The sequence below is a fragment of the Biomphalaria glabrata genome, chromosome 3 (genome assembly GCF_947242115.1).
Source record: "Biomphalaria glabrata chromosome 3, xgBioGlab47.1, whole genome shotgun sequence".
Taxonomy (NCBI): Eukaryota; Metazoa; Mollusca; class Gastropoda; family Planorbidae; genus Biomphalaria; species Biomphalaria glabrata.
In genome coordinates this window covers 23,287,537-23,428,877 of record NC_074713.1, presented here as the reverse complement: position 1 = coordinate 23,428,877, position 141,341 = coordinate 23,287,537, and the positions used below count along the sequence as shown (strand labels likewise).

General features: G+C 37.7%; 4 protein-coding genes and 1 long non-coding RNA gene across 7 annotated transcripts in view; 3 read left to right on the top strand and 2 right to left on the bottom strand.

Annotated features, from left to right (window-relative positions):
* LOC106064402 (dentin sialophosphoprotein-like) overlaps positions 1-7,046 on the top strand; it is a 159,831-nt gene extending 152,785 nt beyond the window's left edge. The window contains exon 4 of the mRNA XM_056024090.1: positions 1-7,046. This exon is cut by the window's left edge and continues 40 nt beyond it. Coding sequence (XP_055880065.1) covers positions 1-2,236 — 2,236 coding nt within the window. The 3' untranslated portion in view covers positions 2,237-7,046.
* A 28,076-nt stretch (positions 7,047-35,122) lies between these two features.
* Positions 35,123-57,223, bottom strand: LOC106075142 (uncharacterized). The gene is made up of 7 exons (XM_013236066.2): positions 57,065-57,223; positions 55,141-55,479; positions 53,701-53,925; positions 45,829-46,058; positions 41,969-42,120; positions 36,873-36,980; positions 35,123-35,482 (listed from the first exon to the last, which is right to left on the bottom strand). Exons 2-7 carry the CDS (start codon positions 55,466-55,468, stop codon positions 35,254-35,256), a joined length of 1,272 nt encoding a protein of 423 aa, XP_013091520.1. The 5' UTR covers positions 55,469-55,479; positions 57,065-57,223; the 3' UTR covers positions 35,123-35,253.
* A 1,689-nt stretch (positions 57,224-58,912) lies between these two features.
* Positions 58,913-107,963, bottom strand: LOC106075140 (fructose-bisphosphate aldolase-like). 2 transcript variants are annotated; one of them, XM_056024082.1, is made up of 9 exons: positions 107,947-107,963; positions 76,029-76,191; positions 73,783-73,949; positions 65,929-66,090; positions 62,800-62,925; positions 62,314-62,435; positions 60,871-61,003; positions 59,926-60,057; positions 58,913-59,254 (listed from the first exon to the last, which is right to left on the bottom strand). In XM_056024082.1, exons 2-9 carry the CDS (start codon positions 76,189-76,191, stop codon positions 59,162-59,164), a joined length of 1,098 nt encoding a protein of 365 aa, XP_055880057.1. In that variant the 5' UTR covers positions 107,947-107,963; the 3' UTR covers positions 58,913-59,161. The 2 variants fall into 2 exon arrangements, with proteins under 2 accessions (XP_055880057.1, XP_055880056.1); XM_056024081.1 differs by lacking the exon at positions 107,947-107,963 and adding an exon at positions 85,632-85,790.
* LOC106075139 (hemicentin-1-like) lies at positions 76,190-94,488 on the top strand. Of its 2 annotated transcripts, XM_013236062.2 has the most exons (6): positions 76,190-76,346; positions 78,123-78,326; positions 83,448-83,894; positions 87,823-88,098; positions 88,893-89,047; positions 90,274-94,488. In XM_013236062.2, the coding sequence occupies exons 3-6, from the start codon at positions 83,667-83,669 to the stop codon at positions 93,938-93,940; spliced, it is 4,326 nt and encodes a 1,441-aa protein (XP_013091516.2). In that variant the 5' UTR covers positions 76,190-76,346; positions 78,123-78,326; positions 83,448-83,666; the 3' UTR covers positions 93,941-94,488. The 2 variants fall into 2 exon arrangements, with proteins under 2 accessions (XP_013091516.2, XP_013091517.2); XM_013236063.2 differs by lacking the exon at positions 76,190-76,346 and having other exon boundaries at positions 78,023-78,255.
* A 1,906-nt stretch (positions 107,964-109,869) lies between the features above and the next one.
* On the top strand, positions 109,870-112,529 carry LOC106075138 (uncharacterized). Its single transcript, XR_008776978.1, has 3 exons — positions 109,870-110,260; positions 110,849-110,927; positions 111,272-112,529. It is a non-coding gene; the product is annotated as an uncharacterized LOC106075138 (long non-coding RNA).
* Positions 112,530-141,341: the final 28,812 nt, after the last annotated feature.

Here is a 141,341-nt window from a genome sequence, read left to right as displayed (position 1 = left end):
CGTGGCCTTAGAGCTTCTCGTACGCAACTTTCGAAGGTTGGGCTTACAAGTTGACCACTACAACAAAGCTGGCTACACGGCCTTGCACGTGGCTGCCAGGAGTGGCTATCTTCAATGCGCGAAAATTCTGGCCATAAAGGGCAAGGCGTCCTTGACCATCAAAGACAAAAACCACCAGCTGACACCGCTAGAGTGGTGCCTGAAACAGGGTTATCAAAAACAGGAAGTTGAGTTCCTAAAACCGTCAGCAAAGTTTTATCGATTGGCTAAGCTGACCACAACAATGGCGAAATACAGGAAAAAGTCCACGCAGGAAAGTTTGCTCAGTTCTCCAGGGTCCCCTAGTTCGTCTCCTCAGAAGGCATCTGAGAAGCCTAAAAGCAAGATGAAAGGGTTTTTAAAAAAGAAGCACAGTACTGATGACAACACAGATGATGCCTCTAACTCCAAAGGCAGTGATTCGAAGTTTTTCGACAGATTTTCTTCTGGGAAGGGAGATCCTCAATCAGGCCAAAAAAGAATCTGGTCACGGAGCAACAAGCAGAGGAGTTTCAGCTCCTCAGATCAACCGGAAGACGTACATATTGAACAAAGCATCAAGGCGGCTTTGACGCACAGCCGTTCTCACCCCACGGAGAGCGCTAATGCCAACGGTAGGCTTTTGCTTAACCAGGGTCATGTGTCCTTAAGTGACGAGTTTGGAGAGTGTGACACTGACGACCTTGACATCTCAGATTCAGACTCCAACATCATACGATTCTGTTCTCCAAGCGAAGGAGACAGGTCTTCTGCAATTTACGCTGAAGGCGGGGTCTACTGTGGAAGTAATCCCGCTAGCGGCGTCGATAATTCGCGACGAAACGACAGCTCTTCGTCCTCTCATTACACAGAAGGCGGCGTCTACTGCGGATACACATCAACGTCTAGTGAAGTTTCATTGCCCTACAAATCATTGCAAAAAGAAGCCTTGGGGCTTAGAGATCAGTCGACGCCTCGCAACGATGAGACAACTTCACCAGAAGCTACAGGCGATATTGACGACGATGACAGTTCAGACAATGACGCCGAGGAAGATAATGACTCGTCAGAGGAAGACGAGGGCGAGGGTGAATTTTGTAATGACGACGTCACGGTAGGTGACTCGCCGGACAACGCAGACGTCAATGAAACGTGCCTGACATTTGTAGCAGAAGAACATGAAAATGGCGAGACTTCGAAAATTCATAAAGATGCAATCATGATTTCAAACGCTACAAACAAATGTGGTTCTCAAACTGCAAGCTGCAGGTCAGACTCCGCAAGTCCTGTTACTGAGATCGAAACGCTTGAATTCCACACAAAAATCTGCCCTGTACCAGAATCCACAGACTCAGAATTAAAGCTCCCTCGTAAAGTGAATTTACACGGTGAAACTCTTCAGGGGCATAGATCATCCCTAGTTTCATCGGCGTCTCTACCCTTACCCACTCCATCAAAAGGTCAAACTACGCGACCTGAGCCCATCAATTCTACTTTGCATAAGACTCCAAAACTACATTCTACTAATGCTGCCGTCGGCCGAGACTTGTCATCCCCTGCGACAGAAATCGAATATCTTGACCTCAGTAGCAGTCCGGACGACTTCAATACGACTTCTGTCTCCAAAAGAACCGATACCAATTTCAGCAAATTAACACAAAATCAATCAAAGAAAGAGTCGACTTCAAGTAATCGTGACACTGATAGAAATAACTCTATATCCCCTATTACTGAAATCGAATACATTGAAAACGATACGATACCTTCAAAAAACAATGTTTTAATGAGCAAAACGAATGTTAATCAAATCAATTGGCCATTAGGAACTGAAACATCAAAGAGCCAAGGGAGGAAACTGAACAAAACCAACAATACGAAACGCGATTTGGAATCTCCCATGACAGAGATAGAATATTTCGATTGGTCAACACCTGTCAACAGCCGATCTTGTACGCCTGCACAAATTGACTCTTTCGGCAACGGCTCCAAATCCCAAAGCCATCAACGTGCCTGTGCAGCGATGACGTCTGTCTACACGTCTGACCTAACGATGACTGACATCGATAAGGCCAACAGTTCCAAATACATTTCGGAGCCTCAGACTGTGGATAGTTCCGCGGCCAGCAGGGCGCCGTCCACTGACAGTAGCGAGGTTTCCACGTTAGACAATCGACTGACTCCCCTACAGTCCAGTCAACGCCAGTCAGGACTCACGTAATTGACATTTTAAATTTTTAGTGTTCATTTAAGACAACTTAAGTTTGCGTTTAAAATAAAACAATATAACTCGTTATTCATAGAAAAAATGTTTCGCAAATTAACTTTTGTTTCATATCAATTTTTGTTTCTGGGTAGGGGGTGGAAAGAACAATTTATGTAGGCGTATTGTATTAATTTAACACCTAGGATTCATATTGATTTTAAATAAATTACATTTAGTGCCAAATTCAACGTCAGATTTCCAGAGCCATTTTGTGACACATAATTATTTGATTCTCATAGAACTCTCTATATATGCAAATGACATTTTAAAACTTAATGCTAAACAATGTTCGGGTTGGGGACTGTGTGAATATAAAACATGAAAGTTTAAGTTATAATTGAAGAGAAATAAAAGAACATCTACCACCAGGGCTCGCGGTGAGTCCATGACAACTCCACCTAGCAGTAGACCAGGTCACTTGGACAAGAATCCAGGTAGTCACTCACCTGGGCAACGCTTCTCAGCCACAGCGTGGCGCGCGGTTGGAAATGATCGTTAGAGGAGACGATTACACCAATAAGGAAGCCAATCAGAACTCTAGCTAGGATGCCTAAGGATCGAGTCCATTGCATTGGCGGGGATGGAAGAGAGCTCTAACAACCATGTCAGTATCCTAACATCATTCATTAGGGGGGCATTTTATGGTGGACACTGCAGATGTGGTACAGAGAAGAAATATGGGGGAGTTAGCTCATTGTGCTCGGCTTCCGGCCTCGCTTCTAACCTGAGTGTCTTGGAATACGAGCCATTAGAAGCAGTGATGTAAAAATTTACATCTGCTTCAATCTGGACATAAGTTAGTTCAGACAGGCAGATGGGGGCAACCTTTCAATGGACTAGAGGTCCAAGTGTTTTGTACTCAACTTTGAGGACAATCAAAGAAGCCACTTAAAGGAAAACATTTCAGATGATACATTTACCACTGGAATAAATCCAACTCTATCTATAATCTATCTTATAAAACAAAAGCTCTTCACTCAGTAAACTTGTGTCATCTTAATGTACTATTTAGAAATAAGGTCACATTTCTATGATTAGTTAGTGAAAATATGAAACGTGTAGTGTTATCAGTTTGAAGGTTTGTAAAGACGCTAATATATTTTTTCTTGATGTTATAATACTGTGTTTTCTCATAACTGTGATCAAATAATAGATGTACATTTCTTCTTCTGTACCTGCGCTCTATCAGTGAGTACTTGACGTCTTTCCAGAATTGTTTCAATCACTTTAGTTCTTTTCTCTTCAATTTATACACTTATTTTCGTAAATAACATTCTGGATTGAATTTGAAAAACGCACTTATGACCTCATAATGTTGTTATAAACATTCCTTTCATTGTTCCATATTCTTAGACCTTGCACGATACATTCTATTTACGACCATAAAAGTTCAAAAGTATTTGTATAATAGTGAACCAATACCAGATCAATGCGTTTCTTTTTTTTATGTAAACTCATCAATTCACTTCCTCCGAGTATGACCTATATACGTTTTCTTTCAACAGTCTCTGCTCTTTTAGCCTCTTGCCTATAGAGTTTGGTTGCTTAGAATCAGGGACAGATTTAGGGGAGGGCAGACGTGGCTACTGCCCCTGGACCTCAGCAAGAGAAGGGCCGCCACAAAAGAGTTTTAAAAAATCATCAGAATTTCAACGGATTAGGAAACGTTCTTTGTTATTTTGTTGATGTTTGTAAAATGTTTTACATGTTTCGGATGTTCCTTCAGAGTTGAAGATAATTACTTCCTAGTCCAAACCTCCCGCAGGACGACGGGGGATGGGAGCGGGCAGGGTTTGAACCCGGGACCGTCGATAAATCTGAACGACAGTCCAGCGTGCAAACCGCACGACCAGGCAGCCATGTAACATTATTGTATACGTTTTGCCACATTGTCCGCGTGCTCGTAAATGTAAAATGCAGCTCTGGATTTACAGCATTGCGTCAACCCAGGAATTTACCACAAACTCAAATGTAATGAGTGTAATCTTTGATGAGTGCTAGTGATTACTTTTGAATGGATATCATTCACTTAAACGAACGGTCACGTGATAATATGTAAAGTAACATTTGTAATAGAGAGAAGCCAAACTCCATTCCTAACTAACAGAAAAAAAGTTATAATAAGCTTTAGGTGAATAGTTTGAGTTTGTTTAATAGTAACAATTTACAACGATATACATAAAAGTCTACTCACCAGGACATACATATCTAACGGGTGTTCACATTCACCTCACATTCACCTATCCCTTAGTCTTTTGGACCGTTGGTGTCACGAAAGCAATTAAATCACACACAGTGACACACATAAATTCTTTACGTATTTTCAATACTTAACTAACGCTCTAAAGACATTGACATAATTGTGTCAATGTAGTAACGAAGTGAGTATCACATATCAAGAAAACAAAAGAAGATAACCTCAAGGTTTTTAGGACAAGACTCTGTCAAAAGTCATCCTTCAAGATACAGTTCTTGAAACACGAAGTAATGGTTGTCCAAAAAAAAAAATCTGACTGGACAACTTGAAAGGATGCACCGGTCTCTTTCTAAAGATCCTTCAAAGGACCGGAAAGCATAAAGAGATTTTGTTACTTCAATTGTTACATCACCCAACGAGTCAAGGGATGGTGTTGATCTCAATGAACAAACTGTGCTACAAAACTAAATCTCTGACATTTCTAACTTTCCGTTCAATAATATTTGACTAGTAAGCGATTCCTAAAATAAGGTTTTTGTTTGTGTACTGGTAGGCGACCCCGCGTTGTCTCTTGTGCAGAAAGGTCTAAACGGAGGTAACACCAAAATAACCGAATCAGTTCACGAAGTCGAATGGCCCACAATGCAAAAAATAATTGACGCTGACGAAAGATGTCGAAAAAGAAGTTTAATACTTAATGAAAGGAACCGTCGAATGTCGCAAAGTTCAATATCTACTCCAGAAACCTTACTGTAAAGCTGGCAGGCGTATGATGTGTTTACTTTCGTTACACTTTAAATCCTAGTCTTCTTTTTACTAGTGGCATCATCGTGACGAAATCAAAACTTTACCCCTTTCATGAAACAAATAACTTTTCGCGCCAAATTCCAACTCGTATCCTAACAGTACCCCGTTCAATGGATGACCAATTTTATGTCCAAAACTGAGATTAAGGTTAAGGGCTTAGAACGGCCATCCCCGTGAAGTCTTTCTGAGTCTATCCAGGACTAAAACAGTTACTCGTCACCCCACTGTATGGAACTTTCTGAGGTTTTTCTCCAAGTGGCCAGGACTAAAACAGTGATTCGTTACCCCACTGTATGGAACTTTTTCAAACTGAGCAAGTTGCCTACATCGAATTCCTTTCCAGGGTCTCGGAAACCGATGCATCGAAGGCGTTGTTTCCCTGAACAGCAAAGTCATGCTCTGCCTTCCCGTGGTGCACCATTACGTCTTGACTCACGACTTTTTCACTGTGGGTGCCATGGTAAGTCCAGAGTAGCTGACAAGTGGTCACGTTTATCTTAGCCAATACTATCGTCCTGCGTATTGAGCTGGCTATAGTATGGCAGACGATGAGACCTTTAAAAATATCAAACGATTTATTTTTTTTTACACATTGATCTCACTGGTACAATATGGTTGATCTAGACAATCATTTTCTTTTTTAAAGCAAGTTCAAAAACTCCGTTTAAAGAACGATATGTAAATCTACCCAACATAAAACTATATAAATTAACACATACAGTTGTCCCCCTTTAGATTATTTGACGAAATAACCACTACATTCTTCTTCTTCTTGAAACTGTCAGATAGAGTTGAGCCTTCAGCTCTTGGAACTCTAAGCCAGCAAAAGTGAACAAGAGCTCCCTCTCACTGGCCTGAAAATGAACAGTGTACACTGTTCTGTCTGACGGGTGGGTCAGACTCGCGGCAAGAGGCCGCGTACACTAAGACCCCCGCCATTTTCCTTTTCTATACCAGGCTAAACCGTGCAGGACACGCCATTTATGTAACGGCCCCTTGAGGAACAGATCCTGGATTGTGACAAGGTTGTGGGAGCTTTTTTACAATTCCGCACAGTGCAATGAGGATGCTCTCGTACCCCCTTAGGCACCCCCACGGGAGTCCTGTTTTGCTACCCTTTAGCCTAATCGTTTCCTCTTACGATCGTTTCCACCCGGAGGCACTATGAGACAGGGTAGCATGCCTGGGAACCACTACATAAGTACAAAGAGACTCTTATCTGTTCGTTGACTTTCGTCCAAGTAGTACTGTAACAATTCGCGTCACCAAATCCCTCCACTTTTCCCGGTCAGCAGCTGTTCTTAGCAGGACATCAAGAGAGAGAGAGAGAGAGAGAGAGACCGGTTAAATCGTTTACGCTTTCCGGCCGGTTTAAATGATTACAAATGTGTCAATAAGTGTTAAGATAAAGAGAGATATGATCCTAGGATGTGCAGGTAGAAAGAAGATTTCCTACGAATCAGTTTTCTTCTCAAAAATGTTAACACAATATGTGAATTGATGTTGAAACTAACAATATGTCAAATATTTTCTTGTTTTCTATTGGTAATCCTAGGCTATCGAACATCGGTTATATTACGTGATATGTTATCGTATACAATGTTATAGAGAGAACAAAACATCAAACTATTTTGTGTGTGTACTTTTCTTCCTTTCTTTTTCTTCCTTTGTTTATGCTTCAACTTTTTTTATCTTAAATCTTTTCATTGTGATTTAAATGTCACCTTTTTATTTCATTTTAAATTATTAATAAAAACTTGCAAAAAAAAATGTTGAATTTTATCCTCTTTTCTTGTTTTGGTAGAAGTTTTTGGTGTATATCTATTTTTTTCTAATTACAATTATTTAGGTTCGTCCACAAGGAATCTTCATAGAGCTTTAAATTTGACGACTTTCGTTGTTCGCTCTGAGTGAAGCCGCCATCAGGTTGTGAGATCTTGGCCAGAAATGAAAACACTGACAATTATGGATGCACGATGAGAATTGAAAGAAACATCTCAACTGGGACTAGATTTAAATGTCTGCCAGTGGTGTCTAGCGTAAGGTCAAGTGTCTAGCACATCTGCCATTGGTACATTTGGTAGAGTCAATCCTTTAGCACGCCTGGCAGTGGTACATTTGGTAGAGTCAATCCTTTAGCACAGTGATTCCCAAAGTGGTCTATATAGACCCCCAGGGGTCTACAAAGACTTCCAAGGGGTCTATGAAAGTGAAAAAACGAATTGGGGGTCTATGAGATGTCCACGGGGGTCTACGATAATAGATTTCATTTAAGCAGGTCATGACTTTAATTTTCACATCACATTAATGTAATTCTTCACACTAATATATAATGTGTACATCACATTAATATAATTCTTCACACTTAGTTAATCCTTTAAATATTTATCCTGCTATCCAAATGAAAACTTGTATTTATTTTCAAGACTTATTTCAATCCCGTTCCTTTTGTCTACATGTAAGGAATGCTGAGCTAAACGAAATGTCAACTGTATAGCGCTCTGATTAGTTAAAATTGTTCATTCCTTCCTTATCAAACATGCCAATTGCCCTTTTTTATGCCGATATGAAACTAATGACACTGGAGGATCATCTGAGACACTGTCGGTATGATAAAATGATTTGAAAAACTTTCAAACATTCAAAGATAAAGTTCAGAATAGACCCACAAAATATGTCTTCGATATCATATAGAGAAGATGATGGTATGTGGGCGTCTTACAATATCTGTTTACTTATATCAAAATAGGGTGGTAGTGGTTAAGCGCTTGGCATCCTAACCTGGGGTCCTGGGTTCGAATCTCGGTGAATTTTGAATGTCATGATTTTTAGGGCTCCCCACCCGTGACCTCCGTGTCGAAGGTGCCGGTCCATCCAACTCTAATGGGTACCTAACTTAAGTTAGGAAGAGTATAGGCGGTTGGTCGTTGTGCTGGCCACGTGACACCCTGCTCGTTAACCGTTGGCCAAAGAAACAGATAATCTTAACATCATCACTCGGTCTGAAGGGGAACTTTACTTTTTATGACCAAATACGTAAAACACTAATGGTAAAACATTTATTTTACCAGCCGTTGTAGTTGTAAAAACTGTTTTACATAAAGCTACATCTGATATTAGTAAAAGAATTGCTTTAATCATCTCTACAGTTCAAAGACACATCGGTGGCATGAGTTATAAAATTAAAAGCTTATTATGTAAGTATTTACAAACGACATCTCTACAGTTTGGGATCAGCAGTGTCGCAGGCTCTGACAGGGTGTAGTGATGTGCGCTGCTAACTGCATTAGGGTCGCTGGCTCCTTATTTTTACTCAGGGTTGACCCACAAAACCTTTCCCATGTTTAAGTGCAAGGCAGGAGAGTTTTTGAATTCTGCTTGGTAGCCAGCCAAGGCTAATGAGCCCTTCCTGCTTACTGGCTTCTCCCCTTCTCCTGGTAGTGACAACATCTTCGCAGACTCAGTATTTGAGCCACACATGATAGATTAAGAAATACACGAAAAACTGCTCTTTGAGAAAATTTTAATGATACTTAAGGCAAATTTGTTAATTAATTAATATTGAATGTTTGAAGCACTACTTCATAGAACAACAAATTCCTATTTGAAACACAACATCTGTAGCAACGGATGATAAATCTGCAAAAAGACATTTCCAGTGTGTTGGTGATTCCAATACATATTTATTTTTATTTTAATTGGTTTCAAAAAAAAAATCTATAACTTAGTATGTAGCTTTAAATTAATTTTTCACTTTTCAACTCACTACAGATAGAAATTAGTTTAACATAAATGTTGATGAATTTGAAAAAATGTGCAAATTAAGCAGGGGGTCTACCGAAAACCAGAAAACATGGCAAGGGGTCTACAACACAAAAAAGTTTGGGAACCACTGCTTTAGCACATCTGCCAGTGGTACATTTGGTAGAGTCAATCCTTTAGCACATCTGTCAGTGGTACATTTGGTAGAGTCAATCCTTTAGCACGCCTGGCAGTGGTACATTTGGTAGAGTCAATCCTTTAGCACATCTGTCAGTGGTACATTTGGTAGAGTCAATCCTTTAGCACATCTGTCAGTGGTACATTTGGTAGAGTCAATCCTTTAGCACATCTGCCAGTGGTACATTTGGTAGAGTCAATCCTTTAGCACATCTGCCAGTGGTACATTTGGTAGAGTCAATCCTTTAGCACATCTGTCAGTGGTACATTTGGTAGAGTCAATCCTTTAGCACATCTGTCAGTGGTACATTTGGTAGAGTCAATCCTTTAGCACATCTGTCAGTGGTACATTTGGTAGAGTCAATCCTTTAGCACGCCTGGCAGTGGTACATTTGGTAGAGTCAATCCTTTAGCACGCCTGGCAATGGTACATTTGGTAGAGTCAATCCTTTAGCACGCCTGGCAGTGGTACATTTGGTAGAGTCAATCCTTTAGCACATCTGTCAGTGGTACATTTGGTAGAGTCAATCCTTTAGCACATCTGCCAGTGGTACATTTGGTAGAGTCAATCCTTTAGCACATCTGCCAGTGGTACATTTGGTAGAGTCAATCCTTTAGCACATCTGCCAGTGGTACATTTGGTAGAGTCAATCCTTTAGCACGCCTGGCAGTGGTACATTTGGTAGAGTCAATCCTTTAGCACATCTGGCAGTGGTACATTTGGTAGAGTCAATCCTTTAGCACATCTGCCAGTGGTACATTTGGTAGAGTCAATCCTTTAGCACATCTGCCAGTGGTACATTTGGTAGAGTCAATCCTTTAGCACATCTGGCAGTGGTACATTTGGTAGAGTCAATCCTTTAGCACATCTGCCAGTGGTACATTTGGTAGAGTCAATCCTTTAGCACATCTGGCAGTGGTACATTTGGTAGAGTCAATCCTTTAGCACATCTGCCAGTGGTACATTTGGTAGAGTCAATCCTTTAGCACATCTGCCAGTGGTACATTTGGTAGAGTCAATCCTTTAGCACATCTGCCAGTGGTACATTTGGTAGAGTCAATCCTTTAGCACATCTGCCAGTGGTACATTTGGTAGAGTCAATCCTTTAGCACATCTGTCAGTGGTACATTTGGTAGAGTCAATCCTTTAGCACATCTGTCAGTGGTACATTTGGTAGAGTCAATCCTTTAGCACATCTGTCAGTGGTACATTTGGTAGAGTCAATCCTTTAGCACATCTGGCAGTGGTACATTTGGTAGAGTCAATCCTTTAGCACATCTGTCAGTGGTACATTTGGTAGAGTCAATCCTTTAGCACATCTGGCAGTGGTACATTTGGTAGAGTCAATCCTTTAGCACATCTGTCAGTGGTACATTTGGTAGAGTCAATCCTTTAGCACGCCTGGCAGTGGTACATTTGGTAGAGTCAATCCTTTAGCACGCCTGGCAATGGTACATTTGGTAGAGTCAATCCTTTAGCACGCCTGGCAGTGGTACATTTGGTAGAGTCAATCCTTTAGCACATCTGTCAGTGGTACATTTGGTAGAGTCAATCCTTTAGCACATCTGCCAGTGGTACATTTGGTAGAGTCAATCCTTTAGCACATCTGCCAGTGGTACATTTGGTAGAGTCAATCCTTTAGCACATCTGCCAGTGGTACATTTGGTAGAGTCAATCCTTTAGCACGCCTGGCAGTGGTACATTTGGTAGAGTCAATCCTTTAGCACATCTGGCAGTGGTACATTTGGTAGAGTCAATCCTTTAGCACATCTGCCAGTGGTACATTTGGTAGAGTCAATCCTTTAGCACATCTGCCAGTGGTACATTTGGTAGAGTCAATCCTTTAGCACATCTGGCAGTGGTACATTTGGTAGAGTCAATCCTTTAGCTCATCTGCCAGTGGTACATTTGGTAGAGTCAATCCTTTAGCACATCTGGCAGTGGTACATTTGGTAGAGTCAATCCTTTAGCACATCTGCCAGTGGTACATTTGGTAGAGTCAATCCTTTAGCACATCTGCCAGTGGTACATTTGGTAGAGTCAATCCTTTAGCACATCTGCCAGTGGTACATTTGGTAGAGTCAATCCTTTAGCACATCTGCCAGTGGTACATTTGGTAGAGTCAATCCTTTAGCACATCTGCCAGTGGTACATTTGGTAGAGTCAATCCTTTAGCACATCTGTCAGTGGTACATTTGGTAGAGTCAATCCTTTAGCACATCTGTCAGTGGTACATTTGGTAGAGTCAATCCTTTAGCACATCTGTCAGTGGTACATTTGGTAGAGTCAATCCTTTAGCACATCTGTCAGTGGTACATTTGGTAGAGTCAATCCTTTAGCACATCTGGCAGTGGTACATTTGGTAGAGTCAATCCTTTAGCACATCTGTCAGTGGTACATTTGGTAGAGTATTGTGATACCAGGGCTGATTTTGACACCAAGTCCCATCCGATTGAATTTAACATTTATTGAGTCTAACAGCAAAATTAGATATAAGGACAAAGGCAAACCTGCATCATATCAGGTGATATAGTAGCCACCTCATTCTCTTGTCCTTCAAGGAATGAGAAATTTCCCTTTTATGACTCTTTGACCTGGGTAAGGCTCTTACCCCTTAAGCAGGATGAGATTTGTCTTTTCAGCGAGCCCCCTGTTAGAGGGTCCCGGCCAATAATATGATCATTTTTCACACCCGTCTTTCATGAGACACGGCACCTTGAGACAACGAAGCAGGTTCCTCCTCTTACTCGAGTCCGGAAACTTCCCCTCGGGGCGCCACGCTGAGGAGACAAGAGCTTTTCCTCCGTATAGTATCCATCAGTGGACTATTGAAATAAGTTACTAGGACCTTGCATGTATCAAAAGTGGAAAGACGTCAGCATAGGCATTGCATTTCCAAAATAGTTATAGATCAGGGGAGGGCAACCTTTTTCTATCGAATGCCGCATAAAAAAAAATTGGGAATGAGGGGCCGCATATATATATATATATATATATATATATATATATAACTCCAGTGTAGTTTGAAGCTAAAAAATACATCATCAATGTAAAAAAAATCAAATAACGCACTCAAAATGCTATGAGCGTTGCCAAATGGGGTTTTGAGTTTAAACCCACCTTCAGAGGGGTTTGATGCTAAAAAATACCTTTTCAATATAAAAAAAAAAGCAAATTACACATAAAATTATTTGAGCGTAGCCAAGCCAATTGGGGGTCTTAAGTTTAAACCCCTTTCCTACAGAAGGCTTTTTTTTTTTAAGTTTAAAACCCCTCCAGATGGTTTTGAGTTTAAAATCCCCCTACAGAGTGTTTTGAGGTGGAAAACCTCTATCTTCAATATTATTCTCTAAAGCAAACAACAGTTACCAAATTCTATGAACGTAGCTAAATGAGGTTTTGAATTTAAAAAAAAAAAAAATAATAATAATAAAAAAATAAATAAATAAATAACTGCAGAGATTTTTTAGTTTAAAACCCCCAACATATGATTTTGACGACATAACTTCCCTTTTCGATATAAAATCTAAAGCAAACTACAGTCACATACTTCCAAGAGCGTATTCAAGAGAGGTTACACCTTTCTACCAGTGGCTGGGCTCCGTTAATAAAGTGCAGTGAATAGTCATCTGCAGAAATCGGACCACAAAGATGGCTAATACAGATTTTTGGAGTCGGTTATAGAGGTCGGGTCTAAATCAAAGAAATACAATGCCTAACTGGGACTCGACACCTTAGTAAGATTGTGACAGAGCGTCGCATGAGGTTTGCGGGTCATGTTCTCCAATAAATTGAATTACGCATATTAAGAGTTGCAATGACATCTTAGTATAACTTGGCGCCACACATTCATGGAGGTCCTCGTGGCAGGTGGGAAGAGGCTTCAGACAATACCAGTGACAGATTTTTGTGGAAACAGCTTGACGGCAAATGCGCCGAACGGCGCGGGAGGGTCTAAGTCAGTAACAATAGCACGTAAGGTTTTTGAAATAAAACTTTTTAATAGCAGGAAAATGCAGTGTAGATACCTCAGAATATGCATTTTGTTGTCTTCAATACCGGAAATAGTGCTTGGCGACTGGGCTTCTTCTTGTGCTGGGTTTAAAACCCTCTGGAAGGCTCTGGTAAATGGAATTGATCATTATGGATACACATAGGCATCACTGTGTTATCTAATACATTGAATTGAACATTATTACATGTACATAATTGTTACTATAATCTAATTTCATAACATTGAACCGAACCCGAACTTTAGATCTGTCCGAACCGAAATCGAATTTTAGATCTGTCCGAACCGAACCCGAACTTTTGATTTGTCCGAACCGAATCCGAACTTTAGATCAGTCCAAACCGAACCCGAACTTTAGATCAGCCCAAACTGAACCCGAACTTTAGATCAGCCCAAACCGAACCCGAACTTTAGATCAGCCCAAACCGAACCCGAACTTTAGATCTACCCAAACCGAACCCCAACAATACTCGTCATCGAACCGAACGAGCTCGAACTTTAAAAGTTGACTTCGATTCCCATCTAGTCTTGTATGCTACTGTTACAGTTTTTGAACAAAGGGAGTGAATATGTTGTGATTCCGAAACTTTATGTTAGTACTGGTAAGTATTGATTAATTATCATTGCCCCTTTCAAGTTTTGGTTTTCCAATTTAACAACATGGATGTGCGAACATTAAGAGAGTATGATAAGATCAATGGAACATCTCCCAATGTCCACAGGCCAGCCACCTTTCTCTTCTCATAATGAGGAGTATTTTACACAAGGAAGATCGGACCAATTTTCTACATGGCGAGTCATACAATTCTCCCACATTTTGAATGAATCTACAATCGAGACAACACCATCTAGACTATGACTAGGGGGTAACACCCAAGTAGGAAAAATGTACTTTTACAAAATGCAACTTTTACAAAATAAAAATTAGTACATCGAATGTCTCTCACAGTTTAGTATCAACATGTCCCAAACCTTCTGAATTTAATTCCATTTGACTTGCTTACTTCAAATTATAAGAAAAAAAATGCGCTCTAGACGCCAGGAGAAAGAGTTTCTGAAGCTCAGAAATGCAGAAAAACATTGGCGCCGGGGCTTTGCCCCTGGCAAATCTAAGTGAGTTTGAGGCGTTTCCTGAATCCCCTTATCTGACCAGTTGAGTGGCGAACGTAACATTTATTTTTATTGTAAAATGTTGAGAAACATATAGACTTAGGCCCCTCTCGCGCCATTCCACGCATAGGGTGCAATCTTTCTCCACAGAAATCAGTGTAAGGCGACTTTCACGGACACTTCCCAGCTGATGCCCACTAAAATCAGGACTTCCAAAAAAGCGCAAGGCCATGTTAGACGTGGACGGCCATGTGTTTGTGTTCCTCTTTTCGGCCATCATGTAATTATATGACTCACAAATGTCAATCGACGTTCATTCGCCACTTTCCTTAGACGGCAAATGTCTTTGCGGAAAAAGATCTCTCTGTTGGTAACATAATCACGGTATGTTATTCGTAGGATCCTTCTTAGCCATCACTGCTCAGTTGCTTTTCAACTATCCCATCTTGAAGCGTAGGTGGGACAATGATTGTATTGAGTAGGTGGATTTTATTCTCAAAGCTAATAGATTTTTTCAGATATGCCGAACTTTTTGAAAGACAGCTCCTGCTTTCCAATCCGACATGCAACAACAAGATATGCATCTTCGTCGCCCTGAGATAACACTGACAAAATAGGTGAACTTTTCTATTTGTTCAAGATCTGTAGGACCAATGTTAATGGGGATACTGAGTAACCTGCACCCAATATGTATAACTTTGAGGGCGTCTTAATCCGTCATCTCGTGTATACATTTAATTGAATTTCTAAGTAATGCTTTGTCGTCTGCAAAACCCAACTCGGTTTGGTTTACGCCATGGGAACCCGAATGCAGCCTGTTTAATGTGTTTCTATGACATCGTCGATGGCTACAAGAAAGAGAAATGGGGATAAGATACACCCTAATCTCATATCCGTCTCGGCGTTGAAGAGTTCTAGCGTCTGTTGTGACACAACAGCTTGATTTGCTTTAGACATGTCGCTGAATCTGGACAAATTGTTACGAGATGCCTTATTCTCTTGCTATTTTCCAGAGCTATCAAACTTCTATTTTTAATCTACCAAACTCATCAACATCCTTTGTTGGTATTCCATGTTTCGCAGGACATGAACCTGTTCAATGCTTGATTTCCCTTTTCGGAAACAGCTAAGAAACACGAGTATAATTAAACACCATTTCCGTTAGGAGATCTTAAATAATCTCTAATATAGAGTATGTTTAATTCAATGTTTCTCAATTCAATAATTGTACATTTTTAATTTATGTATTAACTTTCGATAAAATGTCATAAACAATGACATTGTAAATAGAATAGGGTTTGTTGGACTAGTCCGTTTCGTTTCTTTGATTAAAAAGTATTGGGCCGGAAGTCGCTTTTTTTATTTATTTATTTTATGAGTATTTTACCCAAGATCTGTGTTGTTTTTTTAGGACTAGCTTATTTCATGTACCCGGCATTTTCCGATACACAATTTAATACACAAAGTAATTGTTGAAAAAAATTGTAGTGATTTTAAACTTTAAATGATTACTTTAAAAAGGTGTTACTCTAATCAATTTGAATATTATTTTGTTATGAATGTCACTGTTTATTTTGTGTCTGTTCTAGTTTCTTAAATTTTTCTTGAGTAAAGGGGTCGTTTTCTCCTAATGAATATACCTGATTTCTCCAAGCAGCCTTAGTTAAATATTGGTCCTAAATAATGCTATGTTTATAAACGAAAAATCGCATGGCTGCATTATGATGAATGTACGTGTTAGTTCAATATATTTTATATTATAGATATATATTAGATGTAAGTTTAATTTTTTTTTTTCTGTTAGATAAAGTCATATGGCAAATTTTAGTTTATATCCTAATTCTAAAAAGGAATAATAATAGAATTATACAGTAAAAATAATCACTAAGTTTTTCTTTTAAAAGTTTTGAAAGTCTAACTGAGTTTGTGTTTTTGCAGATGTACACAAGCTACACTATGAGTCAGTCCATCTCTTCTAATTGTTTAGAAATGAGTGTAGAAATGTAGGCTTCGATATTTTTAGCCTGAATTTAAGAAGTTACAATCTTCAAACAACTAATATATTGCCTCTTCCATAAAACTTTGTAGCCTACTTAAAAAATAAATTTATCCAATGCTCGAAATCCTGCTTGTATACTTAGGCCCTATTTAAATCGATCCGGTATCAATGTATTAAGAAGCAATAACCCCGCAAAAAAATTAAATGAAAGAAGATTGAGATATACATATATTTTTGTGACGGTACGCACCGGTACGGGGTACCGGCACCTTTTTTCAATGTCGGGAAAAATGATTACTTTTCTTGTAATTCAACGTTAATTGTTAATTTATTATTAGTTGAAAGTTAGGCAATCTATGAATGAGTACTGGAGCCTCTTTTTTATTTTTACAAAAAAAAAAAGCACTTTATATACTTTCAGCCGACATGCTGTATTATTTAAAACACCTCTATGTGAACTTCTCAATCATCTAGAGTCTTAGACAGTCATTATTTTATACTAGATTTAAATAGAGTCTAGACCTAGATTTAGTAGGCCCATTATTATTAAAAAAAAAAAATCAGTCATTATAGACATCATTCGCAATTTTATTATTAGGTCTAGGCATTGAAAAGTAAATCTATTAATAAACTATAATAGATCTAAGTCTAAGTACTAACTTATTAAATAAGTCATTATAAGTAGAAGTATAATAATGAATATTGAATTATGTATAGATCTAGATTGACTAGATTATAGATAGATCTATAGATAGATCTCTAGTCTAGTAGATTAAGTATAGAGTATAGTAAACGTATTACAGTATTATTAGATCTATGTCTTATGTCTATATCTAATAATCTAATAATTAAAAAAAATTTAGTCTTTATTAATATCTAGACTTTTTTTCTAATAAAAACTGACTATAGGCATAGCATAGGCTAGACTAGGCAATCTAGTCTCAAGATAGAATCTATACTATTACTAGATCTATTCGATTTTTATATATATATCTGGACTAGAATTAGATTATAGATCTAAATATACTAATGGAGAGATGATATGAGGTGTTAGCTAATACTACTAATAGCGTTGCACAAGAAACAAACCTAGGTTTTTCTAAACTCTAATACTTGGTATGTAATAGTAAAACAGCACCTACCTAAATAAATCGTAACTAGCAATCAAAAACCTATATTTATTGTAGTATATATAGGTCTGTAGTTGTATTTTATATAGCCTTCGTAACTTCTTCTATAGAGAAATGACTTTTGTAATTTTTTTTTACTGAAAATTGGGCTATTCGCGTCTGACACATATATAATTTTTATGTTCAGCAACAAACCCTATTGAAAACTATTTTCGTGTGTAACAATCAATTAATTAGCTTACCGTATTATCGTTGAACGAAAAATTTTTTTTATTTGTTTGTATTTATAGTGAGATTTTTTTTCGGGGGGGGGGGGGGAGGCAGGGAGGGTTGACACCCATAGTTTACCGCACCGGGTGACATCCGCTCAATTGCGGATAAGAATTCGTTTCCATTTTCCAGTCTAGATATAGCCTAATAGGCCTATATATAGGTCTGTTGTTACTCAATTTACATCTCTAGTACCTATTAGCTTGTGTGTAAAAGTTGTTCAGTTAAAGTATTTATCTTTGTATGTTAATTATCTCGATACAGCTATGTCTTTGTATGTAAATTATGTCGATACAGCCGTGTGTCTTTGTATGTTAATTATCTTGATACAATCATGTCTTTGTATGCTAATTATCTTACTACTGCTATGGGTTTGTATGTTAATTATCTACAGCCATATCTTATCTTATATAATACAGACGTTACTTCAAAAAAAGATGATTACGTCCTACGCGTCATGCATTTAGTCATGCATATTAACTAATGACTTAAATTCTGCCAAGTCACTGGTTTTCCTGGCTAGTTCAGGCAACCTATTCCATGCTCTAATAGCACTAGGGAAGAAAGAGCATTTGTACACATTTGTCCTAGCATATGAAACGAGGAATGTGGCTTTATCTTTGTGTCTTTCCGAGTATTTTATTAGATTTTGTTTTTGCATTTGAAGATTATGGTTCAGTGTGTTATGTATATGTTTGTATGTTCGTAGTTTTGTAACAGAAGAGTTTTCTATGTTAATGATCTGATTGCTGTCATGTACCTCTGCACACTGCTCAATGTCGGGACTTGACCTGGAGACTTAGCTCTTAATCAAATCTTCCGGTGTCTGAATGTTTTAGATCTAGTATCACTCAAGGGGAAAACATTGACAGAATGTGATTCATTTGACTGGTTTGTTTGATTTAGAAGTTCATCTCCGACATTAATATGGTTTCAGCATTGACGGGTTTGTTTGTTTTTTTTTTTTTTTTTTTTATTTATGTCTTACATTTATATATATTTTAATTTTTTTTTTAAATTTACTTTTCTTTACTTTTTGTCTCTCTTTTCTTTCTTTCATTTCTTTACTTATTGGCTCTCTTCACTTTCCTTCTTTGCCTTGTTCTTTCACTTTCTTTTTCTTTTTTTTTCTTTCTTTCTCTCCTCTTTTTCGATCTCTTTAAATGTCACTATCTCCATTTATTTCTTTTTGTGCTATCTCTTCTTCTTTTTCTCTCTTTCTTTCTCTATTTCTCTGTAAATCTTTTTTTTTCTCTTTTATATTTTCGTTATCTTTCTCTCTTCTACTCTGACCATGTTAATTCTCTTTTTTTTTCTCTTTATCCCTTCTCCTTCTCTTTCTCGTTGGTACAGTCCAGTCACATTATTCTCAGTCTGTTTCTCTCTCACGCTTTCTCTAACCCCTCTATTACTCTAACGTTAGACCTCTTTCTCTGTTTTTTTTTCTCTCTTTCTATCTTTATCTCTCTCTCGCTTTATCTCTCCCCCCCCCCAATACTCTAATTTCGTCCTTTCTCTCCCCCCCCCCCCCTTTCATCTAGAGGAAACATCACCATTAAATAACAGTCCATCGCTGTGCAGTCAGGTGTGAACTCAATGACTAATCTCCAAGCTGGTCAACCGTTATTAGATTGACCAGCTAACTGGTCATGCGAACCGTTCACCCCCCCCCCCCCAAAAAAAAATTCTTTATTGAAATACTTTATCTTTATTTGTCCGTCAGTTATTATTTATCCTCTGAAATGAATGCTGGCGATAATTTACAAACAAAAAACCATCTGCAAAGTCCAGGCTTCTCTCCCTTACACAATCTTTGTTGATTCATGTCTTTCCTACCCCCCGCCCAACCCCAATAGACACGCATGCGAGTTTGAAGCTTGCTCCAATTGATACGTGGTGTCTATTTTTAGAGCCTCGCGGAGACCATTTATCTGGCAGGGTATTATTCTGAATGTCCTGCTGTTTGGACGCGCGTAATTAGAGTGACCAATGGCGCACTGCTGGTCATCGTTTGATAGACTGGACTTTAAGCGAATTTTAATTACGAGAATAAAAACAACGTTTAAGGTCAATTCGTTATCCACACCTTTCCCGACCCTTCTGTCAAGCACAAAAAGATGTGTGTGCGGGGGGGGGGGGAGAGGTAGAATAGTAACTTCACAACAAAAGATAAAATGGTTGGGGCAGTGGGGACAGTGGGGGCAGTGGGGGCAGTGGCTATGAAGTGATCTGTCATACGGCACGCGACTGACACGCAACATTTCGGTCCAGGAGGGATACGGCATTGTGTCAAAGACTACGCTAACCGGATCAGAGAGGTGTGAGGGAAACACAGTGACAACCAGACATCGCTTGAGACCCACTCACTGGGGTGCTCCACCCACTCACTGGGGTGCTCCATTAACTGTACATGGCTGCTCCCCTTTTGGAGCTCTGACATCGTGCCTTCCTCCCACGACGCCCATAACTTTTCTCTCTCTCTTTCTCTCTCTCTTTCACCTCCCCCCCCCCTCCCCACCATACAACGTAATCGTATTGAAAGCCAAAGAAAACAAAACACAATTGTTGACATAATTGGGGAATTTCGACCCATCGACTCTGACGGAACTGTAGCAAGACATGATGACATAGTGCTTCCGGTCTATCCACCGGTCACTCCTGAGTCCGATAAAGTCATTTCGTACAAAAACATTATCGGAGTTTAGTGCCAGTCTGGAGCTCGCTTAACGTTTGGTCACTATTTCAGCACGTATTGTGACCTTCGACCTTTACGATGATCCCAAAGAAACACTGACGCATCCTTTGGACCAATATAACTGTAACCTAGAGATGTCACTGGGCTTGGTCTTGCAATACTTGCCATTCAACAGCGCCAACTTCTCAGAGCCCTTTCAAAACACTCGGAACAGCTACCTGTGTCCTTCTTATCAGTTCAATCCGAAGAAGGAACTTTAAAGACAACCTGAGGTTGTTTTAAAATTATTCTTCTAGTCAAAACATGGAGTACGGTTCTCGTGTTTTTGGAGAGACACCTTACTTTACGGTGTATCGTGACGCTCACGTGGACGCTCCAGCTACCACAAACATCGATCCAGCATCTTGCCATGGGCGTAGACTCGTATTGTCTAACAAATTCAATAACAGTGACCGCTCTTTGGATCCACATTCTTGCACATTAGCATCGCAAAAGTCTGCAGAACTAGGAGAAAGCTACTCGCATCAAACTAGTGGTTCTCAAACTACTCAAGACTTTGGTCTAATAAGGACGTCCAGCTGTATGACATTAAACAGCAGTGTTTTAAAACACACACCGTTCATCCAGTACGAGGATAAGTCGTGTGATAATTATTTTGAAAGCATGCTTGGGGTTAAAGACACTTTTTATTTCAACGCTGACATTTATTCCCTGTGCCAATGTTACTTTCATAAACAACAAACTTCTTTGAAATCAATAAGCATAAATATGTCAAACTTTGACACGGCTTTATCAGATTCACCGGATTCTGCACTTGCTTTTTCACCAGGTTCGCCACCATCTTGGTCACCAGCTCTGGAAGATCATGTGAACGGGGCACATCGTCGCCGAAGGCACATTCCTCACGCTTTGAGAACCACGGAGTTTGTGGCCAAGCGGAACGACAGAGAGCGACGCAGGATCAGACTTGTCAACCAAGCCTTCGAGTCCCTACGTCAGCACATCCCATCAACGAGATGCGACACCAAGGCCTCTAAGATTAGCATACTGCGCAAGGCCATGGGCTATATTGATGAGCTGTCCGGCTTGCTCGGACACAGGAACAGTTTCACGCAGAAATCACGAGGTCGTCGTTGTTAGGGAGGGGAGACAGTGGGATGTTCTCCTTTTTATCCACTTTCCGTCAATCATGATTTACAACGGATGACATGATTGATATTTAAAGACATGATTTACAATGGAAGACATGATTGATTTTTAAAGACATGATTAAAAATGGAAGACATGATTGATTTTTAAAGACATGATTAAAAATGGTAAACACGATTAATAATCGACGACAAACTCGAAGATGAAGATGTCCAATCGAGAAGACTATTAACAATTTTGACCATTTGTTATTGGATGGGATGAGAAGTTCACGCTAACACTTGTCACGGAAGAAGTACTGGGATTTGATCTCCGCCATTGACATTCAGGAGCTAGTCGATGTTGATTGCGACTTGTGCATAGTGAGAAAAACTAGAAGAAAAAAAAAACACTCAAACTTTTCATTCGTAAGTTGTAAAAACAAAAACGGACTATATTTCTTTTCTATATTTCTGATTCATAAAAAGTAAACAAAGAATTGTGTGAATGCCGTCCAGACAAATGTGATTCTATTTATTTTCTAATGACCACATTTTAATGTTCATTCCACTGTATGAATAAACAATATATGTATTCAGGCCAAGGAAACAGTCTGTGACTGCAAAGGGCCTCGAGTCTGAACAGGGCCTCTTGATTTTTTGTTCTTTAAATTGTTTTCTTAAACTCGGAATGTTAGGGCTGGAATTTGCTGAATAGTTTATTTTTAGTCAATTTAAATTTTGCCAGTAGTGGACCACGCATTTTAATCAGTGTCGCAGTGTGAAGATAGTTACGGGGGGAAAAAAACGGACGTAGATATCAACTGAAAACCAATCAAATCTATCTTGAAACTATACATCCCCCCCACCCGCCATTTTTTGTTTTTTTTCTACTTTATCTACAGGGGCATCGCGTTATCAACTTTTTATAACATTTTTTGTTTCCAAAGTCTGAAATGTTATGAATAAATGTTATGCAAGTAAAGCACATCACTTATTGCCTGAGCACGTTTGTTAGAGAAATCGGCCTTGGGGAGGAAGGCAAGTGGCGCACACATTATGGAGGCCCCAACTGTCAAATACGCAAGGCAACTACCACACGACTTTCACAGCAGAAGGCTAGAAAGGTGGCCAAGGTGACATTCACTCTTCGACAGTCGTAGTCACTGTACCACTGTTTGCTAAGTTTTATTTTGATTAGAGATGTTTCCCTCTTCATCAACTAAGTTTGTCAAATTGAGCGGACTCAACAGAGACTAGTATGATCTTATTTCTTGTCTTTTCATACAACATGTTTCTAATCCTTAAGTTGGTTGAAGCCCATCAAATCACTAGGCCAATAAGAACAAGTCTGATTCGAGCCTAATCAAGTGGCTCATGGTACCTGCACTAGATTGACGGGCTTTGTATAACAATATTTAAGCTTACAGGTACAACATTGTAAGTGGGCTAGCCCGTAGCCAGTAGCTTTAGAAAGATTCATTCCTGTGATGGCCTACTATTTAATTAGTCCAGTAGTTTGTGCAATACCTATTAGGCCTCGCGGAACACAGTTTGGGAAACACTGGTCTACACTTATGAATAATATTGTAAAATTTTCCAACAGCCTCGCGTACTGCTTAGCAGGGCCATATTTACCAATAGGCAATACAAGCTACAGCTTAGAGCCCTCAAGAAATATTTAGCGATAACATATAATATCAATTAGCCTAAATATGGCCATGCTGCTTGGGTTGCCTCTGTAGTTGGGTCACCTTTCTGATCTATAATTAATAACTAAGTCCTTGGTAAAGATGTCCAACTTGTTTTAAACTGAGAGCAAGTCTGGGTCCAGATATTGCTCTAGGTACACGAGTATGTGCTGCTGGGGTCCAGATATTGCTCTAGGTACACGAGTATGTGCTGCTGGGTTCAGATATTGCTCTAGGTACACGAGTATGTGCTGCTGGGTTCAGATATTGCTCTAGGTACACGAGTATGTGCTGCTGGGTTCAGATATTGCTCTAGGTACACGAGTATGTGCTGCTGGGTTCAGATATTGCTCTAGGTACACGAGTATGTGCTGCTGGGTTCAGATATTGCTCTAGGTACACGAGTATGTGCTGCTGGGTTCAAAGACACGAAGTCTAAATCTTCCCTCACCTCAGCTTCTCTCTATGGAGGCTACAAAGCATTAAGTTGTATACCACCTGCAGTTTCGTAAGTCCTGCCATGAGACGCAGTGTTTTTCTAATACAGATTAGGACAGTCTAGGACAGTCTTGAACAGTCTAGGACAGTCTAGGACAGTCTTGAACAGTCTAGGACAGTCTTGAACAGTCTAGGACAGTCTTGAACAGTCTAGGACAGTCTAGGAGAGTCTTGAACAGTCTAGAACAGTCTAGGACAGTCTAGAACACACTTGAACAGTCTAGGACAGTCTTGAACAGTCTAGAACAGTCTAGAACAGTCTTGAACAGTCTAGGACAGTCTAGAACAGTCTAGGACAGTCTAGGACAGTCTTGAACAGTCTAGAACAGTCTAGGAAAGTCTTGAACAGTCTAGGACAGTCTTGAACAGTCTAGGACAGTCTAGAACAGTCTTGAACAGTCTAGGACAGTCTTGAACAGTCTAGGGCAGTCTAAGACAGTCTTGAACAGTCTAGGACAGTCTTGAACAGTCTAGAACAGTCTAGGACAGTCTTGAACAGTCCAGGACAGTCTTGAACAGTCTAGGGCAGTCTTGAACAGTCTAGGGCAGTCTTGAACAGTCTAGGACAGTCTTGAACAGTCTAGGGCAGTCTTGAACAGTCTAGAACAGTCTAGGACAGTCTTGAACAGTCTTGGACAATCTTGAACAGTCTAGGACAGTCTAGAACAGTCTTGAACAGTCTAGGACAGTCTTGAACAGTCTAGAACAGTCTAGGACAGTCTTGAACAGTCTAGGACAGTCTTGAACAGTCTAGGACAGTCTAGAACAGTCTAGGACAGTCTAGGACAGTCTGGGTTTTACTAGAGGATAATTTTCCACTTCTAGTTGTTCCTACTCTATTTGGTCTTCAAATACAGTCACTTCGTAGACTCAACAACTAGTGTACAGTAATACCTCTAAATGTTGTATTTTGTTGCTGTTTGTTGTTTTGTTTAGTTTAATTTTCTTCTCGACATTACCAGAAGATTTATTCCCCGTCCATTTTAAAGACAAAAATGCCTTTATTATACAATCAATGTATATATGTATACTAGACATATGTTACCCGCGACCCGCGGGTCTTTATTTGCGCATTACTGTCGATATAGTCACTGAGAGTGTTTTGTAAACAATTAAACGAAATAATAATGTAATAAGTAAAGCGAATGTGTCAATGTAAAAATAGTGTGAATGAAGCTATCAAATCAAAATAGCTAATAGGCTTAAATCCATTTTTTAAAATTAAAACATTTGCTTTTGAATAATCTAGTGGATTGGATTTAGATGTATGTTAAACGTAGCTAATGATCCTTTCACGTTATTTCTCTTTTGCTACGAAAATAAAATTAGTTTTGCGAAAATGGTTTACCCGAAGTCGATACATTCTTATCTATTAAAAACGAAAAGAGCGATAGCTTTGTTAAATGAATGGGATTATAAAGTGAACAATTAAACGAAATAATTTTTAGTACGCGATTCATGAATGAATATAGATCTAGGCCTATCTCACCTCGGCTTCACAGCTTTCGTAAACGAATGTAGATTTAGAAAACCAAATTTGAATGTTTATTTGATCAAAATATGAAATGAATGGACTTTAATTAATATATATATATGTTTAAATAGTTGGATTAGAGTTTTAGATCTAGGGATGGGATTATAAAGTAACAATAAAACGAAATAATTTTTAGTACGCGATTCATGAATGAATATAGATCTAGGCCTTTAACTCGGCTTCGCAGCTTTCGTAAACGAATGTAGCTTTAGAAAACCAAATTTGAATGTATATTTGATCAAAATATGAAATGAATGGACTTTAATTAATATGTTTATGTGTTAAAGTATAAAACTATCTGTGCGAAGAGAAGTTTTATCATCTTAGAGTTGAATTAGAGTTTTAGATCTAGGGATGGGATTATAAAGTAAACAATTAAACGAATTAATATTTAGTACGCGATTCATTACTGAATTGTCTAATGAAAGAATGTTCGTCAGGAAATCTGTAATCACAGATATAAGGAACTAACTAATGTAAAAAATGCTTTTGAAACACAAAATTGAAGGTTAATTTTATTATATAATGAAATCAATGGATCTTCTTTTGTCTTTTCATGTGTCAAAGTAAAAAACTATCTGCGCAAAGTGTATTTCTTAAAATTAGATCTAGGTCTAAATCCTTTCTATCTTTTCTCATGTCAACATTGTAGACATGGCCTAGATCCATAAAATACTATAGCTGTAATAGAGTCGGACAACTTTATTTTTTTTGAGGGTCTTAAGTTTGTTTTAGGGCTACAATACATACACTACGGTCTAAGTTGGTACCCAAGGAACATTCCTGCCTAGTTTTATCAAGATTGGTCAAGCGGTTTTGATGTCTATAAGTAACATACATCCATACATACATACATACCCCTCACATTCTACTTTTATATGTATATATATGTGGATATTTTCTTGCATGATTACAATATAAAAATGTTTATATTGAGTAGTTTCAATTGCTGGAATGATTTAATCTTTTTGACTGTTGAACTTTTTGGTAACGAAAAAATATATATTCTTTTTTTTTCTAGAATGAGCAATTTTCTATAAGGCTTATATTTATTGCACTGCATCATGTTTATAGTAATCATTTTGAAATACAAAAGAAATTTTGAACAAGTATTGTTTTTTTATTTTCCCCTCCTTTTCAGTTCTGTCTAGTGCTTGAGTTTTTTTTTTAAATTATAGAACAATAAGTATTAATATTTAATACAGACGAAGGAAATTTGAAAACTCACAATTTCAAACACTGTGTGTCACGCACGGTACACGGGTCGATGTTCGCCCGCCTCTGTTATATAATTTATACGAAGCCTAACCCAATTATTAAAGTAATTACAAACGACGCGTGCAGGAGTTTTAAAGTCTTCAAGTTTGAACCAGAAATGTATTTGGCTTCTTCGTGTAAAAGTAGTGACAGTTTGTTGAGGGGGCTAGGTACCACAAGGAAAGGGAAGGTTTTAAGAATGGTATTTTGAAGGCTTCATTGGCGTGGCAATGTTTAGATAAAACTTTGCATAAAAGTTCCTTGGCTACAAACAGTGAACCTAAGAGATGTAAAATAGCCCTACCACAAACTCAAGGCCCTAAAAAGAAAAGCTGCAAAACATTTTGAACGCGATAGACTTTATTGTATTTAGGTATATTTACATACATTTTAATAGCTTCATTCATATTATCGCGCGCATGCGCAGCGCAGTCATAAAGTTTGTTAGTAATTTTGAAAGTAAAAAATAAATAAATCTAAATTCGGCTTCAGTACTATTTAGAGCCAACATCAGTTTTGAAAGGACTATCGCGTTCGGAAATTTCCAAACGTAGGGTATTATGATTCAAGAGTTTAATAAATTAATGTTCAGAAACATATTGCGCACCATCTTCTAAGTCTAGATGTAGATTTAAATGCCTATCATTTGAATTATTCAATAATTTAAAAAAACATGGCGTAATCAGCCGTAGGGTTCGTATATGATCATTAATATGGTGCGATATCTGAATAAATTTAAAGTTTATTGAAAGATAATCTAACCGGACATCAAAATTTCAGAAATAGAAGTAGATCTACACTAGATCGTAAGAGTTCTAAATCAGAAGTCTAAGTCTAGTGTTAGATCTAGAGGTCCATCTAATCTATATATATAATTCTCTTCATGGCTCAAGAGTTTGGACACCAAGTAATGGAAAGATCACTCTTTTATTTCTGCAAGTCAGACGAACTAGAGTTATCCCACGTAATTTTAGAGGCAAAAAAAAAGAGGGGGGGGGGAGAACAACTAGTATTCACGCGTCACTAAATAGCAGGGCCGGACTTAACCATTGTGACCAAGAAGTCATGGAAAGAGAACAAGTAATCTACTCTGTATTCACCCGTCACTAAATAGCAGACGTAACAATTGTGGGGTGTAATGCGATACGGACTTAGCGGGGCCCAGTTTGGGTAGGGATACGGTATATTACGGATAATAAGTGAAAATTAAGAGTTTGTATTCATTCTTTACTACGCACAAAAATACTACACGAGCCTTGCGTGTAGCGAATTCTGTTTCCAATATAGATCACGCTCAATAGCAAGAACTACCAAATGTTTCAATCTATCTTCAAGAATTGTTGACCTCAAGTAATTCTTCATAAGTTAGAGGCGCTAGAATCTTCTTTCATCACAATTACGGGTAATGCATAATGCGTTTTTTTTTTTCATCGCGCGTAGGATTGGCGTTTTCCATTTTGAATGACACCCCAAAATGACAATTTTTTGGTCTATATATTTCAGGAATTTTTTTTTTTTTTTTTTTTTTTTTTTGAGTTTTCAAAAGATTTTAATATTTCGGATATTTCCATCACTTTTTCGTATATTTTGCAATTTCATGAGATTTCAAGGAGCTCCTGGTAAGTCAGGAGGCTGCGGGGATTCTGTTAATAGTTATAAAATGGTTTAATTTAATAATTTACACCTAGAATTAGCGCGGTCCCTTTGAAAGTGCGGGGCCCACTGCGGTCGCATAGGTTGCGTTGGTCTAAGGCCGACCCTGCAAAATAACGGCATATGCTACGCCGTGGGTCGACTAATATTTACTATTTATTGTAAAAATACGCATTTGGGATCCCCCTCAAGTGATGGTCTAGGGAGATTCTCGAATTCTCCTCCTCCTCTACCCACCCTAGCTACGCCACTTCTCTAAAGTAAATTTTCCATGTGTAGTTCTTTTGTCTTTGTTGATTTTTTTTAAGTTCTGGTATGGTGGTACTGCAATGTAAATTACTATTGCTAAATTTTTTATATTATTATTAGTATTAGTATTAATTTTTTAATTATTGTTATCATTATTATTATTTACCTTCAGCTAGCACTTGTCTGTTGAACAGTTAAGGCATTACACATGATCTGTCTACCTTCTGTCTACATTCCTTTCAGTTTTTGGCCTTGAGCAGAATGTCTTTCACTGACAGGCCCGTCCATTCTTTGATGTTGTCTGCCCACCGATTTCCCTGCTAGCCTCTTTTTTTCCTGGTACCTTTCCCTTAAGGAAGTACTTTGCAAGCCCTGAGGACCTAGTGATAAGGCCTTAATTTTTATTTGACTTTTTAAAAATATTGGCCAGAAGTTCATTGTGGGTCCGAATCGCAACTGTGATCCTGTTAAGAATCATCTTATTTGCGATGCTTCTTGAGGCTTCTTCTAGAGTATTTCCATTCTTATGTTAGGATCCTCTTCTATTAATTGTTCATGTATAGCTCGTCAGTCATGTTTCTGTAATATTCTCACTGCCCTCTGGTCCAATCTGGGCAGTTTCTGTGTTGCTCAGCAACCACAACTCACAACCACAACTCATAACCACAACTCACAAACACAACTCATAACCACAACTCACTTCTATTCAAATCTCAACATTCGGTGTGAAAAGGAGACAAACATGTCATTAGATAGTTAAAGAAACAGACAAGGAGACGACCTATAGTCAGACGTGTAGACAAACAGAAATAGACTTTAATTTAGAGAGTGAGATATCGACTACACTCGTATCTTATCAATTCTCTTCAATTCTCTATTAGCCTCAACAGGAGGGCAGTTAAAGATATTTTACTGGTAATCTAAGATAAAAAATCTTATTTCGAAGAATGGTTTTTGTACAACTCTGAATGATGGTCATGCACAAATAAATCAAGTTGTTATTCAAAAGGTCACTTTGTTATATACAATAGGTCACTTCGTTATACAATAGGTCACTTTGTCGAACAATAGATCACTCTGTTGAACAATTTGTCACTTTGTTACACAATAGGTCACTTTGTTATAAAATAGGTCACTTTGTTACACAATAGGTCACTTTATTATAAAAGAAATAGGTCACTTTGATATAAAATAATTCACTTTGTTATAAAATAGGTCACTTTGATAAAAAAAAGGGTCACTTTGATGAAAATAGGTTACTTTGTTATAAAATAGGTCAATTTGATATACAATAGGTCACTTAGTTGTAAATTGGCCAAGCTATTGTACAAGAGAACATGTTGTTACGTTGTGATCATGCAGTTTATATGATGAGATTCTCATGCACTTTTGAAGACCTGCCTTGACACTTGAGTCTTTCCTTCTCTTCCAAAGTTATGGTTACATTCTGCTGGACTAGATTGGAAAAAAAAACTTGAATGTAAATCTAAGCATTTCTCAGAAAGTCAAGATACAAAGTGACGGCTTCGCAGATTTCATAGAAGTGTGTAGTACTAGAAACCACACATATACTCACATAACACACAAATACATAGCAACATAAAACTCCCAAACTCTATGTTTTATTCTTCAACTAAACTCATACTATTGCACTCACTTTCCGTCTTTCTCACTCTTTCATTCTATCACTCATACGTTACATCTCTCTCTCTCTCTCTCTCTCTCTCTCTCCCACGCATTCACACTCCATCACTCTAATTTTCCCACTCGATGTCACATTTCCTTTCTCACACTCCCACACTTTATTGAACACTCCCTCACTCTCACTCATTATCTTACACTCTCTTTCTCTCTGTCTCTTTCTCTCTGTCTCTTGTTAGCCACATTAAAATACTCAATACATGTACGTGTGCGGTAGTTAGCTAAATCTAATTAATCTTTATGGCTTTGCAATGTCTGTCAGTCGGGTAACTGAGACCACAGATGTACAGGACCTGGTCTTAAAGCTGAGTAAGTCCAGGATATAGGACTTACTTTGGTTTTATTTTGAAATCCACCCAGCGTATCTTGTCCTAACGAATATATCAAGATCAATGAAACACTGTTAGGGGCTTTTTAACGCTAAGAATTCTCAGAAATGCATTATCTGGGGACATAACTCCATCTTTCAGAGTAAACATTTTAGATCTGATTTATTTTCTTTACATTTGACATGCATTTTAATTGTAAGCAATATTTTACCATATATTTATTATATATAAATATTTATATATATATATATATATATATATAACCTCCGTAACTAGAGAAAGTCTGAAAGTATCAATTCTTTGGAGAGGTGTACAGCAATCAATGAAAGACTTTTTAAAATCATTTTATCAGTTCCTCAGTAGGTAATGGTAATCCTTTCAGACCCAACTATCAGTAGCATCTAATTCTGTCAAACTTTTCTAACCCGACGGTTAACGAGGGTGTTATGTGTCCAGATTTTCCAGAACAAGGACTAACCTCGTCTACGTCCCCAGTGTATCTCATGTACTCATTAGAGTTAATTAGAGCAGAAAAAGCAATTAGGAAATGCGTCTGATATAAACGTGATTATAGCGTATCGATAATAGGTACTGTCAAGTCTGCACTTGGAACCTTTCATTTCTATTTAGTAGTACCATGAGCCTAGGTGTGGGTCTATCTATAACTTGTACCATGTCCCTAGGTATGGGTCTAGCTATAACTTGTACCATGTCCCTAGGTGTGGGTCTATCTATAACTTGTACCATGTCCCTAGGTGTGGGTCTAGCTATAACTTGTACCATGTCCCTAGGTGTGGGTCTATCTATAACTTGTACCATGTCCCTAGGTGTGGGTCTATCTATAACTTATACCATGTCCCAAGGTATGGGTCTAGCTATAACTTGTACCATGTCCCTAGGTGTGGGTCTATCTATAACTTGTACCATGTCCCTAGGTATGGGTTTAGCTATAACTTGTACCATGTCCCTAGGTGTTGGTCTAGCTATAACTTGTACCATGTCCCTAGGTGTGGGTCTATCTATAACTTGTACCATGTCCCTAGGTGTGGGTCTATCTATAACTTGTACCATGTCCCTAGGTGTGAGTTTAGCTATAACTTGTACCATGTCCCTAGGTGTGGGTCTATCTATAACTTGTACCATGTCCCTAGGTGTGAGTTTAGCTATAACTTGTACCATGTCCCTAGGTATGGGTCTAGCTATAACTTGTACCATGTCCCTAGGTGTGGGTCTAGCTATAACTTGTACCATGTCCCTAGGTGTGAGTTTAGCTATAACTTGTACCATGTCCCTAGGTGTGAGTTTAGCTATAACTTGTACCATGTCCCTAGGTGTTGGTCTAGCTATAACTTCTGGTAAGAATGAATAATAGGGTTACTGATCAGCAATATCCACCCCATAAACGACAATGCTGTCGGTGTGAAAGATGTCCATTAAGATTTGAGGAATTTTATTTAGAATATAAATATGAAGAGATCTACGGGTTAAAGGTTGGGGCACTGAACCATTGGCCTAGAGCACTGAACCATTGGCCTAGAGCACTGAACCATTGGCCTAGAGCACTGAACCATTGGCTTAGAGCACTGAACCATTGGCCTAGAGCACTGAACCATTGGCCTAGAGCACTGAACCATTGGCCTAGAGCACTGAACCATTGGCCTAGAGCACTGAACCACTGGCCTAGAGCTAGTGCACTGAACCATTGGCCTAGAGCACTGAACCATTGGCCTAGAGCACTGAACCATTGGCCTAGAGCACTGAACCATTGGCTTAGAGCACTGAACCATTGGCCTAGAGCACTGAACCATTGGCCTAGAGCACTGAACCATTGGCCTAGAGCACTGAACCACTGGCCTAGAGCACTGAACCACTGGCCTAGAGCACTGAACCACTGGCCTAGAGCACTGAACCATTGGCCTAGAGCACTGAACCATTGGCCTAGAGCACTGTTTCCCAAACGTTTTCCTTAAACCAAACACTTTTCACGTTCTGAGTAGTTAGCAAAACACTTTTCACGTTCTGAGTAGTTAGCGAAACACTTTTCACGTTCTGAGTAGTTAGCGAAACACTTTTCACGTTCTGAGTAGTTAGCGAAACACTTTTCACGTTCTGAGTAGTTAGCAAAACACTTTTCACGTTCTGAGTAGTTAGCAAAACACTTTTCACGCTCTGAGTAGTTAGCGAAACACTTTTCACGCTCTGAGTAGTTAGCGAAACACTTTTCACGCTCTGAGTAGTTAGCGAAACACTTTTCACGTTCTGAGTAGTTAGCTAAACACTTTTCACGTTCTGAGTAGTTAGCGAAACACTTTTCACGTTCTGAGTAGTTAGCGAAACACTTTGCTTATTTGTTTTTAGAGAGATTAATTCAAGTTGTGGCCTTAAATGTAATTGTTAGAGTAGTTTTTGGACTCGCGACCTACCAGGGTTCCGTGGAACACAGTTTGGGAAACACCGGCCTACAGAATGTTTTAAAAAAAAAATCGTATATTTGAATTTAAAAAACAGAAAATATAAAAAAAATAAAGAAATATAAAATACGAAGAGCTGTGTTATGATCACGTGACCTTGTCAAGCAAGAAAAGAAGAAAGAGTGATGTAAATATTTTGAAGGGGTGGGGCACTTGGCAACTTGTAAGAACGATGTTTTAGACATGTCCACCAAAAAAACTAAATTCTTGAAAAATAGCTTGGCTAGAGAACACGCGCTGAGAAAAGAGACATCAAACACTACCGCATTCTCACCCCCTTCCCTCTTACACACACACACACACACACGTGAGAGTTAGCTAAATCCAATCAATCTTAAAGGCTTGGCCTGGTCTTTCCAGTCAGGTGATTGGGACGATGTCCACTTGTAGTCCAAGGCTCCAACTTCAGACAACGTAAATCCAGCAACAAGGACTTGCTGCGGTCGCCTGAGAGATTTTCCTGTCTTTTACTTTAGAGAAATTGGAGATCCCCCATCAATGGCGGACAACTATAAATAGTTAGCTATTTTTGGTTCTTCCGGTCTACAGACTAAGAGACGTGTTGATAAATGTGGCACGCTCATTACAGTGTGCACTTTTTGTCAACGTGAATACACATTTCTATCGCACGTATCAGCAAGTAATTGTTAGTATTTAGTTTTAAACACGTGATCTTTCAATATGGCGTCATTGACCTTGTTTACTTTGTCTATTCATTCTTAAGTCTCCCACAATCTTTCACTTTAGGCTGTTCAGTCGCGAATAGAGTTGGGATCATCTCATAGAAATAAGATGAATGCCTGGGAATGAGCTAAGGTTGGAACGATGTCGCCCACACAGCAGTTCCGCCTCTCTCGTAACTGATCTATATCATGACCTCCGTGACGTGTCGAAGATACCGTCTATATACACAATTTTGGGATTAGCGGCATCGTAGTCTCTGACTAGGAGTCCCGATTCCTGATTTTCCCTCAGGGTTTACTCCCAAAACATTTTACCATGTTAGGGTATAGCTGCAAGTCTGCAAGGCAGCAAAGATTATGATTTATAGTTTTCCTTCTCCCGAGTTGGTGGCCAGGCAAGGTTAATGAGACCCTCCTGCCCGAAGCTTACTGGTTTAGATGCCATCTCAAATAAAAGCTTACCGGCCCTTACATTGTGCTGACGTCTGTGGAAGATGTAGCCATTGACTAAATATCGTAATGCTGTTTTAAAGAATTTTAGGAAATTGTATTCGCTGACAACGTCTCTGACTGCATATAAAATGTAACCTCGTCTGCAAGAGTCCAACTAGTTCGACTTTTACTAGTTTGAAAATAAAAACGAACAAAAGCTATTCCCGCGGTTTCTAAAAAAAAGATTAACAAAGATCCTCAGATGTTTACCTCACTCCGTCTGTTTGTCCGGCCAAAATCTTGTACACTTCATTTCTCCCATTTCCCATTTTCGAAACTTTGCATAATTACTTATGATCAACGACAATATACGACTCAGTCAAAACAAATTACCAGTTATTCATTAATTAGTCGCAAATAATTATTTTCTTTTTGAATAAATAAAATGAACTAAATTATAGATCAATAGTTTAATGTAGATAATTAGGTCGTTCAAAAAAAAAATCAAATTAACAATGTGCTAATTAAGTTTTCAATTTTTTGAAGTTCTTGAATAGCTCAGTGGCCAAACATGTTTCCCTCACATCATGAAGGTTCGAGTTTTGATTTCTACTCCAGCAGGTTTTTTTTTAATTGCCTCTTAAACTGCACAATGGAAACCTTGTCCTTGATTCAAGAATTGATACCATTTCACTAAATATAAGCGAGGTTTTTATGTTGTTGTTTATTTTATCATTCACTTGTTTCAATCTGGTGCTAATGGTATCTGGTTGATCATTTCAGTGTCCATGTTGTAGTTACAATTCTTACGTGTGTCAGCAGGAATGACCCTGTGACTTAATGTAACTCCTAACCCCCTTTCACCCTACAGTAAGCCTCTACTTTAAAGTTATGTAACACATTATTTTCTCCATTTCTAAGTTATTTATAGCTTACTACAATTATTAATAGTTACCACTTTTGTATTGACGCCTTCTTATTCCGTAGAGGATTTTAAATTATATACTACTTTTAAATTTAAAAATGTATTTAAATGGCAAAGAATTACAAAATAAAAACATTTATTACTTATTCCTTTATTTTTACAAAGAAACAAGTAAATAATTTGAAACATATCCTAATAAGCATATCATTTACGCTTTAAGTATCCTTTTACCATTTCAGTTATTTGATGTTATTATTTGATGTTACAGGCGGTAAACGTAAACATAGCCCTCGTCATAGGAGGGGACAAACAGCTCAAGTCTTCCGTCCCCATCGACGTCTGCAAAGCTGATTCCGCCCACGGTGCTGGTACCTGTCTTTAGGAAGTCAGTACGCGTGTACTCCCAGTTAGTGTGGTTCTGGGGCGCCTTGGGAGTCAAGAGCGACAGGACAGCAGCGTCGTCACCAGCGACGAGGATGGATGGTTTCTGGCTGTAAAAATGATGTTAAATGACAATGCAATGATAACATTACCAGACTATCTAATAAAATAAAACTTTGACTATTGAAGAGCGGCCTTCTTCGTTTCATTGTCGCGGTTCTAATTGTGTGTGTGGTGTGGGGGGGGGGGGGCAAACAACACATATGTCTTTGAAATACAATGTACGTGTGGTTAAAGTAAAAGTTAGTTCTTCTTACAGACCTTGCGATCTATACGGAAGATGATGTAAAGGTCATCTGTTTCTTTGGCCAACGGTTAACGAGCAGGGTGTCATGTGGCCAGCACAACGACCAACCGCCTTTACTTTCCCAACTAAAATTAGGTACCCATTAGAGTTGGGTGGACTCAGGGGCGCCCTGAAAATCCCTAAATTCAAATCCCAGTCTTTACCGGGATTCGCACCCAGGACCCCAGGTTCGGAAGTGAAGCGCTTAACCACCCAGCCACTGTGCTCCCCATACGTGTAGTAGTACTTTGAAATAAGTTATGGAAATACAGAAAGGTGTGTTTGAATAAATTCTTATGTCTACCTTTCCAAAAACCTAGGTCCATTCGTGCTGTCACAGTTGTTAGTTGATCCAATTAGATCAACAGTTTCTATCTACTGCAGGAAATCATTTTATGACTACATCGCAACATTATGAGGAATCGAGCTCCGGCCTTCATTCCTTCATCTCCCTCCTCTGCACCTGAGATGAAGGCCGATTGGAGACATGAGGGCCTAGGCTTCTGGATGAGGCCACGATGTGTTACACGTCTGTAAGCTGACACTGCCATGTCGTAAGTGTATTATTTAGCCAGATACAATGACACGTCTCTGTCTGCTGTACACTGACACAGATACAATGACACGTCTCTGTCTGCTGTACACTGACACAGATACAATGACACGTCTCTGTCTGCTGTACACTGATACAGATACAATGACACGTCTCTGTCTGCTGTACACTGATACAGATACAATGACACGTCTCTGTCTGCTGTACACTGACACAGATACAAGTTTGCACTGACGCATGATACAGTGTGTCATGACACTGCTGGACACTGACACAGATACAAGTATGTACTGACGCATTGTAAGGGGAAGGTATGGTATCTGAGTGGTAAAGCGCTTGGCCTCCAAACCGAGGAGTCTCGGGTTCAAGACTGGATTTTCGAATTCGGGATTCTTAGGAAGCCCCTGAGTCAAATTGGTGCCATTAGTTGAAGAAAATACAAAAGCTGGTCGTTGTGTTGGTCAACCGCCGGCCATAGAAACAGATGACCTTTAGTTCGTCTGCCCTATAGATCTGAAGGTCTGGAAGGTCTGGAAGGTCTTCTTTACTACTATTATTTTTACTACCGCACTGTAGTGTCACGCTGACATTAAGATCTTACCCTGCAGGTGCTGGAATGACGTATGGTGAGCCAGGTCCACCTTTATTGAGCCCCATAGATTGGGAGGCATAGCCGTCTGCTAATCGATGGCGTTTGAACTGACCAGTTCTGTTTTGACAAGTTAAGAAAAAAAAATACATGCATGTGAAGAAAGAAAAGAACAAAACAAAAAACACAATAAAATAATGAAATCCCAAATTGCAAGCCCCGCTGTTGTAAAGGTTAGACAATTTTTCAAGGCGTTTCCACTCCTGATGACAACGCTAGAAATACGCAAGGGAAATAAACGCCTTGTATACTGATACCATAGATAGAATTATTTCCCCTTCAACAGTTATCTTATTTTGTTCACAAATGTAATCTAGAAGTAATGAGGCGGGGCGGTATTGATTTCGTGTAACTCCCAGCATCGCAAGCTCAAACACATACATACACTTGCACCCACGTACTCACGAAGACAAACATATACACAGGTAGATCTAGATTTTCAAAAATCAGTAGAGAAACGGTTCCCAGCTTGTGCTCAGCAGACCAGTTCATCTTTGTGATCAGTGTCGCCTTGTTTTCATCCCAAACGGTAAGGGGTACAACTCTGAGAAATTTAGTTGAGGTCTGCAACTTTAGGAAAATAAAACCACGAATAAGATCTTCCTTTTCTCCCGAGCAAGAGGATAAGGATTCTCACAATGGCAACAGAGTACCTTATATGAACATTTAAATGCACAATTAAATAAAATGTATAGTCTTCATTTCATGTCTAGTTAATGAACAGACGACCTGGTCAAATAAAGGCTGGGATGTAACAAATGGCAATGTCTGACTACCAGCGTGAGAGTTCCTTATCCTAGTCCAACCAGAGAGGATCATTGATCAACAAGATGCTCCTATTACAGCTAGAGAAATCTGTTGATCACATTGGACTTAACAAAACTAATGTCGTTCTCTCAGATTTCTGTAATGACTTATGAATCAAGTGACACAAAGCGATTCTGTTTCTTCACTCGATAAGACACCAACGTTTAGTCATACAAAATTCTAAGTCCGCAGAAGGGTCTTTTTTTGTTGAATGCAAGTCTAATAGTTCTCACTGTGTCCACATTTTTTGAAAAGTAGTCCACAATGATAATTTGACAATTTCCTAAGGTGAAATTCCTTTCATTAAGTTACCTTCAATTTCGTTGTTATCAGCATGGAACGGTAGGGTGGTGGTACACTTCACTACAACAATTAGCCTGAAACCTAAGCTCTAAAAGAACAACCAAAACATGTTGACTTTCCCTAAATTTTGCCAAATACATTTTTTTGCTAACGGTCCAGAGAAATCTGTAAATCATGAAAGTATCAATCAATAACCAATCAATGATAATGTCGATTAAAACTTTTGATTTCACTTTTAATATCGTCATGTATTGTTTGAGCAGTACATCTTGGTAGACTTCTGTCCCCTGGGTCACCGGCTCGTGTTCCCTAGTTACTGGCATAGCACGGAGGAGGGGAGAACGAAACAATGAGACAATACTCTAGTGCAGTGGTGCCCAACCTTATACGTCCTGCGGGCCATTTTAATTTCCGACACTCGTGTCGCGGGCCACATTAACGAAAGATATAAAAAAAGAAATAGAGACTAAAACATTTTAAATAGTTTTATCACAATCCCATGTATGCTTGTAGATCTACTTACACCCATAAGTCATTATATGTAACAATGGTTTCAGGCGTCTTGTAACTGAAAGTTTTCCACTAAATTAAGTTCTTGTAAACATTGTGATCATACCCAGAATTTCAGAAATGTGCAAGGTTCATGAGGACAACAAGGCGTAGAAATCTATTGTCTGCATTGACGAAATTTCTCAAGCAGGGAAGTCTGGCTTTGTAAGTCAATCAGTTCCAGTTGGTGTCACTCCTCAGCGGCAATAGAAATGATTTCGAAATCTGCTGCTCTGTCATTTAGTTTTGAATTTGGATTTTCACAAACATCTTTCACCCATTTTGCAATTGTCATGGCAGAAAAGCTGAAAGCTACAACTGTTGTTTTTTTCTGGACGATTGTATTCAATCTCTGCCAGCAATCACTTTTGTATGCTTCGTATCTCTTCTTAAAATCTGACCAACATTGTAGCCTCTGTTACAGCTGACTCATTTCTTGACTTCTTGGTCAATATTTTCGCCAATCGCAAAACTCTACTCAACTTTTGACGTAACTTTCCGATCTTTTCTTTGCGGCTCAAGACAACAATGCCTCAATATTTTTGTAATGGTTTGTTTTAGAATGCATTTTATGTTATGTTACTTAAAAATATTACTGTACAGATCAAACATATTGACTTATTATGTTCCACAAAAAAAAGATCTGTCCACTTTTCCTGAAAGTTTCAACTTCCAATTTTCGTTTCTTCGACCATCCCATTACAATAACGAACTAATGTTACATGGAACGTCACCAATCATGTTGGTGTCAGAAGTACACGAATAAAAATGATGCAGCAGAAAAGATGCGCTGTATTCTACACATGAGATGTCATGGACATGGCTAGCACAAGACAGCCGCGGAACTATCCAAGACTCTAAAACAACTGTTAATTCTACAAGAAGAAAAGAGTGAAATCCATCAAAGAAAAAGTGAATGCTAACATAGAAAATAAATTTTTCAACCTTTTTTAATTTTTTTTTCTATTTCCTATCTTCTGTGCCAATGTTTTGGCGGGCCGGTCTGAACCACTTCCGGCCCGCGGGCCGTAGTTTGGGCATCACTGCTCTAGTGAGATCTGGGTATCTATTGAAACAGAGTTGGGTTTTTAATAGGACTTTTTCTTCCTAGAAATTAATTTAGATCTATAAAGTCTGATGTGGTGTTTTCTGATTTGAAATATCTTATCCTGGTGTGATGAAATGAAAAAAAAATATTTAAAAAATCTTAAATTGTCAATAACTTTATAGACGTGATCGTTGGAGCTTCTAGTGGAACAAAAAATTAATTAGAAAGATGAAAAGATTTTAAACATTGGAGAAATGACTTGATTCATGTCTTTAAGTGTGTGTCTTTATTTTGTCTCTGTAGCTTTAGACTTTGTCATTCTCTCTCTCTCTCTCTCTAAGTCTCTCTCTCTCTCTGTATTCTATCTATCTATCTATCTATCTATCTATCTATCTATCTATCTATCTATCTATCAATCTATCTATCTATCTATGAAACAAGCTAGTCGACTGTTTTAATTACTTTTGAGTCACCACCCGTACCAGGCCCATCCATCACTTTCCTGGTCCAACACTGTCCACCTCTGACCCATTCATCTGACCACTACAGTTTAAGGTGGCCAGTAAGCCCAGTCAACGGCCCGTCGCGTCACTTCGACAGAGCCGGTAGGCACTTCAACAGAGCCAAGCATTATTTATCACGTGATAAGGTCGTGAGAAAGTGACCAGCGTCCAGCAATTCTATTATTCTATGTCCACTAAGTGATTGAATTGCTTCTGGGTACCAACACTTGGGCAGGGCACAAGGTAATCAGCGTAATCCAGGCGCATTGCGTGTCTTGTTTAACTGAGAAAAACATTACATTATCTATTAATTTTTCACTTTTTCTATGTATCAAATTATATATAATTCCTTCTAGCAATCACTCGATCAATCAATCAATCTGTCGATCGAAGAACTTGACTTCTAGTAGCAACTACTTTCTGACTTAAGGCATTAACTTAGATGATGAAATGTATAATTTGATGACATTTATACATTGATGACATCTATACATTGATGACATTTATACATTGATGACATGTATACATTGATGACATTTATGTATAGATGACATGTATACATTTATGACATTTATATATTGATGACATTTATACATTGGTGACATTTATACATGGATGACATTTATATATGGATGACATTCATACATTGATGACTTATCGGAGTATTTCTCTTTACTGTTGACATGACAATTCATCATTTGACTTAAAGTTTAACAACCTAAAAACTTGATAATCCTGAGCTCACAAAATCATTACACTTGTATTTGTAAATTTAATATCAATTTCAGACGTGTTAGTGTTATATAGCGTTTTATATATATTTATATAGCTCCTTCTTCCCTGGTGCTATTAGAGCATGGAATGGGTTACCTGAGCCAGCCAGGAAAACCAATGACTTGGCAGAATTTAGGTTATTGGTTAACATGCATGACGAGATTATGACGCGTAGGACGTAATCATCTTTTTTGAAGTAGCGTATGTATTATAAGAGATAAGATTAGATTTTATTGTTTTAAATAGTTATTTCTCTAGCGACTAAAAATAATTTTATTGATTGGTGATAGACAATCAATGAGAAATATACCGATAGATCATCAATTTATATATGCTTTAAGTCACAACGTAGTGGCTACCTAAAGTTTACTTCTGAAGTCACAACGTAGTGGCTACCTTAAATATAGTTCTAAAGTCACAACGTAGTGGCTACCTAAAGTTTAGTTCTGAAGTAACAACGTAGTCGCTACATAAAGTATAGTTCTGAAGTCACAACGTAGTGGCTACATAAAGTATAGTTCTGAAGTAACAGAGTAGTGGCTACATAAAGTATAGTTCTGAAGTAGCACCGTAGTGGCTACATAAAGTATAGTTCTGAAGTAACAACGTAGTGGCTACCTTAAGTATAGTTCAGAAGTCACAACGTAGTGGCTACATAAAGTATAGTTCAGAAGTAACAGCGTAGTGGCTACATAAAGTATAGTTCTGAAGTCACAACGTAGTGGCTACATAAAGTATAGTTCTGAAGTAACAGCGTAGTGACTACATAAAGTATAGTTCTGAAGTCACAACGTAGTGGCTACATAAAGTATAGTTCTGAAGTAACAGCGTAGTGACTACATAAAGTATAGTTCTGAAGTCACAACGTAGTGGCTACATAAAGTATAGTTCAGAAGTAACAGCGTAATGACTACATAAATTATAATTCTGAAGTAATAGCGTAGTGGCTACATAAAGTATACTTCTGAAATAACAACGTAGTGGCTACCTAAAGTAAAGTTTTGAAGTAACAGCGTAGTGGCTACCTAAAGTATAGTTCTTAAACCAAAAAGTCCAGGCTATACCTGAAGTCGACCGGTACCTCGTACACCAGGACTGTCCCGTTATGCTCGCTGTTGGTGGTGGCCAGGATGTCTAGGTGACCGTCTCCGTTGACGTCTGCGATCACCACGTCAAATGGGGCCCCCATGGAGACGTCAATGTCCCGGCTCTTGACCTGAGAACAAAAGAGAGGGAGCAGCTCAATGGATGGCCGCACAATGACATCATCAGGAGGTGGGCCTGGTTTCATTTGAACATTGGGAGACATTTTTTTTGTTCAATATCCAGTCTTTGACTAAACTCTCTTTCAAACAGACACATATTTAACACAGGCGTACGCGCACGTTACGGAGAGATCCAGATAATGGCGGTTCATACAATAGGAAGAGTATACTTTCTAGACCAGAGCTGGTCAAACGGTGATTTGTGAGTCTTGTAAGGCTTCATGGCCTGTGGGTGTGAGTGGGTGAGTCTGAAACTAATGCGTGTGTGAATATTATTTGATTTGATGACTAACAAAAGAAATGAGCTAACATTAAAGTAATTCTTGTAATTATCTAGCGGTCTACGTAAAGAACATTTTGTGTGTGTCTGTGTGAGTGTGTCTCCTCATTAATTCAAGATATTTCTAAAGAAAATTCTTATCCCTTAGATTTAGAGTGAGGGCAGCTATTGCTTAGAGGGAGGCCAGCTATTGCTTAGAGTGAGGGCAGCTATTGCTTAGAGTGAGGGCAGGTATTGCATAGAGTGAGGTCAGCTATTGCTTAGAGTGAGGTCAGCTATTGCTTAGAGTGAGGTCAGCTATTGCTTAGAGTGAGGGCAGCTATTGCTTAGAGTGAGGGCAGCTATTGCTTAGAGAAAGGGCAGCTATTGCTTAGAGTGAGGGCAGCTATTGCTTAGAGTGAGGGCAGCTATTGCTTAGAGTGAGGCCAGCTATTGCTTAGAGTGAGGCCAGCTATTGCTTAGAGTGAGGCCAGCTATTGCTTAGAGTGAGGCCAGCTAGTGCTTAGAGTGAGGCCAGCTATTGCTTAGAGTGAGGTCAGCTATTGCTTAGAGTGAGGTCAGCTATTGCTTAGAGTGAGGCCAGCTATTGCTTAGAGTGAGGCCAGCTAGTGCTGTCCTAAGCAGCCACTCAAAATGTGCACTGCGATGATTTGTTGTCCAGTGCCTACTACATTCATTAATTTTCCAGAAACTGATTTGAAGACTCTTTAAAATTTAAGGCTTTGACTGATTAAAATTTCCGAAGTTTGAAACAGGGTTTTGAGTTTTAACTTTTATTTTCAATTGGAGAATGTTACGGACGTTTCAGAAGTGTACCAGGCTTTAAGGTTATCTGGGTTTTTTTTTGTCGAGGAAAGTAACTGTCGTTGTGCAGGTCACAAGACATCCTCGTTGACAGTTGATCACACAAGTCAACATAATCAAGTACATGGAGCTAGTGTGTGCTAGAAGAATACATTTTCTCTACATATTTTAAAGACGCTCTTTCTGCTGTGACATAGTTAAGGTCACTATCAGTAAGATAGTAACTTAGAATTAGGATTCTGATCTTGCATTGTAGGATTCTGATCTTGCATTGCTTAGTACGGAGCGCACTGGCCGAGTGGTATGGCCCAAATGAGCTTTACATCATCTTCCCAAAATAGATTGCAAGATTTGAAAAGGGGAACCTCTACTGACTCTACTTTATTGCATGATTAACAGCAGGCTACTATTGACATGTTCAAAAGTTTACGGACAGAAGTTTCAAATTTCTTTGATGGACAGAATGCCACAGAATACGGAAACTTTCGCGATCCAATGATAAGTTGAACTTTAATTGAGGTGATCACTGTTCATAATCCAAACAAAAATTGTTTCTCCAATGACAAGGTATTTATTGAGACTATTAAGCATATTTAACTTAGAAAAAAGTCGATTCAATCTGACTGACGGATTCAGTTTCTTCTCGATACTATCTCAGCGCTTACAATTCCGGAAGTATCCGTATCTATGTTTTAGATAGCTATTAATAGTTTTTGGAAATCTCCGCTTTCGTCTTACGTGCGCCAAGTGCGTAACGTCATTATGAGGTAGAAAGGATGGCTCTAGAATCTCTAGTAGTTACTACTAATTAACTGCGGGAGTTGGGTGATACAATCACCCTTGAGTAGTCGTCAACATGTTTGTTCAATGTGAGGGCGCTGGGCGGGCTGGGGGGGGGGGAGATTTGAGCGGGATAGGGAAAGGGGTTGGGGCGGTAGGTCATGTACTGGGAGGTTTGAAAGCTGTAGATTCTAGTGCTTCGTTACTTTACCGTTTTCTTTCGTTATTTCAATCATTGAATCACGCAAACTTTTGTGGTTGAGGAGAGCAGGGGAGACAATCGAGAATCCATTTTGAAGAACAGTTACTTGCCCCTGCTTGAGCAGGCTGACTCTATCGATTCATTCCTCGATGGGGAGCCCACTGGGGACTTGGTGACATGGTTGAAAGGGCAGCATGTGACTTCTGGTTTGTCACGGACCTAGACATTGAACAGTGGACAGTAGATTTTTTTTTCTCTTTGTCCCTTTTCTTTAACGCCATCAACCAACTGATGTTCTTTCAAATCAAACAGTTAACCAATCACATTTTTCTACAATTAACTCTCATCTCTATCACTCTTTCTCTCTGTCTTCCTATCCCTGTCTCTCACTTTGTCTCTCAGTCCAGCTCTTTCACTCTCTTTGTCTCTCTGTCTCAGTCTCTCTTTATCACTCTCTGTCTCTCTCTCTCGTATCTAATACACGGCGTAGCCCTACCCCCTTACGTATCTAATGGCTTTTGTAACGATTTGGTTTAAAGTTTGTAGAGCAGAGCCATCGACACAGGCAAACTAGGCAGCCGCCTTGGGCCTCCAATTGGTGAGGGCCTCGCACAAGGCTCAAAAATTTATTTTGTTTTATTTTTTTTTTAGAAAAAGAATTGCATAGAACTCTATGACTCTATGTCTACTAGCCTAGCTCTAAGTCTCTAAGAAAGCGCTTCAGAGACATTCTCAAAGCTTCTCTGAAGGCACCTGGTAGACAGAGGCACATGACAGAGCATCATGGCGTCGCGCTGTGAAAACTGGCGCACAGGTTGCTGAGGAAAAGAGAACAACGCTGGCAGAAGAAAAACATCAGAGAAGAAAAGCAAGGCCAATGACACTAGCTCCAGCTGGAATAACCTGCCCAGTGTGCGGCCTTACATTCCGGGCACACATAGGTCTCACCAGCCACATGAGGAGGCATAAAACCCCAGTGCAAAGCCCTCAGCCCCCTGGATGACAAAGTGGTCATCATCGAACCACGATGGACGAACTATATATAAGTCTCTACTATGATTCAAGATTTATTCATGAATGTTTAGATCTACTTATTAGAGTAAATATGTTTGAAGGCCATCGTCTCTTCCTTTTGGTAAAATGTCGAAACGTCTGGTGGTTATGACTCATCAATTGTGTACATTTGTTGCTCTCGGCGCTATGTCAATTTAACTTATTTGTTACAGGAAGGTTTTTTATTCATTGCTTATTTTTTGGCCTTAATTTTTTTTGTTTCTATTTCATTTGGAGCCAGCTTATTCACTTCGTCTAGGGCCTCCAACCACCTAAGGCCGGTACTGTTTCGAGAACCGACAGCAGTCATAATAAGTGCGCACACACAAATATTAAAAAAGGTCACTTGGAGCATCTTGACTGACCATTTGACTGACCACTGTGATCTGAAATTGCGTTTTTATGTGTATCAAGATGTCGCATTTTTTTACCCAGGGATTTCCGGTTTGACAAATGTAATTAGTATTTGGTAGATTGTATGGTAATTTGAGAATTGTTAAACGACCAATAAATCCTTATATAGAAATTATCTTATCTTACGTAAGTCTTATTTGACCAGTCTTGTCTGTAATCCTCTGACCAGTAGACTCGAATCTTGTGGCTGAAAAACTCTGCAACGACGATCGCCTCGTAGGTTTTGGTGCCAACTTTGAAATGAGCTAGGTTGAAGTAGATGTCAGGTCCGTTGGCCACAATCGACTCAGGCCACGGGGTGGCGAGAGACTTGCTTGGAGGACTTGTAAACCAAACCAACTCCCCTTTAGTGGCTCCTGAAAGTTTAAGAATAGCAAATGTCATAGATTTGCTTTTAGTTTACAACATGAAGTGTAACAATTGACTGGACATTTACTTGGCTTATAATAAAACTTTTTGGAGACAATTTTGTTTTCAATGTATTCTCATAAACGTTAAAGACATAGGACTTTACTTTACTTTACTGAGGCCTCACAGCATTGAGGATGCAAGTCTTAACTTCAGTCACTAGCAGTAGTCGCACTATGACTAAAGGAAATGTGAAGGGAGAAGTAACACAAATATAAACTCTCTTTGTTTTGTCTTTGTTTTGTCTTTTTTTATTTAGGCCCTACATCTCCAAAAGTTAGGTTGTAACACCCAAAACACCAAAATTACATTTTTAATTGATGTTTTGCACCATTTAGTTCACACGTCACCAATTCGCTGAACGGTGCGATAGGATCTCATTCTAAGTATCACCTAGCTCAGGGTTGTCTCTTTGCTTGAATGATGCATTTCTGTAGCTCAGTATGCAGATAAATCGTTTGGCGGCCGATGCACCGCCCCGGGTTCCATAGCTGCATTGGCGAGACTTTAACGGAGCGCTTTCACTTAGAAATAATTTGGACTCAATTTCCAATTAGTCTAGAGTTACTCTAGAGTCTCAGAATTCATGTATTGGTCTGTCTTCACGATTCCTTGTCATCCAATTCAATTCTTCACATACATTCATGTTTAACTTTTACTTTCGCACTAGTCAATAAACTCTCGCTCTCTCTCTCACTCTCTCTCTCTCTCTCTGTCCCTGTATCTCTATCCTTATGTGCCTGTCTCACTGTCTCAGCTTCTTTGTCTCTCACTCTCTCTCTCTGTTACTCTCTGTAAAACCCAAAGTCTCTGTGTGCCTGGGAGACGTAGGTTGCTCGATCCTCTATTCTTGTCCAGTTCCATCTCTAAACAGCTTTGTCCTTCAGTCAAGTCTTTGACTATTTGCTTGTCCTGGTATGCTGAAATGTTATCTTCACCTGCCTTTCTCTATCAAACAAGTGTCACTCTGACCTGCCCGTTGTTTCTCTGATGTTCAGCTCTTTCTCCAGACTTAGACTTTCAGTATGTCCGCTAGACTTACACGGAAACTACATTCCAACAATTAGTTTCGCTGTATGTACATGCTCACCCTGTTCAATAGCACTGCTGAGTGTGTGTGTGTGTGAGAGAGAGAGAGAAAGAGTGTGTGAGTGTGTGTGACAGAGAGTGTGTGAGTCTGTTAAGCCAGTCGGAGCTCCGGGAAGAACATAATGTTCAGTAACATCGCGAGACTGATGTAATAATTGCTAGCACGAGATCTAGAGAAGAAAGTCCCCCTCCTCCCTAACCCCCAACACCACTCAGATCAATGGTTCTCAGCCCTAAGTTCATAGACACACAAATCGCGACTGATTTTATTTGTGATTGTAGATTTGCCCAAAACTTTCTAGAACACCAGCATTGGGCACCTTCAAAAGTAGGATAGCTTGGTCAATACATCAGACTGTCATGGCTTGGTCAGTACATCAGACTGTCATGGCTTGGTCAGTACATCAGACTGTCATGGCTTGGTCAATACATCAGACTGTCATGGCTTGGTCAGTACATCAGACTGTCATGGCGGGGTCAGTACATCAGACTGTCATGGCGGTGTCAATACATCGGACTGTCATGGCGGTGTCAATACATCGGACTTTCATGGCGGTGTCAATACATCAGACTGTCATGGCAGTGTCAATACATCGGACTGTCATGGCTTGGTCAGTACATCAGACTGTCATGGCGGGGTCAGTACATCAGAATGTCATGGCGGTGTCAATACATCGGACTGTCATGGCGGTGTCAATACATCGGGCTGTCATGGCGGTGTCAGTACATCAGACTTTCATGGCGGTGTCAAACCATGATGAAGTTGTGTCAAACCATGATGAAGCGGAGTCAAAACATGATGAAGTTGTGCCAAACCATAATGAAGTTGTGTCAAACCATAATGAATCTGTGTCAAACCAAGATGAAGTTGTGTCAAAACATGATGAAGTTGTGTCAAACCATGATGAAGTTGTGTCAAACCATGATGAAGTTGTGTCAGACCATAATGAATCTGTGTCAAACCATGATGAAGTTGTGTCAAACCATGATGAAGTTGTGTCAAACCATGATGAAGTTGTGTCAAACCATGATAAAGTTGTGTCAAACCATGATGAAGCGGAGTCAAAACATGATGAAGTTGTGTCAAAACATGATGAAGCGGTGTCAAACCACGATGAAGTTGTGTCAAACCATGATGAAGCGCTGTCAAACCACGATGAAGTTGTGTCAAAACATGATGAAGCAGTGTCAAACCAAGATGAAGTTGTGTCAAAACATGATGAAGTGGTGTCAAACCATGATGAAGCGGAGTCAAACCATGATAAAGCGGTGTCAAACCATGATGAAGCGGTGTGAAACCACGGTGAGCTTGTGTCATACCATGATGAAGTTGTGTCAAACCAAGACGAAGTTGTGTCAAACCAAGACGAAGTTGTGTCAAACCATGATGAAGTTGTGTCAAACCATAATGAATCTGTGTCAAACCATAATGAAGCGGTGTCAAACCATGAGGAAGTTGTGTCAAACCATGATGAAGTTGTGTCAAACCATGATGAAGTTGTGTCAAACCATGATGAAGTTGTGTCAAACCATAATGAATATGTGTCAAACCAAGATGAAGTTGTGTAAAACCAAGACGAAGTTGTGTCAAACCATGATGAAGTTGTGTCAAACCATGATGAGGTTGTGTCAAACCAAGATGAAGTTGTGTCAAACCATGATGAAGTTGTGTCAAACCATAATGAATCTGTGTCAAACCATAATGAAGCGGTGCCAAACCATCATGAAACTGTGTCAAACCATGATGAAGTTGTGTCAAACCATGATGAATTTGTGTCAAACCATGATGAAGTTGTGTCAAACCATGATGAGGTTGTGTCAAACCATAATGAATCTGTGTCAAAACATGATGAAGCAGTGTCAAAACAAGATGAAGTTGTGTCAAAACATGATGAAGTGGTGTCAAACCATGATGAAGCGGAGTCAAACCATGATGAAGCGGTGTCAAACCATGATGAAGCGGTGTCAAACCACGATGAAGTTGTGTCAAAACATGATGAAGCGGTGTCAAACCACGATGAAGTTGTGTCAAACCATGATGAAGCGCTGTCAAACCACGATGAAGTTGTGTCAAAACATGATGAAGCAGTGTCAAACCAAGATGAAGTGGTGTCAAACCATGATGAAGCGGAGTCAAACCATGATGAAGCGGTGTCAAACCATGATGAAGCGGTGTGAAACCACGGTGAGCTTGTGTCATACCATGATGAAGCGGTGTCAAACCATGATGAAGCGGTGTCAAACCACGGTGAGGTTGTGTCATACCATGATGAAGCGGTGTCATACCATGATAAAGCGGTGTCAAACCACGGTGAGGTTGTGTCATACCATGATGAAGCGGTGTCAAACCAGGGTGAGATTGTGTCATACCATAATGAAAAGCTTTCATATCATTTGAATGGAAAATACTTGAACAGTAACTCCATTGCTATGCCATGATGACCTTTTGACTTCTGAGTATGTCTGTATGTTTGAATAATGTGTGTGTGTGTGTGTAGTGGTGTATTATGTGCTAGTAATTTGTGTAAGATTTGTCAGGTTTTTAAGAGGATAAAAGTTGAAATTAAACATGAGTTCAAATGATAGATTAGTGTCTTTAAATAAAAAGGGGATTCGGCTGGCAGTCAGTCCCTCTACCTAGTGCCTCAAACTGACATGTCTTGAATTCCGATGTACAGTTAGCGTGAGAACCCTTCTTGTCATGGATGTATTGAACCTAGGAAACAACCATCATAATGGATGGGAGAAGGAAATTATTCTGTCTTCTATTCAATAGTAAGCGACATTTCTTTTCTTTCATATCGAGATCGCCCGTTTATAAGTTTCATTTTACTTTTCCTTGAATGCATTACTTGCTTCGCTAGGACTAGGAGAGAGAGAGAAAAAGAGAGTGAGACATAGAGATAGAGGGCGAGACATAGAGATAGAGAGTGAGACATAGAGATAGAGGGCGAGACATAGAGATAGCGAGTGAGACATAGAGATAGAGAGTGAGACATAGAGATAGAGAGTGAGACATAGAGATAGAGAGTGAGACATAGAGATAGAGAGTGAGACATAGCGATAGAGAGTGAGACAGAGATAAAGAGTGAGACATAGAGAAATACAGTGAGACATAGAGATAGAGAGTGAGACATAGAGATAGAGAGTGAGACATAGAGATAGAGAGTGAGACATAGAGATAGAGGGCGAGACATAGAGATAGAGAGTGAGACATAGAGATAGAGAGTGAGACATAGAGATAGAGAGTGAGACATAGCGATAGAGAGTGAGACAGAGATAAAGAGTGAGACATAGAGATAGAGGGTCAGATGTAGAGATAAAGGGTGAAACATAGAAATATAGAAAGATAGAATTTCTATATTTTTAGCACGCCCCTGGATCTAGCCAACTCTGAAGGGTATATGTCATTATATGGGGAAAGTAAAGGCAGTTGGTGGTTGTGCTGGCCACATCATACCATCGTCAACCGTCGGCCAAAGAAACAGATGACTTTAACATCGATGTCAAAAATACGATCCGTGGGTCACATCCGGCCCTTTACGTGGTTTCATCCAGCCCGTGACGTGGTTCCATCCGAAACGTCGGTACAAAGTGGAGAAAATCATCTCTCAAAAAGAAATATAATACGTATGAAAAAAATTACACTCACTTTTTTCATGGATTGGCACCGATAAAAACAAAATATTTGTTTTTTTAAGAAAGAATGGCTCTTTTTTTTTATTATTTTGTAAAACATTAAACAGTTTTAGGAAACCAATAAGGCGACATTCTTGGTTTGAGACGCGATTGTTCAATTAAGCCAAACGTAGAGGATTGGCGAGATAATATTTACCAAATGAAACATGAAACTGAGTCTGACCGTAAAGCGAGCTACAAAGATTCTCACATGAAAAAAATGAACCCATATTTCCGACGACGAATGCATACAAAAAGTGCTTGCTAGTAATGATGGAAGAATTCAGCCCTGAAGACAATTACAAGGCGAGTAAAGATATGGGTAAATATCTCCATAGAAAACTGAAATACAAACCAGATTTCGAAATGTTTTCTATTGCCGTTGATGAGTATACTGACATATTTGGTACCGCTCAAAATCTTAGTATTTATTCGCGGTACACATAGAAATTTTGAAATAAGAGAATCTAGGAGCTATGCGGAACATGTATGGGCCCAACCATCACAGAGGATCTGTATCTTCCTTGGGAGAAATTAATTGGAGTCACTTGTGATTGTGCAACAAGTCGGGTTGACAGCAAGTGTTATTAGATTTGTCTAGTCAATAGGAACCGAGAGAGACTCTTTAGATTCATTGAAGTATTCACCAACAAAATCTATCTGACAAGGTATTCAGTCTGGACCATGGGATGTTGACCATTTTCAGATTGATCAATGTTAGTCATTTCAAAATCCATCTGCGGCTAATATGTCAAGTGGCCAGACTGAGCTGCAACTGGAACTGATTGACTAACAAAGCTATACAATACTGGCTTGAGAAATTTCAAGTGATGCAGACTATTGATTTCTACTCGCGTGTTGTTTGCAGAAAGTTTCCTAATCACTTGTTAACGATGATAACACTAATAACACGCACTTATTTGTGAGGACAAACCTTTTTAGTGATGAATCGGGCGGAACTCATGTTATGTAAACGTCTCACGGACGAAAATCTAAAACTCCAGAATCAGTGGTCAGACTTGGTGCAGCCGGCTATTTTAAAGTTGGTTTATGATAAACTTCTCCAAAATTAAAGTAAATATTAGATTCACGGGTTTCTAATTATAAAAAGGTTTATAGTCTATAAATCCTCTTTTTTTTAACTTTTCGTAGATGTGGCCCGCGACATGAGTGTCGAAAACTAAAATGGCCCGCCAGCCGAATAAGGTTGGGCATCACTAGTCTACCTTATAGACAGCAAGGTCAGAAAAAGTTTTTCTTTACTCATTTATTTTAGACAAATTCTAATTTAACCTTAACCTATCAGGCAAAAAATCTATTTGAAAAAATAATGACTATATTAAGCTCGTACAGAGAAATTACGACAGACAATCTACATTTAGGGGCCTAATCCTTTTCTCTACTTTTGTGGTATCTGGAGATTATCACTTGGCATTCATCGAGCTTGACAGGGCCGCAATAGCGGAGGATACAAACTTACATAAACAAGGCTTCGTTCTTACTAGTACGTCAGTGTCTTCTGTCTGTCTCTGTTGACCTACTTTAACAAATATTTTATTTATAGGTCATCCACTGTGGCGATTGCAGCCCAAGTTGTGAAAACATTTCATCGTTTTTGTGAGAAAGAGAATAGAGAGAGACGAGAGTATATTTTTACTTCCGCCAGCTGCTTGTGTAGATAGATAGTATATCTTTGAACTAACAAGTACATATGTAGATAGATAGTATATCTTTGTACTAACAAGTACATGTGTAGATAGATAGTATATCTTTGTACTAACAAGTACATGTGTAGATAGATAGTATATCTTTGTACTAACAAGTACATGTGTAGATAGATAGTATATCTTTGTACTAACAAGTACATGTGTAGATAGATAGTATATCTTTGTACTAACAAGTACATGTGTAGATAGATAGTATATCTTTGTACTAACAAGTACATGTGTAGATAGATAGTATATCTTTGTACTAACAAGTACATGTGTAGATAGAGAGTATATCTTTGTGCTAACAAGTACATGTGTAGATAGATAGTATATCTTTGTGCTAACAAGTACATGTGTAGATAGATAGTATATCTTTGTGCTAACAAGTACATGTGTAGATAGATAGTATATCTTTGTGCTAACAAGTACATGTGTAGATAGATAGTATATCTTTGTGCTAACAAGTACATGTGTAGATAGATAGTATATCTTTGTGCTAACAAGTACATGTGTAGATAGATAGTATATCTTTGTGCTAACAAGTACATGTGTAGATAGATAGTATATCTTTGTGCTAACAAGTACATGTGTAGATAGATAGTATATCTTTGTGCTAACAAGTACATGTGTAGATAGATAGTATATCTTTGTGCTAACAAGTACATGTGTAGATAGATAGTATATCTTTGTGCTAACAAGTACATGTGTAGATAGAGAGTATATCTTTGTGCTAACAAGTACATGTGTAGATAGATAGTATATCTTTGTGCTAACAAGTACATGTGTAGATAGAGAGTATATCTTTGTGCTAACAAGTACATGTGTAGATAGAGAGTATATCTTTGTACTAACAAGTACATGTGTAGATAGAGAGTATATCTTTGTACTAACAAGTACATGTGTAGATAGAGAGTATATCTTTGTACTAACAAGTACATGTGTAGATAGATAGTATATCTTTGTACTAACAAGTACATATGAAAATAGACCGTTTAACTTTGTTTTTAACCAAGTAATTATGCAAATAGAGAGTCTATCTTTGTGTCAACCAAGCACTGAGGTAAGCCGCCCTTACACTACCTATCTCTATCTGGTTGACGCCTATGTAACCTACCGATTAGCGGTTTATTAGCCCTGCAGGTCAAAGCGTCCAGGCGTCCATCTTTGTTCATGTCCACCCAGAGGACGCGGTGGTAAAACCATTCTCCTGTATGACTGGAAAGAGTGACCAGTGGCGACCCTGGATTGTTCAGGTTGTACACTTTAATAGAGCCATCAGTTTTAGTCGGGACAAGGAAGCCGTCTGGTATAGCCACATAATGGCCATTTAGTGCCTGGACTGAAATAAAAAAAAATATTTTCATTTACTGAGTTTGAATGAAAAAGCAAATGCATGTGGAAATGTTTGCATTTGTCGCACGGGACTTGACCTACTAGATCTAACTACTCTGGATCTAGGACTAAGATCTAGTTTCTAATACAAGAGCATGTCAGACTGGTCGTGTGGCACGCTCTTAGACGATAGTCCCGGGTTCGAACCTTGCCCGACGTCATCCCCCGTCATCCTGCGGATCTTTTTGCTAGGGTGTAGGCCTAATTCTTTTCAAATCTGTAGAAACATCCCAAAAGTGTCAAACAATTTCACAACGTTTTCATTGTATCACGACTTTTAAAGGTGGCGCCAAGAAACACACAACACAAACACGATAGTAGTTGTCCAGTTTCTAAACTCGACAGTTTCCTGTGTAGAAGTGCGAGCAACTAGTTTGAACTATCGTCTGCTAAATAACTGTGCACGATATTTACGGGTTTCCAGAACGAGGCATTTTACACAATTTTCAGCAGAAGATGTATAACATAATCATGGATCTAACCTACTTGGCCTAGTTGAAATGGTTTCAAGATTTTTTTAAGGTTTTAACATTTTTTTTTAATGCAATAAAGTGTGATAACATTTTGTAGACATGCTTACATATTAATAACCAAAAGTGGTTCGTATAAGAAATACTGTCACGTGAAATACTGTCATCCAACACATTCCTGAAAGGTGACTTGACAGTATGCGGCACACTAGGTGAGTGCTTGGCTTAGGTCCAAATTATAATGTTAAGAGACTTCATGGCTATGGATTTAAATCCAAGATGTTTCCAAAAGATATCCACAACTTTTAGTCTTAATAGTCTTAATACGTAACATTTGAATGTTGGACTAGGGCACACAGTGTAGTTGTAGGAAGCGCTAACATGACAATGTAGCTTCCTATCGTGTGACCCCCCACTTCCCACAAAGGGCGCTGCCTGGAACGGCTGCCCCGCCACCAAGAAGGTCCCTTAAAAGGTTGTCTGTGATCACTCTCCCTCTGTCTCCACTCTCCCCACTTTTTTTTGTATTATGTTACTCCCCCCCCCCCTTCCGAATCATTAATGTTTTTTTTTTCTTTCTATTAAATGTATAGGTTCAAAAGACAAAACCATGAACACTTAGACTCTTAGAGTAACTATTGGAGAGAAGCAAATTGTTCCAGATGGATCTTATTTAGTTGTACAATGTTTACCTGGAACTGCAGAGACTTCGTTCGGCCATTTCAAAGTCTTCGAGATGGACACAGGGGCTATCTTGGTGACGTCACTCAAGAATTTCCCAACATCGGAGACGACGCTGACATCACTTGAAAAGCCAAAGCTAGTCAGAATCAGGTCGTAGCCTGATCCGGATGATCGTTTGTCCAGGGCGGAGAAAGCGGCCGAAGCGTAATGAAATTTCCCCAACAACTGTGGCTCGTTTATGTTACTCGGCGCGACTAGAAAGGCATCAACACAGCACAAAGTCAGAAAGAACAAGGGAGACAACCGCAGAATATACTGCAAGGCAGAGAAATCCATCTTTGTTTCCCCTGAAAAGAAAAAACATAAAAATACACGTTTTTTTTTAACCACAAAAGTAGAACTGCCAGATGTCCGACAAAAGAGGGATATGTTCTCATTTTTAGATCACATCTCTAGTCCAGCAGACATTGACCTAAAATGTGAAAATGTCTTTCTTTTTTTGCTTTGATATTGTTTATTTTAGTTGAGATTTTAATACTAAACCATCAGCGCAGCCAATGGGGTTTTGAGTTTAAAACCCCTACCTGGGGCGTGTTGCAGTTAAACTCCCCTCTTCTATAAAATAAAACAAACAAAAAATAATGCTAACGACAATCCCCAAATTCCAAGAGCATAGCCAAGGGGGAATTTGATTTTAAAACCCCTCCGAAAACTATGATAAAACCCCCTCTTCGATATAAGAGTATCCATACATCAGTCACCATTAGATTCTATCCAAGAGGAGTTTTGTGTTTAAAACCCCTCTAGCGGGGTTTGCAGCTAAAAACCACCTCTTCAATGTAAAAAAAAAAAAAGCAAATTACACACTCAAAATTCTATGAGCGTAGCCAAGCCAAGGGGGATTTCGAGTTTAAACCCCCTCATCCAGGGGACTTTTTTTAACGTTTAAAACCCCTCCTGATGGTTTTAGTTTAAATACCCCCATACAGAGAGTTTTGAAGTTGAAAACCTCTTTCTTCAATTTTATTCTATAGCAAACTATAGTCACCAAATTCTATCAGCGTAGCTAAGGGGGATATGAATTTGTTTAAAAAAAAAAAACAACCAGATTTTTAAATTTAGAACCCCCCAACAAATGATTTTGGCGAGCTTGGCGCCACACTTTCATGGAGGTCCTCAGAGCAGGTGGGAAAAGGCTTCTGACATTGCCAGTGACAGATTTTTGTGGAGGCATCCCACCGCCCAATACGCCGAACGACGCGGGAGGATCTAGGTCAGTAGGAATAGCACATCAGGTTTTTGAAATAAAACATAAAGTTTTTGAAATGAAACTTTTTAATAGCAGGATAATGCAGTGTAGATACCTCAGAATATGCATTTTGTCGGCTTTCAATACTGGAAATAGTGCATAGCGGTGGGACTTCACCCCGCACTAAGGAAGCTCACAGCGCTCCCCCAGACCCCCTATTGTAAGGTACAATAAACGACTTCCTAAAGAATGAAGGGTCAGAATGTCATAAAGATTAAATATGTACACACATAAACACACACACACATATATATAGAGAGAGAACCCCCCCCCCCCCACCCGTAAAAAAATCCTGGCTACGCCCATGAGTCGTACATATAATGATCTGTGATGTACCAAAAACTGCAGCTTTAAACTATTTGCCCATACCCTCCCGCAACTCCCCTATAGAAGAGAAACTCTATGGAGAGCTGCTTGATCTAGAAACTACATATTGGTCTAGTCATCTACCTCTGAAGTTGCTGAACGTTCCAACATAAGAATGAGTACAAAGATAAAGAAGACCTCAAAGTTTGGATTATTGCTTAGCACAGACAGGAGAGAGCACTATAGAGCAATTGACACTGTTAGGTTAGACTCTAATTTTAAATCACCATAACAAAACAAATTCACTTAAAACTTACTTGCTCAGCAGTTGTTCTGTTTAGTGTCAAACGTTTGAATGTTGATCCAAAACCTATTTCTGTTTTCTTATCAAATGATTCCAGTCTTTAGACAGTGCTAGCAATCCAGGGGCAGATCTACAGTACTCCGGATCCAATCTTCTACGCCTTACACGAGTCCTATCTGTGATACTATGACCTGAAGTGAACTCTTGATGTGTCATATTTTAGCTAATCGATACATTTAACAACACGGATTAATAAATCATTTCTTTTAGTATACCATTTAGGAGACATAACGAATTCAGTTTATGTTTTAAATGCTACATTTCTTCTTTTTTTTTTAAATGTATACGCCATTTTGTTTTAAATTTAGGACCTTATCTTTATAATGCTAAGATTTTTTTGGTTTGCATTGTCCTACATGGCTGACTTATCTCTGAACCAAGTCCAGATAATTAATGACTTCACAGATGATTCCAGTACTCATGTCCACTTCTTATCACAAACTAGGAGTGGATTTACATATGTCAGTGCACCACTGTTACCAGGCTCAATAAACACACACGCGCGAAGAACGCGGACACTCACGCACGGAGAGCGTGAGATTAGCACACACACAAAAAACATCTTATTAGTATTAGTATTATTTCATCAAAAGATCTTCTAGCAGGTAAATCTAAATATTTGTTAATGAACCTTAATTCAAGATCAAAACTTAGAGCTTTGCTATGTTTGAGATTTTTTTTTTTAGTCCTATGCAAAGCCCCCAACAGTCGGAGGCCTAGGCGGCTGCCGAGTTTGCATACACCTATGACCATCCATGTTGTGACGCTTAAAGAGGGTGCACTTACCTTACATAGAGTTGTTTTTTGCAATTTGACCATTTTCCTAAAGACCCTTAGTCACCATTTTGTCTAATTGATGTGTGTGTGTGAGAGAGAGAGGGAGGGAGAGATAAAGAGGGAAAGAGAGTAGGTGAATCAGAAGTAATATGTCATATTTTATGTTAACTAGAAATAGATTTGACACACATTATCACCATTCCACGTTGACACCACTCTGCACACTTGATCTTTTGACCAACATACACATTTCTGATATATTAATTTAGTTTTCTTGCCGAAAGGTCTAAAAGTCTCTTTTTAGATTATAGGTATTCAGTTTGTTTTTAATTTAAAGTAACCCCAAATGATTCTTTAAAATTCTAATACTTTAGATTTAAAAAAAATCATGGCATGAAATTCCTTGCCAATATGCGAATCCGGTGGCGCCCGCCTCTGAGTTTGTTTCATAACACAAACTCTCTTTGTAATCTTGTTTTATTTGACAAAATTCACCACCATTCTACTTTCACTCAGTGCTGCATACTTGATCTTTTCACCAACTTTCACATTTTGCTCAAAAAAAAACAACTAGTACTAATATCATTAGGTAAATCCTTTAACAACTTGCTATAAAAGCTACCTTTAACCTTGAGGAACAAACTCGTGATCACAGAGTCACTAGCATTTGAAAAGAAATAAAAAGATAAAACTTGTCCGTGTTGACATTAGGTAATATAGAAACAAATGTGTGTCCCGCAGCTTTCGTGAAAGCTCTTTCCAACTTTCTCTTTCAGAAGCCATTTTCTATTAGCTACTTTCCTCTATGCCAATGAGGGCAAAATGGCGCTTGAGTTGATATTTAAAGGGATTTCGGGGGGGGGGGAGGAGGACAGAACATAGATTGTGAATTTCAGCAAACAGACTGCACTAGTAGAGACCGAAGTTTGAAATAGTTGGCCCAGAAATTTAATTTAGCCCAGAATTTTAATTTAGCCCAGAAATTTAAGTAGACCAAGAACGTAAACACAATTAACTCAAATAATTATTATATTATTATTTTTTATTTTATGCTTTGTAATTTTCTCCTAATAAATATGAATTCCTATTACGAATGCCTGCAAAAAACAAAGATAGTATTTGAAAAACCAGCAGAAGTTCAAGGTCTAGAGAAAATGTTTGCAAGATTTGTGAGTTTTGTTGTCTGACTAGAGATAAGGTGTGACACATATCACGGGACGTCACGTGACAGACAATTCATGTAACGATGTGATCAGTAGCTGTGTTGCTCAATTTAGTAGGCATGATCTTTGACGAACAGAGACTTCTCTCCGGCGAGGCCCTCTAGTCCACCTTTGTACTCGCCCAGTGATGCTAGACCGTTTGCCTGCGAAACATTAGAAGATTAAGAATGTTAGCTCGGGATCAACAAGTCAAGTCTACATCTTTACATGACAACTAAACACAAGGGCAGAGTTAAACATTAACTGGATTACGCTGAGATTATCCACCGTACATTAAGCAATCTTTTAAGACTATCTGAGTTAAGTCATCATTTTGAAAGACCATGCTAAGAACAATCATTTTGATGGAATCTATTCGACTAGAGGGAAGTCGAGGGTGCAATGCCCATATTTACATTATTTATCCCTCAGAATTGTTGTTATAAATCAAAGTCGTAGCACTACTATGGCTTATCAGCCTTATCTTATAGTGATGAGATGAAAGCCTGAATGTTAATGTCAAATGTTTCACCCAGACACCAGTTACCCCTCCACAAAAAGCCGACACATACTAGGTACTGTTTGGGATCAGCATCATGTTCTGCTTGGGTGTTGCATTGAGTGCTGGAAGCTGTCATTAGTTCCAAAATTTTCCTTACACCTGACTCCCGAAGTCTTTCTCATATAAACTAATACAGTTACCGTGTCATACTTAATCTGGAAACTCCACTACAGATAATAACCCATTGTCCTTCTGTTACATTGGAGACTTCAGTACACAAAAATGGCCCTAGAATAACGATTAAAAAAGAATCCAACCAGGATGTGTGGTTACCTTTGATCTTTTCAGAAGCTCGTTTTGTGCTGCCTTTTTGTTGTCGTCACGTCCGCTCCAGGCAGTCAAGACACTAGCCTGAAGTGCACGTCCATAGGAGAAAGTTAAAGGCCAAGGTCGTCTGAGAGGTACCTGTTGTCATACAGAAAATGTAAGAATCCAATTCCATAAATGACACCACTAGTAATCGAAGGACACAGTATCTGTTATTAGCACTCTTTGGTGTTTTTATACATAATTTTAGGTTGTTAACTCAAATAGTTTCCCAATTCAAATGTTGCCCTTAATACGCACATAAAAAAGTACACTTTACTTCAAGCACAATGACATATCTCAAGATTTATCTAATTTAAAGATCATAGCAAGGAGGAACAAGCAAAACATAAAAAATCATTTTTTTAAAACTTATGTAAGAAGAAGAACCTCAAAATTACTACCATATATCTCAATAGTGCTCTTATTTCTATATAAAGCAAACGTAATCAATTACCAGTAATTGATTAATTGATTGGTTAATAAATTTTTTATTGATTCATGTATTATCATCAACAATCAACATTACAAAATGTCAACTTGATCCGAGAACGGGAAGTGGTAATAACAACAAATGTACAACACGTAATTAGCAGAAAACTCCTTATCTACAGCTTCATCTCTCAATAAGTACCATTTATTTCCTTTTTTCGATACCAAACCAAAAAAAAAATTACCAATAATTAAATAACTGATTAGATTTTCTTTTCATGTTTTGTTATTTGTGTAAAGTTTCAAAGTGTTTCGCGAGTTCCCAGAATGAGTGTGGGAGAAATAACGTGTAAAAAAGTTTTCCAGACAGATAGTTTGACAGAGTGAGTTGATAGAAGCTTTGTAACTGGAGAGCTTGATTAGAGAACATAGGAACTGGAGCTTAATGTCTAGTAGTAACAAAACAAATATTCTATTTACCCTGTTGATGGCATTCAGGTTGATGGTGGCGCTCTCCTCGCCTTGACCCCCAGACAGAAATACGACGCCTGCTACTGCAGCTGGAACTGTACGGTACAAAGCCTGGACAGTGGCCATTGCTATTTCTTCCGTGCTAGTCAAATGGTAAATGGGTTTTATTAGTTCTACAAACGTTAATGCTATATTATTTAAAAAAATATCTACTCTAGTCCCTTGATTGTAAATAAGTTGAAGTCAAAAGGTAAGCTTTATGAAGAGCTGAGTCCTAGGCCTGAAAACATCTATTTAAAACAACAACAACAGGCTGTATCTATAACTTCGATCCTAAGAGAGTTTGAACACTTCATTAAACCTAAACAACAACAGGCTGTATCTATAACTTCGATCCTAAGAGAGTTTGAACACTTCATTAAACCTAAACAACAACAGGCTGTATCTATAACTTCGATCCTAAGAGAGTTTGAACACTTCATTAAACCTAAACAACAACAGGCTGTATCTATAACTTCGATCCTAAGAGAGTTTGAACACTTCATTAAACCTAAACAACAACAGGCTGTATCTATAACTTCGATCCTAAGAGAGTTTGAACACTTCATTAAACCTAAACAACAACAGGCTGTATCTATAACTTCGATCCTAAGAGAGTTTGAACACTTCATTAAACCTAAACAACAACAGGCTGTATCTATAACTTCGATCCTAAGAGAGTTTGAACACTTCATTAAACCTAAACAACAACAGGCTGTATCTATAACTTCGATCCTAAGAGAGTTTGAACACTTCATTAAACCTAAACAACAACAGGCTGTATCTATAACTTCGATCCTAAGAGAGTTTGAACACTTCATTAAACCTAAACAACAACAGGCTGTATCTATAACTTCGATCCTAAGAGAGTTTGAACACTTCATTAAACCTAAACAACAACAGGCTGTATCTATAACTTCGATCCTAAGAGAGTTTGAACACTTCATTAAACCTAAACAACAACAGGCTGTATCTATAACTTCGATCCTAAGAGAGTTTGAACACTTCATTAAACCTAAAATAGACTAGAATACACTGGACAAACTTGTGCTGTTGAAATGCGGACAGTTTAATTGAACATGCAAAAGTGTGGGGGAGGTACGGCCAAAATATTTTCTGAGCTATTGCAGGGTGTAATAGGCAAATAAATAATATATAGCATTGGAACAAATACACGAACAAAGCCGGTGGGTAGTGCTAATAATACTATAAACAATAATTTGTTTAATTAAAAGTGTCATTAGCAACAGGATACATCAAGAGTGTACATAATGTATCGTCTCCCCTTGTGTCTTCTTTATATTAGATTAACAATTAATGAAATGGTTTCTGTCATTGTACATATTCAGTGGGAAGTCACTAGAGAAAATTCAAAGGACGACTTAGTATACTAAACAAAAAGAAGTAAAGCACCTGGTTCGCCCAGTGAAACCTTGACCAGCGGTCACCATGTTGGGTTTTAGCAGCGTCCCCTCAAGGAATACGTGATGGTCAGCGAGGGCTTTGTACTGGAAGGCCAACACTTCTTCGGTGACCTGACCAAACAATGCACAAAGTACAGAGAATGTTTGTGGTGGATATTAATAAACAAATACTTTAAACGTGTCTTCATAAGTCAACTGGAAACTAAAGTATTGAAGTGACAATACAAATTATAGTTTTTTAAACAATCGATTTCAATGGCTATCAATTATGGATTAATGCCATCAATGTTTCAAGATTAATAGTACTCTCGGAATTACTAAATCTTAGAGTTTGGAAGTAATTGGTCAGAAATTCTTTTCAGAATAGGTATCTGCAGTATTATCTTTGTTTCAGAACAAGTGTCCGCAGTACTGAGGACGTTCAGTTCAAATAGTTTGTAATATTCGTGGACATAAAAAAATTATTTTTGCTCACTCTTCTTGCTGTAGCTAGGTCATGGTCACCGTCAGGCAGTACTTCCGGTTCTACGATGGGTACTAGTCCAGCTTGCTGACATATACTGGCGTACCTGGCCAGTACATTGGCATTCTCTAACATGGCCTGAAAAACACACACACGAAAAAAATGAGACTTTTGTTTTCAAATCTTGATGGACTAGCCCCCCCCCCCCAATCCCAAACAGATATGTATTTAATAAAGAAAACATTTACACGACAACCAATGAGATTTCTTTTTACTAAATGAGTAACAAAAATAAAACAATTATAATATAAACATAAATAGCTTACTAATGTCTCCCCCAGCAAAAGCTTTTCGCTTATCTGTTTTCTCTAGCTCTATCTCAGTCTCAATCAATGTCCCCCTCTCTCTCTACCGTAATAATTTTCAATCACACACTCTAAATCTCACTCACTTTCTCTCTCTATCTCTCTTTTTTTTTCACTCAAGCAACCACTCTCACCAACTCTCTCACTAATGCTCTCTCTTTTTCACTCAACCACTCTCACCCAATCTCTCACTAATGCTCACTAACAATGTTACTCTCTCACTCACAAAGATGGCCTGCTCCAAGATTTAGTGTACCTCGTCTTCTAGACTATTGAACTAGAAGCAGATATGACCTACATACTAAAATAATAAACACTTATGTTAATCAATGTTATCATATGACTTCAAATCACGAGCTACTTAATGTATTTATTGTAACATTGGCTGTCGGCCATATAACACGAGCAATAACCATTAAACACAATATTATCTATTTCATTACCCCCCCCCCTTCTCTCTCTCTCTCTCTCTCTCTCTAATTTTATCTCTCTAACTGCAATCAATGTCATTCCCCACGACAAAATAAAAAATTAAATAATTATCTTGCCAATAATTAAAATGTCAGCAGTACATGTAGGTGCAGAATATCTTTCCATCTCCAGCCTTTTCACTTGCACCTCCCATCTCCCCTCCCTCCCCCCATCACGCCGACCAAAGATGTATTCAAGAGCGAATGAAATCATCAATGAACTAAATGGTCATAATACTTTTCAAACAACTTTTCATACAATAAACACGCCGTAGTCTTCTTCCGTCTCCTTCAGTTTGTTATTGTCGGATGAATACATGGATGGATCATGGAAAGATGAATAGTGAATAGATGAATGACGATGACAGACAGACCAAACAGACAGACGGACAGGAAGTCAGATGGATAGATAGATAGATAGATAGATAGATAGATAGATAGATAGATAAGATAGATAGATAGATAGATAGATAGATAGATAGATAGATAGATAGATAGATAGATAGAAAGATAGATAGAAACTTAAATGCAGACTTTATTACATTCACAATATCAGTGAATCTCAAAATGTAATCCATAAACCCACTGTGTCTAGTGTTTGAGGACATCATACAGTTTTATAAATATTTAGATCTAATGTTCAAACTTTCCACGGAATCAATAGTTCTGTAGTTCACTGACTCTCTCGCCTAGTCGCTACTATACGACACACAGGGGCAGTACATCAAATGAACTTTTTTTCCTTCAATCGATGCTACTTACCACTGCAAATATTGATTTAGTTGTTAAAACACAGTTTATCTCTTGCAGATGAGAGGCTTTAGTCATTTTAGCCTCTTTTTGATTTAAAATGTTGAAAGTACGAGACTATTTTAGTTGTGTTGGTTGGACTTTATTTTATTGAAGTGTTTAGTTTTCGAAATATTGCAGGCAAGAATTTTATTAAACTGTTTTTCTCTGAGATGTAATACTCTTCACCCTCCCCCCACCCCGGTTGTTTATAGATGTATGACTTTATGAAGTGTTGGGTTTTTCCCGTAGTGATAATTATACTGATGATATTGATGATATCTCCAAGCATTTAGCTAAACCATTTGTTTCTGTAACTTTGTCAAAGTAGAAGTATTGAAATACAAAAGAAAAGTGGTTTTTATACACAACTATTTCATCTTCGTACGATATAGCAATGGCCACAGAATTTAATAGCCTGGAGACTTACAGAGGTGGGAGTGGGGGGGTAGAGTTCCTAACCTTCCTTTCTGAATTTGAATACTGACCTCTTTTACTGTCATTCGGTGTTGTTGGAATGTTTGAATTAGGATTTGTCAGTTGACAATCTTATAATATTCACAAGTTCAGGTTACGCCTTACTGAAACTTGTTTTAAAAATTGTGTATGATTTTTTTTTTAATTCTGATTTTTCTTTTTTTTTTTGAAGACACAAGAATTCACTTTCAGAAGACTAAAAATTAAAGGTTGAATCTATTATTGATGCAAGAGAGTTGCAATTTCGAAATTGGATTTTTAATAGCGCTTTTAGGTTTTGACATCTAAATATGCCAAATGTGCTCGCAGACGGGAAGGTTTATGAACATACAGATAGAATCTAAAACTAAGAATGGAATAACAGTTGGTGTTGGTTGTCCTCTGGGTTGTATTATGTAACTCCTGTCTGCTAGTCCAACTAACACTTTCGTATTACTTAACTTGTTACTTGACTCAAATAAACCTGACTTTGTTTTAAAGATACAAACAAGTTTCTATTCAACTTAGAAATGTAAAACTGAAATAACAAAGTGCGAACTTAACTTCCAAGACAAACTGAAATAACAAAGTGCCGAACTTAACTTCCAAGACAAACTGAAATAACAAAGTGCGAACTTAACTTCCAAGACAAACTGAAATAACAAAGTGCCGAACTTAACTTCCAAGACAAACTGAAATAACAAAGTGCCGAACTTAACTTCCAAGACAAACTGAAATAGCAGAGTGCCGAACTTAACTTCCAAGACAAACTGAAATAACAAAGTGCCGAACTTAACTTCCAAGACAAACTGAAATAACAAAGTGCCGAACTTAACTTCCAAGACAAACTGAAATAACAAAGTGCCGAACTTAACTTTCAAGACACAACTTTTCATACAATAAACACGCCGTAGTCTTCTTCCGTCTCCTTCAACTAACTTTCATCATTCGTTCAACCCATTTTTAGGTTTTGGTCTTGGTTGCATCAGAGTCTATTCAGCCAATACCAACACACTTCCTAAGACAGACTTAAGGAAGACACCGAGAGATGTGGAGCTCACCTGATAAGATGGCGTGAACTTGGTTATCTTCAGCACACATCGCCACTTGGCAAAGTGAATGCCCATGGACTTGTACTCCTCACATCTCTCTTTCAGGCCGTCCAGCCCAGTGGTGGTGCATTCATTGTGGGTGCCAGCCAAGGGAACCACGCCCTTATCTACCTGTGGGAGAAATAATAGTCCAAGAACTTTAACAATCAACATTATGACCAGTAGTGATTTCATTGTTTTGATGTTGTTGTTTTTCCGAAGTTGAGACTCGCGAACATCATCCTCTAAATTACACTGAATATTTGTTTTAAAAAATATTTACGTAAAACGGGAAGTTAAATACTTCTGTCGAGGCGCTTTGTTTTGTACTTTTAGTCTGGCGCTTTGTTTGGTACTTTTTGTCTGGCGTTTTGTTTCGTACTTTTAGTCTGGCGTTTTGTTTGATACTTTTAGACTGGCGTTTTGTTTGGTACTTTTAGTCTGGCGTTTTGTTTGGTACTTTTAGTCTGGCGTTTTGTTTGGTACTTTTAGTCTGGTGTTTTGTTTGGTACTTTTAGTCTCGCGTTTTGTTTGGTACTTTTAGAGTGGCGTTTTGTTTGGTACTTTTTAGTCTGGCGTTTTGTTTCGTACTTTTAGTCTGACGTTTTGTTTGGTACTTTTAGACTGGCGTTTTGTTTGGTATTTTTAGTCTGGCGTTTTGTTCGGTACTTTTAGACTGGCGTTTTGTTTGGTAACTTTTAGACTGGCGTTTTGTTTGGTACTTTTAGTCTGGCACCTTGAATTGCCTTTCCATCTCTCTATCTCTATATTCCTCAACTTTTGCCCATCTCATCCTTCGACTTCTCTCTCAATCTTTAATTCAATGACTTATCTTTGACACTTGGGGGAGCGGTGGCTGACTGGTTAAGCGATTTGCTTCCGAACTTGGAATCCTGGATTCGAATCTCGGAGAAGTCTGGGATTTTGAATTTCTGGATTTTTATGGCGCCGGTGAGTCTCCCCCGCCCAATTCTACCTGACTTTAGTTGAGTAAAGTGAAGCGGTTGGTCGTTGTGCTGGCCACATGACACCCTGCTCGTTAACCGTTGGCCAAAGAAAAAGATGACTTTAATATCACCTGCCGCATGGTCTGAAAGGGGAACTTTACTATTACTTTAATTATTGACACCTGATTATTGGTAAAGTATATCTTCATTCATTTAATTTTCATGACACTCCCTTGTACAGCTTTGTGCTGCTCGGTTGCCAGGTAACCGAAAAATTGATATAATTCCACTTACCAAAACATTTCTTTTTAAAAGACAGAGCATTACAATGTTCACATAAGATGTTGACACGTGAGAGCTTTTGAAGGTGAACTATTTGTTTGACTTGGCAAGATCCACAGACAAGTGACACGTCAAGAAAGGTTCAATAGATCTTCATGTTCTAGAAAGGTCGAACTAGTTTAGACAGTCATTAGACTAGCGGCTAACTGATCCCTAGGTCTCTAGAGGCCAAAAGTCATTCAGATTTGAAAGTGTGATTAATAATGCAATCGAAGGTGCTGGACATGATTCAAATCATTCATTAGTACAAATCTTGTATTAACTCGCTCTTCCTTGACTTAATATAAGCTTTGTTTTTGGAGAGAAAAAAATATTTTGCTTGTTTTTCTTTTATTCTTTTCTTTTATTCTTTTCTTTTCTTTTATTCTTTTCTTTCATGTAGTTTTTCTGTATCTTCTGTATTTGTATCATTTCTCTGGCGACGTATGGTAGATGTAAAGCTGACCTCGTCAACTCATTGTCCAAGAACGAAGAGATAGAGCCATCATTCGCACCACTGATTAACCTTAATCTAATTTACTAAAAACACTGCTAGATAATTTAAAAATAATGTATTTCTTGTATCTTTCGACCTCTGTTGAAGTACAAGAACTATCAAAGGTATGGGAAAAAACTTTTTTAAGGCTACAAACTAAACGAAAACATTGAAACGGGCCATAATATTTTTTTACTGTGAAAACAAAATTCTAAACTTAATCTTGTAAGAGATCTTCAACTTTTAATTTTCTTTTGTTTGATGATACATAAAGTATTTCATTATTCTTAGAAGGTTAACGTCGAGAAATATTATAGTCGTTAGAAATGACCACGGTTACGATTAAGACATAGTGATCTAATGTTGTTATTTTTTATAAAGGTACTCATCTCCTAGTCACCTTTAAAATCACGACATTCTAAATCAACTTAGAAATTTGTTCTTTGATATTTTAGTGTTGAAATGTTTAATGAATATGCGCATTGAAAAAAAAAAAAACAGCGCGAGATATGGATGGACTGTTTAGATACTGACTTCACCTCTGCCAAGGTATAGCAGCTGAAAATAAAACTGTACAACGAATGAGGATTGTGGGTATTTGTTCATGTTTGTCACCATTTGGTACACCAGTGTCATTGTTTCATTCCTTCGCTGAGTCACTTGCCATATATTTACTATAACGACGTGTTGGCCGGAATCGATCCGTAGTTTGCTCATCACTAATCAAGTGAAATGAATCGATCCGTAGTTTGCTTATCACTAATCAAGTGAAATGAATCGATCCGTAGTTTGCTTATCACTAATCAAGTGAAATGAATCGATCCGTAGTTTGCTTATCACTAATCAAGTGAAATGAATTGATCCGTAGTTTGCTTATCACTAATCAAGTGAAATGAATTGATCCGTAGTTTGCTTATCACTAATCAAGTGAAATGAATTGATCCGTAGTTTGCTTATCACTAATCAAGTGAAATGAATCGATCCGTAGTTTGCTTATCACTAATCAAGTGAAATGAATTGATCCGTAGTTTGCTTATCACTAATCAAGTGAAATGAATTGATCCGTAGTTTGCTCATCACTAATCAAGTGAAATGAATCGATCCGTAGTTTGCTTATCACTAATCAAGTGAAATGAATTGATCCGTAGTTTGCTTATCACTAATCAAGTGAAATGAATCGATCCGTAGTTTGCTTATCACTAATCAAGTGAAATGAATTGATCCGTAGTTTGCTTATCACTAATCAAGTGAAATGAATCGATCCGTAGTTTGCTTATCACTAATCAAGTGAAATGAATTGATCCGTAGTTTGCTCATCACTAATCAAGTGAAATGAATTGATCCGTAGTTTGCTTATCACTAATCAAGTGAAATGAATTGATCCGTAGTTTGCTCATCACTAATCAAGTGAAATGAATTGATCCGTAGTTTGCTCATCACTAATCAAGTGAAATGAATTGATCCGTAGTTTGCTCATCACTAATCAAGTGAAATGAATCGATCCGTAGTTTGCTTATCACTAATCAAGTGAAATGAATCGATCCGTAGTTTGCTCATCACTAATCAAGTGAAATGAATTGATCCGTAGTTTGCTTATCACTAATCAAGTGAAATGAATCGATCCGTAGTTTGCTTATCACTAATCAAGTGAAATGAATTGATCCGTAGTTTGCTTATCACTAATCAAGTGAAATGAATCGATCCGTAGTTTGCTTATCACTAATCAAGTGAAATGAATTGATCCGTAGTTTGCTCATCACTAATCAAGTGAAATGAATTGATCCGTAGTTTGCTTATCACTAATCAAGTGAAATGAATTGATCCGTAGTTTGCTCATCACTAATCAAGTGAAATGAATTGATCCGTAGTTTGCTCATCACTAATCAAGTGAAATGAATTGATCCGTAGTTTGCTTATCACTAATCAAGTGAAATGAATTGATCCGTAGTTTGCTTATCACTAATCAAGTGAAATGAATTGATCCGTAGTTTGCTCATCACTAATCAAGTGAAATGAATTGATCCGTAGTTTGCTTATCACTAATCAAGTGAAATGAATTGATCCGTAGTTTGCTCATCACTAATCAAGTGAAATGAATTGATCCGTAGTTTGCTTATCACTAATCAAGTGAAATGAATTGATCCGTAGTTTGCTTATCACTAATCAAGTGAAATGAATTGATCCGTAGTTTGCTTATCACTAATCAAGTGAAATGAATTGATCCGTAGTTTGCTCATCACTAATCAAGTGAAATGAATTGATCCGTAGTTTGCTCATCACTAATCAAGTGAAATGAATTGATCCGTAGTTTGCTTATCACTAATCAAGTGAAATGAATTGATCCGTAGTTTGCTTATCACTAATCAAGTGAAATGAATTGATCCGTAGTTTGCTCATCACTAATCAAGTGAAATGAATTGATCCGTAGTTTGCTTATCACTAATCAAGTGAAATGAATTGATCCGTAGTTTGCTTATCACTAATCAAGTGAAATGAATTGATCCGTAGTTTGCTCATCACTAATCAAGTGAAATGAATTGATCCGTAGTTTGCTTATCACTAATCAAGTGAAATGAATTGATCCGTAGTTTGCTTATCACTAATCAAGTGAAATGAATTGATCCGTAGTTTGCTTATCACTAATCAAGTGAAATGAATTGATCCGTAGTTTGCTCATCACTAATCAAGTGAAATGAATTGATCCGTAGTTTGCTTATCACTAATCAAGTGAAATGAATTGATCCGTAGTTTGCTCATCACTAATCAAGTGAAATGAATTGATCCGTAGTTTGCTTATCACTAATCAAGTGAAATGAATTGATCCGTAGTTTGCTTATCACTAATCAAGTGAAATGAATTGATCCGTAGTTTGCTTATCACTAATCAAGTGAAATGAATTGATCCGTAGTTTGCTCATCACTAATCAAGTGAAATGAATTGATCCGTAGTTTGCTTATCACTAATCAAGTGAAATGAATTGATCCGTAGTTTGCTCATCACTAATCAAGTGAAATGAATTGATCCGTAGTTTGCTTATCACTAATCAAGTGAAATGAATTGATCCGTAGTTTGCTTATCACTAATCAAGTGAAATGAATTGATCCGTAGTTTGCTCATCACTAATCAAGTGAAATGAATTGATCCGTAGTTTGCTCATCACTAATCAAGTGAAATGAATTGATCCGTAGTTTGCTCATCACTAATCAAGTGAAATGAATTGATCCGTAGTTTGCTCATCACTAATCAAGTGAAATGAATTGATCCGTAGTTTGCTCATCACTAATCAAGTGAAATGAATTGATCCGTAGTTTGCTCATCACTAATCAAGTGAAATGAATTGATCCGTAGTTTGCTTATCACTAATCAAGTGAAATGAATTGATCCGTAGTTTGCTCATCACTAATCAAGTGAAATGAATTGATCCGTAGTTTGCTTATCACTAATCAAGTGAAATGAATTGATCCGTAGTTTGCTTATCACTAATCAAGTGAAATGAATTGATCCGTAGTTTGCTTATCACTAATCAAGTTAAATGAATTGATCCGTAGTTTGCTTATCACTAATCAAGTGAAATGAATTGATCCGTAGTTTGCTCATCACTAATCAAGTGAAATGAATTGATCCGTAGTTTGCTTATCACTAATCAAGTGAAATGAATTGATCCGTAGTTTGCTCATCACTAATCAAGTGAAATGAATTGATCCGTAGTTTGCTCATCACTAATCAAGTGAAATGAATTGATCCGTAGTTTGCTCATCACTAATCAAGTGAAATGAATTGATCCGTAGTTTGCTTATCACTAATCAAGTGAAATGAATTGATCCGTAGTTTGCTCATCACTAATCAAGTGAAATGAATTGATCCGTAGTTTTGCTCATCACTAATCAAGTGAAATGAATTGATCCGTAGTTTGCTTATCACTAATCAAGTGAAATGAATTGATCCGTAGTTTGCTCATCACTAATCAAGTGAAATGAATTGATCCGTAGTTTGCTCATCACTAATCAAGTGAAATGAATTGATCCGTAGTTTGCTCATCACTAATCAAGTGAAATGAATTGATCCGTAGTTTGCTTATCACTAATCAAGTGAAATGAATTGATCCGTAGTTTGCTCATCACTAATCAAGTGAAATGAATTGATCCGTAGTTTGCTTATCACTAATCAAGTGAAATGAATTGATCCGTAGTTTGCTCATCACTAATCAAGTGAAATGAATTGATCCGTAGTTTGCTCATCACTAATCAAGTGAAATGAATTGATCCGTAGTTTGCTTATCACTAATCAAGTGAAATGAATTGATCCGTAGTTTGCTCATCACTAATCAAGTGAAATGAATTGATCCGTAGTTTGCTCATCACTAATCAAGTGAAATGAATTGATCCGTAGTTTGCTCATCACTAATCAAGTGAAATGAATTGATCCGTAGTTTGCTTATCACTAATCAAGTGAAATGAATTGATCCGTAGTTTGCTCATCACTAATCAAGTGAAATGAATTGATCCGTAGTTTGCTTATCACTAATCAAGTGAAATGAATTGATCCGTAGTTTGCTCATCACTAATCAAGTGAAATGAATTGATCCGTAGTTTGCTCATCACTAATCAAGTGAAATGAATTGATCCGTAGTTTGCTCATCACTAATCAAGTGAAATGAATTGATCCGTAGTTTGCTTATCACTAATCAAGTGAAATGAATTGATCCGTAGTTTGCTTATCACTAATCAAGTGAAATGAATTGATCCGTAGTTTGCTTATCACTAATCAAGTGAAATGAATTGATCCGTAGTTTGCTCATCACTAATCAAGTGAAATGAATTGATCCGTAGTTTGCTCATCACTAATCAAGTGAAATGAATTGATCCGTAGTTTGCTCATCACTAATCAAGTGAAATGAATTGATCCGTAGTTTGCTCATCACTAATCAAGTGAAATGAATTGATCCGTAGTTTGCTCATCACTAATCAAGTGAAATGAATTGATCCGTAGTTTGCTCATCACTAATCAAGTGAAATGAATTGATCCGTAGTTTGCTCATCACTAATCAAGTGAAATGAATTGATCCGTAGTTTGCTCATCACTAATCAAGTGAAATGAATTGATCCGTAGTTTGCTTATCACTAATCAAGTGAAATGAATTGATCCGTAGTTTGCTTATCACTAATCAAGTGAAATGAATTGATCCGTAGTTTGCTCATCACTAATCAAGTGAAATGAATTGATCCGTAGTTTGCTTATCACTAATCAAGTGAAATGAATTGATCCGTAGTTTGCTCATCACTAATCAAGTGAAATGAATTGATCCGTAGTTTGCTTATCACTAATCAAGTGAAATGAATTGATCCGTAGTTTGCTTATCACTAATCAAGTGAAATGAATTGATCCGTAGTTTGCTTATCACTAATCAAGTGAAATGAATTGATCCGTAGTTTGCTCATCACTAATCAAGTGAAATGAATTGATCCGTAGTTTGCTCATCACTAATCAAGTGAAATGAATTGATCCGTAGTTTGCTCATCACTAATCAAGTGAAATGAATTGATCCGTAGTTTGCTCATCACTAATCAAGTGAAATGAATTGATCCGTAGTTTGCTCATCACTAATCAAGTGAAATGAATTGATCCGTAGTTTGCTCATCACTAATCAAGTGAAATGAATTGATCCGTAGTTTGCTCATCACTAATCAAGTGAAATGAATTGATCCGTAGTTTGCCCATCACTAATCAAGTGAAATGAATTGATCCGTAGTTTGCTCATCACTAATCAAGTGAAATGAATTGATCCGTAGTTTGCTCATCACTAATCAAGTGAAATGAATTGATCCGTAGTTTGCTCATCACTAATCAAGTGAAATGAATTGATCCGTAGTTTGCTCATCACTAATCAAGTGAAATGAATCTTCAAGTGTAGGGAAAAAAAGGGGGGTGGGCTTTCTTTGTTTTTCCCAAATATTGTTGACGGTGTTGTTTGTTTTTTTTTTGGCCATGCTTTTGAACAATTTTGTTTTGTCTTTTTTAATGATCAGTCGATATCCTCTGGATGAATACAAAGGGTCTTACCTTTATTCCTGGGATAATGCCTTTGGACTCCAGCAGCTGGATGAACGACCTTCCAGAGCTATCCGACTGTCTAGCAGTCTCATCAAACAGAATGACGCCTGAGATGCTCTCCCCCAGCGAGTCATCGGTAGAGAACAGCAGCTCTCGATAACGTCGTCTGTTTTCCTCTGAAATGTTGGCATAAATAAAAATGCTGTGTGGTTCGAGTAGAGGAGATGTGCACATTAAAGTTTAGGAGTGGACATGGACTATGTGCACATTAAAGCCTAGGAGTGGACATGGACTATGTGCACATTAAGGCCTAGGAGTGGACACGGAATATGTGCACATTAATGCCAAGAAATGGACATGGACTATGTGCACATTAAAGCCTAGGAGTGGACATGGACTATGTGCACATTAAAGCCTTGGAGTGGACATGGACTATGTGCACATTAAAGCCTAGGAGTGGACATGGACTATGTGCACATTAAAGCCAAGGAGTGGACATGGAATATGTGCACATTAAAGCCTAGGAGTGGACATGGACTATGTGCACATTAAAGCCTAGGAGTGGACATGGAATATGTGCACATTAAAGCCAAGGAGTGGACATGGAATATGTGCACATTAAAGCCTAGGAGTGGACATGGAATATATGCACATTAAAGCCTAGGAGTGGACATGGAATATGTGCACATTTAAGCCAAGGAGTTGACATGGAATATGTGCACATTAAAGCCAAGGAGTTGACATGGAATATGTGCACATTAAAGCCTAGGAGTGGACATGGACTTTGTGCACATTAAAGCCTAGGAGTGGACATGGAATATGTGCACATTAAAGCCAAGGAGTGGACATGGAATATGTGCACATTAAACCCTAGTAGTGGACATGGAATATGTGAAAGCTGGGGGGGGGGGAGGGGGAGTAGGGAATATAGGCCTATCAGAGGTACAATGACAACTAAAGATTTAGAAGTATTGTCAGTGTAAGCTGCTTTTATAGAGTGTGAAAGAAATGTTTATTACAAAGAATAATTGTAACGTGTATTTTCGCAGGAGGATCCTATCCATGGCATTGAGATGCTATAGAAGGCTACTAAGTATCACATACAAAGACCGCATAACAAATGAGGAGGTTGGAAATAGGATCACAATAGTAAGTGGGCCTCAGGATGACCTATTGACCACAGTCAATAAGCGCAAAAGTTCCCAGGGCTCGCAAAAACCTTCCCCTGGAAAAGGCATCACAGGGAAAGTGATGGGAGAACAACGTCAAAGAATAGACAGGCCTGCCAGTGACACATAATTGTGTGTTCAAGGCGAAAGACAGAGAGAAAGATAGCCATCATGACTTGTGCCCTAATGTTGAACGGGGATCATTGAAGGTGAAGGTAATTTCGCAAAATTGTTCAGCATTTCAACAAAATTGTCAAGATCTGGGCTAGATTTAGACTATTGATAGGATAGTCTTACTAGACTTTTACTGATTAGATGTATACCATACATTCAACACGGCTAACGAGCTTCTTTTGAGGATTATTAGTTTATCTAAGAAATCTTTATACATTTCGAACAACTAAATTTATGTAAATTTTATCTTGTAAACTACAGACGTTCCTTCAAGTGATAATATAATTACGTCTAATTACGCTTGTTAGTTAGAGACTTTAATTCTGATAGGTCATTGGAATTACAGGCTGATTTGAGCAGCTCTTTATATGCTCTAATAGCGCTAGACAGATGGATTTGTTTGAATTTGTCCTAGCATATCATTATCATTTATTATATCTGGAATAAGAAATGTTCCTTTAGTTTATCTTTACATCATGGAGGACCTCAGAGCAGTGGACACCAGGTGCGAAGAGGCTTCATGCAAGGCAGTGACAGATTAGGTTTTTGAACTTAAATTTTTAATAGCAGGATAATGTACTGCAGATATCTCAGAATATTCATTTTTTGTTTGAAGTTCCGGAAATAGAGCCTGGCGGCGGGTCTCTGCCCCGAACCCCGCTGGGGAAGCTCACAGCGCTCCACCAGACCTTCTAACTGGGTGTCTACAGTTTTTCCACTAACTCCATGGTCCATGGTACAATAAATTTTGAATAAATGAGATAGAAGAGAGAGATAGAGAGAGAGAAAGAGAGAGAGAGAGAGAGAGGCTATATTGTCTCAGTGTCTAGACGTCTAGAGTCTAGATCTATCATCTAACTACTAGTATATTAATTATTATAATAATAGATCTAGACTAGATATAGTATCTACCTGTGTTTTCAACATTGATTTCTTGCAGTCGTTTTCCACACGTGCTAACAGATTCATCTGCAGCTAGAATTCCTTTCCCAGGTGCAGTTAACCTCTTCGCAATGTTAGCTAACTCTTCTTCTTTATCAGGAGGCAGGTACTGGGCGAATCTTGTAGCGGCCATCTTGAACAAAAAAACGCTACTTTTGGAAAGACAAGCAAGAGGCTACGATCGTCATTTCTTAGTGCGGAACGGACAGATGGGAATTCCCATAAGTGAATGTAAACTTGAGCCAGTGTGCAATAATGTGTCTCTTTCAGGAAGAAACCTATCCCTTGGTAAATAGTCTTATCTTATCAATTTCAGACAGAATTTAAGTCATTGGTTAACATGCATGGCTAGATGCATAACACGTAGGACGTAAACATCTTTTTTTGAATTAACGTCTGTATTTTATAAAATAAGAAGATATTTCCTCAAAACTGATGATAATTAGTGCTACGCTATCCATTTAAAAATAGCGACTTCAACTGTGTAAGTCACTGGCTCTATTGGCTGGTCTAGGAAAGCCGTTCCATGCTCTATTCGCACTAAGGACGAAGGATTGCTTGTAGGCCTACAAATGTACCCTAGTGTGTGGGCTATAAAGAAATGTGCCTTTAGGCCTACCTAATATGCGCATTTTTGAGTCTAAGGGAAAAAAATACTTTTATTAAGTCTTTGTTGACTGGATTTCTTGTTCCATATGCTAGGACACATTTGTACAAATGCTAATTCTTTCCTAGTGCTATTAGAGCATGGAATGGGTTGCCTGAGTCAGCCAGAAAAAATAATAATGACTTGGCAGAATTTAAGTCCTTGATTAACATGCATGACTAAGATGGACTTTGGAACACGCGTAGGACGTAATCATTTTCTATTTTGAAGTAACGTCTGTAGTTCATAATTTAAGATTCAAGTCTACGTGTAACTTTTCTTACATGAACAGATTCAACAAAGGGCTAATTTTTTTTTATTTTTACAAATATTTCTGCGTCTAAATAGAAAGGGACACGTGGGTGGCTACCTGGTGATGTGATATGTGCTTCGGAGTGTCGTTAGGATGTTACCAAGTTCAAACCCTACCCTGTCGTCCAGCAAGAGGTTAGGGTTAGAATGTAATAACCTTCAAATATGAAGGAACGTCTTAAACCTGTATACGAAATCACAATAACAATTGTTTCTCAAATTAGATTTTTTCAAGCTCGAATTTCAGTAAAAGTTTTGGATTTTTAACTCGGAATTGTATTTTAGAACCTCCTGAAAGTCTTACTGCATTCTTTCAGGGGAGGCCTTAGATAATTAGAGGCCCTAGGTGAAGAGAATTAGGTGGCCCCAAATGAAATAGAAAACTAAAAACTAAACAATTGAGTTCAGTGTAGTGCACTACTACAACAACGAACTAGTTCTTCTCTAAAACATTGTTTTGAATCCTAAGTAATTAATGGAGTCCCTAGGAGGCTGCTTAGTTTGCCTATGCCTAATGCCTGCCCTGATTCTTTGGAAAAATTCAAGGCCATTAGTCGCTGTGCTGGCCTCTTGACACCATGGTTATCATTTGTTCTCTAAGAAATAAATAAGATTTACATTTCAAAGGAAGGCGTAACTTGTCTATAAATAGTTGTGGGCTTAGTCTCAGTGGAGATAAACTGGTGTAACCTTGTTGACGTCACTAGAGCGCCAAGGGTTCGGCCAATCGCAGAAGAGGAACACATCTTTCGTAAGCTACAAGTCACGTGGTATATCTGTATATTTTGTCATTATGACCGGTCGCTTTCCTCACCGCATCGATTGATAGTTCGGATTAACTGAACCGCGCAACACGTGTGTGAGCTTGGTGTGTGTGTGTGTCTTGGTGAGTGTGTGTGTATGTTTGTATTGGTGTGTGTGTATCTTGGTGAGTGTGTGTGTGTATGTGTCTTGATGAGTATTTGTGTATGTTTGTCTTAGTGTGTGTGTGTGTGTGTCTTGGTGAGTGTATGCGATTACTCGTAAGATGCGCACAAGAACGAACAGCCCCGCCCATAATTTTCTTTTTACTTTGCTTCGACATTTGAAAAATATTTCCATTTCAGTTTATTGTTGTGTGTCCTGGTCACTGTGTAACGATCAAAAAGCTATCACCAACCTATCACCAATCTAGATAGTTTGTGTTGGACTTTCTTCTGGATTGACTTTGGTATCGTATCAGTGTACAGTTATTTATGAGTAAGCGTTGTCTTCAAGATGTTACCGGATGTATTTTCTTAAAGTACTTAATCTGTAGTGCTTGGTCTAAGGTTGGTTTAAATTACTTTTAAAAAAACGAACAGTTAATCTAAAATGCATGTATCTGTAATAATTGATTATCATTTATACAATAAAAATGATTTAGAAAGAAGAGAGTTCTTGGTGAATGGAGAGTTTCCACACACATGCGTAGAGAGATACTCAGAAAGACAGAAAGATAAAGGTTCATTCCTCGTTCCATATGCTAGGACAAATTTGTACAAATACTCCTTCTTCCCTAGTGCTATTAGAGCTTGTAATGGGTTGCCTGAGCTAGCCAGGAAAACCAGTGACTTAGCAGAATTTAGGTCATTGGTTAATATGCATGACTAAATGCCGCGTAGGTAACCTCTGTATAAGATAAGGTACGGATTTACGGATATAGGCTGTTAATTATGATCTAGGTTCACAGTCAGCAATAAACAAACAACAACCATTAGTGTCATGGCGGAGAATGATACTTTATTATATTGAACGCGTGCACCTTGGCGCACCATATCAACATCTCTCTTTCTTTAAAAAAAAATATAAAAAAAAACATTTCGGGGAGTATCATAAAAAAAATAAAACAAAACCACAACAACATAAACAACAAAACATAACATACACATATACGCTTCAATGAATATGAAACATATCACATTTAAAAATCAACATTCAATAGTTCATTAAGACACATAGTCATTGAATCTTGTCGGTTTCTTCAACTGATCCCTTGGTCGCAGGGAATGATGAGTTGATGAGTGGCGAATGTGTTGATCATGAGTTCTATTGTCCTGTATGTTGTTATCAGTATCGGGAAATATATCTTCTTCTGTTTCTCTGTTCGGGTTGATATGTACTCTGTTTCTTTGGTACACTGCACCATTGTCACCTCGAATTATGTAAGCTCTCTGATTGACTTGAGACTGGATTCTTCCACGTCTCCATGTAGGGTCATTAGGAGATTGGAAATAGACCATCTGTCCAGTTTTCAGCTGACTTAAATTTCTTGACCTCTTATCATAAGATGTTTTTACACTCATCTGACGTTTTTCTTTCCTTCTCATAATGTTCTCTTGACATGTAGAAATCTTAATGTTACTCCTTTTGTTTGGTATCAGTGTTCGAGTCATCCGACCAAAAAACATCTGAACTGGGCTTAGATTTGTGTCTTGCCTTGGAGTATTTCTAAATTCCAGAAGAGCTTCATAAGCATCTGACTTTGATTCTCTAGATTTCTTCATTATGTTCTTCAAAATTTTAACTGCTGACTCAGCCTTTCCATTGGATTGATGCTGTCCTGGAGAGGATTTCAAATGAGTCACTCCCCATTCCATCATAAATTTGGAAAAATATTCCGATGTGAACTGAGGTCCGCTATCAGATATACAAACTTTGGGCACCCCATATCTTGCAAATAAAACTTTCAGTTTCTTTATAATTGCGTGTGTTGTTGTCAACTGCATGTTTTCTACCTCTATGAGATTTGAATAATAGTCCACTATAGCTAGATATTGTTGGTCACACATTTGAAATAAATCAATTCCAATCTTGTCCCACGGATTAGAACCTATTTCGTGATGTATTAATTCTTCTCTCTGATTTGCTGGTTTATTTTTCTGACAAATGTAGCATGAGTTGGCTATTTCCTGTATTCGAGCTGATAATCCAGGCCAGAAAACTTTCTTTTGCTCTTCTTTTCATTGAATCTACTCCCAGATGTGCTGCATGGAGTTTTTCTTCTATTTCCTTGCGAAGTGATATCGGTATGATTATTTGTTCTCCTTTCAACAGGAGTCCGTCTTCGTATGTTAACATGTCTCTTAGTGAAAAATATTGTTTGAGTTCAGGTAAACCTTTTATGTTTGTCTGGCCATCCATTTAGGATATACTGAATAAGTGTTTGCATTGTTCTTTCTTTCTCTGTCTCGATTCTGACTTTCTCCAGCACTGCATCTGGTATTGCCAGTCCCACTGTATTGACACAAACATCAGGGATATCACTCTTTTCCTCTGATGGGTCTCTACTCAAAGTATCAGCTATGAACAAATTTTTGCCTTTGACACATTGAAACTGGATATCGTAACGATAAAGACGCATCATTAGACTTTGTAGCCTTCTCGGAGCAGAACTGAGTGGTTTTTGAAGGATGTTTTCCAGTGGTTTATGGTCATTCTGAACTATAACTGTCCTGCCATACGTATACTGGTCAAAACGTTCCAAACCAACAACCACTGCTAACAATTCTTTTTCAATCTGTGCCCATCTTTTCTGAGTATCAGTTAATGATCTAGAAGCTTATGCTATTGGACTGCCATCTTGTAATAACGCTGCTCCTAACCCATTTTGGCTACTATCTGCTTGTAATGTAAGCTCTTTGTTAGGGTCAAAATATATCAATGTGCCATGAGTCGATATTTTCTGTTTTATCTTGTTGAAAGCTCGTGTGCATTGATCAGACCAAACAAATGGTGTGTTCTTTCTGATCAACTCTGTTATGGGCTGTAAATCTGTCGACAAGTCTGGAACAAATCTTGCAAGATATTGAACCATGCCACAGAATCTTCGGACTGATGAAATATCTTTTGGAGCATTCAAACTCAAAATCGCAGATACTTTGTTCGGGTCTGGTTTTATTCCTGCTTCTGTAATAATATGACCAAAAAAATTAATCTCAGCTGTTCTAAAAACAGACTTTTCGTGGTTCAGTTTAATCTTCTTTTCTTGACATCTCTTCATCAGCTCTCTTAGGTTAATATCATGATTTCTGAGTGCTTCTTCTTTCGTTCTTCCTCTTCCTACCACTATAATATCATCAACGTAATTGAAACAGCCTTTCAGTCCTTCTAGTGCTAGATTTAATCGTCTCTGAAAAATTTCTGAACTCACTTTCAGTCCAAATGGTAATCTTTCCATTTGTATCTACCAAAAGGGGTTATCATTGCTGTCAAATTAGATGACGCTGTGTCTAGTCTGACATGCCAGAAAGCTTCTTGCACATCCAATTAGCTGAATATTTTGGCATCGTTCAAATCTGCCAATATGTCATCTAAAGTAGCAAGATTATAGAATTCCCTTAGTAAAACTTTATTCAGGGCTTGTGGATCTATGCAGATCCTAATTTTTCCATTAGCTTTTTCCACAATTGCCATCTGACTCACCCACTCTGTAGGCTCTATCACTGGTTCTATGATTCCTCTCTGCACTAGAGTCTTTAACTCCTCCTTAACTCTTTCTTGTAAAGCAATAGGGATCTTTCTACACGGCAGAACCTTGGGCTTAATGCTGCTATCAATCTTTAAAGACACTTCTCCTAAGTCACCCAAATCACCAGTAAACTTTGGACTACAGTCTTCTTCTTGGTTATTCACTACTAATGCTATGAACCTATTTTTATTGACTTTGATTAAATTCATTCTTGTTAAAGTTTCATGACCTAGAAGGCATGCTAGATTATTTGGTACAACTATATATTCCACTTCAAATGTTTCGTTAGTTTTCTCGTTTCTCGTCGTTAGAGTGGCTTTCCCTATGGGTCTCATTTCAGTCTTATTCCACATTAGTAATCTTTGCGTTGCCTTTTCTATCTGATTCTTATTTACGTATTTTTCCTGGATGGTATTTACATCAGCTCCACTATCCATTTGAAACCTTACACGGTGACCATTTACTGTCATAACTGCTGTCATCCTTTTCGTTTTGTGGTTCTCCAAAGACATCACCCATTCATTTTTTACCATCATGACATCATCTCTTGTGTCCGACTGTAGCTGTCTTTCATCGTTAGACATATCATCTGACACCTGCTGAATTTTCTTTTTGCACATCACAGCAAAATGATGTCTCCCCTTGCATGCTAGGCACATTTTACCCCATGCAGGGCACTTTTCTTTAATGTATTCGTGAATCCTTCCACAATACCTGCATTTACCTTTCTGAATGTTTGTTCTTGAAGGTGTTGATACTTTCTCAATGATTGGAGGGTCGGCTTGTATTTGTCTCAACTGTTTGTTGGCGGTCTCGTATGCTCTGCAAATATCTCTGCACCTTTCCAATGTGAGACTACTATCTTGTAGCAATTTCATTTTGAGGCATTCATGTCTAATACCAAGAACTACTCTGTCTCTAATCAAGCTATCTTCCAGGCGTTCAAAACAACACGTTTTTGCTAGTCTTCTCAGATTTGTTATGTACTTTTCAATGTCCTCGCCTTCTTGCTGTTCACGCGTATTGAACACATAGCGCTCATAAGTTTCATTCGTTTTTCCAATGCAAAAACTTTCAAATTTGTTCACTATTTCTTCCATCTTTCTTTCTTTTCCCTTCTCAATTTCAAGACCTTCATATATGTCCATCGCTTTTGTTCCTATAATTGTTAGAAAGGTGGCCACTCTGACCTCCTCTGATTCTTCCGACAATTTAATGGCTAACTCATAGTTTCGCCAGCTCCGGTGAAACTTTTGCCAATTAGCGGCCATGTTTCCTTCTACCTCGAGCGGCTCGGGTACTGGAAGGAAATTTCTAGCTGCCATTGCACGGCGTAGCCTTGAATTGTTGCCTATTTATTATTGCAAACAATAAACCTTTATATACTGATTAATGATTACCTTTGATCATTAATACACCGCTGCCACCATGTTAATTATGATCTAGATTCACAGTCAGCAATAAACAAACAACAACCATTAGTGTCATGGCGGAGAATGATACTTTATTATATTGAACGCGTGCACCTTGGCGCACCATATCAACATAGGCCTTACTAATGTATCCCCAGTACTTATGTCACGGGATGAGGGGAATAATTAGATTGTTAGAACCATAGACATAAATATATGTCTATAGATCTGTCTTTTTATTACATTAATAAAAATTAGGAATTTTTCACAAAATAAAACAATTAAAACAAAATGTAAAGCATGTCAGCTTAGTTGGAACAGCAAGAAGTAATTATACTCTCTTAGAACCAGCACTTTAATCATTATTATTATTATGCATACTGTATGCATGTATATTAAACCTTTTTTAGAAGTGTGTAAGTCCCATGCAATATAACCTATTAGAATACCAATATATAAGATATTTACACACATAGAAAACTGAATTTACAATATGCTACATACCGAAGCATTGTTATTATTGTTTTCAGGCTATGTCAGCTCTACACCAAGACATGATCGCTATGGACCATCCTTTACTATTGATTGTTCTAAATATCAAATAATATAGTCTCACAGATGTAAGATTGATTTAGTTTTAAAAACAAAGAGATGGCGCCAACTAGTTAAATGAATGGCGCAGTGCTAACTTCAGAGATGAGAGCCCTCTTCAACACAAAAAATACCTAAATTGGCAGCTCTAGACTAGAATGTCAAGAGGAGCACGCACACTACTTTTGGTGCTCGCGTTGAGCTGGTTGAAATTGGGGACACCACTGACCGACACCTACGCTGTTCTGGGACGTCCTTTCAGCTGGACATGTGATGTAGTAACAGCCAGTCAGCAGGGCCCTGTCAGATGGCAGCTAAACGGGGTCACTCTTCAGACTGACCAAAATGTCATCATCAACAACGACGGAACTCTGTATATTAAAAGTGTGAGTAATTAAGATATGTAAGAGATATTGTAAGGTTAAAAGAAGTTAAGGTTAAGAACAGAAGTTAAGGTTAAGAACAGAAGTTAATAACAGAAGTTAAGGTTAAGAACAGAAGTTAAGAAAAGTTAATTAAGTAGAGAAGCTAATGTTAAGGTCGTTAAACTCTTGTTTGTGTTCCCATTCACTTTGTACATCAGTCTTATCTAGAGTTATATTCGCGTAATTGAATGTTTTCTTCATTCACCATGTCACACGATTAATTCATTTGACAATATTTTTTAATGTTATTTTTATTAGAGACTGACCTCTTCCAGATTTGCTTGACCTGCCCACTTTTTGCGGATTCCAATCAATCAAAATATATTGGGGTATGGGATTTCACTTGGTTCTCTTCCAGAAGTAGGCAGCAGATATCTTTTCAAGCCACATAATTCACAATACCCAGCGTAGGCAGCTGGTGGCTGGGTCTGGAGTTAAATCCATATTTATGTTGTGACTCTCCGTGTCTTAAAAGTGTATAGAAGGACATGAGCTCGTGGTTGTTGATCATCGTGACCTTGTTTTTAGATATGGGGTCGAGGCTATTAAATATTGGGAGGTGGTTGTTAAATGTTAATTAAACCTGGCGTCATGACCATAAAAAGAAACCTGCGCATAGTAGAAAACACTCAAAACAGCCTAACACATCCCTGGATTTCAGCTCTTGACTAGATAGTAAAACAAGCGAAATATTTTTTAAAATCTTTTTTTAATCTTTTTTGTTTACAAATAGTGTACCTGACAGAAAGAGTTTCTAAGAGCTTGTAAAACAAAAAAAAATACAACAAACAGAATTAAATGGTACATTTCAAATTTTCAATACAGTTTGAAAGTTTCATCTCCCGAAACAAGTGATATTTTTTTCTGTTTATACTGTTTGGGATTATAAATTACATTATTCCAGTAGTGGCGAGATATCTTATAAATTACATTATTCCAGTAGTGGCGAGATATCTTATAAATTACATTATTCCAGTAGTGGCCAGATATCTTATAAATTACATTATTCCAGTAGTGGCCAGATATCTTATAAATTACATTATTCCAGTAGTGGCGAGATATCTTATAAATTACATTATTCCAGTAGTGGCGAGATATCTTATAAATTACATTATTCCAGTAGTGGCGAGATATCTTATAAATTACATTATTCCAGTAGTGGCCAGATATCTTATAAATTACATTATTCCAGTAGTGGCCAGATATCTTATAAATTACATTATTCCAGTAGTGGCGAGATATCTTATAAATTACATTATTCCAGTAGTGGCGAGATATCTTATAAATTACATTATTCCAGTAGTGGCGAGATATCTTATAAATTACATTATTCCAGTAGTGGCCAGATATCTTATAAATTACATTATTCCAGTAGTGGCGAGATATCTTATAAATTACATTATTCCAGTAGTGGCGAGATATCTTATAAATTACATTATTCCAGTAGTGGCGAGATATCTTATACAAATCTTGTAAGCATGATGTGGCGTAGCTAGGGGGGGGGGGGTCCAAATTTGAAAATCCCTCGGGACGCCATTCGATGGGGACCCCCAAAGGAGTGTCCGAAATTTGATTTTACATTAAATATCATTGCCATTATCCCATGTCAAGATGTCATATTGCAGGGGCTAAAGAGGTCAAGCCAAATCCAAAGCTACGCCCCTGGAATTTTCATTTGTTTGACAACTTTTTACTTACTGCCTTATTTAGCAGCTTCCCTCTATGTGACTGTAAAGGATAAGCCGGTCTAATTCTCTGGGTCATCTACGTACTAGTCGTTGTATAGGATGGTTTACCTTGTGTAACATCTCCATACCATAGTAGCATTTTTTGGCTCTGAGTGCTGATCAATTGTCTAATGTCTGAAAAATAATTATGGCATCACAGGTAAGAAATAAGGGGTGGGGGGGTCAAAAATTGAAAATTCATAAAATTTGAACTTATAAAAAACTTTCGAAAATAATGTGCCAGTTACACCAGAAACATGAAGATTCACAAACCCCATGCAAGGCCCTCAGACTCCTGGAAGATAAAAGTGGTCATCATTGAACCACGATGGACGAACTATATGACATTTTAATATCAAATGCTGTCAAATTTATTTTTTTTTAATTATGGGCTTTCAGGGATTTTAAGATATGAAAACGTTGGTTGCTTTCAAGATGGCCGCATTCTCCATAACAACCCGAATGTGTGTTCATGTCTATGCATGGTCAATAAAAGCATGCATAAAAGCTTATCTTTTTAACTGTAATTTAAAAACAAGAAAAACCTAAATTAATTACATTTTCTTAATTAAAGCTTATATGAAGTGTGATTGCATCAATACGTTTGCATCAGTCATGTAATTTCTAGTAGATCTAGTCTATCGACAATAAATATGTGCAATTAGAAATATTTCTACAACTTGTTTTTGTTTAGCGCTATTGCATGCTTTTCGTTTTCTCGGTGCGATAAGGGAGAGAAAAAGAAATGTATATCTGGGTGAGTTTTTATCTATTCGACTTGAATTCGAACTCGTGGCTCTAGCCTCATCAAGCCGACATATTGACCACTCTGCTAGTGAGGTGACTATGAAAATATGTTACAAACTTACCTTAAGGCAGCTTATAAAGGGTACTTATTCAACTCATACCACCACTTCAATGAAGTACACTTTCTTGCCTTTGTTTGAAATACCAAACAAAACAAAGAATTACCAATAGTTGATTAACTTATTGTTGTTGTTGTTTTCGTCGATTCTTGTGTTGTCAGTAAAAAGAAATCATTGAGCCAAGTTTCAGTTTGATTCGAGATTGGGTGGCGGAGAAGTAACATTTAGAAACTTATTACCAGACAGACATGTAGACAGACAGACAGAGTGAGCTGATATAATCTTTGTAAAAAAATAATGGTGTTTCTCCTCCTTAAAGGAAACGATTTTTAGCGGCCCCCGAAAGGGGAAAAGACGCTATTAGTTTTGTGCGAAATGCCTGTCCGTCTGTCCATTTGACCGTCTGTCCGTCTGTCCGTCCGTACCGTTTAGATCTCGTAAACTAGAAAAGATATTGAAAATCCGACATCACAATATTTTAGACCATTCAAAGTTCTGATGCAACGGCTACTTTTTTTTTTCTGAAAGTGAAAAATCTAATTTTTAAAATCAGTTATGCAAACAGTTTTTTAAAGAGAAAAAGCTAATTAGTATGCATTATATGTTAGACCTAATTTAAAACGAATAGTAATCTTGTAAACTTCATTTTCCTAAACTTTTTTTTTATGTTGCGGAATTTTTTTTTTTTTAGGATTCGAAATAGAGATTATACCTTTTCAAAACAATTAGATCAATTATAAGACATCGGTTAGGCCAGGGGAGGCGCGGTGGCTGAGCGGTAAAGCGCTTGGCTTCCGAACCAGGGGTCGCGGGTTCGAATCCTGGTGAAGACTGGGATTTTCAACTTTGGATTCTTTGGGCGCCTCTGAGTCCACTCAGCTCTAATGGATACCAGACATTAGTTGGGGAAAAGTAAAGGCGGTTGGTCGTTGTGCTGGCTACATGACACCCTCGTTAACCGTGGGCCACAAAAACAGATGAACTTTACATCATCTGCCCTATAGACCACAAGGTCTGAAAGGGGAACTAGTTGAGCCAGGTTCACATCTAACTTAACATTCACTTTCACCTATCCTTTGATCTGCGGGATCGTTGGGGCACTACACAGGATCTGTTAACATTCTTTCTCCATTCTATCTCTCATTTGTCTTTGATATAATTTCATTCGGATGTTCTTTCTGAAAATATTGAAGACTACCTGGGTGGACCACTTCGTAACCTTGTTTTTAATATAAATTTCAAACCCTTGACGTGCATAGATGAGAATCAATTCCGATTTCCCATATTTATTCACAGGTCCTCGACTCAAATCTCGGGCGGTACACATGCATCGCATATGATTCACAGACTTATATAGAGAGCACTGCCTGGCTGTACGCTGCCTACATCAACTCAACGGTGGATATCGCTCCCAGAATGCTCTCTGTCATGCTGAATGACGTTGTCTCGTTGGTCTGTAAGTTTGACGCCAGACCTGCTCCAGTGATAACCTGGCTCAAAGACAACACGAGCCTTAATCAAACTCAAAGAATCAAAGTCATTCAGATGGACAGTGCCCGAATCGTACTTCAGGTGAGAACTGAAATAGAACAAAGAGTTTATATTGCTACCAACGTCAACAAGCCAGAGATTGCCGCCACTGCCATAAGTAGGTCACTAATGAAGTACACTTTTTAGGTCCAATTGATTTCACACCCGCTTCAAATAGGAATGAAACTCTTTGGTGTTGGCAGGGGTGGGCGGGAGCGAGAGAGTGGATAAGAAAAAGAGCTAATAAAATTCACGGGCCCACAATATGAGAGCGTCCAAAGTCTATGTGGGAGAAATGACGATGCGCAGGTAAAAAAAAAACGGAGAGGGAAAGAGATAAAAGAGAGAGAAAGAGAAGGAAAGAGAGAGCGGGCCGTGAAATTTCATTGTAACAGTTATACTAAGTCACGGGTTAAAACAAAGTATGCTACGTTGATCGTTAAAGTACAAGTCTTTTATCGAAATAAAAATAAATAAATAAAATAAAGAGGGTGTTCCGGCCTAGTAAACAAAGCCTGGGGACAAAATCAACGGGAGTAGCCGGTGCGTACTGTTAGTTTGTTTATAGGCACTTAGTTTTCCTCTTTCCAAGCGAAAGTTTGAAATTTTGTTGCGTACAGCCCTCCTAAGTACCTCTAAGTCCCTGGTCCTCTTCCCTTCCAGAAATTTTAGTATAGAGCATGAAAGCTAGAAACTTAAATTTCCCCAGATCTGACAGAAATCCCCCAAGCTTCTTCACCACATTGCCATAATCAGCTTTATGACATAATTTTGCATTGACATTTTCATAGACTTTACGCTTTAGTTGTTAATATTGTTGCAATACTTTGTCACAGTTAACCAATGTCACTTACTTGGATAAGGGCAGTTACTATTGTACGGTGATGTCCTTAGATCTCAATCAGTCCTACTCTTCAGCCAATGTCAACCTCAGCGTGTATGGCCCTCCGATGATTACCTTAGGGCCCAAGTCAAAGACAGTTCCCATCGGGTAGGTACAACGCGTCTATGAATTTAAATCTTTGTGAAAAATTATTTTTGTTACACACTTCGGGGAGGGGGGGGGGGAGGGGGAATCAGTTGGCTGAGTAGTTAAGCACTTGGCTTCTGAACCTGAGATTTTTAATTTCGAGATCATTGGGCGCCTCTGAGTCCACCCAGCTCTGATGGATACCTGACATTTGTTGGGGAAAAGTAAAGGCGGTTGTTTGTTGTGCTGGCCACATGACACCCTCGTTAACCATGGGCCACAGAAACAGATGACCCCTACATCATCTGCCCTATAAATCGCAAGGTCTGAAAGGGGAATTTACTTTTTCTTTCTTTTTCTCAACCTGGGCTTCTGGGTTCTCAGTGAAAAAGGAAAGGCAATTGGTCGTTGTGCTGGCCACATGACACCCTCGTTAACCGTGGGCCAAAGTAACAGACGACCTTTTCCTGTTTGTCTCCACCTCCGACGGGCCCACGAAGTTACTCAAAAAAAATTAATTACACTCCAACACTTAGTCGGCCACTGTGCAAGTTTTCCTGTCATACAAATATGAATGTTTAACAAGGCCAGTTTGTGACTGTATTAATAAGTGGATTTTTCTTTTATACCTGCTCATAGTTCTACTTTTTAAAGGTACTGTCATGACAAGGAATACTGCTTAAACGCTTGGCTGCCGATCTGAAGCTCAGGGGTTTGAGTCTTGGTGAAGCCAGCCTGCTGTCATTAGGGATCTATAACATGGACATGTCTTTCTCAAACTGGGACATTTCTACATGTATATATTATTATTATATTAGAAAAAAAACTAATATTTATTATCTGGCACTGCCAGGGTCGAGCTTCGTTAGAAAGAAATTTTCTGGTGATGTGGCAGGTCTGCAGCAGTACCGCCCTCTGACAGGCAACGAGAATTTTCTTTGGGATGTTAATGGCCTTAAATGTGTTTGTAAGCTCAGTTGTCATTATTATATAATGACAGTGAATATTATTATTATCACTATTGAAGCATGATAAGTCGCACTGATTATCTATTTCGAACAAAACAAAGACAATAGTAAACGCCATTAGTGTTTTTAAGAAAGGAACTTGACAGAGTAACAACACTATAGAGGCCCCTCCCATGGGGGCACTTTAAAAAAAGGGGGGTAATAGAAGTTTTCATTTTAAATTTTTTCTTTTACCTTTTTTCCTTCAATGTTTTTTGTTTTATTTTTCCCTGAATGTAGGTACAACATTTCGTATCCTTGTGGATCTATTTCTGAGCCTCCAGGAGTGGTCAGTTGGTCATTTACAAACACTACCCTGTCCCCTGACAATGTCGATGCCTTTGGAACGTTGCGTCTTTACAACGTGGACCTTGTCAACTCTGGGACGTACCAATGTACTTGGACCAACAGTTTCGGGTCAACATCCTCTCCTGTGGTCTCTTTAACTGTGGCTGGGAAACCTATGGCGCCGATTATTATCACTCGACCATCCATGGTCAAGCTGATGGAAGGAGAACTGTTGAACTTGGTGTGCACGGGAGATGGGAACCCCAAGCCGTCTGTGCTGTGGATACATCCTAGTGGACAGGGCTTGGCTGTCGGAGACTTCAGCTTCATCGGACTAAACCTATCCACGTTTGGTGATACAATCAAAAATCGTGCATCGGTTAATGATTCTGGAACACTGTCACTTCAAAACATCACTAGATATGATGCTGGTAGCTACACATGTGTATTGGCAAACCCCGAGGGAAGCACCAACGCCAGCGCAGTGGTTGACGTTGAGTACGCCCCGTACTTTACCCAGACACCGCAAAGTTCGACAGTTAAAGAAGGCGGCACTTTCACTCTTCAGTGTAGCGCTGTAGCCAATCCCGTAGCCGAAATTACGTGGTCTACACCTATAAATACGAGTAGAAACATCTCCGCTTCTGATGCCATTGGAAACGAGGTTGTTCTCAGCTCCGGATCTCTCCAAGTAAACTTGTCCTACAGACGCCATCAAGGGATGTACACGTGCTTTGCTTCAAACAAAGTTGGTTCTGCTAGGGTATCCGCTAGCATCTCTGTGTTAGGTCCACCGGCATTCCTGGTTATTCCTGTCAGCCAAGGCGTGGTAGAAGGTGACTCCGTCATACTTCAATGCCAAGTTGACTCAAACCCACCTGCTACTGTGGAGTGGTATTACAGATACATGGTTGACCCATCCATTCAATCTACGGATGTGGCTAAAATTAAAGAGATGCTGCTGTCTGAAGGCAACATGCCAAATGGAAACTTAACCTTGGTAGTTCCTCGCCTGACACCAAGATACTCATTGGACAACGGAACAAGCTTGAAAATTATCAACGTCCTGGAAAGCGATGCAGGGCTCTACGTGTGTATGGCAAGCAACAACGAAGGGATGCGGTTCGAGCCTACTATCTTACGAGTCATCACTTTCCCCAAGTTTGAAGTGATGCCGAAAAACCAGACAGTAAACCTTGGCTCTACCGTCACCCTACAATGTTACAGTGTGGGAATCCCTGTGCCTACACAGCGATGGCTTTTCAACAACTATTCCCTTCAGCTGAACTCAAGAATCACTAAGGATGCCAACGGAACCCTGACCATAAACAATGTTCAGCAGAGCGATATCGGAATGTACACGTGCCACGCCAACAACCAGGCAGGGTCGAAGAACACATCAGTTTACCTTCGTCTCACAGGCTTGCCCTATTTCACATCCCCTCCAATAAATATTACAGTTTCTGAATTCTCAGGCGTCGCCTTACCCTGCAGAGGCAACAGCTCATCGCCCATGTTCATTTCGTGGTACACCTCCGACAGCAGCGGATCTAGCTTACAGTTTTTGGCTAAAATAAAATACGGTGAAACGCAAACATTGTGGACTGACCAACAGCAGTGGCTAATAGCGCCAGAAGGTGATTTGGTATTCCAATGTGCACTAAGAACGGACAAGTCGTGGTTTGTCTGTTCACTAGAAAACCAGGACGGGGTCACGACATCCCCTCCGGCATATTTATCAATAAACTACGCGCCTTCTGACGTCATGATCAGCACCCCGAGTGTTTATAGCTCACAATCTTCGACTCTGAATTGTTCTGGGTCGAGTAGTCCTGTTCCAGTAATAACCTGGGTCACCCCCTTAAAGACTGTAATTAACAGCACCGGTGTTGCTGGAGTAATAGTGCGAGAAATGCTTTTAGGAGAAATGCTGCAATCTTCTTTAACTATCTCAAACACCAATAACTTTGAGTATGGAGGTAAATGGCTATGCCGGGCTTGCAACATCCTCGGCTGTGCACTTCGGAGTGCATCTTTGGATGTCTCAGAAACGCCAGTCATCGTGCGAGAAATTTACGGTCGAGATCTTGAAAGTGAGTTTTCCGTCTCGTGTATTACAACAGGGCTGCCACTCCCTATTATAAGATACTTTTTCGAGGAAACAGATGTGAGTACTTTAGATGGTCACAGGCTGAGCAACAACGTGATGTACGTGACTAAAACTAAGATAAAGTCACGGTATAAATGTGATCCGGTGAATAGGTACGGCAGCGTCCCCGTTACTTTTGAGGCGCCAACTAGAGCTATCATAACCAACGTCTTTCCCGACTCAACGTCCGCGAGAATCATTTTAACATTCAAAGCCACCATACCCAGCATGTTACCTAATCAAGTAGTCTTTCAGTCTAGACTTAGAGATACTGAGGACTGGAAGAACACGACCTACTTCATTTCTGACAATGTTGAAGACTACTTGACTGTTGGAAAGATTTATTCCGTTGTCTCTAACATATCTTGTTCCAACAGCAGCTCCCTGCAAATTACCACAACGTCCGCACCCCTCATCAACGTCACTGTCGACTCCAACGGGGATGCTTACGTCTACACCACATCTGCAGATGTTTTTGATTTAAAACCTCTCTCCCAGTACGATTTCCGTGCATTTTTGGTCAATATTTTGGGCTCGGGTGCTGAATCATCAATTTTCCAATCTTCGACCAGCGCAGCGGCGCCATCCCCTGTGACCAATGTCACTGTTGACATCATCAATCGCACGGCGTTTGTGAAATGGAAACATCCAGATCCTCTGAACGGTGAAGTAAGGGATACAGAAATATCCGCCATGCTGTACAACTCAGCGTCCACCATTGTCAAGCACACTATAGTTGATGTGGTCAATCCTCCAGAAGTCTCATTTCCAAATTTGAACTATGGTGATTATTTCGTAGAACTTTTCGCATACAACCGACAAACTAACAAACGCAGCAACGTCACGAGAATTCCTTTTCGGGTTAAAGATCTTTTACTTGACTATGCTCCTAGCATTTCAGGCGTCAGAGCTTTGGATGCGTTTTCTGTAGAAGTGAATTGGACATCATCGTCAACCCCTGTGGATTTATTAGCTACGCTGACAGGGTTCGTTATACGCGTGAGCTCAGCAGACAACCAGACGGAGAGTAGTATGACGTATAGTGTTAGTTATACCAACGTGTCGACGTGGGTCGTGCATAAACTAGATGAGCACAAGCAGTACTCCGTGAGAGTAGCGTTCATGAGCTCAGCGGGAACGGGTGCCTACTCGGATCCAGCTAACATCACCACGCCTTACTCCCCTTTCAGCGAGACACCCCTCGAAGACACGAGCCTCAGTGCAACGCTGAACTGGAAGATTCTTGTCATCGTGCTGGTCTGCATTGGGGTGGCCGTAATGGCCATCGTGGCCGCTGTCGTTTTCACCCACCAGAGAAAACTGGGGAAGAGAAAGAGCGTTGACCTGCAGCACGGCAGGGGTCAGCGGTTGGATGATAGTAGTGAGTTTCGAGAGGAACAAGGTTCTGACATTGGACAGGACGGTTCAAAGGTTGAAGGTTATGACAATAAAGGTTTTACTGGACACTGACTACAACGGCACATTTAAAAGGCACGCAGCGTAGACTGTTAAATAAGCCTTCTAACACTTTAGTTTTCAACTCAATAAATGTTATATAGGGCCTACCTTAGTAGTTTGAGACCAAAAGAAAATCCACAGCCGATCAGAGACAGCTAATAGAGAACCTAAATCGACCACCAACGGGCAAAGGTTATGTCTGCGCTGGATGTGACAAAATATGTTGGTCGCAGCTGGGACTGGATAGCGAGCTGAAATACTATACTCCTCGTTAATCTTCGGACTCGAATAAAAGCCTAATTATTATTATTCTGTAGCTTACCACTAGCCAAAGAATCCGCCTTATATAAAGCAGGGACGCACAACCTACGGACTGCGGGCCATAACAACCAGTTAAGTCGCGCTGTTCAGCCCTTCGAATGAAGCTGCAAGGGCAAGGTTGTTGTCCGACATTTGTTGGATGTGATGTGGCCAGGCAAGGGCAAGGTTGTTGTCCGACATTTGTTGGGTGTGATGTGGCCAGGCAAGGGCAAGGTTGTTGTCCGACATTTGTTGGGTGTGATGTGGCCAGGCAAGGGCAAGGTTATTGTTCGACATTTGTTGGGTGTGATGTGGCCAGGCAAGGGCAAGGTTATTGTTCGACATTTGTTGGGTGTGATGTGGCCAGGCAAGGGCAAGGTTGTTGTCCGACATTTGTTGGGTGTGATGCGGCCAGGGAAGGGCAAGGTTGTTGTCCGACATTTGTTGGGTGTGATGTGGCCAGGGAATGGCAAGGTTGTTGTCCGACATTTGTTGGGTGTGATGTGGCCAGGCAAGGGCAAGGTTGTTGTCCGACATTTGTTGGGTGTGATGTGGCCAGGCAAGGGCAAGGTTGTTGTCCGACATTTGTTGGGTGTGATGTGGCCAGGCAAGGGCAAGGTTGTTGTCCGACATTTGTTGGGTGTGATGTGGCCAGGCAAGGGCAAGGTTGTTGTCCGACATTTGTTGGGTGTGATGTGGCCAGGGAATGGCAAGGTTGTTGTCCGACATTTGTTGGGTGTGATGTGGCCAGGCAAGGGCAAGGTTGTTGTCCGACATTTGTTGGATGTGATGTGGCCAGGGAATGGCAAGGTTATTGTTCGACATTTGTTGGAAGTGATGTGGCCAGGGAATGGCAAGGTTGTTGTCCGACATTTGTTGGATGTGATGTGGCCAGGGAATGGCAAGGTTGTTGTCCGACATTTGTTGGATGTGATGTGGCCAGGGAATGGCAAGGTTGTTGTCCGACATTTGTTGGATGTGATGTGGCCAGGGAATGGCAAGGTTGTTGTCCGACATTTGTTGGATGTGATGTGGCCAGGGAATGGCAAGGTTGTTGTCTGACATTTGTTGGAAGTGATGTGGCCAGGGAATGGCAAGGTTGTTGTCCGACATTTGTTGGATGTGATGTGGCCAGGGAATGGCAAGGTTGTTGTCCGACATTTGTTGGAAGTGATGTGGCCAGGCAAGGGCAAGGTTGTTGTCCGACATTTGTTGGATGTGATGTGGCCAGGGAATGGCAAGGTTGTTGTCCGACATTTGTTGGATGTGATGTGGCCAGGCAAGGGCAAGGTTATTGTTCGACATTTGTTGGATGTGATGTGGCCAGGGAATGGCAAGGTTATTGTTCGACATTTGTTGGATGTGATGTGGCCAGGCAAGGGCAAGGTTATTGTTCGACATTTGTTGGATGTGATGTGGCCAGGGAATGGCAAGGTTATTGTTCGACATTTGTTGGATGTGATGTGGCCAGGCAAGGGCAAGGTTATTGTTCGACATTTGTTGGATGTGATGTGGCCAGGCAAGGGCAAGGTTATTGTTCGACATTTGTTGGATGTGATGTGGCCAGGCAAGGGCAAGGTTATTGTTCGACATTTGTTGGATGTGATGTGGCCAGGCAAGGGCAAGGTTATTGTTCGACATTTGTTGGATGTGATGTGGCCAGGCAAGGGCAAGGTTATTGTTCGACATTTGTTGGATGTGATGTGGCCAGGGAATGGCAAGGTTATTGTTCGACATTTGTTGGGTGTGATGTGGCCAGGGAATGGCAAGGTTGTTGTCCGACATTTGTTGGGTGTGATGTGGCCAGGGAATGGCAAGGTTATTGTTCGACATTTGTTGGATGTGATGTGGCCAGGCAAGGGCAAGGTTATTGTTCGACATTTGTTGGATGTGATGTGGCCAGGCAAGGGCAAGGTTATTGTTCGACATTTGTTGGATGTGATGTGGCCAGGGAATGGCAAGGTTATTGTTCGACATTTGTTCTATGTGATGTGGCCAGGCAAGGGCAAGGTTATTGTTCGACATTTGTTGGATGTGATGTGGCCAGGCAAGGGCAAGGTTATTGTTCGACATTTGTTGGATGTGATGTGGCCAGGCAAGGGCAAGGTTGTTGTTCGACATTTGTTGGATGTGATGTGGCCAGGCAAGGGCAAGGTTATTGTTCGACATTTGTTGGATGTGATGTGGCCAGGCAAGGGCAAGGTTGTTGTCTGACATTTGTTGGGTGTGATGTGGCCAGGCAAGGGCAAGGTTATTGTTCGACATTTGTTGGATGTGATGTGGCCAGGCAAGGGCAAGGTTGTTGTTCGACATTTGTTGGATGTGATGTGGCCAGGCAAGGGCAAGGTTGTTGTCTGACATTTGTTCTATGTGATGTGGCCAGGCAAGGGCAAGGTTATTGTTCGACATTTGTTGGATGTGATGTGGCCAGGCAAGGGCAAGGTTATTGTTCGACATTTGTTGGGTGTGATGTGGCCAGGCAAGGGCAAGGTTGTTGTCTGACATTTGTTCTATGTGATGTGGCCAGGCAAGGGCAAGGTTATTGTTCGACATTTGTTGGGTGTGATGTGGCCAGGCAAGGGCAAGGTTATTGTTCGACATTTGTTGGATGTGATGTGGCCAGGGAATGGCAAGGTTATTGTTCGACATTTGTTCTATGTGATGTGGCCAGGGAATGGCAAGGTTATTGTTCGACATTTGTTGGATGTGATGTGGCCAGGCAAGGGCAAGGTTGTTGTCTGACATTTGTTGGGTGTGATGTGGCCAGGCAAGGGCAAGGTTGTTGTTCGACATTTGTTGGGTGTGATGTGGCCAGGGAATGGCAAGGTTATTGTTCGACATTTGTTGGATGTGATGTGGCCAGGCAAGGGCAAGGTTATTGTTCGACATTTGTTGGATGTGATGTGGCCAGGAAAAGGCAAGGTTATTGTTCGACATTTGTTGGATGTGATGTGGCCAGGCAAGGGCAAGGTTATTGTTCGACATTTGTTGGATGTGATGTGGCCAGGGAAGGGCAAGGTTGTTGTCCGACATTTGTTGGGTGTGATGTGGCCAGGCAAGGGCAAGGTTATTGTTCGACATTTGTTGGGTGTGATGTGGCCAGGGAAGGGCAAGGTTGTTGTCTGACATTTGTTGGATGTGATGTGGCCAGGCAAGGGCAAGGTTATTGTTCGACATTTGTTGGGTGTGATGTGGCCAGGGAATGGCAAGGTTATTGTCCGACATTTGTTGGGTGTGATGTGGCCAGGCAAGGGCAAGGTTATTGTTCGACATTTGTTGGATGTGATGTGGCCAGGCAAGGGCAAGGTTGTTGTCTGACATTTGTTCTATGTGATGTGGCCAGGCAAGGGCAAGGTCATTGTTCGACATTTGTTGGATGTGATGTGGCCAGGCAAGGGCAAGGTTATTGTTCGACATTTGTTGGATGTGATGTGGCCAGGCAAGGGCAAGGTTGTTGTCTGACATTTGTTCTATGTGATGTGGCCAGGGAATGGCAAGGTTGTTGTCTGACATTTGTTCTATGTGATGTGGCCAGGCAAGGGCAAGGTTGTTGTCTGACATTTGTTGGATGTGATGTGGCCAGGGAAGGGCAAGGTTATTGTTCGACATTTGTTGGATGTGATGTGGCCAGGCAAGGGCAAGGTTATTGTTCGACATTTGTTGGATGTGATGTGGCCAGGCAAGGGCAAGGTTGTTGTCTGACATTTGTTCTATGTGATGTGGCCAGGCAAGGGCAAGGTTGTTGTCCGACATTTGTTCTATGTGATGTGGCCAGGCAAGGGCAAGGTTGTTGTCTGACATTTGTTCTATGTGATGTGGCCAGGGAATGGCAAGGTTGTTGTTCGACATTTGTTGGATGTGATGTGGCCAGGCAAGGGCAAGGTTATTGTTCGACATTTGTTGGATGTGATGTGGCCAGGGAATGGCAAGGTTATTGTTCGACATTTGTTGGATGTGATGTGGCCAGGGAAGGGCAAGGTTGTTGTCCGACATTTGTTGGGTGTGATGTGGCCAGGGAATGGCAAGGTTATTGTTCGACATTTGTTGGATGTGATGTGGCCAGGGAATGGCAAGGTTATTGTTCGACATTTGTTGGATGTGATGTGGCCAGGGAATGGCAAGGTTATTGTTCGACATTTGTTGGATGTGATGTGGCCAGGCAAGGGCAAGGTTATTGTTCGACATTTGTTGGATGTGATGTGGCCAGGCAAGGGCAAGGTTATTGTTCGACATTTGTTGGATGTGATGTGGCCAGGCAAGGGCAAGGTTATTGTTCGACATTTGTTGGATGTGATGTGGCCAGGGAATGGCAAGGTTATTGTTCGACATTTGTTGGATGTGATGTGGCCAGGGAATGGCAAGGTTATTGTTCGACATTTGTTGGATGTGATGTGGCCAGGGAATGGCAAGGTTATTGTTCGACATTTGTTGGATGTGATGTGGCCAGGCAAGGGCAAGGTTGTTGTCTGACATTTGTTGGATGTGATGTGGCCAGGGAAGGGCAAGGTTATTGTTCGACATTTGTTGGATGTGATGTGGCCAGGCAAGGGCAAGGTTATTGTTCGACATTTGTTGGATGTGATGTGGCCAGGCAAGGGCAAGGTTGTTGTCTGACATTTGTTCTATGTGATGTGGCCAGGCAAGGGCAAGGTTGTTGTCCGACATTTGTTGGATGTGATGTGGCCAGGGAATGGCAAGGTTGTTGTCCGACATTCGTTGGGTGTGATGTGGCCAGGCAAGGGCAAGGTTATTGTTCGACATTTGTTGGGTGTGATGTGGCCAGGGAATGGCAAGGTTGTTGTCCGACATTTGTTGGGTGTGATGTGGCCAGGCAAGGGCAAGGTTGTTGTCTGACATTTGTTGGATGTGATGTGGCCAGGGAATGGCAAGGTTGTTGTCTGACATTTGTTCTATGTGATGTGGCCAGGCAAGGGCAAGGTTATTGTTCGACATTTGTTGGATGTGATGTGGCCAGGCAAGGGCAAGGTTGTTGTCCGACATTTGTTGGGTGTGATGTGGCCAGGCAAACACGTGTCGCAAATTGTTATGGCCGTCAGGTTTAGGCATCACTGACCTAGAGTCTAGATTTAAAAGATTCTTTTATCATGATTCATGGATTCCTAGTCATTGTCTAGCACTGTCATGATGGAGATTTGTTCGACATTAACAGAACTAACTCTAACATTGCAACATGGAAAGGGTTGCCTGAATCAGCCAGGAAAAATAATGATTTAGCAGAGTGTCAAGTCTCTAATTAACATGCACGACTATATTGACACACGCGTAGAGCGTCACGTAATTTATAAGATAAGAATGTGCAATTTATACATTGTATTCAATCTAAAATGCGAGTATCGAAAATCAATGTTCCTTCCATATTGTTTCTTTTGATGACCACCAACAGGTTTTCCTTATTTTTTGTAAAGTAAAAAGAGTATCCAGTTTCCCTTTCAGACTTAATGATATATGGACAGGGGATGTAAACATCATTTGTTTCTGTAGCCCACAGTTAAGGAGGCTGTTATGTTGCCAGCACAACGACCTAAAGCCTTTATTTTGTCCCCAAGTAATGCTCAATAGAGTTGTGTAGACTAAAAAGTACTTAACCACTCAGTCAATTTTTTACTTCAAGAAATGTTATGGTAGCCTTCTGGTTGACCTACTTTAAAACCAATTTGTGTGTGTAACTGTGTATGGTTGTTTTTTTTTTTTTTTTTTTTTTTTTGGGGGGGGGGGGGGGGTCAGGGAGGAATAAAGGTACAGGGACACTTTTGATATGTCTAGTAATCAAATGTTTGTTTTTTTTGGTCAAAACATTTCTCTACACTTAATGGAAATAAATATGAACTTTCTAATAAAATGTGTATGCGTGTGTGTGTGGAGGTATGACTAAATGCATGACGCGTAGGACGTAATCATCTTCTTTTTTGAAGTAACGTCTGAATTATATAAGATAAGATTAGGTAAAGTGTGCGCTTAATGAGTAGACAGAAATGAATGTAATTGGCCCAATCAAGTCTGAATTTCTATATGCCCAGATAAGAAGGTCTTTATACTTAAGCAAGTAGGTTCAAGAAACTCCATCTATATTGTTGTTTGTATTGACCATAGGAAAGAAACAGAAAAACAAGGTTACAAAGACAGCATTTTGTGGAAACACACTTATAATCTACTCACAAAGTTGTCCACCGAGAGTCTTCACCAGGATTCGAACACGGAACTTCCGGTTCCAAGTGCTTTACTTTTTAATTTTCATGTTTTGTTAGGTACAATGGATAATTGTGGAAAGCTTCAATTTGATTCGAGAACTGTTGTGGGAGAAATAACGTGTTCAATTATCTAATGGAGCATAACACAACATATTTTGACGTATCTTCGATTACTGAAAGATTAATTTCCCTTTTTTGTTTTAAACAAAATATTAATTACAAGTAGTTAATTGACTATTATTATTATGATGATGATGATTTTTTATAGATTCATATCATTTCTATGCCAATAAATAATTGTGCAAAGTTTCAATTTGATCCGTGAACGGGTGTTGGAGAAATGTACAAGCTTTTTATCAGAAAGACAAAGTTGTAAAAAAAAAAACAACTGTATAAGTTTGTGATAGTACGTCTTTCAATTGGGCTTAGTAAGAGATGAATAGTTACATTGATTGTACTCAAAATCTATTGACAGGGGAAATATATGTTTAGTCTACCACTGCAATGAAGAATGATAGACACAAGATTTTTTTTATATTTAACCTTTCAATGGTGAAAAAAATTGATTTATTATGGTATAAGATGTTGATCATACATTTAACAGAGTTTAAATATTATTGTAATTATTATTTTTTTACTACTATTATTATTAATATAACCCGTGTGATTTGTAGGCCTATCGCCTAACAGTTAGTGATATTGGTATAGATATATTTCTCTTTATTGTTTCTTATAATCATTATTATTTATTTCAACAGTCGTATCTGAATCGCACATCTAGGTCAAGTCTATTTACTTGGGCAATAGGTTCTTTCATAGGCCCTATATTGGTCTACATGATGCCACAGTCCGCCAGTTTGTGGATATTAAATCTCTTTTTTTAAAAAAAAGTAGTTTGCTAGAAAATATTATTTTTATTATAAAAATCTTTCAGAGTTTGATTTGTGTGCTCAGTGTAGGCCTAATGCCAGCCCTCCCCCCCCCCCCCGACCGATTTGGACACGGTGGTCACAACAGTGGATAGTCTCAACAAAGAGAGCAAGCATCCAACTTTTTGTTAACACTTCACTGCCGGACTAGATTCACCTTTCCAACATGTTTCGAACAAAGGTTTTTATTACTTCACTTAACAATAGTGTTCTTGTGTTTGTGTTGTGTGTCTGTCTTGTTACCTGATACCAAACATATCTATGAAATAGTGTATTGTGAATTCTTGAAATAGGCCTAATTAAAATCTTCTTTACAATACCTCTATTCAAGTCACAACTTCAATAAAGGAACCAGGTGAAACCTGGACACGGATCTCAAAAACGGCTCCAACGGTTTTCGTAGAAAGTTAACCAATAATGTATATCCCTAAGAAAAGAATGACTAGCTCGTTGGCCACACTGGGGAAAGTGTGACGGGGCGGGGTCAGAAAGATGCTCCGTTGTTTTGAATCTAAAATGTATGCAGAGACAAACGAGAACTCTTGTAGGTATATACAAATAAAGGAGGTACTGTCTTTTTTTTTTTTTTAAAGTATTTGTAATGTATTTCTTGTTCATTTTCCTAACATGTTACTGACATTTGAAACAATGTACAATATTACCTTTTTCTATGTAAACATGCAATCTTGTGAAGTTCAATAAATTCATCATTATTTGTATTTTCAATATGGGCTTTATGTTTGCATTTATTGTCAGTATATATTTTCTTAATTCTTATTCCAATACATAGAAATATCTATGATCTGTAAGACAATGCATGTGGCGCGTAAAATAAAACGGACTCAATGAACATGAGACGACCATGACCTCTAGTGATGGACGGACGAGTTGAGTAAGAGTTATCTTTTCATTCCACTGTCTGGACAAGTCCGGACTTGTTTTCATTCTGCGCCGACTTGCCCGAGTGTGTGGGCAGAAACAACCGAGGCGTGTCTGGCTGGGCTTTAATGTATCCCTCTGCTCGTGCGGCAGTTATAATAGATTTCTCATTCATTGGACTTATTTTTTTTTTTACAAATTACATTTTTTTTTTACAAATTACATTTTTTTTTACAAATTACATAGATTCTACGCATGACAGACTCCTTTAAAAAAAGTATTACGTGTACCCATGTTTTCGATAGCTAGAGGAAATCTTGAGTGGTAGACATTTAATGTATTTGTATTTTATATATTAAAGTTCTAGGAGTTTTTTTTTATGACCCTTCAACTGTGTCGCTATGTTATTGACATCCCCAATTCAGACCATGTGATGATGTAAACGAGTGTGTCATGTGGCCAAGCACAACGACCACCACCTACTAATATCAACACAAATAAAGTATCTTAGTACTTCTTTTTTTCAATTGAAAGCACATGATAACAGTTATCATTTCAACAGCTCAATAAATCTTTTTAATTGTTTGGGGAAAATAATATTAAAAACGCAAATTAACACTTTTACTTCCTAAACTTTATTGCTGTATCAAAACCTGTTACTGAAATATTTTTAATAACTTACTAATCCAAATCATCGAATATTCAAACAAAAGTAAATAGTGATATCGGGTAACAAACCAAAGGGCGTAGCAGGAGGGTAAAATGTATATTTTATTAGCAAATAAAATGTTTCCTTTGTGTATTAAATAGATAGGCCTATTAGTAGGAGCACAAATAACTACTACCAGAACAGACTAAAACTTTAAGTACTAATATCTGTATGTACTAATCACTACTAATACGTAGCGTCATTTAAACAGGCAGACTGTTTCTTTACTAACGTAATACCATAGCTGGAATGATATCATTGTTAAAGACCGCAACTATTTCGAGCTACATAAAGTTTATCTCAAGTGTTCAGGCCAGTAATATTTAGCGCGGGAGCTACAAATTTAACGTTTGCTGTGAAAACATTCTGCCGATAGTCTCTCAACGGTGCCGAACTAGGCGGTGTTATTGTAGACATTTTCCATATCTAAAAGTTTTGAATACAATATCAATCTCTCTGTTTATTTTTTAAGTTTTTATTTTTTAAAATTAAGTACATTTATATTTTCTCAGGAGATACAAGATTTGTGAATTCGGTTTATTGCAGCTTAATAATAAAAAACGCGAGTTCTTTCTCTAACTCCCAGAGACATAGAATGCCGCTGAGTGTCTCAGAGACAAATGATTCCGCTGATGACTGTTCATCTTGTGAATTGTGTGTCTCTTCGTGCATCAATCGCCAAGATGCGATGGATCAGACCAGATTCTGCTCGTGCCTTTGTGGTCATTCCAATTTAGGAGCTGCGGTGTTCAAGTCAGGCGTCTTGCATGCCGTTGTAGTTAAATTACTAGACGCTGCCATTCAATCAACTAGAGAAAACACGCCACAAGGATCCCAGATGAAAATAACTGCTTCCGACGTCTACCGCGGAATTTCCAGAGAACAGCATCTTCAATGCTTGATGAGATTAGACAACTGCAATGAAGCTAATCTTTTAGCGGCATCAAAAGAATCAGACGGTTTATCAAACCTCTTGAACTGTTTTCCAGAGCTACTCAATTCAACAAGACTGTGCGACACCCCTATGGTACAGTCCATTTGGCAAGTGCTTCTATTACTCTGGTTTCTTTTATGCTTAATATACCTGGGTATGTGTTTAATATGAATACTGGCGTTTGTGTCTATGGTATATATCATATGGGACTTAGAAAACTTTTCTACATTGTATAATCAGTATGAGTGTTCTAACATGGTTGAATTAATCTGAATAATATTCCATTTATCAATATCTACTTGTTATACATGTATACATACTTTACTGTAATTTTAGCCATACATAAATATATTAGTAATGAATAATTAAGGTAATATGTAGTTGAAAAGTAACATGGGTTGCACATTTTTAAAATGCTTTGAATTATTTCTGCAAGAATCCAATGATCAATAATAAACTAAATCTAGATGGTATTACCTGTTGTTGTTTTATTGTATTTCGTTAAGCCTTGGCTCGTTTGCCCGGGCCTTTTGACATTTTACAGAGTAACATGTGATCAAATGAATGTGAATTAAATCCTTGAATGACTCTTTGATATAGGCCTACAGATGAAATATGTACAATGTATGTAGGGGATGATGATGGTGATAATAATAAAATTTGTTAACAATTGGGGATATTTTAAAAAAAAACTCTTGCACCTTGCGGACTCACAGGCCCAACACAACACCTCAGTATGTATCCGGTAATCTAGATACAATACTAGCCGGCTCCAGTTCAGATCCAAACTACAGTCCTACCACTATAATATCCCCTAAACAGGGGTGAGCCAACAAGCCAGTCGGACGCGGTTAAAGAGCCGACAAACCGATGATAATGCAACTGATATAGAGGCTCCATAAACCGAATAGCAAAGGGTGCGTTCTAAAATTGTGCACATAAAAAGAATTGGTGCTAGATAGAGGCTAAAGTACGCACGATCATCCAATCAAGGGCAAAAATAAAACACGTAGCCTAAATAGTACAACGGAATCTAATCAGAATCAAAATAAAAAAAACTCTGCAACTTGCAGTAGGCTACCATGTAGTGGCCCTGCACTTAACGTATGATAGTTCAACATGTACGTAGACTGGAGGCCTATCCAAAATCTCGATGTGTAAAAAAAAAAAAAAAAAAGTCTCTCAGAAACAAATGATTACAAGTACAGTGCACGTTCAACCTAAATTAGTTTGAATTGAATATCATAGTACGTGATTTTGAAATTATTTGATACTACTTAAGAGCAAAGCATAACAGTCTAGTGGTGAACTTCATGTGAACACTTTTGTCTACCTTTATATTAACACAGGCTATCCATTTCATCAAAGAACAACTCGCTGACACATCGCTTATGGTGGTGTTCGACACAATTTCTTGTAGGCAGTGACGTAGCTAGGGTTGGGGGAGAGGTACAAATTTGAAAATCCCCCCGGCCCCTACTTAATGAGTGTCCGAAACTATTTTTTTTTTTACATTAAATATTAAGCCAAAGCCATGCTATCTTGCTATTCGTGTTGTTCTGTATATTGGTGACCATGCTGCATGTAGGCTATTCCACACATTAGAGTTATATATTTATTAAGTGCGTTTTCTCATGTCAAATGTCAAAATGCAGGCTCCCTTAAAAAATCAAGCCCCCGGGCCCCCAAATCCATTGATTGTAGGACAATTTACGATCAACTGCATACATGATCACCAACTTAACTGCATACATGATCACCAACTTAACTGCATACATGATCACCAACTTATGTCAATTTGATTACAAAATACGACACTAAAAAAATAAATTGTACCTCCTTTGAATTGAATAAAAGGGACACCAGTTATGACAAGAAAGCTTTGCTCTCTCTCCTCTCTATCACCATCACCACAATAGTTAGGGTTCTAGTGCTAGTCTTTGTTTCCGACACTTTGATATTCACGTTGTCCCGTTGCTCAGAGTTTCTAAGTAAATTGTTCATAGCGACTCCAATAAGTTAATGTCTACTTCATTGTGTGTGTGTGTGTGTTGTAAGACACTGCTGTTCTGTTTCCCAGCTGACATAGACATACTGACATATTGGGCTGTTTGTTCAGTTCCATTGGAAGCTGAAGATGCACATGAGCGTTTCAAGGGCTTAAGTCTGCATCTTTGTGCAGGTTATTCATTGGCCTTTCTATATCGGCTTAGTACATCCGAAACATGTAAAACATTTTACAAACAATCCAACAAGTTTGGGAATTCTCATGCACAAACGTTTTAAAAAAGAAAGAAAATAAAGAATGGAATATCCAAAAACACTGGCAATAATAGAGTATAGAGTCCAAAAGCAGCATAAAACAGAAAATAATTAACCTATATAAAGTCTATAGTTAAAACCAATCTGAAAAAGAAGTTCCCAGAATACAATACTAGAAATTAACAAAGCGATGGAAAAAAAGTATGGATGGCTGCCTGCTGGTGCGGTTTGCGCGCTGGACTGTCGTTCGGACTTATCGATGGTCCCGGGTTCAAACCCTGCCCGCTCCCATCCCCCGTCGTCCTGCGGGAGGTTTGGGCTAGGAAGTAAATTATCTTCAACACTGAAGGAACATCCGAAACACAGATAACATTTTACAAGTAGATAAGAAAAGGGATGCTTTATCAATGAACTGATAAAAGAGGTATAGAGGTAGAAGCCAGACAACGAAATATGAAAAGACATTGCGGTGATTTCAATTCTATCTGGTTGGAAAAGAAGCAACAACAGACGCCTGGAAAACAAAAAGAGAACGACGGAACTGGAAATCTTCAATCGACACTGATGATTCTTCCAGGCATTCCTCCAGCAGTTGATTTGATTTACTCACTACCAACACTCGCCCTCCAGTGACTAACTCGTGCGTCAGTTTACAGCTCTAGGAATGGTCGAGATAAACAAAACAATAAATAAACCGGACTGAGTTGTAGATCTACATCTCCTCTAGATCTATAGGCCTAATTAAGAATCCAACGAATCGTTTCAGTGATTGTGGGGGATTATTTAATGCCCTTTTTTTAAAGGGGGCATTAAATTGTTATGCAGGTTGGGTGTGGGGGGGGGGGGTATTTTATCATCGAGTTCAAGGGTTACAATTAACAGGGCCAATTAGTGAGAGTGTGTATTAGGCGCAGGCTGTATAATAGTTGTAGCAGGGCTTGATCAAAATCTTTTGTCTGTGGCAAAATGAAGACAATTCAAGTGTATATATAATACTGTATTATATTTCTCCTTCTGTCTCGAAAGACAATGGATGCGCTTAGATGAGTCATTGTTTTAGTCTGGGCAGAATTTTGTGTGACTAAACAAGTAGATTCTTGAGAGGCAAATTTTGCTACATTTCGTGAGTGTGTTTGCACCTATTTTAGGGCTATCGGATAGTGCAACTTTCTTTCTGTCTTTTGTCTAAAGCAACTTCATTCCTTATCTTATTTGATACAGACGTTACTTTAAAAAAGAAGATGATTACGTCCAACGCGTCATGCATTTAGTCATGAATATTAACCAATGACCTAAATTTTAAATTCTGCCAAGTCACTGGTTTTCCTGGCTAGCTCAGGCAACCCATTTTATGCTCTAATACTCAGTTCGATATCCGCGTATAAACACCGAAAGTAGTAGGCTATTCCATTTTTCCTTTCAAAATCTGCATAGGACCAAAACGATGGTATTTTGAATTTCATAGTAAAAATTAGATCTACAATTTCTTAATTTTTTGTACAAAATTTGTGCTCAATGTGAAATGAAATGTTGATATTTTAATTTTTAAAAGGCTTGTCCCGATTACTCCAGTGTTGGTTTGTTTTTATTTGTTTGAAGATCAAATGACTGCATATTTTTGTTTTTATGTTTCTTGTTTGAATTAGTCCACTTGCCAAACTTTAAAAAAAAAAGAGGCGGTAATGGTTTAAACGTGATTTAGCGTATCTAGATCTAGCCACGTAAACTAATACCGCGTAATTAATAAGTTAGAACCATTAGAACTCGACCTCATTCAATTAAAAAAAACGACTTACAGTGAAGTACTCTCGATTTACTCAAATTTGTGACCAATTATCGATAGTTGACATTTTCAGCACTGAACACTATATTTTAGGCCAGAGTTGGCAGAAAAATTTTTATCCATTAAAAGAAGAGATTTGTTAAAACATATATACATCCATCAGTCAGTACACATTTAAATCCTTCTTAATCGGTCCCCTATATATAACCATCTATGATTTGAATTTCTTTTTAAAATCAATTGATTAATCTACATATAAAATTTATTATTTTTACAAAAGGTTGAATATTTTTTCTAATTATTCCAATGCAATACAGTATATGATTTGATGTAATCTTTTAAGATAGTTCTGTATAATTTTTTTTTTAAATCTTAGTTATCTTTTAAATAAGTTTGTACCACTAGTAATATTCATAGAAATTAATCTTTGTTTTCATCACATAATGATCAACTATTCTAGATAAATTATTATAATTATTTTACTATAATTATTTTACCACTACTATTATTATTTTAACTTTTACTATTAATTTTAAGATTTTTAATTAAAACATTATATAGCTATTATTGTTTTATAAAGAAATATAATAAATTTAATAAAATTTTAAAGGCAATGCTTTGATTTTTTTTTCATATTTAGGTGAAACATATCAATGACCCTTTACATTCCATTATAAATTGCTAGATGCACCAGCATTGCTATTTAACTCTCTGGTGAAGGCTTTTGGTTGTCCTCTAATTAATTATAAAACCATGATATCTCTACTATTAGTAAACTCCACTCAATTTTTAAATCAAACTCAGTCTACACTGGACATACTAATAAGACAGTTTTCTCATTATTATGGGATATATCAGACCCATCAGTGGGTACAAAACGAATGTGCTTCACCACACAATGCTTGGGCTGAAAGAATCTGAGGTTTCTTAATTTATTATCATGAAAAACACCAAATGCCAAAATGGCTATTTTTAGATGGTAAGACAAAAGTCAAGGGCTACAACTTTCATTATCTTTGAACTAAAAAAGAGATGAGCCAAACACAAATTTTCATTTTGTTTATCGAGAAAATGATGTAGGGAAATTATTATGGATTAATTAATTGAGAGTGGACAGATGAGAAAGAAATGAAATGGCAAATAAAATAAAAGCTGCTTTGAAAGACATTGGTGTGCCTAATCTTCAAACACGTTTTGATCAAAGAACATATATTGTTTACAAATGCAAATAATCTAAGAATCTGTGACATTCGCAATATCTTATTGGAAAAATTATGAAAATAAGGATGATGCTGAGATTATATTTATTCTTTAATTGTGATACTATTTTACAACTCTCTAAATGTATTTTAATTTTACTTGATTGATTTGCTGATGTTTGAATGATAATTTGTTGGAATTAAAAAATAAATCTATATTAATCAATAATCAACTTATAAAATAGAATATCTAGACATTTTTTAAAAATAAAATCATGCATTAGGTATTAATATTTAGAATGTATTTAATCTTTTGATGATACCCATTATGTTTTTCATTAAATAGTGTTGCAGATTTGATATAGAATTGATATAGATGTAAAAATTATTTACATTTTCATGCATCAAAAATTACTTGAAATCAAAGCATTACTTTTCAATTTTTTAAAAATATTTTCAGCATAATAATTAATTCATACTTTAAAAGTATAGATACCAGACACTAAAATAACATTATGTTTTTCTCTTTTAAGATTTAAATCTTTAAAAATGAATTTTTAACAAACTTAAATAATTTTTCAAATCCAAAAAGTATTTTATTATATATTCATTAAGAGTACACTTTTTTCTTTAAATATAATTAATAATCATATCCATGCATTCAAAATTAATTCAATGTTATATGCAATAAAAAGAAACTAAAAAAAAAAAAAATGAGGTTCATTCTTGTTACAAAATTAGCTAAATTGGCAGCAAAATAAAATTTTAAAAAGCTTGATTCAACTTCCGGTAGTGAACAGAAATGACATGGATCACAAAAAATCAAGGACTTTTCCTCTATCAAATACAAATTAATATCTCCCCTTCCACTTGTCATACAATGATAAATTTAGTATGATTGGATATATTTTGTTTTTTTCAAGCCCTTTTCAACCATGTAGGTTTTATTAGTATGTTGTGAGTTTGAATTTTTTATCGATTCATTCCTTCCTTGCCAAACAAGCGGAATAATTTTACTAATTAAGACTGGTGAGAGTGAGTGCACTTAATGATAATGTTAATGTAATGTGAATCAACAACTGATTGACACCACTTAAAGCAGTGAAGTCTCTTGTGTGCAATCAGGAGGTAAATCAGGTGTCATTAAAACACTAACTTAGAAAGTTTTTTGTTTTCGTTAACTATTGTTTAGAATTAATTATATTTGCTTTTTTTTTCAACTTAAATAAAAAAATTTGAACTGGATTTTTACAAATTACAAATCTGGTACAAATTTTGAACATATTTTTTCCCATCCTTGGGTCATGTTGAAACTTTGCACAATTATTCATTGTTCCAAATAAAACAAGCAATTTAAAAAAATAACCTATTAGTTAATTAAATGCCGGTAGTGGTAATTAATTAATTTTGTTTGATGTCAAAAAGTGAAATCTTACAGTTTTGATAGATATTGGATTATTGCTTTAAAATGTGAAGCTTTTCCCCATAGTTGGCTGCCTGGTTGTGCAATATGCATACTGAACTGTGGTTCAGTTGTCTCAGTGGTTCTGGGCTCTTACTCTACCATCCCTCGTCATCCTGCTGAAGGATTGGACTAGGAAGTAGATTATATTTAACTCTCTGAAGGAACATCTAAAATCATGTCAAACATTTTACAAGATTAAATAAGCTTTTTTTTTTCTTTTTTTAAGCATTTTTCAAATTATATTTTACTAGGCTCTCCTGCAAGATGATGGCAGCAGTTGTGATGCGATTTGTGTGGAAACAAATTCTTTGTTTATTACGTACAATAAATGTGAGTCAATTTTCAATAATTATGCCACCTAAAACAAATAACAAATAAAACAGAACAGAAAAACAAATAAATTCTTTAGGGCATTTGCAAAATCTATTTTCATATTTAAAACTAATTTATTTTTTTTGCACATTTACAATGATAGTCTATTGTGATGTAGTCTATAAGTTGTGTTGGTTTTTTTTACAGTATCAAATACATATATATATATATATATATTTATGTATTCCATGCTATACATATTCATATTTCTCCTTCTGCTTTCCCTTAGACTGTTGGAGACTTGGGGCTCCACACATAATCTGATAACCCCTTGCTCTCCATTCCTCTCATTTTTTTGCCAGGATGAGAGTTTCATCCATTGACAGACTTATCCATTCGTTAATGCCGCTTTTCCATCATAATAAAACCACATGTTAGGTTTGCAAATGGGTGCCCCATGTGTTTACTTGAAAGAGTTTGGTTCTACTTGAGAAATTTCTGAAAATGTGCAGTTAACATGATCCAGGCATGTAAAAGGTAGTTCAAGTCTTGTAATAGGTCTAAAGTTGATCTATATTTTAGTTGACTCATATGAATAAAAATTGTATTAAGAAGAATGATTTTACTTCAATTGAAATAGACAGTGAGAGATCAATTGATAAAAAATACTGATTTTCATAAGAAAAGTGGAGCATGGTCATAAGAGGCTTAAGGCTAGTAGCGTTAACTTGTATATTAGTATTATTTTACAGTGATCAGAGGGTCATCATGGAGTTTATGCATCTAGAATTCATAGTAGAATCACATTTAGTAACAGTATTAAATATTGCTATAAAAATAATTAGGGTTTTTTTCATGTGATTATTTAAATTCTGTTCTTTGAGCTTTGATGGAAAGCAAATTAAGCTGCAGTAGAAGTGTTCTTACTTTTTTTTTAAGCTGTAGCGGAAGTCACTGTATTTGTAATTTAAACTCATTGGTCAGCACTTTGGATCATTTGAAGCCTGGTGTAGTGCATCTAATACCTAAATGTAGAAAGATGTTATAAAAATCTGGTACAGATTTATAATTGACAATCAATTTTAAATCAAAATTGCAGAAACCATTTATACTAAAATCATGTGCTTATGGAAATATATGTTGTTTAGGTTCTTGTTGATCTTTAATTGCAGTGTTACATCTCATTAAATAAATTATGAATGAGTTGGGAGAAAGTGTATAAAGAAGTTTGTTGTTTTTTTTTTGCAAAGCTTATGTCAACTCACTCTGTCTGGTTATTTCTGCCACACCCATTCTCTGATCAAGTTAAAATTTTGCACAGATATTCATAGGGATAGACAAGACATGAATCAATTTTAAAAAATTAACCAATTATTTAATTAACTACTGGTAATCAATTATTTTGTTTGATACTGACAAGGGAAATTAATCCTTCAGTATTCACATATATGGCTAAATATTTAGGGTTTGTCCCTCTTATACAATTGTTTACATAATTTTGCCCACACCCATTCTAGGATTAAGTTGAAATTTTAATCAATTATTTATGGTGCCTAACAAAACATCAATCAGTTAAAAAAAATAACCTTTGATCTTTAAAAAAATATAAAAAAAAATATTTTGCTTGTTTTCAATGCAGAAACTAAGTTGAGAGACAAAGCAGATTTCTCTTTCATCACAGATGGAACAGTTTGTCTGGAAATGAGATAGTTTGTAAATATGATTTCTAAAACATATTCTTAGTTCTTTAATTACATCAGAAAAATTAGATTATGATTAGATGGTAAAGAAAAATCTTAATATAGACCATTGAGGTATTATTATTGCATTCCTCTAATTTAAAAATGTATTATATATGTATATAAAATACAAATCTATTTTTTTAAATTGTTTTTTAAATTTAATCTTTGTTTACTAAATGCTACTGAGAAGTGGGATTTATAATGATAGTTTCTGTTCACTTACCACTTTAGTGGTTTTTTTTTTATATATTGAAATTATGTAAAACTAGCATTATACACCGGCTTCGTATGTTGTTTTTTCCAATCTTATATTTTTTTATTTTTTTTGCCGGAATCCCCCTCCTTTATTATTATTATTATTTTATTTTTTTTTTGGCAATTCTAATTTAGCATCAAAACTATGTGGAAGAGTGTTACTATGCAGAAGGTGCAAAAATAAGCAATTAAAAGAAAAATGACAGGAGGGGATTAATCCAAAAAACATTATATAAACAGTGATGGGAATTTTCCGAAAATTTTCAGAATTCCAATAATTTCTTCTGATTTGATTTCTAGCACAAAAATCTGAAATTTTCCCGACATTTTTTTTTTTTTTTTTTTTTTTTTTTAAATCCAATTTTTTAAATTTAAAAAAAAAAAAAATAATTTTTTTTTAATTAAAAAAAAAACAAATTTAATTATTTTTATTTTTCCATTTTCGGAAGAATGCAAAACAAGTTTTTTATTTGTTTTGAATATGCGAACATCCGGTCTTTGGACACAGTTTAAGTTCTTTTTTTTTTTAAATCTTGTGTTACCATATTGTCTTATAAGGCTAGATGTCGGTCTAGACTAGAGTGGTTTGAATCAGTCTTAGATAGATATATTCTAGATAAGATATCTAGTTTCTAGACTTCAATGGCTGCTTGCCAGCTTTTGAAAAGTTCAGAAAAGTATCATGATGCCTGGCCGCTATCCGCTATTAGATCTAATTTTTTCTCTGTTGTTACAATCATACGATGGCCCCTAGTCCTAGATTTTTCTAATTTGAACCCTGCCTGCCGACTTCCATGAGTTCAAATGGGATTAGATTTAGACATCTAGATCTATTATGAGATCTACTAGACCTACCTAGCGGCTATCTAGAATTAATCTTGATCTATATTATATAGATTTTATAGATGTAAGTAGGCCTACTTTTACCTAACATGACTTTATAACTATAGTGAGTTACTGAGTATAAGTCTGATAGAATATAGATCTAATAATAATATATTCGATCTAGAGTCACTAGAGATGTAGATCCAAATTATTAGCTTTAAGTAGATCTAGAATAATCTAGATCTATAGTGAGAAATATATATTTAAGTTTTTTTTATATCTAACTAATAACTAATCATTACAAATGCTTTAAAAGCCCAGTGTGGTAGAGATCCACTTCTTGTAAACAACTTGTATCAGCATCAAAAAGTCACATAAAGAAGCCTCAATATGCAGTTTTATTGCTAAACATTCTCTTCCTCTAAGCATTGCTCCTCATCTGGTTGTTCTTGCTTGTCTTGCTTAAGAACTTAGCAGAGATTCAGCAGCTTTCTCTCATTTGCTTTTAAAGCATTTTTTCGTTTCCAAAACTCAAGCATGTTTTGATTTTCAAACACATTTACTCTTTACAGTTATTTGAGAGAGAAGTTGTTACAATACCAGTAAAGCAGTTATCTAATTATAGAATGCTTACACTACCTGCACCTAAATATAAAGCATCTGCTTTCTCCTCTCATCCATATATAGGCCTACAACAAAAGTGCCTTGCATGCATTTTGTGTGCATGTGTTCAGTAAAGCTTATATGCAGCTTAATTATTATGTAATACAACATTAATAAAAGAAAATATTTAATAAAATGATTCTACATAATTGTAAAAAATTCAGCATCTTTTTTTAAGTAAATGCGATTGGGGGAGGGGGCGTATTAAATTTCCTAAAAAAAAAATGTTAAATCTGTTCCCATCACTGTATAAAGTATATTAATATTTCGATATTGAATTCAGAAGTCAAAGTAAAGAAAAATTAGTTGATTTTATGAGGGACTTACTTTTTTTTTGTGGAAGGAGGGGTGAAAGTGATACTAGAATTCACTGCAAAAAAGTATATGTTGAACATGTCGTTCCAATTCATGTAAAGGGCCTAAAAAAGGTGGGAGGTTCTGGAGAGGGAGAGAGAAAGGATGAGGGCAGTTCCAATGCAATACTAGAATTCATGGGTTAAAAAGTGTGTTAGTAAAATCATTCAAATGTAGGCCATCTTATTGAATGGATGAAAAAGGTGGTGGAGTTTTTTTGGTTTAAAAAAACAACAATATATAGCCAAGGAACAAATTAATAGATGTAGCTGGTGTATAATGCTAGTATATGTACATATACAAAGATATATATATATATATATATATATTCACAGAAGGTGCCTTATATGTGAAGTGCAACTTGGGACAAGAATAGTTGTTTAAGTAAGAATTCAAGCAAGCATCCATTGACGTCTTGTGTGCGACACAGGTAGGCTAACACTCTAATCTCTAGACTGCAACAAAGAACACATCAAGGATGAACTGTTGAAGAGACTGAACACCATCTCTGGTGTATTTTCATCAGACACATGCTGATTTAAATTCCTTGACTGCTTAGTCATTCTTTTGCCTGTTTATAAGTGTGTATATTCAATGTATGGGAAATATTTCCACATCTTTTCTTTAATTTATAATTGTTAAGGTTGAAACTTTCATATTTTAAATTGTATGCCATATTTATTGCAAAGCTAGAAAATGTTGTAAAAAAAAAAAGACTTTCTCAATTGCTAGATAGTTTTAGATATAGTGTACTCTTTCTTTTTTGCATATTTGGTTTCATCTATGTAGCTGACATAAATTTGATATATATAATGGCATCTTACACATTCTTTAAGCCAAACAATAAAACATGAAAAAAAAAATTGAAGAAGTACTAAGAATGAAGATTAACGAACAGGATAAATGCACAGTAACTCGAGATGAAAACATAATTACAATCTTTAATGCAGAATGGGCCACATTCGAGTCAGTCACTAAAACAATGTTATCCCTATAAGAGCCTAGCAATAACTGATCTTAAAGTCTACACTAATCTCTAACCATATAGATGCCACTGGTTCTTTCGTAGTTCACACTTCATTGGCCATAGTTAACAGTTCTTTCACTAGTTCACAATTCTTTCAGTTCTTCATAGCTCATGATAAAGTTCATTTCTTCTTCATGGCACAGTTTCATAAAGTTCATAACACGACAGCATAGAGTTCATAACACGTCAACATCTCCAGGACAAGTATTCCTGATAAAATAAACATTACATTTTCATTATAATAACTGTCAATACTTTAATAACAATACATTTAGGCACCCTATACATGTCCTTGTTCATTTCTCTTTCACTCTTTGTCAAAGATAAATGATGATACACAATAAAATATATATATAATTACTTATATATGCTTAAATTGTGTCATGTTAATAATAATGAAATACAAAACAGTAATGTATCTCTATATACATCATATTTTCAAGTGTCATTATATACAACATATGAACTATATAACATTATATATATATAATATTTCTTTGTACTACCAAAATTGCTTTTTTTCAACTTTATAAGTTTAGATAAAGTGTGTTTCTTGTAGAAGAACAGGTTGTTTTGATGAAATATTAAAATTGAGTTCAATGTCCATCCGTACATTTGGTCTTAAACGTTGATTTAACATGGCATAATTATGAGATGATGGCATGATTCTTTTAGCTTCTTGATATTGATTTACTGTCTTAATAGTAAAAGGTGTGTGACACAGTAAAACAGTTGCATATGGGTCGCGGTAGATTCAGACCAACCCGTGAACAAATTAAAAACTCCGGCGCTATGTGAAGTCAGTGACCTCCAAACGAACTCTTGTAGACTGTTAACTGATTGTACCTTGAATTTAAAATCTAGCTCTGGTAATAATATGAGGCTCAAGCTATAATATCGAAATAGTCACCTGTAAAACTTGTACTTATCAGGGAATAATACTTGATAGACTTCACGATCTTGGTAAAAAAATAGTTCCTCCGTGAAGTTTCGTGTGTGTCAAGGACACTGTTAATGGCAAGAGCTTACATACTTCTTGACATCTTTGGTGATGTTTGGCCAATAAAATTCTTGGAGTATTCTTTTCTTCGTTCTGGTGACACCCATATGACCTGCGTGTGGAAGATTATGTCCTGTTGCCAATATTGCTTTTCTGTATTTCTGAGGTACAATTACTTGCTGTATTGCTTCATTTTTACTGCAACTGTTTTTCATGAGAAGACCATTTTGAAGATTTGGTTCATTTACAAAGTTTGGTTGTTTATTTGCTTGAGCCTTCTTGTAGAGTCTTTGCAATGTTGGATCTAGCTTCTGTTCAAATTTGAATTCGTCATGTTTGAGTTGTGGCAGTACATTGTCATTGTCAGGTAATGCACTGATAACTGGTTCTGTTTCATTCTGAATGGTCTGTACTTTTGCATTAGCCATTGATTCATCTTGGCTAACTTGTTCAGATTCTAAATGTTCTTTTGGTTTGGTCATTGATCTGGTTACTACAGCATAGCATTCTTGACTTAGTTTAATGATATTTGCCCAATCTAAGAGTTCTTGAGGGGTGCAATCTTTGACTCCTTCAATGTTGCCAATCATTAAATCTACTGGTAAGTTGCGAGCAACCAAGGCTTCAGTTGTACCAAGAAAGAATGGCGTTGTGATGTGTATCATGGCTTCAGGTAGTCTGCTAACAGTACCATTGAATGCTGTGGCTTGAAAAAAGTTGCCAGTTAGTTGATTTGGCGTGACAAAACATTCCTTTATTATCATGGATGTGCTTTCGGTGTCACGTAGCATTTGTACTTTCTGATTTCCTAGTAAACCTGGATAAAATTTAACTATCGTTTCTGGTAGAAAAGTTCTTCTTGTATACATAACGTGGTTTAGAGTCTTGAGAGTGGCTTCTGTAACGAGGTCTGTCATTGTAGTTATGATTTCTTGTTGAATGCTTGTCATAGTATTGATTTCTGGTATTGAACTGTTTCTTTCTGCATTCGTGAACTTGATGAGCTCTCATATGACAGTATGAGCATTCTATAATTTTGGTGCGGCATTGAGAAGCAAAATGTCCTCTATTGTTGCATCTGTTGCAAAATATTTTGTCGTTCTTTGTATAATTTGAAGTTCTTTTGTCTTGAGAGAAACAGACAAAGTTTTCTTCTGCTGCTGGTTTGACTGGCTTGTTTGGGTAAGCAGCTTTGTATTGTCTTATAATATTGGTTAAAGTTGGAATATCTGAAGAACTTCTTTCAATAATATAAGATTGAATGTCTTCAGAATGAGCATGAGATATGTGGTCTATTATAATATGTTGTCTGAGTGCTTGATAATTGTTTTCTACTTTGGCGAGAGTTGTCCATCTGTCAAACCACATGGTCATGTTGGACACGAAAATTTGAGGATCGTCATCTTGTCTTGGTCTTTCGCTATAAAATTTCTTTCTGTAGTTGTCTGAGGTTGCTCCATACTGGCGTAATAATGCTTCTTTGATATCATTATAATCGTTGGGTTCGTTGACTGACAACTGAGAACATATGTCGACTGCTTTTCTTGTCAGTAAACTAAGGAGTGAACTTGACCAATGATTTTCTGGTAAGCCAGCCGTTGTTGCTAATTCTTTGAATCTAATAAGGTAGGAGTCCATATTGTCTGTAGACTCATTGAATGAATGTATTTTTGACATAAGTTTATATCGGTCGAAGACATTGGAACTTGCTTGATTAGTGTTGGCTTCTGTTGTTTTTTTATCTGTCTTGAGTTTATTTTCTTTGAATTGTAGTTTTTGTTTTTCAAATTCGATTTTTGCTTTTTCAAGCTCTCTTTGTTTTTCTGCTTCTTGTCTTTGATTTTCTTCAGCTTCTTTATCTTCTTGACGTTTCTTTGCTTCATATTCTCTTTCTTCCTGTCGTTCAGCCCATTGATCGGGTTTAGGAATTTGTTTTTCCTTTGTTATCTCTAATTGTTATTCTAATACTCGTTGAGTTCTAGAACTTGAGACATTGTATAGTTCTAGTATGTTTTTGAATATGTGAACCTGAATGTACAAGTATAGTACGGTTTTGAATAAAAACAATGTTATTTATGCGGTAATAGGCTAGTAATCTTTGAACAGTTGGAGTATATCTACTACTGGAGTCGTCGAGGTAAGTGTAGATTTATTGAACCATATCAGGCTAATGAAATATGAAATGTTGCTGAGCCGTACTAGGCTATGAACTTTCTCACTTGAGATTGTAGATCTAGTAGAAATTGTAGTAACGTCGTCGTTTTGTACGATTGACTTGATATGTAGTAGTAGAAAGGTGTCTACTTGTTGATAGATTATAGTGCCAGGTAAGTAATGCTGGGCTTATCTTTAATGCCAGTTAAATGATACTGGGCTTATCTACTGTGTCAGTTAAATAATACTGGGCTTATCTGTTGTGCCAGTTAAATATTACTGGGCTTATGGATTGTGCTAGTTAAATGATATTAGGCTTATTGATTTTGCCAATATAAAATGATAATTAGATCTCAGGAGCTAAAGCAATAACTCGACCGTAGATCTATATCTATATTAAGATAAGATATCGATAACCAAACTGACCTTTGAACACAGTAGAACTATTCTTGAGTTGAAAAAAAAAATCGAAGTTCTGTAATTGAAGAAGTTTTGAAAATTTTCCTTAGATCTTGAAAAAAAAATTTTTGATAATCTTTTTGATGATCTTTATCTGAGATGTCGGAGGTGCCACATGTCACGATCACATTTGTTCTTCAAGATGCTTGTGTAAAAGATGTACTGAATCTTGACTTGAATTGAAGAATTGTGGGAAGCATGGTCGAGAGGCCAAGTGCGCTTGAACTTGGCTTGGCTACCTAGAAGGGGGCTCGAGGTTCGACACCCGACTCGGGCAGAGTTGTGTTTACTGAGCGCCTAAAGGCATCACGGAAAACCAACTCCTAGATACCCCTTCCCCCCCCCCCCCCCCCCCCCAACTGGTCCACAAATGAGATTGGACCAAAAGCGCTCTGAGCATGCTATAAGCATGAAAGTAGCGGTATATAAAAGCTATAATAATAATAATAACTAATGATCGTGATTGCCAAGGATCTAGAAATTGTCAGTTGATAAGATGATCTAAGTTTATTACTAATAGATTCACTGAAGAAACATTTCCTTGTCAAATACAGAAACTTTTAATTTAAAAATTGGAATAGCTATTAACTATAATTACAATAGTAAACTGTTATTAAATGAAATGGTTAACATATTTCTACTGGATTAGATGATCTACACAATATAATAATAATATTTGAGACTAAAATAATTTATGTCTTATTTCTTTGAATACCAACTTGAGCCTGACTGGGATCATAAAATCTTCTGAGACCTTAGCGTTATCACGTGACTATTATTTCTTTGCTGCTTAGTCAACCAATTTGACCAATCAAATTACAGCTTAACGTCATTCGACACACTAAAGTTTGCATTTCTGACCAATTATAAATTCTCTATTAAAAAGACGATGCAAACTTGGACTTTCCTGAGCTAGCTTTGTCTGCTGGCAAACCTGGAGATAAAAATAAACAATGCGTACGTGACAGACACACCATACTGGCCACCATTGAAACTCAACTGCTGGGTTGCATGAGTGCGTAGTTATATTATTTATTTTGTCCACGTCTCTCTTGGTGTTTCTTTACTTCTGCTAACGCAAATGTCTCTCAGAGCTTACTATTTACACAACAAAACAAACTGCACTAAATACATTGAATGAAGATACTTTTGTAGAAGACAATAAGTTTATTAACAAACGAGTCTGTGACAACAGGCATATCCATTATTTCTGAAAATTTAGCAAGCCCTGACTGACCCATACCAGTAGCCAAAGTTGCTGCAACAACCTGTCTGTAGACAGAATGGACATTTTCTGATTTAGGTGATGTACAAGTGTCACCTTTTACCTCTTGGCAGGTTGTACAGAAAACCTGCAGATTGATGGCTAGTTTGATGCTTTCTTGATAGATGAGGTCTGGCGTTAGTGTTGGTAGTACATGCTTTGGCTAGCATAGTTCTAAAATAAATGAGAAAGAGAAAAAAAATAATTTTGAAATTAAAATTTTCAAAGAAAGAACTAACTTGATTCCAATCATAATTCAAGTTGTTATTCAAACTTAAGTGACTGTCACTAGATCCATACCACATCTACTCTACCATCTATGCAAGCTAAATCTAAAACTCTATTTTAATCTAGTAGTAGAGATGATACAATTTAGATATCTAGATTAGATTCTAGATTACCTAGATTTATAAAGTGAAGTTGACTTTGATGCACACACTTGTAATCAAATAACACTAGAATTACCAATGTCTTGCCTTTATTGAACAAGAATCATCTAACAATAAATATGTACATAAATGTCTCACACAACTGATTGTACTATAGATACAGAATGGACATGACCTTCTGACTCACAGGACACATGCAAAAAAGAAACAACTGTTATACTTCAGCTTTTGTTACTATGGTCATACTTGATGAATTAGATGTATCAAATTTTTAACACAGAATGTAGAATTAAGCTTTAAATAATAAAGTAGATATTTCACCATACTAGACCTTTATTCCCTAAACCTAAGTGTCCCATGCTCCTCTTCTTTTACTGCCAATCTAACTCTTGATGTTTAAACTTCTTAAGCATTCACAAACATCATGCCAAAATATGTACAAATACTGAAGTTCTGATTTTATGTGCAATGAATGCTTGGCAATAAAACATTTATGAAGATCTACACCTCCTTTGTTTTCATTATACAGTTTAATCACAGCAGGCTGCTGGACATAGACTGACTTGGCCTTTTCATATCTGTTGGCTTGGATCCACACCACTTGAAGTTGAGAGCATATAACATGAGAGCTTTTGTATTTTCTATACATTGATCCATTGTGGCACAGCCCTTTTTTTTTCATATTTTTCTCAGAATTTAGTAAAATGCCAGGAAGACTATTGGGTTTAACCTTGCCAGCTTAGTGAATGTCTTTTTTCTGCAGATCTTCTCAGAGAGGCATAGTTGTAAAAAAAAAATGCCTGCAAATATTTTATAATTCATTGATGGCTCACCTGGCTCATCTGTGGCTAATTAGAACTAAGCTGTAGTACTAAATCAGGAGCAACACCAAGAGAATTAGCATCTTTTTTTTATCCTTCTGGCCTTGCTATACATCAAAGTCACACAGCATACCTGTTGATGAGGTTGTAGCCCACACTTTTATTCTCCAAGGAATTCGAATCCAAAGAATTGAGTAATCTAATGAGTTTCAGTTGCATACAACTCACCCTCTGTTTTATCTTTAAATCCTTTGTTTTCTTGCTTTGAGAGTTCTTTGTTTTCAGGCCTTTCTGTAGATTAACATTTACCAGTTTTCAGATGCTCTTTATCCTTTTTTTTTTCATAATTTTAAAGATTATTGACATGACATTATATAACTTAAGAGGATTTCTTCTAAGCCATTGAGTGTCTTAACACCAGCAACTTGAGATAAACATGTAGCAGGGTTACATGGGCGTAGCCAGGGGGGGGTTCTTGGGGTTCAAACCCCCCCCCCCCCCGAAATAAAATCCCCCCAGGGGGGGGGGGGGGATCGGAATTTAGTGACTGATTTTTTGCTTTGATTTTGTTTATTTTAGGTGAGATTTTAATACTAAACCATCACTTGCCCCAGCACAACCAAGGGGATTATGAGTTTAAAAACCCTTACCAGGGGGGTCGAGTTTATAACCCCCTACCAGGGGGTTTTGAGTTTAAAACCACCTACCAGGGGGGTTTGAGTTTAAAACCCCCTACCAGGGGTTTTTGCAGTTAAATCCCACTCTTCTATAAAACAAATCAAATAAAAAAATGCAAACGACAATCCCCAAATTCCAAAGCACAATTTACGATAAAACCCCTCTTCAATATAAAAAAAAGCAAACTACACACTCAAAATTGTATGAGCGTAGCCAAAGGGGTTTTGAGTTTACCCCCCCCCTAACCTCTCTTCAGCAGGGTTTGAAGCTAAAAAAAATACCTCTTCAATATAAAAAAAAAAAAGCTAATTACGCACTCAAAATGTTATGAGCTTAGCTTAATGGGTTTTGAATCAGTTTTGAGTTTAAACCCCCCTTCAGCGGGGTTTGAAGGTAAAAAATACCTCTTTAATAATAAAAACAAAGCAAATTATACACTCAAAATGTTATGAGTGTAGTCATAGGGGTTTTGAGTTTAAACTCCCCTCTAGTGGAGTTTGAAGCTAAAAAATACCTCTTCATTATATAAAAAAAAAAGCAAATTACTCACTCTAAAATCTATGAACGTAGCCAAAGGGGTTTTGAGTTTCAACCCCACGCCAGCGGGGTTTGAAGCTAAAAAATACATCTTCAGTGTAAGAAAAAAAAGCAAATTAAGCACTCAAAATGCTACGAGCATTGCCAAAAGAGGTTTTGAGTTTAACCCCCCCCCCCCCCCCTTGAGGGGTTTGATGCTAAAAAATACCTCTTCAATATAAAAAAAAAGCAAATTAAACACTAAAATTATTTGAGCGTAGCGTATTGGGGTTTTATGTTTAAACCCCTCTCCTACATATGGCTTTTTGAAAAGTTTAAAACCCCTCCAGATGGTTTTGAGTTTAAAATTCCTCTACAGAGTGTTTTGAGGTGGAAAACCTCTATCTTCAATATTATTCTAAAACAAACTACAGTTACACATTTCTACCAGTGGCGGGGCTCCATTAATAAAGTGCAGTGAATAGTCATCTGCCGAAATTGAAAAACACTAAATGTGGCTTAACAAAGATGGCTAAGACAGATTTTAGGAGTCAGTTATAGAGACCGGGTCTAAATCAAGAAAATCCTATGCCGAAGTGGGAGTCGACCCCTTAGTAAGATTGTGATAGAGCGTCGCATAAGGTTTGAGGGCCATGTTCTCCGACAAAATGAATTACGCATAAGAAGATTTGCGATGACATCCTAGTACCACTTAGCGCCACACATTCATGGAGGTCCTCAGAGCAGGTTGGAAGAGGCTTCAGACATTACCAGTGACAGATTTTTATGGAAACAGCTTGACGGCAAATGCGCCGAACGGCGCGGGAGGGTCTAAGTCAGTAAGAATAGCAAATTAGTTTTTTGATACAAAACTTTTTTAAAAGCAGGAAAATACACTGTAGATACCTCAGAATATGCATTTTGTTGGCTTTCAATACCAGAAATCGCGTTTGGCGGAGGGGCTCCGCCCCGCGATTGGGAAGCTCCTAGCGCTCCCCCAGACACCCTTGCTGGCAAAGGCGGGGAATCTACAATTTTTTCACTAACTTCAGGAAGAACCTATTCTAGGGCTCAATAAACGTCTTCCGAAAGATGAAGGGTCAGAATGTAATAAAGATGATGTACACACACACATAAATAAATCTATTTTTTTTTTCGTGGGGGGAAGGGGGTGGGCTTGGTGGGGGGGAAGAAAAAAATCCCCCCCCAAAACCCTCCCCGAAAAAAAATCCTGGCTACGCCTATGCAGGGTTATATGTCATCTTGCTATATTTTGAAATCTTCATAGATTTGTTTCAAATAAGAGATACCCTACAGTCTTTTAAATTGAACCATAAGATGTTTCCATAAGAAATTAGCATGCAAAGTAGGTCTTAGGGAATGTGACTCTTGCTTGGGTACTCTGTATGTGTATTTCCTATGCAAGTGCAAACAAGAAACCTACACCGGCACTAAAGGATCAATGCACAGTAGCTATGTCTACTCCTGATTGAGGAAATAGAATAATGAACTTTAATACAGAATGGGCCACAGTCGAGTCAGTAACTAGAAATAATGGTATCCCTTCGAGTCCTAAAAGTCTACATTAATAATCTCTAACCCAATACCAATGTCGCCTTCAAAGTCTGTCTACTACAGTGTGTCTCTAAACACAGTCGAGTCAGTAACTAGAAATAATGGTATCCCTTCGAGTCCTAAAAGTCTACATTAATAATCTCTAACCCAATACCAATGTCGCCTTCAAAGTCTGTCTACTACAGTGTGTCTCTAAACTAAGTGTCTAACGATTCCTATGTCTTTACAATGAACTTGAGCATCAAAAGGGGAAAAAAAACAAAACAAACATTAAGGTGCCACTGGTTCATGTTCTTTCATCATTCATGGTTCATTGGCCACAGTTCATAGTACTAGTATAGTACACTAAATAAAGTTCATAGTTCATTATTTCATGGCACACTTCCATCTAAAGTTCATAAAACTGTTGTGGTACTTCTATATACAGGGTGCGTCAAGAAAATGTATACACACTTTGAACTGTCATAGACAATTTATTTCCCGTTCTATAATGCTAAATTTATGGACATGGAAAGCTTAATGTCCAATTGGAAAAATAAAGTGTCCACTGAGATTTCTGCGCCCACCGCCTGAATCTCATTCCACATTGTGTCCAGGTTACGTGGTTTACGTTTGTACACCTCATCTTTAACTGTGTCCCATAAGAAGAAATCCAGCGGCGTGAGGTCTGGAGAGGGTGCTACTCACGTCTCCACTGTCTTCGAACCGCAGCTACATTCTAAAACTTCCAGTACCACTGAATTATCTGCTTCCGCTCTTCAAAACTCAAACGCACGTCCGCCATGTTGTAGTTACTTCCTTGACACTGCTGCAACAGTTGAAAAAGAAGAAACATAACATAACTTTCTCACAGAAATTTAACCTTGTAGAACGGGAAATCAATTGTCTATGACCTATGACAGTTCAAAGTGTGTATAATTTTTTTTGACGCACCCTGTAGAGTGTTACATCAACATCTCAAGGACAAGTGTTCGTAATGTGATAAAATAAATAATAACATTGCATCGTCATTAGAACAATTGTCAATGTCTTTAATAACAACATATTTTGGCATCCTATACACATCCAAGCTCATTTCTCTTTCACTCGCCATTTTCCTTTGGCCTAACTTTGTAATGATTATGATGACCCGCGTGTATTGCTTGTATTGTGGCTTGTTTGGTGTCTAGGGGATGACAGCCTAAATAGTAAGCTTGCAAAGGCTTGAACAATGTTTTATCTAATGGCTGGGTCTTGTGAGTTGTGTGTGGAGGTAGACATAGCATACATTATTAGTCCTTGCCATCTCAATGGCTTCTAAATTCTATGTATGTGTATTGTGTCCATCGAGGATCAACAATACATTTTCTTTAGTGGGCTTGACGAATTGAGTAAAATGATTCAGCCACCTTGTAAAAATATTAGAATCCATCCATCCACTATCATTGCAAGTAACTACACTACCATCAGCTAATTCGGCTGGCATTTTTAAAAATGATGAGCGGTGGGACATATAAGCCAGCTGCGTTGTTGCAGCATACTACAGTTGTGTTTGTCCCGCGTTCCGCACTTGCTTTAGAACCAATCTGTCGTTTACCCTTCAGACAGAGTATTTTCTGGCAATGTTTTAGGACAACAGACACTGATGATTCATCCATGTTGTAGATGCGCATTGCTGTTAGCTTGTTCTCGTCAATTATATCCTCCAAGAGCCTAAAATATCGAGTCATTGCTTCTCTGTTAAAGCCACTCATCCTGGTGATTGATGTAGACTGGTTGTCTCAGTGATATTTCTGGATGCCTTTGACACAATTTCATATACCATTTCTGTAATATACTAAATCAACTCATAACCTTAGAAACAAGGCTTTATTTCAATAAAACACGACTGATACACACAATAACACAGTACAGACTGGTCACGATTCACAGACTACGATCATGCGAACACGATTACAAATACTAGCACGATTACAAGAGCGGGTAACACACAAGTTCACTTAACGATCACTCCATTCACCCCTCCTTTATTTCTTTCTGGGTCTTAGATTATAACCATGCGTATGAAGGGAAGGATCCGGAGGTGTCTCTGGCGTAGACTTTTCTCCTTGCAAGTCGTAACGGTCCTGTACGGGACTCGAGTCAATATTTGCCTCTGGCATAGGGTGGCTCCCCTGTGATTCACTGATGACTTCTGACTGGTTGTACATCATTGGGGTGGGACTACTGATAGTTTCAGGCACGTAGCGACTCCCTGGTGAGAGATCCAAAGAGTCACCGACCTCTTGAGGCAGAATACCGTTCTCTGGTTCGAAAAAGTCGTTCGTGTAACTTTCCTTCGGCGCCAGGTGCCTAAGCGACACTGTCTCTTCCCGGCCGTTTGGAAATCGTATATGGGCGCACTGCGGGTTGCAGCTAATAAGTTCAACCTCTTGTACCAATGGGTCAAATTTTGAAGATCTTACAGGTGATTTTAGTAATACTTTCCCTGGGTTCTGTAGCCAAGTAGGCAAGGATGTTCCCGTTGGCGATCTTCTGTTGAATTTAAATATCCTTTCGTGTGGAGTTTCATTAGTAGAAGTACACAGTAATGATCGAATTGAATGAAGTGCCTGAGGCAACACAGATTCCCACTGTGATAGTTCCAACTTCCCTGAGTCCAATGCTAATAAAATAGCCTGCCACAATGTTTTATTCAGCTTTTCTATTTGTCCATTTCCTTTTGCATTGTAGGCCGTTGTCCTGCTAGTGGCTATGCCCTTAGAATGTAGATATTCTGTAGTTTCTGTGGACATAAATGATGTGCCACGATAAGAATCCAGTTCGTTTAGTGCTCCTTCTCAATTAGTAGGGTCATCTCTTTCGTCGTGGGCAATCTCAACCGAAGAAATGGTGGACTCAGAAACAATAGCAACAGTGAGTACTAAATGTTTCTTTTGCGGAGGTAGTGAGCGAAATGGCCTGCCAAAGACTGCATATGTCATTCTTGCGGGAAAAATGGACATTTCTCGAAGGTTTGCAGGTCCCGCAACACACCTATAACCAGGCATTGAATCCATTGTATTGACCTTGCATATTAGACGCACCATCGGTGGAATTGCCAATACATTTACTTACATCAATGCCTAACTTTTCAAAGACGCCACAAACCATGTCGGTGTGTATAAATGCTAGCAATATCTTTGGCATTGATTTTTAAAACATAATTCCGTGCAGGCTGCATGGAGTGCACTTCCTTCATGTTCTGAAATTCTTTGATAAATAGGCTTGGACCTCAAGATGTTGTCTCCACTAACGAACGTTGATTGATCTGAAGCTAAACGCCAGACAAAATGAACAAAACAACTTTTGATTGTTTTTGTCGTAAGTCAGCCTTATTGTTTCTGAAATAAACGTTCTGGTCATTAAGTTTAACGTTGAGATCAAAATTGTTTTGTTTCGGATGAAATTTGAAAAATAGTTTCAAACGATCCGCTGGCGGTTTGGAAAAAATGATTCTAGTCGTTATGAGTTTCTTCACTTAGCTCCAATTGGCTTCTGGTCACACAGTGGTCAGTTGATATTGAATCTCAGAGTTAGAATATGAGTTTACATTCACAGCATTATCATCGAAACTATCTGCTGTTTCAATTTTAGAACTCTGTGCCTCATTAGCCGTACTCCTATGGACACTAGAGTCAGTACTAGAAGATGTTGCAAACATGTTGGTTCACATTTGACATTTCTGTCAGCGTTCTCTACAAGTGATTGTCTTTCTGATTCCTTCTTTCTCAGCTCCTCCTTTTCGTTTAGTCATTGTTCTGTGGGGTAGAGTATGTATGCTGGAAATAAAATAATTTTTTTTTTAAATTTGTTTAAACACAAAAATTATGTGTAGGCTAAATGTTGTTACACTGCTGAACTAATAACTTGTAATTATAAAACCACCCTATTTGTTTAGCCGAACGATTTAAATTAAATCATTAAAAATATTTAACTACCCTTTTCTTTTATTTTTTTATTTTTTTTTTTGTAAAAAGTATGGTAGAAATGTTTATATTGATTATTGAATAATAACATTTGAGTATTACAAAATATTTAAGCAGAAGGAAAACAAATATGTCTGAAACGGAAACAGAATAAATCGGAACGAATAAATTATAAAAGTAAAATAGTGTTGCTGCGACGCTATCGGGTTAAAACCTCGTAACGTAAAGTAATGATTTTGCCGTTTTTAGTTTGGTTATTTTCAATACAAACTATTATTTGAAGCTATCATATAATCAACGGTAATTTCAGTTAAAATTAAGAATATAATAACTTGCAGTTGGCAGCCGCCAGCCCTCCCGGTGTCCCGGCGGCCCAGTCCTAGCCTGGTCTGCACTAAACCTATCACAAACACAGAGATATCCTTCATGCGAAATGTTGTCTTTTCCTCGCTTCGACTGGACTTTTTCCATTTTTTATACAGACTGCCACCAGGTTTTCAGTTAGAAATAGAATAGAATGAAATGGCGAAAGTTTTTCTAGTCTGTCAGCGTGTTGGAAAAATGATTAGTGAATGGTCCAAACTACGAAAGCTTATAAAGACGTAGGGGCGAAGAGATTGAAAGAGAGGGGTAGACCTCGTGCCGCTCTCAGAATTTAAGATTAAGGATTATAAATTCGCACCTAGGGATGTCAAGTGGAGTGCTAGAAACAGATTATCGCCTTACGCGTGAGAGAGGGAAGGGGTGGAGGAAAGAGCATATACAAGGAGTGAAATGTGCCCAGAAGAGAAGGGGCGGGATAGGTGTAACAGGTAATGACCAGTCCCAAGGAGATGATCGCCAGACGCATGACGCCAACCACCAGTGCTCGGTGCTGGTCTTGTCTTCATCTTGTCTGCGTCAATGCGAGATGTGTCATCCAAATCACCCCTACCCAATTTCTCTTAAAATATATCCTTTTCAAAGTTTCTTATTGTGGGGAATTTGTTTCTATCTGTTGTCGCCCCTGGTGTTTGCTTACATTGGTGGATTCGCGTTAGAGTTTGTACTGACCACATTCCGTGTCTTGATCTTTACTATGTGTGGAGTTATTGTCATCCAGCGAAATAAAGCTTTATATGTTAACATGGTTTTTGTTATATGAAAGTATTACACTAATGTCAAATAAAAATATTGTTTTCTGGAAAGAAATTGAAAAATGTCATCCAGTGCGATTAGCAGAACTCACATATAAATAAAGGGAGGGGATAGCATATCATTACCATTCAGGAATCTTGACTTATTATTGGCTTATATTCATGAAATAAGCAAAACCTTTATATTTATTAAGAGAAATGAATGTCTGGACGGTGTTAGAATGCATACTATACATACACTATTATGGTAGAGGGAAATAAATACGCTATAAATATCTTATAAACGCTACATGCTTATTAAATTATCGTCAAATTATAACTCGCCCCAAAACGTCACGTACCGATTCATGCTTGTACTAGATCTTGACCTGCATCCAGATCTAGATATTAACTGTTCATTGTGATACATTATAGAATAATTATAAAGTTTATTCAGTAGTCATTTCAGGCTACTTATGAGTCAGTGTCACATGTTTGTCTTATGTTTGTATCTAGACACTAGATCTAGCCTTAGGAGAGTACTATATACTAATAATATGGTATTCTAAACCTACCTGGACCTAGATCTATTCTAGATCTTCATTATCACTATTGATTTGTGATACATTATAGAATAATTATAAAGTTTATTCAGTAGTCAACATTTCAGGCTACTTATGAGTTAGTGTCACATGTTTGTCTTAGGTTTGTATCTAGACTCTAGATCTAGCCTTAGGAGAGTACTAGATCTATATACTAATAATATGGTATTCTAAACCTACCTTGACCTAGATCTATTCAAGATCTTCATTATCATTATTGATTTGTGATACATTATAGAATAATTATAAAGTTTATTCAGTAGTCAACATTTTGGGTGTCACTATTCCTCCACATCTTCTCTTTACCCTAACCAGTAGAACTGCTGAAGAACTTTTCCCTAGGGTCTCACACCTAGATGAGACCCTGTGGTGCATAACACTTCAACATGAGTTGAAAGTGCTAGGACTCCCAGATCCTTTTATTCTTTCAATGATAGTCCCACTGATCCAGGGGTGCCACCAATGAGACCAAGTAAACCCTGAAACCCGAATTTCCAAATTTTACAAACCCTGAAATTATAAACCCCAAACTTTAACAACCCTGAAACGTACCGCATATACAATTTAAGCACCAAAATTTTACGAAAGAAGAACAGTAGTAAATTACTACCTAGATCTATATCATAATATGCCCCCCATGTTTTAAATATTTAATTAGTAAGCCTATCATTATAATAAATAGAGTTTGTGTGTATTTATTGATAAAGCTTGTAGTACAAGTTAAGAGGATTTAGTACAATTTTATATTAACAATGTTTGTACACCCCCCCCCCTCCCAATCAAACCCAGTTATTTTAAATGATGTTTCTCTCTTAACATTTTTTCCCTCATTATTCCTTTGAAGCAGCCTACTTTAATCAACATTGATCAAACTAATTCCATCAATGTACATGCATGGACCAGTAAATCTATTGCAACAAGATATTATTGATTAGAGATTTAGTCCAGATCTACTCCAAAATGAACATTTAGATTTAGTTTCTAATATTTAAATGTAGGACCTAGATGGCTAGAAATAATACTAGAATGTGCTGAACTGCTTGTACATAATGTCATAATTATAATTTGTATAGATCTATTGACCAATCGATCTATTTTTTTCTAGCCTCTAGACTCCATAGGTTTTCAGGCGAACGCAAACTTATTAATTTAATTCTTCAATCATTGGTTCTAGTTCTGATCTAAAAATGATGTAGGCCTAAATATGGTTATCTAGTTCATCCTAAATCTAGATCCTACCTCTATAATACTCTAGTCCAATATACTCATAGCTCTAGACATAGGCTAAGGCTCTATATGGAACCTATACAAATATTAAAATATAAAACACGGAAAGAAAAAAAATCTAATTTCGCACTCGTGAATGTTTTCTTTCTATTTCTAGATCTAGGACTAGATACGCGAGTAGATCTAGACTAGACCTCGCCTTAATCTAGACAATATCTATACTAAATACAAGACTTTACAGTCTAGATCAGATCTAGATTGATCATAGAAATAGATCTAGACTCTAAATCGAGCCGATTCGCGGCGCGTTCCGAATGTTTACACTTTAAAAAAAAATCTGTACCGGTAAATAAAGCTTAGTGCGCATGCAAAGCGAAAGTCTCGCGAATCGCGAGATATGAGACTGGTCGATTTTGTTTAAAAATTGCGGCTCACGCGATCGGAACTAGCAAACTGAAATTAACGGGAAAAATGATAAATTTCGGAAAAATCTAAATCAACTAAAAACCCGGATTTTAACAAAATTGTAAAAGGCAAACCCGGAGGGGGGAAAATCTGACCCCTCAAAACCCGAATTATTCCGGAAAAGTGGCACCCCTGCACTGATCCCATTGCTGTGATTAGAATTATTATTTGGTCATGTTTTTCCATTTCTCATCAGAAAATGTGCAAACCATTTCCTTCAAAGCTTGTGTGAAAAAAAGTTTGAAATGAAAATGGGCAATCTTTTTCTGTTGAAATAAAGCCCAATAAACAACTCACTGGCTTTATTTCTGGTCTCCCCTTATCTATACTTCATGCTCTCTATGTGAAGTTTATTTATATGATCTATTTTTAATCCAAATGATGACCACTGACCTGTTGTTACATGTCAGTTATAAAAATATTAATTGCAAAAGTCAAACTCCACTTCAATAATTATTTTTTAAAGTTTGATTTACACTTTTTTTCTTCAAAATGAGCTTTAAAGGCATACTGACATATCTTGACTAATAAGAGATGCAGTGTGTAGAATTGCATGCTCTTGTTCGCGTTCATTAATTTTCATAATGTGATGTTCCCACAACACCCTTTTTTTCTTAGGGCTATCGTTTGTGGTTTATGTAAACATTGGTATTTACTATCAATATTGAGTTTGAGAATTGATTGCAAATAACAGAAAAAGTAAAAAAAAATACTTGATTAAAGTCTTGTTATCTGACAAGCATAAATGTTTAGCCGCCATGTGAAACATTAGTAATGTGTTTTTATATTTGATGATCTGTTGGTGCTGGCTTCTCTCTTCAGGTCAGGAACATAAGTCAATACTGAGACAAGCTGTCTCAAGAGAGGTTAAAAACTCAGCAACACTACAACAGTCAATAACTTGAAAAACAAAACTTGACAAGGTGACTCCAACGGTCAGCTTAATAGATCTATAGACTATAGTGTCACTATAGATATGTAGACTCGAGGTGACTTTCCATACTCATAATAAACTGATAAAACTTCCAAAATGAGGTATCTTCACTCTTGAGGTATATAGATAGAGGTATACTGACGACAGACTGCCCTAGATTAGTTTAACGGACAAAATAGATCTGGATTCAGACCTTCAATTCACACAATATATAGATCCACTATCAAAATCAATCTAAAAATATCCACAATGGCTGACAAAGCTATAATAGACGCTGGTAACGGTTTCGAATTTTCTCTAAAGTCTAGATCTACTGGAACAAAGATGCCAAAAAATCCAGCTGCAGTCCTGATAATTAGCACAGACGTAGGGTAGATCTAGTAGAAATACAATAAACGAATGTTAGTCCAGTACTTCTCCAGTGTACTTCGCCAAGTGTAGATATATCCAGATCCAGAACACGAAGTTAACCGTAGATCAAAATGACGCCCAAGTTGGTTCGGGGTCGCCACTTCTATTGATGGTATGCGAGTTCGTTGAAGACACAACAACAGAATAACAATGAATATATTTGATAACGCAGGTTGATAACTTCAAACAATTTAATGAATAATAAAAAGGGCACAGTCCACTGTTGTCTCTAACCTAGCGTCGTCCTCCAAGGCGTCTTGTCCGTTACTCTTCCTAGTTCGTAATCCTACCTTTTAATTACTCATCACGTCACTAAGGAAAAACCCGATTAAACTAAACTTCTACGCGTCACATAAGACTCTAGATCTAGCCTAAGCCTTAGGAGAGTACTATATACTAATAATATGGTATTCTAAACCTACCTTGACCTAGATCTATTCTAGATCTTCATTATCACTATTGATTTGTGATACATTATAGAATAATTATAAAGTTTATTCAGTAGTCAACATTTCAGGCTACTTATGAGTCAGTGTCAGTGGCGTACCGAGGGTGCCAGGCGCCCGGGGCGGCATAGTCTGTTGGCGCCCCCCCCCCCCATTAGTATGCGTAATCTATATTTGCATTAAAACAATCACCAATCAATAAATTATTATTTTTTATTGTAAACAAAGTTAATGAACAATCTGAAGCAACATTAGCCATTTCTTATAGAACTACTTTTCGTGATCTTGCACTAGCAAAGTTGTCAATGACATCATCAAAATTAATTGTTTCGACCAGCTCCTTTTCTATGCTTAGCAATGCCAAGTCTGACAGACGCTCCTGACCCATTGAAGCTCTCAAATAAGTTAAAATGATTTTTAGTTTACTAAAAGAACGCTCACAGCTAGCAACTGACACAGAGATTGTCAGCATAATTTGCAAGTTTGGAAATATGTCATTGCCATATGAAATAATAAATGAAAGTAATTCTAATGGGGTGCTTGGGGTAGCATCTGGCCGGGTTTTCAGCAACATACTGCAGTCACTGATTTCTACGAACAGTTCAGTTCCATCGATTTCAATTTTATAAAAGTCAGCCAGCGTAGCACAGTGCTGTTGAATATCATTAGAGGTATCATTAGCAAACAATTTGCTGATGTTGAATAGAAATCCAAACTTTTCATCTAACGTCTTCAGACGACCAAATCGTGTTGTCATCTCCTGGATTAGTCTATCAATAACTGATTTCATAATGCGAGTTATTTCTTCAACCGCAGCGAGTCCTGCATCACCACCATTTTCACCAGGCATCTGTTTTCGACGTTTAATTCTTCCTTCTATCCTAATTCCCAATTTTTTCACACAGAACTTAAGCTGCATTGACTGCAGTGATGCAAACATCTTCTCGAATGCTACTTAGCCGTTGCTGCAGTCCTTCTAAATCCAGTGCTGCGTCATGGAAATTCATTGATGGATCTTGCAGTCGTTTTTGAATCCGGTCAATTTTTGACAAAACTGCATGCCAGAAATCAAGTAGAGTGATGAAATTGAAATTTATCACATTTTGAAGCAAACTGTATGCATCATTCTGAGTCTCACTAGTTTGAGTACCATCTTCATACTGGTTTTCTACGTTTCTACGTTTAAACCATGTTAAAGTCATTGAACGGCCTGCACTTACTGCAAAATTAGCATCCTTGTTCTGAAATACTTCTGGCCCACGAGAAATCAACTCCATACGAAGATTGTCTGCTACGTTTGATAAGCCCGTAATGGAATCAAAATCAATGTAACCAAAATCATGTGAATCAAGGAGCATACGCTGTTTACTATCACTAGTGGCTTCAGCAGTTTGAGTAGATGAATTTGACGGCTGCAATTGTATCGCAGAGGTCATCAGAGAGTCATCCAGTTGATAGCAACTTGGTGGATCATTTACTGCCTCTTGTCCAACATTATCAATATCAGATTCTTCTTTGTCGTCAACTTCTGTTTGTCCCAGTTTCAAAAAACGCTGCATGAATAAGCCAGATATTTTAGCATCCGCTTCTTGTTCTCGTTTTCTTTTGCGTTGTTGAGCTCCGCTTAATTTCTTGCTTGACATGGTTAAATTTGTCAAATATTTATGAATAATGGCCTGAATAATATAAACAAATCATTGTCATTAAGAGTTCACCTTTAAACAATATTAAATTAAATAAATGTGAAATTTTTAAATTAGTTACACTTCCAAAAACGCGTCTGCTTTAATCTGCAGCGTAATCGCTGCCTATTATCGCTTACTTTAAAATGCATAGGGAATTTGACATATTTTACCGTACAAATCTAGCAAAACATTTACGAGACTGATAGCCTATTCATGGGTGCTCTCCCCTATATAGAGCGTGTAATACCCAGATCTAAATCTGTATTTACTAGTTAATTTAAAGTGTTTTAAAATGACAATTTCAATGTACATTGTAATGTGATAACTCTTATTTGATATTTGTTATCATAATCCTCAAATATACTTTCTTTCATTAGCTGCTCAATACATATTTACAAATATTCTACATTACAATGATTGAAGTTGCAAACGTTAAATACATTCTAATTGATAATTAATTTTATCTGCATGCTTAACTTAGTATTTATAGTTCTACATTATCCAAAATAAACAACAAAAAAACTTACTTTTCCTTTAATTAATACAAAAATTTACCCGGATTTATCTGTAAATAATTTGTTATTGGCAACTGTGCCATGTGAGTTCATTTATATATATTTTTTTCAAGAGTATCCAATTGTCACCCCTTATTTTACTCTACAACACATCAATGTTTTATTAACCTACCGCACTTGTCCCTCTTTCTCGTTAACACGATAGGCGGATTTATTTTTTTTTTAATACAGGGGGAATAAAAAAAATGACAGCAAACTTCTACACCATCGCACAATGCGACAAGAGCTTGCAACAATCACAATAGCCTCGATGACACAGTTCCATACATCAAAGAAGTTTTCCGATCCATGCCGCTGAAAGTATGGTGTAATGTTTTGCTAGTAAAATTAGTATGGTGTAACGTTTTGGTTAATTTGATGGAACCAAAATTATTTATAGAAACATATTGAGAGAGAGAATCAGAGAACAGAAAAAAGAGAGAGGAGATTCTACTTGCGTAAATAAGTTCGCAATATGTGCCAGATTTAAAGTTGTTGTCTGCTTTTGAAAAGTTGTTTTTTTTCACTTGTGTGTCACCCCCTAATGGGTGTCACCCGGTGCGGACCACACCCCCCGCACCTGCCCCCTACTCTCCGGCGCCCGGGGCGGATGCCCCCCTCCCGCCCCCCCCCCTCGGTACGCCACTGGTCAGTGTCACATGTTTGTCTTAGGTTTGTATCTAGACTCTAAATCTAGCCTTAGGAGAGTACTAGATCTATCTAATAATAATATGGTATTCTAAACCTACCTTGACCTAGATGTATTCTAGATCTTCATTATCATTATTGATTTGTGATACATTATAGAATAATTATAAAGTTTATTCAGTAGTCAACATTTTGGGTGTCACTATTCCTCCACATCTTCTCTTTACCCTAACCAGTAGAACTGCTGAAGAACTTTTCCCTAGGGTCTGACACCTAGATGAGACCCTGTGGTGCATTTTTGGCAACAATTCAACATGAGTTGAAAGTGCTAGGACTCCCAGATCCTTTTATTCTTTCAATGATAGTCCCACTGATCCCATTGCTGTGATTAGAATTATTATTTGGTCATGTTTTTCCATTTCTCATCAGAAAATGTGCAAACCATTTCCTTCAAAGCTTGTGTGAAAAAAAGTTTGAAATGAAAATGGGCAATCTTTTTCTGTTGAAATAAACAACTCACTGGCTTAATCTCTGGTCTCTATCTATACTTTATGTGAAGTTTATTTATATGATCTATTTTTAGTCCAAATGATGACCACTGACATGTTTTTACATGTTTTTACAAGCATAAATGTTTGTTTACGTGGCCACCATGTGAAACATTAGTAATGTGTTTTTATATTTGATCCAGTTGAGGCAAAGACTTATCTTTCTAATAATGAAAATACATTTTCTTCTTACTGTGAATAAGTATTCCTGCATGACTAACATGGCTAATATTGCATCTACCTGTTACCTTAAGTATTTTTTCTTTTTTTATTAAAATGTATTATATAATTATCAATTTCACAATTTCACCCTCTCTTTCAACTCTGATAGTATTATTTTCATCTCATCTGATTCAATATAGATACTGTCATTGCTACACAATAGTGATTTCAAAGGAAAAATAAACATATTTATTTTGACATTAAAATATTTAATTAAATAAGTTTAGTACTCCTGGATATATAGGTTGGCCTGTAGTTTACACAACTATACGCACCAACTGTATTTAAATGTAGATGCTGATCTATTTTTACTATGTTTTCTTAATTGCCACATGGGCTAATTCTGATGTTAGTTTTGGAAACATTGTGTTGCATATTTAAACAGTTGAAATTGTAGTGCAAATTAGAGTAAATGTAAATGTCAAAAATTGTCTTCTTAAATGAAAACTTTTGTTTGTTTTTCCCCCTCTAACCTAGCTGCATTTCTCTCTTCTCCTTCAGCTTTCTCCATTTCCTTTTTCTTCTCGTCTTCTTATCTCTTTCATAACAAACTGTTTCTTTTCTTCCTCCTTAAGACCTAATTGATCAACAATTTTTATCAATTTATTATATTCAGCCATTTAATTGGTTTGTATCTATTGATGATTATCAAACTTGTGAATGTATTAATGTACTTTGTAATCTTAGAAATATATGTATGACATCTAAGAACTGTAAGAGTTTACAATCACTGACAATTAAACCATTGTGCTCAAAATAACAATAAATTACAAACATCATAATTAGTTTCAATTATTGCATTAAGTTTCAAAATCCATTCTTATACATTATTGTTACATTATTAGATTTATATCAAGGAAAGAAATAGTAATGATCAAGAAAATATTATTATAAACACAGTTATAACAATATTTATTGTAAAAAAAATCAATAGTTACATAAATACAAACAACAACAACAGGAATTAGACACAAACTTATGAGAGGGGTAAGAACAAGGGACTACAAATATAAACAACAGTGACTTGGACTTAAAAATGTTACAATATTAACACCTTACATTTCTGACATTTTCTCTAAGCCACTGATATCTATAGCCCTCTGACCTAATGTGAATGCTGAGTCAATGAAGTACAACTTCACTCAGTGCATACACATGAGTTCAGAACAAGCTCTGCTTGGCCCATGCCAATAGGCACAATGACAACCTGTTAATAGTTTCACCTCTTAGTTGATAGTGCCTAAAACTACTAGGTAAATGGCAAGTTTATTTTGTTTTGTTTTTGTTGTTCTTGTTTTTTTTTTTTTGTTTTTTTTTTAGGGGGGGTAGACTCTAAGCTAACAAATGGTAATGACATAACCATTCCTATTTACCTGGGCAATTGGCATGACTTGATGAAAACAATATTAGAAGCTGAAATAATTGGTATTGTCACAGTTTGCTGAAGTGTTTACAATTCTAGTGCTTCTTTTAGGACTTCCCTTGCTCACTTAAAATGTTAACCTTTTTGTCCATGTTAATAGGTTTTAGACGTTATTTTTTTTTGCCATTGTGTTTCAAAGACCAAATGCCTCCATCTTGATCTTGCTCTCTTCACTTCAACACAACTTTCTGTCTCCCTTTTTCTGCATCCATTTTGTTCAAGATATCAAGCTGAGTTGTATGTGAATATCTTTGTATAGCCTACAAAGTATCATAAGGCTACTAAAGGTGATACTTAGGTAAAACATTTCAGCTTATAATGTTGTGTTCCAATTGATAAAACAAATGCAAATTGTATATTTATAGAAATTAACAAACACTTTTATTAAAACAAATGCAAATTGTATATAAATAGAAATTAACAAACACTTTTATTGAAACAAAAAGTCAATGTATAAACTTCGGGTGGGTATATATATATATATATATATATATATATATATTATTCTTTAATGATTTTAAATATTATTTCATTTCCAGTCATGTTTGTCAAGCATTTTTCCAACTTGTTTTTTTTTTTTAGTATTTATTGTCATCCCTCTTATTTGTTACTAGATAAACTTGAACGATGTTTTTTTAAATGGTCTAGTAACTAAAAGAAACAGTTTTCTGTTGGTGATGTTTTTAAACCTAAACTGTGTGGAAAAGGCTTGGGCTCACAAGTCACAATTTGTTTGTTTTTTGATGTTAGATTTCCTGAGACAGGCATTCAAGCAAAGGAAGCAGACTCATATTTGGCACAAGTTTAATTCATACTTTGCTCTGTTATCAGGCACTACAGATGCTTTTTAGTTTGGCTATAGGTTATCTTCCACATCTTCTACTTTTGTCACCAATCCAACCAAATAGTGGATTTTTGTGTTCTGATTGATACCTACTACAACTTAGTATTATTCATTTTAGTGGCTAGTCCAACTTTTTCTCCAATTCTTTTTGAACAGCATCAACAGATGGGGATTTCTTCAGAAGTTTTCTCTTATTGTGGTGAGAAGGTAATGCATGACTTATAATCTCAAACACTAGTATAATTGGCCCATCAAATCTACATATTATTTAATATAACAACTGGAATTGTCACCTAAGAAAACTTCATTCCAGCACTATTGTTCTATCATCCCTTAAGAAAACTTCCTCCAGCACTATTGTTTTATCTTCCCTTAAGAAAACTTCCTTGCAGCACTATTGTTCTATCATCCCTTAAGAAAACTTCATTCCAGCACTATTGTTCTATCATCCCTTAAGAAAACTTCCTCCAGCACTATTGTTCTAACATCCCTTAAGAAAACTTCCTTCCAACACTATTGTTCTATCATCCCTTAAGAAAACTTCCTTCAAACACTATTGTTCTATCATCCCTTAAGAAAACTTCCTTCCTGCACTATTGTTCTATCATCCTATAAGAAAACATCCTTCCTGCACTATTGTTCTATCATCCCTTAAGAAAACTTCCTCCAGCACTATTGTTCTATCATCCCTTAAGAAAACCTCATTCCAGCACTATTGTTCTATCATCCCTTAAGAAAACTTCCTTCCTGCACTATTGTTCTATCATCCTATAAGAAAACATCCTTCCTGCACTATTGTTCTATCATCCCTTAAGAAAACTTCCTCCAGCACTATTGTTCTATCATCCCTTAAGAAAACCTCATTCCAGCACTATTGTTCTATCATCCCTTAAGAAAACTTCCTTCCTGCACTATTGTTTTATCATCCCTTAAGAAAACTTCCTTCCAACACTATTGTTCTATCATCCCTTAAGAAAACTTCCTCCAGCACTATTGTTCTAACATCCCTTAAGAAAACTTCCTCCAGCACTATTGTTCTATCATCCCTTAAGAAAACTTCCTCCAGCACTATTGTCCTAACATCCCTTAAGAAAACTTCCTTCCTGCACTATTGTTCTATCATCCCTTAAGAAAACTTCCTTCCAACACTATTGTTCTATCATCCTATAAGAAAACTTCCTTCCTGCACTATTGTTCTAACATGCCTCAAGAAAACTTCCTTGCAGCACTATTGTTCTATCATCCCTTAAGAAAACTTCCTTCCTGCACTATTGTTCTATCATCCCTTAAGAAAATTTCCTTCCAACACTATTGTTCTATCATCCCTTAAGAAAACTTCCTTCCAACACTATTGTTCTATCATCCCTTAAGAAAACTTCCTTCCAACACTATTGTTCTATCATCCCTTAAGAAAACTTCCTCCCAACACTATTGTTCTATCATCCCTTAAGAAAACTTCCTTCCAACACTATTGTTCTATCATCCCTTAAGAAAACTTCCTTGCAGCACTATTGTTCTACCATTCCCTAAGCATCTCTTTTGTAGTTTCCTAATTGTTAGTTGAAATTATGTATGCATTGTGACCAGATATGACTCTGATCCACATGGCCTCAATTGTGCCAAACTCTGACTCTGATCC

Coding starts and splice junctions, on each gene's coding strand:
- LOC106075140 (XM_056024081.1), bottom strand. CDS start 85,697: ATGACCCAGAGAATTAGACCGGCTTATCCTTTACAGTCACATAGAGGG. Junction 62,926..65,928: donor AGTTCACGCCATCTTATCAG/GTGAGCTCCACA, acceptor TGTGTTTTTCAG/GCCATGTTAGAGAATGCCAA. Junction 61,004..62,313: donor GGTTTCACTGGGCGAACCAG/GTGCTTTACTTC, acceptor CCATTTGACTAG/CACGGAAGAAATAGCAATGG.
- LOC106075139 (XM_013236062.2), top strand. CDS start 83,667: ATGTCAAGAGGAGCACGCACACTACTTTTGGTGCTCGCGTTGAGCTGG. Junction 83,895..87,822: donor GAACTCTGTATATTAAAAGT/GTGAGTAATTAA, acceptor ATTTATTCACAG/GTCCTCGACTCAAATCTCGG. Junction 88,099..88,892: donor GTGCCCGAATCGTACTTCAG/GTGAGAACTGAA, acceptor ACTTTGTCACAG/TTAACCAATGTCACTTACTT.
- LOC106075142 (XM_013236066.2), bottom strand. CDS start 55,468: ATGGATTTCTCTGCCTTGCAGTATATTCTGCGGTTGTCTCCCTTGTTC. Junction 53,926..55,140: donor CGAAGTCTCTGCAGTTCCAG/GTAAACATTGTA, acceptor TTTTTATTTCAG/TCCAGGCACTAAATGGCCAT. Junction 36,981..41,968: donor GAGGTACCGGTCGACTTCAG/GTATAGCCTGGA, acceptor TTGTCAAAACAG/AACTGGTCAGTTCAAACGCC.